The sequence below is a fragment of the Odocoileus virginianus genome, chromosome 25 (assembly GCF_023699985.2).
Source record: "Odocoileus virginianus isolate 20LAN1187 ecotype Illinois chromosome 25, Ovbor_1.2, whole genome shotgun sequence".
Lineage (NCBI taxonomy): Eukaryota > Metazoa > Chordata > Mammalia > Artiodactyla > Cervidae > Odocoileus > Odocoileus virginianus.
This window is the reverse complement of record NC_069698.1, coordinates 32,342,604-32,486,782: the sequence shown is the minus strand read 5'-3', so window position 1 is coordinate 32,486,782 and position 144,179 is coordinate 32,342,604. Positions and strand designations below refer to the sequence as shown.

The 144,179-nt window shown below is 39.2% G+C and overlaps 1 long non-coding RNA gene across 1 annotated transcript; it reads left to right on the top strand.

Annotated features, from left to right (window-relative positions):
• Positions 1-47,207: 47,207 nt before the first annotated feature.
• LOC110125525 (uncharacterized) lies at positions 47,208-48,848 on the top strand. The gene is made up of 3 exons (XR_002310107.2): positions 47,208-47,334; positions 47,854-47,974; positions 48,696-48,848. It is a non-coding gene; the product is annotated as an uncharacterized lncRNA (long non-coding RNA).
• The last annotated feature ends 95,331 nt before the right edge of the window (positions 48,849-144,179 follow it).

Below are 144,179 nucleotides of genomic sequence, written 5' to 3'. Positions count from 1 at the left end.
TAGAAAGTTACACACGATGGTGTCATTGTTCTCAAGATACTTTTTATCTTATATAAGGGGAAAGGACAAGTACAAAACTAATTATAATTCAGAATGGAATATAAGGTCCCCAAGAATGACACAAACCAAATGATAAAGTAATTCTGAGCAAAAGAGAAATCACATTCAACTGAGAACTCTGCTAAGATTTAGAGCCCTAGATTTTGAATAAGCGTAGGATTTTTTAAAGTAAAAAAAGGACAAAGACAGAAGTAGAAATCAGCTACAGTCCCACCACTGAGAGAAAAATGTGTTTTTTTTTCTTTTTTTTGTTAATGACTCAATGTTTTTAAGGAGATCTTGCCTGATATTTGTGTGTGTGTGTGTGTGTGTGTGTGTGTGTGTGTGTTTGTGTGTGTATATCAGTTCAGTTGCTCAGTCATATCCAACTCTTTGCGACCCCATGGACTGCAGCACGTCATGCTTCCCTGTCCATCATCAACTCCCGGAGCTTACTCAAACTCAAGTCCATCGAGTCAGTGATGCCATCCAACCATCTCATCCTCTGTCATCCCCTTCTTCTCCTGCCTTCAATCTTTCCCAGCATCAGGGTCTTTTCCAATGAGTCAGTTCTTCGCATCAGGTAGCCAAAGTATTGGAGTTTCAGCTTCAGCATCAGTCCTTCCAATGAATATTCAGGACTTATTCCTTTATATATATGTTTGTGTCCAGTAAGTATACTCAAATAGTTATACACAAATGGGAACTTTTTGTGGGCAAAGACCTTGTCAGTGTTTGGTTCATTGGCCAATCCAGGAACTCAGGTGTTGAATGAATGTTTTATAACTTGTTCTTTCTTTGTTAATAAAGATATACCCATATAGATAATCATGTTTGTAGATTGCATAGTATTTCACTACATGTTGCTGGGAAAGACTGAAGGCAAAAGGAGAAGGGGCAGCAAAGACTGAGATGGTTAGAGAGCATCACTAACTTAATGGATATGATTTTGAGCAAACTCCAGGAGATAGTGAAGAACAGAGGAGCCTGGCATGCTGCAGTCCATGGGGTCACAAAGAGTTGGACACAATTTAGCAGCTGAACAACAACATTCTTCAATGGATGAATGCTAAAGTTTATTATCAGTTCTATTTTATTTTAAATGACATTGATAAGAGAAATCTTTGGACAAATCTATTTTATATCCATGTGATTATCTCCTTGGAGTAAATTTTTAGAAATGAGCTTTCTGTTGAAAAGACTAAAGCATATTTTAGGCTTCCCTGGTGGCTCAGAGGGTAAAGCATCTGCCTGCAATGTGGGAGACCCAGATTCAATCCCTGGGTTGGGAAGATCCCCTGGAGAAGGAAATGACAACCCACTCCAGTATTCTTGCCTGGAAAATTTCATGGATGGAGGAGCCTGGTAGGCTACAGTCCATGGAGTTGCAAAGAGTCAGATATGACTGAGCCACTTCACCTCTTCACTTCGAGCAGGGAGCCCCCAACCTCTGGATTCTACCGCCTGATGATCTGAGGTGGAGCTGATGTAATAATAATAGAAATAAAGTGCACAATAAATGTAACGTGCTTGCTGCTGCTGCTGCTAAGTCGCTTCAGTCGTGTTCGACTCTCTGCGACCCCATGGACTGCAGCCTACCAAGCTCCTCCATCCATAGGATTTTCCAGGCAAGAGTAGTGGAGTGGGGTGCCATTGCCTTCTCTGTAATGTGCTTGAATCATCCCCAAACAGCCCCCACCCCTGTCCATGGAAACTGTCTTCTCCAAAAACTGTCCCTGGTGCCAAAAAGGCTGCAGATGATTGCTTTAGAGGATTGTCATGCATAATAGCAAAATGGCATCCCTGCACAGAAATGTGAATGAAATTCTCACCAACAGGATATAACAACATATATTTTCACACACTAATCAAAACTAGGCTTTGATTTTTTTTGACATAGGCAGAAGTGAGAAACTCTAATTGTTATTTAGTTTATGTTGTGTCTAGGAAAGGGATGGGAGTGAGTGTATTTTCAACAAACATCATTTGAGATTAGCTTTATTTGGTCTGGTTTAAAAAACAAGAACTCAGTTTTTTCTTTTAATGGTTGGTAAATGTCAAATTTATATTGCAATTTTCACTCTTGGAAGTCATAGAGTGCATCAGTGTTCTTCAAATAAGCATCAGAAAGAGATATGCAGATGGATAGTTCATCGTCTTGTATCACATAATAAACATGGGTTGGAATTTGCATTATTTCTCTCTCTACTGTTAAAACTGTGAAGTTATGTTGAGTTATATAGTTTCCTACTAAGCTACCAACCTTTATAAGTAGTTACATTGTTAACCACAGTGTGATTGTAATCACAAGTCAATTTTCAGTTATTTCAGAAGAATGTTCTTTGGATGGTTGTGTCACTTACTAATTAATTGTCTCTCAGCTGCAAACACCTTTCTCTACTTCCTTTGTGATGCTGAAGCTGGGATTCTGCAAACCTCACTTCTACTTACCAGCTGACCACAAGAGGACAGAAGTATCATCTTGACAATGCTTTTTCATTTCCCTGGGTAGCAGCAGTTGAGTTCAGTTTGTACTTTTTTGAACACTCGTGGAGCAAGCCTCTCTGGGTGACTCTTGTAGTACCAGCATCAACCAATAGCATCCCATCCTCAGGGGTCGGGGTCCCAGCACCTTCAGGTCTCTTTTCTAAGTTCAGAAACACTAGTACCTACTGAGTAACTATATCTGTTCTCTTTGTAAGAATCTGAGTTCCAACAATTCAGGACCACTCCTCCCCACCTAAATTTATAAATTTTAAGTCCACCCTTTCCTTTTTGTTCTTACAGCCACAGGTATGGTATCTGATTCCTGTAGTTGCTGCCTCTATGGTACAATTGTTGTCATTCACTTGCTCACTCATGTCCAACTCTTTGCTACTCCATGGACTGCAGTACACCAGACTTCCCTGTCCTTCACCATCTCCTGGAGCTTGCTCAAACTCATGTCCATTGAGTCAGTGATGCCATCCAACCTTCTTGTCCTCTGTTGTCCCCTTCTCCTCCTGCCTTCTATCTTTTCCAACATCATAGTCTTTTCTAATGAGTTGGCCTTTAGCATCAGGTGACCAAAGTATTGGAGCTTCAGCTTCAGCATCAATCCTTCCAATGAATATTCAGGGTTGATTTCCTTTAGGATTGACTGATTTGATCTCCTTGCAGTGCAAGGGACTCTCAAGAATCTTCTCCAGTACCATAATTCAAAAGCATCAATTCTTCAATAGTGTTTTCTTTTTCTTTTTCAGTTACTTGTGTGTATGCTAAGTCACTTCAGTCTTGCCCAACCCTTTGGACCATAGCTCACCAGGCTCCTCTGTCCATGGGGTTCTCTAAGCAAGAGTACTGGAGTGGGTTGCCTTTGCCTTCTCCAGGGTATCTTCCTGACCCACAGATTGAACCCACATCTCTTAAGTCTCCTGCATTGGCAGGTGGGTTCTTTATACCACTAGTGCCACCTGGGAAGACCTTCAGTTGCTTAGTCCTCAACTTTATACCTAGTTGAAAATTCCTAATATTTAAATTCTGTCTGTTCAATGACTGGTATATTTTTCATTCCCTTACTGGACCTTGATGGAAACAATGGTCAAAGAAGAACAGTGGAAGTTCATATTTTTTAAGAACAAAGGCTATTCACTTTGTGAATATGTATATATCATGTATATATCACCCAACATGCATGTGACTCCCTAGAAGACTTTCATGAGGCAGAGGAGGGTGAAGAGAACCAAGGGGGTGAAGCCAATTCTTGATAAGTGTGGTTTAGAAAATGTGCCCTTATAGCATTTCTTTCACCATGAAGAGTCACTGGATAGCTCTTTGCATTTTTTTTCCTCCAAGGTCATAAGGTCACATCTTCACAGCAGTAGCAAGATGGATTTTCATGATGGAATCTGGTTAATAATGGGTTTCTTGCAGAACCAGGATGTTTCAATGACCTGAGGTTATTCTGGAAACTGCAATTACCTAAAGAGAATAACTGTAAGAACTCTTATTTGTGGGAATTCAAGAAAATGTTATAGAGGTACACCACTGAACTGGCCAAATATGTAAGTTGTGGTTGAGAGAAGTGTCTTTTCAGCATTGAGATAAAATTCCTATGTTCAGTGACTGTGGTATAATAGGTCCTTCTCTATTGATCCTCCTTTTCTATAAAATTTTATGGTTGTATAATTTCAAGTTATCCATAAAAGTTCAACTATTTTAAATGAGTCTTAAAGGCCAACATCATCGCTATTCTGAAAATCAAAGTGGTTGGTTAACTGTTTTCTAACTGTGTTCTAGTGAATCAAGCTAGTTGATTATAGGTACAGTTCTTTTTGTGCAATTAGTTCAAGGCTCTATCCTGTCAAGTATAACCTTCTCAAAGTAAATTCTATTAGATCTTGGCCTTTCGGCCAAGATCAAGTGAAGTATGAGGGCTTCCTATGTGGCACAGCAGTAAACAACCTGCCTGCCAACGCCTTATAAAAGTAAGAACCGTGAACTTCCAGATGTTCAAGCTGCCTTCAGAAAAGGCAGAGGAACCAGAGATCAAATAGCCAACATCCCTTGGATCATTGAAAAAGCAAGAGAGTTCCAGAAAAACATCTATTTCTGCTTTATTGACTATGCCAAAGCCTTTGACTGTGTGGATGACAATAAACTATGGAAAATCTGTAAGAGATGGGAACACCAGACCACCTGACCTGCCTCTTGAGAAGCCTGTATACAGGTCAGGAAGTAACAGTTAGAATTGGACACGGACCAACAAACTGGTTCCAAATAGAAAAAGGAGTACGTCAAGGCTGTATATTGTCACCCTCCTTATTTAACTTACATGCAGAGTACATCATGAGAAATGCTGGGCTGGAAGAAGCACAAACTGGAACCAAGATTGCTGGGAGAAATATCAATAACCTCAGATATGCAGATGACGCCACCCTTATGGCAGAAAGCAAAGAAGAACTAAAGAGCCTCTTGAAGAAAGTGAAAGAGGAGAGTCAAAAAGTTGGCTTAAAGCTCAACATTCAGAAAGCTAAGATCATGGCATCTGGTCCCATCATGTCATGGCAAGTAGATCTGGAAACAGTGGAAACAGTGGCTGAGTTTATTTTTCTGGGCTCCAAAATCACTGCAGATGGTGATTGCAGCCATAAAATTAAAAGACGCTTACTCCTTGGAAGGAAAGTTATGACCAAACTAGCATGTTAAAAAGCAGAGACATTATTTTGTCAACAAAGGTCCATCTATTCAAGGCTATGGTTTTTCCAGTAGTCATGTATGGATATGAGAGTTGGACTATAAAGAAAGTTGAGTGCTGAAGAATTGATGCTTTTAAACTGTGGTGTTGGAGAAGACTCTTGAGAGTCCCTTGGACTGCAAGGAGATCCAACCAGTCCACCCTAAAGATCAGTCCTGGGTGTTCATTGGAAGGACTGATGCTGAAGCTGAAACTCCAATACTTTGGCCACTTGATGCATAGAGCTGAATCATTGGAAAAGACCCCGATGCTGGGAGGGATTGGGGGCAGGAGGAGAAGGGGACAACAGAGGATGAGATGGTTGAATAGCATCACTGACTCAGTGGACATGGGTTTGGGTGGACTCTGGGAGTTGGTGATGGACAGGGGGGCCTGGCATGCTACGATTCATGGGGTCGCAAAGATTCGGACACTGAGCAACTGAACTGAACTGAACAATGGCATATCAATGTCATATGGCTACAGTGACTTTTTTTGTACATTTGTTGTTCAGGTGCTGTCATGTCCACTCTTTGAGATCCCATGCACTGCTGCATGCCAGCCTTCCCTGTCCTTCACTATCTCCTGGAGTTTTCTCAAACTCATGTCCATTGAGTCGTTTATGTCATCAGATCTTCTCATCCTCTGTTATCCTTCTCTTGCCCTCAGTCTTTCCCATCATCAGGGTCTTTTCCAGGGAGTTGGTTCTTTGCATCAGTTGGCCAAAGTATTGGAGCTTCAGCTTCAGCATCAGTCTTTCAGTTGATGCTGAAATTCGGTTTCAGGTTCAGCCAGCACAGGTGTCATCAGAGGTCACTAGATCTGTGGCTACTTCTGTTCTTGCTACTATTGCCATAGATGCCTCTGCACAAACTTGGTACAAAAAAATGAAAATTAATGAGCAAGTGAATCAACAAATCCCGGTGATTCTAGCTTGTCGATCACCTCTACCAATGGAAGATGGTCTCTGTTCTTGTATCAGCCAGAGTCTAGCTTAGAGCCGTCTAGATATCAGTAGATATCTGAACAGATATAATTTCATATAAAGATTTTAAGCTATGTAGAAAGTTATTAATGAACTCAACAGAAACAAACTACCAAAAATAGAAGTTATGAAAATAGCAATTGCAGAAAGCAGAGACCAAGCCTAGGTATAATTGAACAAAGAAGAGGTTGGAGTTATTTATTTTGAGAGCTTTAAAGGAGAGACTTGTGGAGGTGAAACTCAGACATTTAAGGAGACAGAGCTGGTGGACTGGTGCCTGCTTTCTCTGCAGAGGATGTGATGAGGTTATGTCTATGAGTTTGGGGTTAGTGGGGGGAATCCAAACAAGATGTAACTGTAGCTATGGAAGAAAGTGCCACAGCTGGAGTTTAGAAGCAGTGCCAGGGTGACTATGGAAAGAGTTAATACAGCAGGTCTGATGTTGATTTTTGAAGGGCTTGCTAGTTAAGGCTGTCACGTAAAAACTTGACTGAGATTTCCCTCGTGTTACTAAATAATACGATTGTTTTATGTGCCTTGGCACTGAACTCTGCTATACCAGTTTTCCTAGATTGTGCAAACAATGCGATTGATAGTAAATACCTGCCATGCTTCTGGGAGTCTGGAATTTTGGAAATCATGGCTGGTTTTGCAGGGAGAATGTTCCAGTGTCACCAACCACCAATGAAAACTCTGGACTTGGAAAGATATAAGCACCATGGAGGTATGAGATAGCCCTCATTTCTATCCCCTAATTCAACAACAAAAGTCTTGCATCTACCCACTGACAAGAGTGCCTTTGTGGAATCTCTGGGATCTAGCACCATATGCCAAGGGCCCAAGGCAGAGACTGACCCACCAAGGCATTGGGCAATAGACAGCTAGATCTTGGTCCTGGTTGTGGATCCTGCAGAGACTTTTGAAACAGCTCTAGCCCTTCCGCTGTGGTCCAGGAGCCTCTGGGAAACACTGATAGAAACTACAAGAGAGCCTTTGTAGAAGTCCAGTTTTCTAGAGGAGAAGCTCCACCTCATTACTGGAGCAAAAAATTACAAGTCTGGACACATCAGACTGAGTAAGAAGAATGGCTTGACTTTACTCACAGCCCTCTTCCCCCAAGGCGACGGGGCTCAAGCCAAGAGAGATCTTCTTGGCCCACCTTGCCCAGGATTCTCCCACAGGGCATAGCAGAAGCATGTGAGAGAGCCCTCAGCTTCCCCAGCCATGTGGGATACTGCCAAAGGAGCTCATTTCTCTCTCTCCTCATCCAGATCCCTGAATTATGAGTTGCATGACTGGGGCTGGGGGGCAGGAAGAGGCTAAGAGCACAACAGACAGAATGCTTCTAGGGTATTAAAAGACATGAATCTTGGACTTCCCTGGTGGTTCAGTAGCTAAGACTCCAAGCTCCCAGTGCAGGAGGCCCAGTTTGATCACTGACTGGGTAACTAGATCCCACATGTCCCAACTAAAGCTTCCATATGTGCTGCAGCTAAGACCTGGCTCAGCCAAATGAATTTTTTTTTTTTTTTTTTAAGATATGAGTCCTACTAACTGCATCATGGACTCTATCAAGAAGCTCACCCATGGGCCACTGGGAACACCTTAGCCACAGATCCCCTGATAAAATTAATATGAAGATATACAGCTCACCAGTAAAGGTAAGCTGATAGACAACTTCAGAATACTCTAACAGTATAATACAGCAAAATGTTAAACAGTTAACTCTAGCATCAAGGTTAAAGGATGAAAATATTAATAGTAACTATAGCTATAACAAGTTGTGAATGAATGCACAATATGAAAAGAGAGAATCTGTGGCATCAAAAACATAGAAGGAGGAAGAAAAAGTGTGAAGTTTTTGTATGCAATCAAAGTTCACTTAAGGGGCTTCCCCACTTCTATCCCTGGGTCAGGAAAATTCCCTGCAGAAGGAAACAGTAACATACTCCAGTATTCTTGACTTAGAAATCCCATGGACAGAGGAGCCTGGCGGGCTACAGTCCATGGGGTCTCAGAGTTGGACACGACTACACGCAATGTTCACTTGTTATCAATGTCAAGTAGGCTACGTTATAAGATGTAAGCTGGATCTAGGCAGAGATTAGGATCACCTCTGCCGTTTTCCCATTTCGAGGGATTTTCCTAATTTTCAGTTGTTCTGTTAAGTTTGTCTCAATGTTTGACATGTCAGGTTTTGTGCCACCCAGACTGGTCATGGTTGGCGAATGCATTCAGTAAAGTAAAGCATCTAGCTCACAAATCTGCATCCATATCATTCTATCTTTAGTGAGTAGATTTCTTCTGCTTTCATCCTGCTTTTCCAGAATGCTTCAAAGGCTTGAACAATTTTGCCAAGGATTTGTCAGTTCACTCTTTGTGTTTTACTCCCGAATTTGAACAAGACGCTCCCACACGTTTATATTACCCCTTCTTGTACTTACTTCCTTAATTAAACATGATAGAATTTTATACCTGGAAGGTTTCTTAGAGTATAATCATCTCATTTTATGTAAAAAGCACCAGGAGTCTTGAAAGGTGAGATGAGTTGTCCAGGGTCACAGAACTAGTTAATGGCTTGGTTTCCTGATTTAGTCTTGATGAATCGCCATGATGCCGGTGCCCGGAGCACTGTGTGGTTCTAATCCAATTGAATAGTCCCCCAAAATTGAAAGATACCATCCCAGCCATCAGTGCATTCATGTCTGTTTTGGAGAAATCAAATGCACACAGTAAAGTATAGTGTGAAAAATTCTAAAACCAACTTGGTTCCTAATTCAAAGTCTAACTAAACATAGACAGGAGAGTAATAGGGCTGCAAGTTCAGGCAACACACTTACTGTGTGTTTATTAACCTTAAAGCCTTAGCAAAAGAAAAATATTAATACATCATAAATTCATACAGTTTTTCAGATCCCAAATGTATAGTGCTGGTAAATATATCATTCCTGTGGTACTGGTTAAATGTTAGAAAGGTTTTTGACATTTGGGCAAGTTAAAAATAAATAAATAAATAAGTGCTTGGCTTTCTGTGTCTCTCTCATTACGAATCCTCTGCAAATCTCTTCTGATAGAAAACTGTATCCTGTTTCTAGGTATAGAAGATACAAAGACTTATCTTTAGGAAACTTCAGTTTCCTCTTCATCCTTTCATCTTTGGATCTATTAAGAGGAAAGGCATAATCTGTTTCTAGAGAATTCCTGTGTATTAAGAAAGCTCTTGTTTGCATTTGAAGAGCAGAAGCTTGTTTGACTTATTTATTTCATGAAGACTCCTTTTCATAATGGAATGACATAGGCATAGGGCTAAATTGGCTACTAAAATATCTGAATTGATAAATTATAGAAGGAAGAAAATAAGTAGAAAATAGATGATTTAATTTTATGTAAATATTTAATGTTTTTAATTTGTAGCATATAACATAATTTTCTTTAAGACCACATTTATATTCAAGGCCAGTTGCTACTTTTACAGATACACTCCATTTAGTTTTTGCTTAAAGCATTTGAATGGCTTATTATGTGAGCTGGTTTAAAGTAATTAACATATTATAAAAACAGTGCTTTTAAAACTCTACGACAAATTAAATTTGTGTTATTTAATCATTTATTTCATTTGAATTAAAAGTTTTATAGATTAGGAATTAAAATCTCCAATGCTTTTGCAAAATTCCTCCTTATTTTCAAATAGGAAGCAGCATTCTGTTACCTTTGTCAGGTGGCCAAATAAATCTTTTGATTCACAGAAATAGAAAGAACCTATCTTATCATCTTCTCCCTGCAAAAAAAAAAGGGGGGAAGAATTTTGAAGTTAAAAGTAATAATTTTGAAGTTGATTGAACCAAAAACCTTTGAAGTGCAATTTATAGACAAGCAGAGAGTTGTGGATATCTTTACATAATAGGTTCTGCGAGTGGCCACAGACTTATTAAACTTATTTATGTAAACACTGAGGTTTATATCTATTGACTGGGAATACAATGATTATAAGAGAGTTTCATGTGTCTGAGGGCTTCCCAGGTGATGCTAGGGGTAAAGAACCCACCTGCCAATGCAGAAGACCTTAGAGATCTGTGTTCTATCCCTGGGTTGGGAAGATCCCCTGGAGGAGGACACACCAACCCATGCCAGTATTCTTGACTGGAGAATCCCATGGACAGAGGACCCTGTCGGGCTATAGTCCATAGGGTCACAAAGAGTCAGACACGACTGAGGCGACTTAGCATGCACACACACATGGGTTTGAAGAGTAAAAGTTATTTTGTAACTAGGTCCAGAGATAAGGAAAGAGGAGCTTATTGGTAATGGTTATGCTGAAGATTGTCAGGAGAAATATCAATAACCTCAGATATGCAGATGACACCACTCTTCTGGCAGAAAGTGAAGAGGAACTAAAAAGCCTCTTGATGAAAGTGAAAGAGGAGAGTGAAAAAGTTGGCTTAAAGCTTAACATTCAGAAAACTAAGATCATGGCATCTGGTCCCATCACCTCATGGGAAATAGATGGAGAGACAATGGAAACAGTGTCAGATTTTATTTTCCTGGGCTCCAAAATCACTGCAAATGGTGATTGCAGCCATGAAATTAAAAGACACTTACTCCTTGGAAGGAAAGTTATGACCAACCTAGATAGTATATTAAAAAGCAGAGACATTACTTTGCCAACAAAGGTCCATCTAGTCAAGGCTATGGTTTTTCCAGTGGTCATGTATGGATGTGAGAGTTGGACTGTGAAGAAAGCTGAGCACTGAAAAATTGATGCTTTTGAACTGTGGTGTTGGAGAAGACTCTTGAGAGTCCCTTGGACTGCAAGGAGATCCAACCAGTCCATCCTAAAGGAGATGAGTCCTGGATGTTCATTGGAAGGACTGATGCTGAAGCTGAGACTCCAGTACTTTGGCCACCTCATGGGAAGAGTTGACTCATTGGAAAAGACCCTGATGCTGGGAGGGATTGGGGGCAGGAGGAGAAGGGGACGACAGAGGATGAGATGGCTGGATGGCATCACTGACTCGATAGTTGTGGGTTTGGGTAGACTTCGGGAGTTGGTGATGGACTGGGAGGCCTGGCGTGCTGCGATTCATGGGTTTGCAAAGAGTCGGAAACGACTGAGTGACTGAACTGAACTGAACTGATGCTGAAGTGGTACTTTTTGGGAGCAAAAATGAATTTTATGCTCAAAAGTAATTTAGGTGGAACTTTATCTTATTTTTGAAAGTTAATACTTAAAATGAAAACAAGGTCAGAGAAAAGGAAATAGTTTAAGCAAATCCAAGAATCCATGCTTGATATGATTTTCACACAAAAAAAATCATATTGATAATATGCCTATTGGTTTGGCTATGGTCATTGGTTTGGGAATATGATTTTTGAATATTCACATTTCAAAGTAAATCTTTCTTTCTGGAAGAGTGGAAAGTGAATTACATCAGACAATTCAAGAAAAAGAAAAGACCTCATTAAGGTACTAGATATCAATACCTTCCACACTAGCCTCCCTGACATTCTTACCATGACAATGAATTTGTGATTTTTAACCACTGCCTTCCATATAAGGATTAATATGTTTACCTATGCAAGCATTAATTTTGGAAGTAAATTAGTTTATTATACTGACTGGACATTTGAAGATATGAGATACAAAATAGATACCTTTTGATGAAGCATGAAATGAGGCAAGTCTAGATGACACACTGTGACCTGGGTTGTAAGTATTCCCAGAAGAGAGAGGAGAAAGGGAAGATAGTGATGTTGAATGGTATATGGTTTTGCTGTGAGTTTGCAGAAAGGGATATTTGAATAAAGGTAAGTCACCTTAAAAAAACATGTTGATATTACTTATTAAAAGTTAAGAACTCACTAAGGAAAAAAAATTATATATATATCTTAAAATTTTTTAAAACTATCTTTGTGCTATAAATAAATTAATTCCACTCCTTTGGGGACAGTTTAAGTTTTATTTTGATATTATTAGTATTATATAGTTTGAATATTTTGGGTATAATATTGGCATCATGTAGATATTTGTGAGTAAAGGCTTGGCATTCAAATGTTTAACTGCTCTTTTTTTTTTTTCCAAGTAAACCTCAGACAAAATGTTGCCGACAAAGAAATTAATCAGTCTAAGAAAGAAGTGGAAAATTGGTTTTGAGTCAGATTTAAGATTATAACCCAGGAATAGCAGCTCAGAAATCTCTGAGAACTGTTTCCCCCTTTAGAAATCAAGGTAGAGTTATATGAGTTTTGAGACTGAAGGGTGTATATTAAATGACGGATTACTGATGGTTTACACAAATCAGATCTAAGTGTCATCACGGCCCCTTACAAGATCAAAAAGGAAAGTTATCTTAAAGGAATTGCCTCGATGCTAGGAGAATGCTGCTCTTTAGGGCTGAACAGGTATGTCTGCTGATGGGAAGGTTGGTTGATGCATGGCGCAGATACACAATGCAAATAGGGGCAGAGAGGAGGCCAAAGGGCAGAGAAAATTTTTTTATGTTTATGTTTTTGTCTTGCCATAAAATAGGACTTCTTTTTCATAAAACTATATTTTATATTTCTAAAACCAACAGACTTTAATGGTGGATCATTTTTCTTACATTAATTACACAGGTACTAGTTTCTTAGCTGGAGATCAAGTATGCTACCAGTGTCAGTTTAGAGACAAATGCCTTTGAAATCCTGATAGAGAAGAGCTGTAGAAATAACATGTGCCACCTCAAGTTTGTAAAATGGCCTCCATGCATCATACAGTTTGCCTCAAATGGAGACCAAGAAAGCAAGGTCATTTTTAATCTCTACGTACATCTTGCTTTCCTGGCTCCACACTAATCATTCATTGTGTTTCGCATATTGGAAGGGAGAAGATGAAGGATATAGAAGAATTCACTTTGAAAACATGTAGTCAATGTTGCATATCCAAAAGCTCCCAGGGGATTAAACAATCAGAAAGCCCTACATCATTTGCATTTTAATGGATAAAATAAGAGTTGAAACATTTCTTTACACTTTAACTACCATGAAAAAGCCTTAATAGGACTGAAGTGATGGGGAGAGGGAGGAAGAAGTGGGGACTCTATAAAATTTAAGGAAAATTTATTTCTTTTAGAGTATTGGAGCTGGGCTGATTAAGTCAAGGTGCCTGTCGCTGCTAGAGACACATTTTCCTAATGAAAAGTACTGTAACTTCAGACCTTTCACATTTTCCATGAATAGATGTCATTACTCATTATCACATTTATCATTACTTGTAAAACAGTGAGGTGACAGCAGGGGAATGGACTAAAATAGCGTTGAAGAAAATTTGGTCCTGGCTTAGGTAATTTAAATGAAAGCCTTTTTGTTTTGCAAAAGCGCAACAACCTCCATCCTTACTCCATCATACCTTTGGGAAGGAAACTCACATGAAGTAGTGGGCCATTTTTATGAAAAGTGACCACAGTTTCTGTCCCTCCTCCTCTAATTCTGAATTAGAAATGATAAAGAGCTTGACTGGTAAAATTCTGAAACAGATAATGAGTTTTTAAAGTGATAATTACTGAATCTCCTTATTTTTAGAAACCCATTAACAGGTATCTTTTTAGTCATGGAAAAAAAAATCTTCATAAATATTGAATTGTGCTATCACAGGTACAAGTTTCTTTCAAATTATGGAACCAGACTAATTTCATAGGAACTATTTTCTATTAATTGGTTTTAAGATTTAATCAAGTAAAGACATCATTTATTAATTCTAATTTGAAAAACCAGAAAGAAAAGGTATAACCTGATTATCTTTAGTCAAACGCCTTCACATGTTCATTTGAGTTAGAAATTGAAAACAAAAGGTGCCCCTGTGCCTTGTAAGTTTCTCCAATTCAAAGAACAGGATTTATCAATGGGAGTCTGCGGCAGGCCTTAGAATGCTATCTTACTGCCTAAAGAGAGAATGGAGACAGTTTGGCTAGACTTGTAACAAGGATAGAATAGCCATTTGTTGAATTCTTAATTAGCCTAGCTGACAGGAAGAAGGCAGTAAACCCTACATTACAGTCAAAGTTCGGCAATGCTACATTTCCAATAAGCAAATCTTGACTATGTTCTTCAGATACTAAGTGATAGTGAAACTATTAAGAGGTCCCAAAGTATACAATCTTGAAAGCTGAAGATTAGTACCCCTTGTAGACAGGAAGATCCCATAGCTATCTAGGTTCTATCAGCTGCTAAACTTTCTCTCAGTTGTTGACAAGGCCCCATTCAGAGAACATAGATATTTTCAAATGTAATGATTATATGTTATTAATACTTGCCACCATCTGATCAAGATAATGTACTGGACCTAAGACATTACAGATGATGATGAGGAAGCACTTCAAAACAAACATACTATAGATCTGTAGATCTATAGATTAGACTCATTTTTACTCAAAGAATTGTCATGTATAAAATAGGCAAATAAGGGTTTTGCAAATTATTGTAGAAGTAGATTTGCCAATGTCTGTCACTGACAGATTTATTATTAGAAACAACCCTTGTTTGCAATGTAAGACATTTTTATAACAAGGAATCTGACTTCAGAAATGTGTCTTTTCTAACTTTCTCTGTAAGTTTTTGATGTCTGTGTTCTCTTTCCCATCTTCACTGCTAGACTAATTTAACTATTGCTTACTGATTTCCAAGAAAAATATGATAAATGAATTTTTCAGCTTTCATTTTTTAATTATTCACAAGGCTAAATGGAGACAGGAAATCAAAGTTATCAGCAAGTGTTCTTATTAAAGACAGTGACTGTGTTCTGGAGTTTTCTAGTTTTGAATGATCATGAAGATTATTTGAATTGAAGACATTCAGGTTGGGGCAGAGGTCTTTCTTCCTATTTGTGTTATTTACATAATTAAATTACAGGACCTTGTGCCACATCTGTGGGGTTGCCAGAAGGTGGACTGATCATTGAAGATGACTTTTTTCTTCCTGGCTCCTTATCACAAGTCAGGTGATCATCAAAAAATGGCTGGACTATTGCTAATGACAACTTCAGCTCTGGGAAACATTGAAGAATAGAAGTTAAGGATTCCATAAAATGCAACATTTACTATAAAGGCATTGTTTTTGATGCCCTCTTCTCCTCAAAATATAGAAGTTTTTGTCCAGGAACAAAGACTGTCTTACTCAATCTAAGGCCACATTTACATGTCCTTGGAAGAGAAACTTCACATTTGCATTCTTGAGCAATAAAACTGAACAGAAGAAAAAGGTACTAATCTTGTTCATGCACTAGTTTCTTAGAGACTGAAGTATTATAATAACCTCTCTGATAATTGAAAATTATCAACCCCAAACAATTTTTAAAAGAGGTTTGAAAACTAGTAGGACTTGCTTGTGTTTGTATGGCTTATTATTTTTCCTCAAACACCGAGCACAGTTTCTGGCAGAGTGCAGGCACTTATTCATTCATTCGCTTAATAAATATTTACTGAACATTTTCTATGCCCCTGGATCTGTTTAAAGTTAGTGAAATACAGTATTGCATAAAAGCATTTCCCATGGACAGAGGAGCCTGGCAGGCTACAGTTCATGGTGTCATGAAGAGTTGGACCAGACTTAGCAACAACAGCAACAACAATAAATAAAAGCATTTATGCTTTATTACTGCATGAGGCTCATCATCTAGTGGAAGAAACAGATGAATAAAATACTTATACCAATAAATTTATATAAAATTATAACTGTGTAAAATTATACCAAGTTAAGTATATAGGTGGCATGGCTTAAAGTGCTATCAAAGTATGAGATAGAGACAGTTAACCTAGTCAGAGGGCATCAGAAAGACTTATTCAAGGAAGCAGGCAAAATTGTGAGATGAGAGATCCTTAACCCTGGCTACGTTCTAATGAAATTGATGCAGATTGAAGGAAAAGCTTAAATATACAAAAAAGGAGAAAATAATTTAATTAAGATCAAATATAACAAGATAGGTGATCGAATATTTTAGAGTTTGATGTGTAGGCAGGATATTCATACAGTAGAATTGGATAGGTAGGTCTGTTGCTTTGCAGAATAGTTCTAACCATAGAATCCTTAATAGATGAGTTAGAGCTAAAGATTTTGGAATTAAAACCTCAAAAACAATGTATATAGTACAGTAGGTTGAATAATGCCCCTTCTCACCCCCAATATGTCTACTTCTTAATTCCTGGAACCTGGGACTATTAGTTTATAGGCAAAAAGGGCTTTGTAGATGTGATTGAATTAAGAACATTTAAGATTAAGATCCATTTGGGTTATGTGGGCAGATGGAATGTTCTCTTTGCTGTAATGTAATGCTCATTTTAAGGGAGAATCAGGAGAGGCCAAAGTCAGAGGAGGAGGCAGTGTGATGAGAGACACGGAGACTGAGTGCTACTCTTTGTATATAGAGTGAGGGGCCACAAGAAACACAGGTGGCCCATAGAAACTGGAAAAGGAGAGGAAACTGATTTTCCTCTTGGAGAACCTAGAAGAAACCAGCCCTACTGACCACTTGACTTCAGCCCAGTGAAGCTCATTTTGGACTTTGAACCTCCTCAGAGTTGTAAAAGCATGAATTTATGTTGTTTTAAATCTGTAGTCCTTTGTGACAGCGACAGAAGGAGACTAAAACCTGGAGAGGATAAAAGAGAGCAGATATAAAACTCTAGGAAAGACTCACCTCTAGAAATAAAAGTAGGAGAATATTCTAATGCAGAAGATAATATTTTTGTTGTTTTAGTCGCTAAGTTGTGTCTTGACTCTTTTGCGACCTCACGGACTGTGGCCTGCCAGGCTCCTCTATCCATGGGATTTTCCAGGCAAGTGTACTGGAGTGGGTTGCCATTTCTCTCTCCAGGGGATCTTCTCCACCCAGGGATCAAACTCAGGTCTCCTGCATTGCAGAGATGCTTTACTGCTGAGCCACCAGGGAGCTAACGAGAATCATAGTTCATGGAACCTTCACTGGATCGGGAAGAGGGTTGGATCAAGAGGGGATGATAGGTTAGAGAAAATGCAGAGGCTGAATGATGAGCAACCCTGTGGAGATGCAAGACCAATATTGAGGGTAGGGGATCATAACCTCTGGGTGGATATGGTTGTTATGATCTGAGATACTATATTAAGACATTAGAATCCAGAGGTGGGTGGTGATTCAGCATAGAAATGTGTGGAGAAGTGGAGCTGAGTTGGTCCATGTGTATACTTAGCTCCTTTAGTGAGATGGCAGCTCTTAGAGCTGGAAAGAAGACTTGTCTGTAACTGCCTGACCTACCGAATTTGTGTCCTTACTGAGTTGTTTTACAGAGAACAGCAACAGTGAGGAATTTTCTTCTGATTTTAAGCAATATATTCTTATTTTCCTTTAAGATGGAATCTTTCATCTTGCTTCTATGCGAGTGGTTGGGTTCACATTTTTACTTTCCTTTAAAAACTAAAGTGGTTGACACGACACTGCATTTTTTGAATCCATTTGCTTGTACCTCCAAGCTAGAGTCTACAGGGTGAGTATATGTTCTAGCTGGTTTTCTGTAGCCAGAGAGCTGGGAGGAATGGAAGTTTCATGCATGTCAGACAGCTCAGATAAAGTGGCATGCCATCCTTCTTAGAACTCAGGACTGTACTCTCTCCCCTGCACTCTGCCCTCTGCCCTTTGCCCTAGTCCAGGGTCACTCTACCCAGTGAGACACCCTGTCAAGTAGAATTTCCCTGTGAAACCCTGGAGCCTTTACTTCTATCAGAGGTATTTCGTTCTTCACTTTTCCAGACTTCACCCACTTTTCCCCTGGAGACTTTCCACTAATGTTCAAGCAGAAGAAAAAGACATCAATTGAATTTTCCTTATACCATTCATACCATATTAGGGAACATTGACAAGCTTTTTCTGAGACTGATGGCATTGTTGAGAGCATGTTTCTGTTCACTTCTTCCTTCCTCTCCAGAAGCATTTGTTTCTTTCTTTGGATTAGTTTATTAAAATGCATTATGTTTTCCATTGTTCTTGTTTAGTGACTTTTGGTGAACATTTCTGATTGGCTTTTATTAGCCTTTTCTTTTTTCCACTCATTTTGCTAAATTTTATGGGAGGGAAATTACATGATTCAATTGTAATCCACCATCTTAACCTGGATGCTTGTAAACAATATTTCACGCTTACCTTTATTCATTATTTAGAAAGGAAGTCAATCTACCAAAATTGTACTTCAGATGTAAGATTAATTACTTTTATGAAGCTAAATTTATTACAGATATAGCTAAAACTAACTTGTGCTTTTAATTTCTTTAAAGTGCCTCGATTGTGTAGTGATAAGAGCAATAAACATCAAATATAAATAAGTACTTGCACCTGACAAGTAATTTATAAATATTTTACATGTACTGTGACCATATTTATTTATGTACAGATAATACATAGTCAGATTATCTCCACAAATAAAAATGCTGACCATACAAAGTTATAATTCATAGGTATTACATGTCCCTTGGTTTACTCCTTTGCATCCTTTCTTGTAATTATTTCCTTAACTCATAGCTGTCAGTTCTACTTTAAGAAAAAAATCCAAGGAAATGCAGCTTTTGAGCTGGTGCCATACAGATTTTCTTTGCCTTGGAGAAAATAATATTTCAAATATTCTAATAATATTTTCTCTGCCTTGGAGAAAATAATATTTCTAATAATATTGCATATTATAATTTTATCATTCCGAGGTTCTAAGTTAGAAGCAGTGGTCTGGTTCTTTCTAAACTTCCCATAAGCATATGTAAAATGAAAAACTAAGCAGAGAGGTTACAATCACAATAATACATAAAAGATAAATGCCTGAGAGAGTCAATTCAGATGCCAACACTGTATGCAACTCATATTTAATTCAACTCAGGATTGTCATCTAATCCTCTCTTAGTTGATATATCCTTGAAATGTGTGGATGCTTCAGTAAAAATTCAGTGAGACTCAAAAGAGGATATCTGATAGGGTCATAATGAGGCAAAACTGTATTGTGTTTGCATGTGCATGTGCACTCACACACACACACACACATAAACACACATAGAGGAAACTGAAATCAAGTCACAGGTGACTGTGACCCTGGCAGTGGCTTGTAACCTCATAAGTGACTGTCATCCTGCCCTGCTTTCCCTCTCTAGCACAAAACTATTTCTATGGATTCTAACATCTCATCTGTTCTATAAAGGAATAACTAATACAAATGTCTTTCATTTCTTTTTGTTGTTATAAGCAAAAGAACAGTGAAGAAGCCTGATTTATTTCATTAAAATTGTTCTAAATCACACTAACTAACATTAAACTGACAGTATATGTAGGCCATAAAAAAGACCATAATTTTATTCTGTCCTCTGATTGTTGGTATCTGGAATTATTAATAAAAAAGCTCAGGAAGCCCAATAACTTCTAGGCATTATATTTTGGCCTATGAGAAATTCTTAATGAAATATCAATGAAGACTCAAAAAGTAATTCTACATGTATATTACCATGAGATGAATTTTTACTGTCTAGTCAATAGGTGTAGAAATCATCTGGATTAAGGTTACTTGTAGAATCCAAAGCAAGCTTCTTCTTCCTTCATTCTCTTGGGAGAGAGAGGCATTTTGTGTTTGAATACAATACTAATACTCTCTAAGCAATGCAATAATGAGATGTAATTTTTAAAAATTTGTACCTTTTTGTATTCGAGTATTACTAACTCAGGTCAAAATACACTAGATCCTGTGCCCAAGGCCTTTGAGATCTGTAAGCACTGGCCCATAGGAGACATGTTTTTATGCAACTCTTCTATACCATATGTGTGGCTGGAATACACTTTGATTATGCATCATAACCTATACGTCATAACCCATGTCACCCAAAGCCAGTATTTCTGTGATTTGTCTGAAATCTTTCTCTATGCTCAAATTACTCAGGTACTGTTTTGCAAGATAGAGAGCTGTGGTAAATTGTGGTTGTTTAGTTGCTAAGTCATGTCCAATTCTTAACCCCATGGACTGTAGCCCGTCAAGCTGCTCTCTCCATGGGATTTCCTAGGCAAGAAAACTGGAGTCAGTTGCCATTTCTTTCTCTAGGGGATCTTCCTGACCCAGGGACTGAATTCTCATCTCCTGCATTGGCAGGCAGATTCTTTACCACTGAGCTACCAGGGAAGACTGCTGTAGTAAATACTGGGTGCATATATTGTCACTAGAGAATTGATTTGAGTTTTCAATATCCTCTGTCTGATAAGGACAAGTCAATGTTGAATGTCCATCAACACGCTCCACTTTAGCTCACTACTATAAAGCTGTGGATATCTCATTATACTGTGACCCAACTTTTGTTCAGTCATTAAGTCATGTCCAATTGTTTGCTAGCCCATAGACTGCAGCATGCCAGGCTCCTCTGTCGTTCAATGTCTCCTGGAGTTTGTTCAAATTCAAGTCCACTCAGTCAATGATGCTATCTAACCATCTCATCCTCTGCCACCCCCTTCTCTGCCTTCAATTTTTTTCCCAGCATCAGGGTCTGTTCCAATGAGTCATCTCCTGCCATCAGGTAGCCAAAGTATGGAGCTTCGATTTTAGCATAAGTCCTTCCAATGAATATTCAAGGTTGATTTATTTTAGGATTGACTTATTTGATGGCCTTGCAGTCCAAGGGACACTCAAGAATCTTCTTCAGCACCACAGTTTGAAAGCATCAGTTCTTTGGTGCTCAGCCTTATTTATGTCACAGCCATACTTAACTACTGGAAAAACCATAGCTTTGACCAGATGGACCTTTGTTGGCAAAATGAGTTCTCTGTTTTTTAATACACTGTCTAGGTATCATAACTTTCCTTCCAAGGAGCAGGTGTCTTTTATTTTCATGGCTGCTGTCACTTTCTGCAGTGATTTTGGAGCCCAAGAAAATAAAATTTGTCACTGTTTCCACTTTCCCCCCATCTATTTGCCATGAAGTGATGGGACTGGATGCCCTGATCTTAGTGTTGTGAATGTTGAGTTTTAAGTCAACTTTTTCACTCTCCTCTTTCACCCTCATCAAGAGACTTGAGTTCCTCTTTACTTTCTGCCATTAGAGTGGCATTATTTGCATATCTGAGGTTATTGATATTTCTCCCAGTAATCTTAATTCCAGCTTTTGCTTCATCCAGCCCAGTATTCCAAACATGCATACAGGTTTCTTAGGAGACAGATAAGGTAGCCTGGTATTGCCATCTCTTTAAGAATTTTCCATAGTTTGTGTGATCCACAAAATCAAAGGCTTTAGCTTAGTCTATGAAGGAGAAATAGATGATTTTTTGAGGGAATTCCCTTGCTTTTTCTATGATACAGTGGATGCTGGCAATATGATCTCTTGTTCCTCTGCCTTTTCAAAATCCAAAACTTGTACATCTGGAAGTTCTCAGTTCACATACTGTTGAGGGTTAGCTTGAAGGATTTTGCTAGCATGTGAAATGAGTGAAATTGTAATGTAGTTTGAACATTCTTTGGTATTGCCTTTCTTTGGGATTGGAATGGGAACTAACCTCTTCCGGTCCTGTGACCACTGCTGAGTTTTCCAAATTTGCTGGTATATTGAGTGCAGCACTTTCACAGCATCATCTTTTAGGATTTGAAATAGCTTAACTAGAATTCCATCACCTCCACTAGCTCCACTAGTTCATAGTGATGATTCCTAAGGCCCACTTGACTTTACATTTTGGGATGTCTGGCTCTTGGTGAGTGACCACACCATTGTGGTCATCTAGGTCATTAGTAGCAGCAGCAGCAGGTCATTAAAACATTTTTTGTATAGTTTTTCTGTGTATTCTTGCTACCTCTTCTTAATATCTTCTGCTTCTGTTATGTCCTTGCCATTTCTGCCCTTTATTGAGCCCATCTTTGCATGAAATATTCCCTTGTTATCTCCAGTTTTCTTGAAGAGATCTCAAGTCTTTCCCATTCTATTGTTTCCCTCTATCTCTTTGCCTTGAAAACCACTTTAGTTCACCCAATTTATCATTTTGACCATATTTTAAAAAAATATTATCATTAAGGTACAACTTACATAAATTGTTAGCATATGGCTGGATGGAACTTTGCCTGTATATATATATTCAAAGAACCACAAGTCTGATCAAGGTGTGTGATATTGACAGTAGCCCAGAAAAGTTACATATTTTATAATTCCTCTGAACTTTGGAGAACTATGGGTGAAAATATGCTTTTCCTAACTAATCGTGAAACCAAATGAAATGAGTTAAATTGTCATTTGGAAATACAAAATGCAACCAAAAGAGCAAGCTTTACAGTAGCAGTAGTAATAGTTATGAAAGATTTCCCTAATCCAGCAATCATTCTCTCACATTGTTTCTCTTATTATATATAAGCTTGCAAAGGCTGGTGGCTTAACTCAGTAGATTGAATCTCTCAAAGCTAGACTTTCAAAAATAACAAATTTGAAAATTATGTATAAACAGTCAAAGTTATCACCATAGGTATAGTTCATTAATATTTCTTCTAAAGTGTAAGCAGCTTAAAATATTTAATTATTGCCTCTCTTCTCGTAGAAACTTGCATATACATTTATATATACATATAAACATTATCGCTGAAGTGAAAAATTATTAGCATCTATTGATGACAAACCAAGCAGAATACTTACATGGCTAATGATATTGACATATGCAAAGTAAAAACAAAACGAAGAGAAATTAGTTCTTATTTTCTTTAGGGGCTATTGGCATAGTTCAATGATATTATTTTAGCTTCTGCTTTTATAACAAGTGTTAATTGGTGGCATCACTGACTCAACAGACACAAATTTGAGTAAGCTCTGAGAGTTGGTGATGGACAAGGAGGCCTGTCATACTGCAGTCCATGGGGTCGCAAAGAGTCAGACATGACTGAGCAACTGAAATAAACTGAACTGAATTGTCATCATTATCACATTAAAAAAAAAGATTTTCTAAAGAGAATCTGAGTAACCAGACAAATCAGCAGATTTGAAACACTGGGAAACTCTATACAAATTTTTTTTTGATGGCTGATGAATTTAGTTGGACTATTAACATACATTTTCTTCCTACATGTACCCAGTCTTTCATCATTGTTGTTGTTCAGTCATGTCCAACTCTGCAACCCCATAGACTGCAGTATGCCAGGCTTCCATATATACAGTCTTTCATATATACAGTCAATCCCTGAACAACACAGGGATTAGGGGCACTAATCCCCCATCCCCCAACTCTCCACACAGTTGAAAATCTATCCGAAACTCTTGACTCCCTGAAAACTTAACTACAGAGGGCAGTCCTAGGATGGCAGAGGAATAGGATGGGGAGACCATTTTCTACACCACAAATTCATCGAAAATCATTTGAATGCTGAGCAAATACCACAAAACAACTTCTGAACACTGGCGAAGGACACAAGGCAACCAGACAGGCAGCCCATTGTCTTCAAAAGGAGGTAGAACAAAAGATAAAAGATAAAAAGAGAGACAGAAGAGGTAGGGATGGAGATCCATCCCAGGGAGGGAGTCATAAAAGAGAAGTTTCCAAACACCAGGAAATCCTCTCACCGGCACGTCTGTGCAGAGTTTTGGAATCTCAGAGGGCAACATAACCAGGAAGAAAATAAATAAATAAATAAAGCTCACAGATCATGCACATAACTGCAGCTCCCAGTGGAGAAGTAGCCCAGACACTCGCGTCCGCCACCAGCAAGTGGGGGCTGAACAGGGAGGCGCGGGCTGCATTGCTTAGGGGTAAGGACCGGGCCTGAAGGCCCTGAGGGCAATCTGAGGGAGCTACGGTGATATAGCAACGCAAACAGTGGGATAGCCAGAGAGAGGGGGAAAAAAAAAGGAAAAGAGAGAGCAAGAGAGCACTTTCCCAGGAAAACTCTAACAGAAGGCACTGCTGGCCAGATCATAGAACAAAGGACTCAGAAAATACCAGAGGAGAGCTAGCCGACAGTGAACTGGCCCATCCCTTGCTGGAGGCAGGGAGGCAGGTGGGCGACAGACAGAGCTGGAAGGCAAGGGGCAATCTCGGCCCCAGAGATGGCATCCTCTATCACACTCCGAGCAGGGTCTCAGTTGCTATCCAAGTCTTCCTGGGATGCTGGACAGTTGACATCCACCAGGAGGGTCACAGCCAGAGATCAGCTCCCCAGAGGAGACACAGGAGACGGTGAGCCAGCTGCACACCCAGGAAACCACGCGGCTGGAAGGGCAGAGGTGATAAGATGCACTGCACCCGGGGAGAGTGTGCTCACCAAGCAGCTGGTTGCCTGAACTTCTCGGACCTGGGAAGGGCACAAAACGCAGGCCCAACCAAGTTTGTGCCTTTGTGGAGTACCTGAGAACCTGAACCTGAGTGGCTTAGACCTGGGAAATGCATGCAACCCAGGGCCTGCTTCAGACAGCTCCCCTGCAGAGCAACCTGGAGCCTGAGCAGTGTAGACCAGGAAAGCACACACGCTGTGAGTGGGGCAAACCCAGTGTGGCTGAGACGCTGCGAACACTCCCCACGCATGCCAGTGATCTATGTTTGCAGTGTTTCTCCCTCCCTGCAGCACAATTAAACAAGTGAGCCTAAATAAATGACCATCTTCACCCCCTTGTGTCAGGGCAGAAGTTAGACACTGAAGAGACTTGCAAACAGAGGAAGCCAAAATAAACAAAGAAGAGGGAACCTTCTAAAATCCTGTAGTTAGCATTGGCTACATTGGAAGGGATCTATAGACCTTGAGAAGTACAAGCTGGAACAAAGAACTACCTAAAACTGAACTGACCCCACACTGCCCCCAACAGTTCCAGAGAAATTCCTAGATATATTTCACTATTATCACTTTTTAATTTTTTAAATATTAAGTTCTTTATTACTCCTTTAATTTCCATTTTTTCCCATTTATTTTTATTAGTTGGAGGCTAATTATTTTACAATATTGTAGTGGTTTTTGCCATACATTGGCATGAATCAGCCATGGATTTACATGTGTTCCCCATCCCAATCCCCCCCTCCCACCTCCCTCTCCATCCCATCCCTCCGGATCTTCCTAGTGCGCCAGCCCTGAGACAACGCTGAAATAATTTTCTTTTTAAAACCTATTTTTACCTTGCCAAAAAAAAAAGACCCTATATTTAAAGCAAATTTCACATACATTTTTTTATAACTTTTGTGATTTTGCTTTTTTTTTTCCTTAATATTGTATTTTTGAGAGTCTAACCTCTACTCTAGATTTTTAATCTTTGCTTTTTGGCATTTGTTATCAATTATGTACCTTTAAGAATCCAATCTTCAGTACCCATTTTTACTTAGCAGTGTGATTACTGGCTTGATTGCTCTCTCCCCTTTGACTCTCCTTTTTCTCACCCAGGTCACCTCTATCTCCTCCCTCCCCTTCTCTTCTCTACTTAACTCTGTGAATCTCTTTGAGTGTTTCGGGCTGTGGAGAATACTTAGGTAACTGATCACAGGCTAAATTGGTCTCTTTTCTTTTGACTCCCCCTCCTATTCTCTTGATCACCTCTATCTCCTTCCTCCCTCTTCTCTTCTCTATGGAACTCTGTGAACATCTCTGAGTATTCCGGACTGTGGTGAGCACATAGAAAAGAGATTACTGGCTAGATTGCCCTCTCCCCTTCTGATTCCCCCTCTTCCCCTCCTGGTCACATCTATCTTCTTCCTCCCTCTTCTCTTCTCCATGTAACTCTGTGAACCTCTCTGAGTGTCCCCCACTGTGGAGAATCTTTTCACCATTAGCCCAGATGTTTTATCATCAGTGCTGTATGGATGGAGAAGTCTTGAGGCTACTGTAAGAATAAGACTGAAAGCCAGAGGCAGAAGGCTTAAATCAAAAACTTGAGAACACCAGAAACTCCTGACTCCAGGGAACATTAATCAACAAAAGCTCACCCAAAAGCCTCCATACCTACACTGAAACCAAGCTCCACCCAAGAGCCAACAAGTTTCAGAGCAAGACATACCAAGCTAATTCTCCAACAATGCAGGAACATACCCTGAGCACAAAAGTACAGGCGGCCAAAAGTCACACCAAACCCACAGACACCTCAAAACTCACTACTGGACACTTCATTGCACTCCAGAGAGAAGAGATCAATATCCACCCACCAGAACACTGATGCAAGCTTCCCTAACCAGGAAACCTTAACAAGCCACTCCTCCAACCCCACCCACAGGGAGGAATCTCCACAATAAAGAGGAACCACAAACCTCCAGCATACAGAAAGGCCACCCCAAACACAGCAACCTAAACAAGATGAAAAGGCAGAGAAATATTCAGCAGGTAAAGAAACATAATAAAAGCCCACCAAACCAAACCAAAGAGAAGGAGATAGGGAGTCTACCTGAAAAAGAATTCAGAATAATGATAGTAAAAATGATCCAAAATCTTGAAAACAAAATGGAGTTACAGATAATCTGGAGATGAGGGTTGAGAATATGCAAGAAAGTTTAACAAGGACCTAGAAGAAATTTTAAAAAGATCAATCAACAATGAATAATCCAATAACTGAGATCAAAAGCACTCTGGAGGGAACTAACAGTAGAATAACTGAGGCAGAAGATAGGTTAAGTGAGGTGGAAGATAAAATGGTGGAAATAAATGAAGCAGAGAGGGAAAAAGAAAAAAGAATCAAAATAAATGAGGACAACCTCAGAGACTTCTGGGACAATGTTAAATGCCCAAACATTCGAATCACAGGAATCCCAGAAGAATAAGACAAAAAGAAAGTCCATGAGATGTTACTCGAGGAGATAATAGTTGAAAACTTCCCTAAAATGGGGAAGGAGATAGCCACCCAAATCCAAGAAACCCAGAGTCCCAAATAGGATAAACCCAAGGTGAAACATCTCAAGACACGTATTAATCAAATTAATGAAGATCAAAAGCAAAGAACAAATATTAAAAGCAGCAAGGGAAAAACAACAAATAACTCACAAGGAGATCTCCATAAGGATAACAGTTGATCTTTCAATAGAAATGTTTCAAGCCAGAAGGGAATGGCAGGGCATACTTAAAGTGATGAAAGATAAAATCCTACAACCCAGATTACTGTACCCAGCAAGGATCTCACTCAAATATGAAGGAGAATTCAAAAGCCTTACAGACAAGCAAAAGCTGAGAGAATTCAGCACCACCAAACCAGTCCTTCAGTAAATGCTAAAGGATCTTCTCTAGACAGAAAACACAGAAAATGTCTATAAACTTAAACAAACAACAAACTATATGGCAACGGGATCATACTTATCAATGATTACCTTAAATGTAAATGGGTTGAATGCCCCAACCAAAAGACAAAGACTGGCTGAATGGATACAAAAACAAGAGCCCTATATATGCTGTCTACAAGAAACCCACCTCAAACCTAGGGACACATACAGACTGAAAGTGAAGGGCTGGAAAAATATATTTCATGCAAATAGAGACCAAAAGAGAGACTAGGAGTAACAACAGTCATATCAGATAAATAGACTTTGAAGTAAAGGCCATGAAAAGTGACAAAGAAGGACACTACATAATGATCAAAGGATCAATCCAATAAGAAGATATAACAATTATAAATATATATGCACCCAACATAGGAGCACCACAATGTGTAAGGCAAATGCTAACAAGCATGAAAGGAGAAATTAATAGTAACACAATAATAGTGGGAGACTTTGATAGATCTATGGATAGATCAACTAAACAGAAAATTAGCAAGGAAACACAAACTTTAAATGATACAATTGACCAGTTAGACCTAATGGATATCTATGGGACATTTCACCCTAAAACAATGAATGTCACCTTTTTCTCAAGTACACATGGAACCTTTTCCAGGATAGATCACATCCTGGGCCATAAATCTAGCCTTGGCAAATTAAAAAGAAAATGGAAATCAAGCATCTTTTCTGATCACAATGTGGTAAGATTAGATATCAACTACAGGAAAAAAAAAAAACTATTAAATATACAAACATATGGAGACTACACAACACATTTCTGAATAACCAACAAATCACAGAAGAAATCAAAAAGGAAATCAAAATATGCATAGGAACAAATGAAAATGAAAACACAACAACCCAAAACCTACGGGATTCAATAAGAGCAGTGCTAAGGTGAAGGTTCATAGCAATACAAGCCTACCTCAGGAAACAGGAGAGAAATCAAATAAATAACCTAACTCTACACCTAAAGCAACTAGAAAGGGAAGAAACGACTCACTCCAGGGTTAGTAGAAGTTAAGAAATCATAAAAATTCGGGCAGTAATAAATGCAAAAGAAACAAAGGAGACCATAGCCAAAATCAACAAAGCTAAAAGCTGGTTTTGAGAAGATAAATAAAATAGACAAACCATTAACCAGAGTCATAAAAAAAGGGAGGGGGAGAATCAAATCAACAAAATTGGAATTGAAAATGGAGAAATCACAATAGACAACACAGAAATACAAAGGATCATGAGACTACTATCAGTAGTAGTATCAGCTACATGCCATACTATCAACTATATGCCAATAAAATGGAGAACTTGGAAGAAATGGACAAATTCTTAGAAAAGTATAACTTTCCAAAACTGAACCAGGAAGAAACAGAAAATCTTAACAGACCCATCAAAAGCACAGAAATAGAAACTGTAATCAGAAATCTTCCAATAAACAAAATCCCAGGACCAGATGGCTTCACAGCTGAATTCTACCAAAAATTTAGAGAAGAGCTAACACCTATCCTACTCAAACTCTTCCAGAAAACTGCAGAGGAAGATAGACTTCCAAACTCATTCTATGAGGCCACCATCATCCTAATACCAAAACCAGAAAAAGATGCCACAAGAAAAAAAAAAGAAAACTACAGGCCAATATCACTGATGAACATAGATGCAAAAATCCTTAACAAAATTCTAGCAAACAGAATCCAACAACATATTAAAGAGATCATACATCGTGACCAAGTGGGCTTTATCTCAGGTATGCAAGGATTCTTCAGTAATTGCAAATCAATCAATGTGATACACTACATTAACAAATTGAAAGAAAGATTAAAAACCATATGATTATCTCAATAGAGGCAGAGAAAGCCTTTGACAAAATTCAATATCCATTTATGATAAAAACCTTCCAGAAAGCAGGCATAGAAGGAACATACCTCAACATAATAAAAGCTATATATGATAAAGTGACAGCAAACATTATCCTCAATAGTGAAAAATTGAAAGCATTTCCCCTAAAGTCAGGAACAAGACAAGGATGCCCACTCTCACCACTACTATTCAATGTAGTTTAGGAAGTTTTAACCACAATCAGAGAAGAAAAAGAAATAAAGGAAATCCAGATTGGAAAAGAAGAAGTAAAACTCTCACGGTTTGCAGATGACACGATTTTGTACATAGAAAACCCTAAAGACTCTACCAGAAAACTACTAGAGCTAATCAGTGAATATAGTAAAGTTGCAGGATATAAAATTAACACACAGAAATCCCTTGCACTCCTATACACTAACAATAAGAAAACAGAAAGAGAAATTAAGGGAACAAATTCCATTCACCATTTCAACAAAAAGAATAAAATACTTAGGAATAAATCTACCTAAAGAAACAAAAAACCTATATATATAAAACTATAAAACACTGATGAAAGAAATCAAAGAGGACACAAAATGATGGAGAAATATACCATGTTCATGGATAGGAAGAATCAATATAGTGAAAATGAGTTTACTACACAAAGGAATCTATAGATTGAATGCAACCCCTATCAAGTTACCAATGGTATTTTTCAGAAAACTAGAACAAATAATTTCACAATTTGTAGGGAAAGACAAAAAACCTCGAATAGCCAAAGCAATCTTGAGAAAGAAGAATGGAACTGGAGGAATCAACCTGCCTGACTTCAGACTATACTACAAAGCAACAGTCATCAAGACAGTATGGTACTGTCACAAAGACAGAAACAGATCAATGGAACAACGTATAAAGCCCAGAGATAAATCCACGCACCTATGGACCTGTTATTTTTGACAAAGGAGGCAAGAATATACAATGGAGAAAAGACAATCTCTTTAACAAGTGCTGCTGGGAAAACTGGTCAACCACTTGTAAAAGAATGAAACTAGAACACTTTCTAGCACCATACACAAAAATAAGCTCAAAATGGATTAAAGATCTAAATGTAAGACCAGAAATTATAAAATTCCTAGAGGAAAACATAGGCAAAACACTCTCTGACATAAATCATAGCAGGACCCTCTATGACACACCTCCCAGAGTAATGGAAATAAAAGCAAAAAAAAAAAAAAAAAAGTGGGACCTAATTAAACTTAAATGTTTCTGTACAACAACGGAAACTATAAGCAAGGTGAAAAGACAGCCTTTGGAATGGAAAAAGATAATAGCAAATGAAGCAACTGACAAATAATTAATCTCAAAAACATACAAGCAACTCCTGCAGCTCAATTCCAGAAAAATAAACGACCCAATCAAAAAATGGGCCAAAGAACTAAACAGACATTTCTCCAAAGAAGACATACAGATGGCTAACAAACGCATGAAAAGATGCTCAACATCACTCATTATCAGAGAAATGCAAATCAAAACCACAATAAGGTACCATCTCATGCTGGTCAGAATGGCTGCTATCAAAAAGTCTACAAACAATAAATGCTGGAGAGGGTGTGGAGAAAAAGGAACCCTCGTATGCTGTTGGTGGGAATGCAAACTAGTACAGTCACTAGGGAGAACAGTGTGGAGATTCCTTCAGTTCACCTTAGTTCAGTCACTCAGTCATGTCCGACTCTTTGAGACCCCATGAATCGCAGCATGCCAGGCTTCCCTGTCCATCACCAACTCCTGGAGTTTACTCAAACTCATGCCCATCGAGTTGATGATGTCACCCAGCCATCTCATCCTCTGTCATCCCCTTCTCCTCCTGCCCCCAATCCCTCCCAGCATCAGGGTCTTTTCCAATGAGTCAACTCTTCCCATGAGGTGGCCAAAGTACTGGAGTTTCAGCTTCAGCATCAGTCCTTCCAATGAACACCCAGGACTCATCTCCTTTAGGATGGACTGGTTGGATCTCCTTGCAGTCCAAGGGACTCTCAAGAGACTTCTCCAGCACCACAGTTCAAAAGCATCAATTTTTCGGTGCTCAGCTTTCTTCACAGTCCAACTCTCACATCCATACATGACCACTGGAAAAACCATAGCCTTGACTAGATGGACCTTTGTTGGCAAAGTAATGTCTCTGCTTTTTAATATACTATCTAAGTTGGTCATAACTTTCCTTCCCAGGAGTAAGCATCTTTTAATTTCACAGCTGCAATCATCACCTGCAGTGATTTTGAAGCCCAAAAAAGTAAACTCTGGCACTGTTTCCACTGTCTCCCCATCTATTTCCCATGAGGTGATGGGACCAGATGCCATGATCTTAGTTTTCTGAATGTTAAGCTTTAAGCCAACTTTTTCACTCTCTTTCACTTTCATCAAGAGGCTTTTTAGTTCCTTTTCACTTTCTGCCATAAGGGTGGTGTCATCTGCATATCTGAGGTTATTGATATTTCTATTAAAAAACTGGAAATAGAACTGCCAAACGACCTAGCAATCCCATTGCTGGGCATACACACCAAGGAAACCAGAATTGAAAGAGATACGTGTACCCCAATGTTCATCACAGCACTGTTTATAATAGCCAGGACATGGAAGCAACTTAGATGTCCATCAGCAGACAAATGGATAAGAAAGCTGTGGTACATATACACAGTTGAATATTGCTCATCTATTAAAAAGAATGCATTTGAATAAGTTCTAATGAGGTGGATGAAACTGGAGCCTATTATACAGAGTGAAGTAAGTCAGAAAGAAAAACACCAATACAGTAATTAATGCATATATATGGAATTTAGAAAGATGGTAATGATGACCCTATATACGAGACAGTAAAAGAGACACAGATGTAAAGAACAGACTTTTGGACTCTGTGGGATAAGGCGAGGGTGGGATGATTTGAGAGAATATCATTGAAAAATGTATATTATCATATGTGAAATAGATTGCCAGTCCAGGTTCAACATATGAGACAGGGTGCTCAGGGCTGATGCACTGGGATGACCCAGAGGGATGGGATGGGATGGGGAGGGAGGTGGGAATGAGTGTCAGGATGGGGAACACATGTACAGCCATGGCTGATTCATGTGAGTGTATGGCAAAAACCACCATAATATTGTAAAGTAATTAGCTTCCAAGTAAAATAAATTGAAAAAAAAAACCTATAAATAGCTCACTACTGATCAGAAGCCTTTCCAATCATACAGATAGTTAATTAACCTGTATTTTGTATGCTATATGCATATATACATATATTTTATGCATTAATGACATATCTACTTTTTTTCTGGATTTTCTGACATTTCTAGGCTATGTAGTTCATCTGTGAATATTTTTCAACTTATTGCATTCTCCAAAAAAATTTCCAACATGTTTACTGAAAAAAATCTGTGTATAAGTGGACAAGCTAATTCATACCCATGTCATTCAAGGGTCAACTATATAAACAAAACCACTATTTTTTTTTAATTTCCATTACTATCATCCATTATTTTACCTGTCTATAAGAAAAATAGTCACTGGAGCCTCAACAGAGCTTTCACCTGTTCAGTGGTTTTAGCTAATGTTGAAAGTGTTAGTCACTCAGTCATTTCCAACTCTTTGGGACCGCATGCTCCTCTGTCCATGGAATTCTCCAGTCACAAATATTGGAGTGGGTTGCTATGGCATTCTCCAGGGGATCTTCCAAACCCAGAGGTCTCTCACATTGCAGGCAGATTCTTTACCATTTGAGCTACTGTTTTAGCTAATATTAATCGAGATAGTTATAAATATGAGATTCCCAGGTGGCTCAGAGATCTGGTAAAGAATCTTCCTGCAATACAGGAGAACTGAGTTTTATCCCAGTGTCGGGACAATCCCCCAGAGAAAGGAATGGCTAGCACTCCAGAATTCTTGCCTGGAGAATTCCATGGACAGAGGAGCCTGGCAGGCTTCAGTCCATGGAGTCACAAAGAGTCAGACATGACTGAGCAACTAACACTAACTAATTAAGTATAACAGTTATAAATATTCCTCCAGGGAATCACAGGTAACTCTGAAAATGAAACTGCTGTGTCTTAAGGCTAGTCCTGGGGATTATGTTGTCCATTATTAGATTTATTGACTTTAACTTTCCTTTTTTTTTTAAGTTGCAAAATTGAACTAATATTGACTCAGTGTTCTGAGCCATTTGAAACAATTTACATATATTTAGAAAAAGATTATTGTGACCATCATGGTAAGCATGATAGTTTTGAAACAGAACAATTTTATTGCTCTGGGGTTATCCTTGATAATTTAAGTAAAAAGTATGATATTTTTTGTACCAATGTAGATAGGAATTTACTGTATATGAGAATAGGAAGATTATCAGCATTAGTTTGAGTGGCATAGCTAGGATGTTTGAAACTTCCTCCCCTGAGTTCTTTTAATACCCTTCAGACCTGACCTGAACACCCAGTCCTTGACCCTCTGAAAGAATGCAGACTGTAAATCTTCACTGAACACTGGCCAGTTACTGTCAGGAGAAATGTTCACAGAGTAGAATGATGCCCCAATTATTCAAACATATTGAAAATGATTTTGGGATTTTGACTTCTCATATAATTATTTAAAAAATGTTAAGATGGATTATAGTATCACAGTATTCATTGTCATAATTATTATGGTTTCATATGTTCAAAACACCTATGTATTAGATAAGCATAACAAAATGTTTATAAGAGAAATGTTGCCATGTTTGAGATTTGCTTTAAACATGTTTAACTAGGAGGACACACAAAATAAAATCAGCAAATGTTGACACCTAAGATTCACTGAATTATTCACTGTATTTTGAGTATGTTTGAAAATTTCCATAATAAAAATGTGAAAAAGTAAAAGTGTTAGTCACTCAGTCTTGTCCGACTCTTTGCGATCTTGTTGACTGTAGCCTACAAGACTCTTCTGTTCACGGAATTCTCCAGGCAAGAATACTAGCGTGGGTTGCAATGCTCTTCCCTAGGGGATCATCCTGACCCAGAGGAAGTCGATGATTATGATATTATGGTACAGATTCCAGCACCTTTGGGTTCTAGCACAATGCAAGGTATAACTAGTGGATAATCTCAGGAGAGAGAAATTCTTTAGGTATAGTGGTGCTGTCTTATTTAACAAATAGGGAAGCAGCAGGTGAAGCTGTAGATGGTGAGAGACTCTGAAAGGTTTTAAAGTGGAACAAGAGGGTGAAGGATAGGTTCGAGCGACACTGGAGTCAAAGAAGACAGAAAAATGTCTGTGGTCATCAAGAGGTGAGAAACAACAGTGACTTGAACCAGATTCAGACTTTGTGGGAGAAGGATAGGAAGAAAAGATTTCAGATCAGATTAAGTTCATATAATAGGACAGTGATAGAATGTTTACCTGGCTCCCCTGATGGCTCAGACGGTAAAGAATCTGCCTGCAACGTGGGAGACCTGAGTTTGATCCCTGGGTCGGGAAGATCTCCTGAAGAATGGATTGGCTACCCACTCCAGTATTCTTGCAGGAGAATTCCATGGACAGAGGAGTCTGGAGGGCTACAGTCCATGGGGTCGCATAGAGTCGAACATGACCGAGTGAATGAGAAACATACTCACACACACACACAGAATGCTTATCTTCCCCATATTCTCTTCTCTCATCCTTTCTTCTCAAATCCTTTCCCCCCCTTTCCTTTCCTGCCCTTCTTTTACCGTCTCCTTTCCTTTCGTGCATCCTGTGCAAAGATAATTTTTTAACATGATTGAAACAAACAGTTTTATTTCAACTTAATGTAGGCCCCTTGGTTTTAGGGTGGATTTGTGATCTGAAAAACACTGAGACAACCCCAACATGAATGAACAACCATGAGCCCTATGTGGTTGGAAATAAGAAAAATGGGAGCTTCAGTACTTGCCAAAAAAATTAATGGAAAACATTTTTATGAAGAGTTAATATATGCTTATGGCACAGAACTCAAATTTTAAAAAGTATGTTAAAAAAAAAAATCTGCCTTCTGCATCCTTTGCTCCTCAGCTATCATTTCTCCTCTCCCAAGGGAGCCAACCGTGTTCTTTCCAATGTTCCTCTGTTACTTCAAAGTGTCCTATGCATTTGCCATCATACACATACATTTGCAAAGATTCTTAAAAATAACTTGTCTGGAGACTTTGTGTCCCTGCTTGACATGTTAATTAGCATTCTACCTGCTTGATTAAAACCTCATTAATTAATTTGATGGGCCTTTTGATTCTATAGCTTAAAAGAAAGTGTTTGCCTTCTATTGCAGATAACTATGAGCTCACCAAGGATCTGCACATCAAAAATATTTGGAAGATGAAATGTGTTAAATTAAACTATCTAAGCCCTTTCCCTTCTAGGAAAGACTGTTAGCTAAATGTCTATCTAGAGTCTTGCTTAATCTTCAAAAAACTTCAGCGAACCCTCTCTCAGCATATTAAGAAATTTGCTTATGTAACATACTGTCTGCTAAAAGACCTCTATCTTCACTCAAAAATGAGTGAAATCCTAAGAAATGTGTTTTAATTTTTGCCTTTAAAATTAGAGAAAATGTTTTTGACCTTTGTGTAATGATAAGTTGTGGCAATTCCTGATATGAAAACAATCCAGCTTCTGTTTTCAGCTCATGTACTCTGCAGTGAAAACTTTACAGTAATAATTCCTGGAAGAGCAGAATATATGACGCTTTCATAAATAAATATTAGTGCATTAGTCTTCTTCCAGCCCAAGCCAGATTTTCCTGGCTGCTTATTTCCCCAGGTGGCCAGAAGAACACAATCCCTGGTTTAAAAAAAAAAAAAAAAACTGCCTGCTTCGCATACATATCTGATCAGAAGGAATGTGCTCACTTGCATAATGTTCTTGCACTTCTGTTGATGATATATAGTGTAGTGATTATCTAATAGACATTATGAAATAACCTCATATATGATTAAAACCACTGAATCTTAATTTGTGGTTGCATTTTATTTACAAAGAAGCCTTCCTTAACAAATATTTACTTTAAGGAATAAGTCTTTAAATTCATACAAATTTAGTCTAAAAATGATTATGATTATGCCATGCTCATATTCTGACATGTTATTATTATGATTTTCAGTCCTAGAGGCTTAGAAGCACATTGAGAGAATTAAAGAGAATATATATTACTAAAAATATTAAGTCCAGAATTGTCAAATTATACTCTTTCCTCCAATAAGAAGCTGGCTAGCATACTCTAAAATGCCATAACTTTCTTACATTTCAAGCTGAAACACTCCAATTTACTGAGTAGTCAAGTAATTTTAATGACATTTTGCAAAATCGTTCTGTTTTTAATATGTTGGGCCTGAAGTTGTATTATTAAGCTATACATATTTTGCTGAATTATTTAATAGTATCCTCTGTACCAGTTCTCTAGAATATGTTTATCTGTTTTATTAACTACTACTGTATCCCCATCTTAGAACATAGTTAGTGCTCAATAAATATTTTAAAATGAACAAATGCAACATTACCTATGACTATTCCTATTGGAGTATTACTATTTCTAAGAGTGTTTTCTTCACCACACATGGTACATCTTTTTCAACTTTGATTTTTTCTTTGTTGTTAGAAAATAAAAACTATGTAGCATAAGTAAGAAGTAAGATGGAAAAAAATTCCAGCTTGATCATCTCATTATATTCTAGTTGCATGAAGCCTAGTATACAAAAATATCAGCAACTGAATTGTTTCATTATTTTCTGTGCCTCATTTTCCTAGTTCAAGTTGACTGTAATATGGGAAAGTTGTGAACTACAGCCATTCCCCAGTTCCATGTAAGAATGAATCCTAAAAAGATAAAAAGAGAGAGAGCTAGAGGGCTAGGACATTAGGGACAGAGTGATAGAGACAGAAGGGGGAAGACTAATACTGGAATAGAGTCTTGCCTATGTTAATAAGATTGCCATTAATGGGATTTTTCATACATAGTGCCCTACACTCCTCTACACAGTTCATCATAAGCTAATGAAAGAGGTACTTTAATTAAGAAGATGCTAATTGATTCAGAGGATGAGAGAAAAGGGAAGGATTCCAAAATATCACCTCTTTATACATGGAGAGACAGCTGCCAAGTGAAAGAAGGCTTGTGGGAAAGGGTCTAGAGCAAGCAAGCTGCATGACATTACAATGACTAGGAACGGAAGGAGGTGACAGTCACCTCAATGAAGAAGCATAACCTCGAGTATTAAAATATCAGGGTTCATCCATGGTCTCCACAGTGAGATCTGATGTTAAGTCACTTCAGCCTCTTTTAGTTGTCATAAGACAATCAGATTATCTCAAATTTCAGAATAAGTCACTATAATAATCTTACACTTATTGTCAACACTATTGGTTTAGTCTTGAAATCTATAATAGTTTTTGGCATTCCTTAGAGAATTAGTGGTCTATCATCTGAAACTGGGCAAAAAGAACTCTCTGGCTCCAAAGGAAATGTTGCCAACTGACTATCAGGATGCCGATCACTAGCTAGCTTAGAATGAATAGTTGGAAAAAAGGGTGTAAATATTACATGTGACACTCAGTATACAGTGTAACTCCTAGAACATTTTTTTTTCATTCTGTCATTACTTATACTTTCTTCTCCTGGAGATCTAGAAAAAATATCTGACAGAAGTTAATATAGCATAAAAGCAAGATGTTTATAAACAAGATTTCTACTTTTAAGAGGGAAGCATTGATTTTTTATCTGCATTTTTGTTTTATTATTCCTGTTGCAAAACAAAGATGTCTATAGGAATTAGGAATGAATTTCTAGAAATATATGCTGATGAAGACCTCTAAGCCAGTGCTGCTCAAAGTGTGGTTCACAACTGTATCTGTCCCTGCAGAACTACCGAGTCGCAGTAAGTACAAACACTGAGCACAAACATTTAGAAAATTTTGTAGTAAATTGACAGAGTAAATTTTTTGTCTACTGAATTTAATTATAAACTGTTGAGATTTGGATGTGTATCTTTTTATCTTTTTCACGTAATTTTTTTTAGTCTAAGTACTGAGTGTTGATGGATAAGAAATCAGAAATAAATCTTTTGCCATGGATACTGTAATAGATACTGGACTAAACTACTCTGGGGGGAAAGTGCTTATATGTATTTTCAAACTTCTTCTGGATACTCCTAAATGTTTATGGCTTTGAGTATTATAAATGTCTGGTTTTTTTTTATTTATTTATTTTTTTCCCCAGTAAGTAGATGGTGGTTACTAGGGCCTGGGTGGTGGGGGAATGAAGAGGTGTTGGTTAAATGGTGAAAATGTTTAGTTATAAGATGAATAAATTCTGGGGCTCTAATGCATAATAACTATAGTTAACAATACTGTATTATATACTTGAAAGTTGCTAAGAAAGTAAATCTTAAATATTCTCACCACAAAAAAGATACTGCAATTCTATGAGGTAATGGAGGTGTTAGATAATTCCATGGTGGCTTGTGATGGACAGGGAGGCCTGGCATACTGCGATTCACGGGGTTGCAAAGAGTCGGACGTGACTGAGCTACTGAAATGAATCATTTTGTAGTATATGATGCATACATGTGAAGTCACTTCAGTCGTGTCCAACTCTGTGCGACCCTACGGACTGTAAACCACCAGGCTCCTCTGTCCTTGGGATTCTCCAGGCAAGAATACTGCAGTTGGTTGCCATACCCTCCTCCAGGGGATCTTCCCAACCCAGTGTTTGATCCCCGGTCTCTTATGTCTCCTGCATCGGCAGGCGAATTCTTTACCACTAGCACCACCTGGGAATCATGTATGTATGATACAAGTGTATCAAGTCAGCATGTTATATACATCCCTCACACAATGTTATATGTCAATTATATCTCAATAAAGCTAGGGGAAAAGTCAGAATCTCTGGGGAAAAAAAACCTTTCTGTTAATTTGTGTTTTCTCTGCTACTTTAAAAAATAAATATACTTCATGTCTGGAATGCCTTCACACATTTTGAAAGAATTTTTTAAAATTTAGTCTCATGACATTCAGAATTGAAACCAACTCCATAAGGGGCATTTCACTTCAGGGATAATAAACATTTATAGGTTATTGTTGATGGAGATGGTAGTAGAAGAACAGAGGCCATTTATTCTACTTCAGTAAACTTCTTGGTCATAGATTAGCTCTCGGACAAACATCAGTGGAGTATGTCAGGATAAAGCTCAGCATACTGCCTTTGGAGTGAATATCATGCCAAGAGTAACAAACAAAGCTGCAGATAATTGGGAACTAAAGTGTTTTCATCAAGTTGAAGTCAGAAATACAGGCATTTGAGCCAAAGGAGCATTTTGCTAATTCGTAGTCATAGACCAGGGGCTGAAGGAATGGTACATTTTAATAAGAAATTTGAGAAGCCTTTAGTACTTACAGGTCAGCTGCCAAGCCTCAGGACCTCTACCCCAGCCATTCTGTCTCAAGAGACCAGGTAGCAGACTGCCAGGAACTGCTCAGATGTGTTTTTGAAAATCTTGCATCGCACGTGCCATCTCTTTCATCCTTTCATCACTTCTCTTCCCATTCCTGTTTTTCCTATTTCTGGCTTACTTTTTTTCCTGTTCCAAAATATAAATGTATAAACTCCCTTTCACAGTGTCTAGGGTAAAGAAAAATCCATTGTTTCCTCTTCAAATTCTTGATTAACCTCTTTCCTTTGCTTTGACAGAAATCCAACTCCTCCATAAGAACATGGATTTTCAGGTTGAGGCTAATTTCCCCCCATCCCATTCATGTCAAGCTTCCTCCTCTATCCCCAAGTTGCTTCCAGAACATCACTGCACTAGTCTTATGTAAAAACCCCCACTACTTTGAGATTATTCCATCAGGTAATACCATCTTCCAACCTCAATGATTACTGTCATAGACTCATCTTCTGGGCGCTCACCCTCAATGCCTTTGATGATTTATTATCTAACTCATTTTTTATACTGTCTACCTTGCACTATTAACTGCTTTATTCCTTGATTACTTCATCTCTCAGAATCCAATCTACACCTCTCAGAATCCAATACACCTAATGTCATCTGGACCACTTGTTGGACCTGGACCACTTCTGAAACCTTAAATCTGAATGCCCTACGCTGACCACAAGCCTCCTCCCATGAACCTTCTCACTCAGTTATTCTTACCATCCCTCTCTGACTATGTGGAGCTGGCAGCTTGTGGTTCTTCAATCTTTCCCTATTGTTTCCATCTTATTTTCTTTTACTTTTCTATCTTGCTTTCATATTTGGACCTCATTTCAACCATTCTTTCACTAATTTTTTTTACACCATACTCCCATTGCCTTTCTATCCATTCTTTTGGCCAATGCTCAGTCCAAGGGTTCTATTTCCCTACATCTAACCCAGACAGTCGCGTATCATTAAAGATGATCCCACAACCACACATGTTAATGCCCAAACTCAATGAGGCCTTCAGTACCTCCTAAATTTCCCTAGTGAGCTTTCTCCACTCTTTCCTCAAGTCTTTTGCTCTGCTGTGTTCATGACTGGCTGATAATCTTGCCAATTTGTTCAGAGAGAAATTATAACTGCAACTTCCTACCACCAAATCTGGGCTTCTCTCCTGACTCAGATGGTAAATAATCTGCCTGGAATGCAGGAGACCCGGGTTCAATCCCTGGTTTGGGAAGATTCTCTGGAGAAGGGAACAGCAACCCACTCCAGTATTCTTGCCTGGGGAATTCCATGGACATAGGAGCCTGGTGGGCTACTGCTCATGGGATCCCAAAGAATGGAACACAACTGAGTGGTTAATACACATACATACACATGACCAAATTTACAGACAGATGTTCCAGAGAAGTTATTTTCCTGCTTAAGATCAACTCCTGTATCTATACTCATGATCCTATCTCCTTTCTTCTTAGGGTACTTGCTATGGACTTAATGGGTGTGTCCCTCCTGAACTCATGTGTTGAAGAACTAATCTTCAGAATGATGGTAGTAGGAGGTGGGGCCTTTGGAAGCTAATGGAGTTTATATGAGACCAGAGTCCCCATGGTGAGATTAATGTCCTTATAAGACAAGGATGAGAACAGCTGACTCATTGGAAAAGTCCCTGATGCTGGGACATATTGAGGGCTGAAGGAGAAGAGGGCATCAGAAGTTGAGATGTCTGGATGGCATCACCGATGCAGTGGACATGAACTCTGGCATACTTGGGAGATGGTGAGGGACAGATAGGCCTGGAATACTGCAGTCCATGGGGTCGCAAAGAGTTGGACACAACTGTGTGACTGAACAACAATATAAGATGAGGATCACTTCTCTCTACCATAGAAGGACGCAGCAAGAAGATTGCTGTCTGCCATTCAGGAAGTAGCACCAAACACCAGATCTACCAGCACCATGACTGTGACTTCCCAGCCTCCAGAACTATGAAAATAAGTGTCTGTCTGTAAGTTACATCTGGTTATGGTATCTTGTTATAGGAGCCTGAGCTGACTAAGATGATACCCTGTATGTTTATGTTTTGATTGTGGTTTTCCTACATTTTTAGGTAAAGATAAATTTATGTACATCTTTGTCACAGTTTCTATCCTTCTCCCTTGTCCCAAATCCTATACTATTAAGATGATCTAACTTCTGATGTTTGGATCATACGTGTTCAGCCAGACCTTACTGGCATACTATTCTTACCTTGCTTATTATCTTTTCAAGATTCTTAAAAACCTTTCTTTTCTTTTTTCCTCTTTTCTCAATCTGAATTAGAACATGTACTTTTCCAGCCTGCCTTCAATTCTTTAAGAATATCAGGAGAAAAAAACAAACAAACAGTATATATTAATGAGCTAGGAGGTGAAGTTAATAAGGACAATTGATTTTGTAATTGGGTCCTCAAATACACCAATCAGCAACAGTGAATTCTTTTGTTCCCATTGATAATCTATTTCTCCTCATTCAGAAGCACTGTTATTATTTACCAGGATTATGCTAAATAGGCTCCTAATTGGTCTTCATCCTTCTACTCTTATTTTCCTTCAGTCTCTCCTTAAAAGCCAGAGTGATTGATCCTGTTAAAACATACATCAGACCATGTCTTTCTTCTGTTCAAAACCTTAAATGACTCTTCATTCCACTAGAAGACATTAGAGTAACCTAAATTGTCCCCTGGGGCTTCCCAGGTGGTTCAGTGATAAAGAATTCACCTGCCGGACATGGGTTAGATCCCTGGGTCAGGAAGGTTCCCTGGAGAAGGAAACGGAAACCCATGCCAGTATTCTTTCCTGGAAAATCCCATGGACAGAGGAGCATGTCAGGCTACAGTCCGTGGGGTCTCAAGAGTTGGACACTAATTATCGATTAAACAGCAGTGACAAATTGTCCCCTAGCTCCAATCTTTTAATCCTGTAATCCATGAACTCCTTACCAAAGGACTGGGCCTGACCTCCTTTCAGCCACACCCTGATATTTGATCCCACTTTCTAGGGATACTCCCACTTTAGGGCTTTAGCTGTAGTTATAGCAAGGTTTGAACTTTGCCTGAACTTTGCCCAGAATTTGCTCTTGACTAGCTTATTAACCCCTTTCAAGTCATTATTCACTAGTTCACCTTCTCAAAGAGACCTACTATGACCTTTACCAAATATTTTAATTCCCTATATCCTGCCCCAGCCTTCAGACTTCACCGTCACTTATCTTCTAATCTACTAAATATTGCCTTATTATTTTTTACTTTTATGGTTTATTATCTTTCACCATTAGACTATAAGCTCCATGAGACCCATAATATCTTTTATTTGTTCACTGTTGTATCTCAATCACCTAGACCATTACCAGGCACATAGTAAGTGCTCAGCAAATGTTCATTGCACTAAATTGTGAACAATTTGAATTGATTTGCCATTTTAACTCTCAAAATATGGACAAATTAACAAAAGATTAAAAGTAAGTAAAAATGCTGAACAGTTTTACTATGGATAAAGAAAAACACTCTAGCTTCAGGGTCCTTGTTTTCTTTCAAAACAAGAACCTGCTAGAGCATATTAAGAAATGGGGACATGATTTATTCATTACCCTTTGTAGCATCTTGACTGAGAAAATTAAATTGTTTTGTAGATTCCTGATACACCCTGGGACCTCTTCAATGTCTTCACTGTTCTTCCCTTGTTAATTTTTCTTGTTTTCTTTAAAGGACTATAGGCAAGTAAGCAATATTCTGCTCCTTTGGCAAATAATTGATCACTTGGCCTCTTGAACTCCTCTGCAGAGTGTGTCTCCACAGGTTTACTTAGCATCCTGAATGACATTATGGAATTGGAGAGTGATTTCTTACTGGAAACCCTGCAAAAGAAATAAGGGTATAATGCTTCTTATTTTGGCCACAATGCAAGATGAAACAGATGACCAGCAAAAGACACTTTCCAACATCACTTTTTAAAAATGTATTTTACTGATCTTCCTTGTCTAAGTGGGAAAGACGCTCATGAACTCACCCTTCCTGTTGATATTCATATCAGCATTAATATCAAATCACAGATTTGAAGGTGAAAGGCACATTAGTAGATTTTTTAAATTATTGAGCTATAATTTACATATAACACTATGTTAGTTTCAAGTGTACAACATAATGACTTGACATATGTGTATATAATGTAATGTGATTACTACAATAAGCAAATTCACTGCTAAATATGTCTTTTTTTTTAACCTCTGTACTTTTTGTGCTTCATCTTAGAATTCTTAACAGTGTAGTTAGATTTCACATTATAATGAAAATTATACTTAAATACCATCTTATGTTGAAATATTTCCCATCTAGATATTGCTTTTCATCATATTTTTCATTAAACAAAATTCTAAGTATTGAACCTATACAGGTTGGCCTTTGGAGATCTCATAATAAGTTATAGTAACATAAGCCATGATGATAATGAAAAAAAGAAGAAAAGACACATTAGTCTCTAAGTTTTAAATGACAAAGTAGTTTATAAAGCTCAAAATCAAATTGTCTTGTACTTAATATTAGGTAAGCCCTATTGAAACATCCTAAATCAAACCTTTTCTAAAATATCTTTATAATGAAAAATTGTGTATAATGAAATATTTCCAAACTGTAGTTTGTGATCTAATAATTTTAAACAGTAATATCTAATACAACCAGATTCTAGACCAAGAGGTAACAACATTTGTTGCCTCGTTTTGTAAATAAAAATTTGAGGAACATATGTTTGTTCATTTTTTGGTGTGTTATCTGTTAATTGCTTTTGTGCTACAACAGCTGAGTTTAATAGCTATGACAGAGATTATATGGCCTGCAAACCTAAAGTATATACTTTCTGGCCCTTTATAGAAAGAAAAAAATGCTGACCCCCTGTTCTAGACAAATAAAAAATTGGGGCAGTTCTTTATATTTCATTACACTGAAGTTAACCTCATGTTCTTGTCTATCATTTAAGAGGGAGGGAGAACTTGGAAAAATTTCAGAGCTTTCTGGCTGTGAGTTGTTAGTACAAATTGACCAGAAAAAGACAGAATATTGGCCCCATTGGCTGCTCAGGCTGGCCACACACATATCCTCATATTATCCCTCTTTTCACTACTAAGTTCTCCTCACTAAGTGTCTGGGACTTAAGTCATCTTTGAGTTCTTACCATCAACAGAAATGTTGATCCTTCTATCATGACCTTTGACTTTACCTTCTCTCCTAAACTGACCTTCCTTCTTTAGATTGTGATTGTGTACACTTGCGGGTTTGGCCTGGATGCCTTCTGTGATTCTTTGATTTACTTTGACCTCCACGGCTGGGTGCCGAGATTCTGGCTCTCGGTTTTTACTCTCAAGCCTTAAGCTTCAATGACTAGTTCAACTTCTGATTTTTAGATTCCCATCTCAGACTACCACTCCTGTTCTGTTCCCTGACCACACAAGAGACAGTGAGTAATAAAGGACCTAGAGAGCATTTTAGTATATTCGACAGGTCATTAGAGGAAAATCATAGGAACCAGAATTACTTAATCTTAAGGGGAAAGAGCAAACATAAAATTAAATTCTGAAAGTTCACAATGATGTGCCATATGGAGAAAGAGAATCAGTCATTTCATATAATCCCAGAGAGAAGGATTTGAACAAACTTGATACACATGAGGACTGGGATAAAACAATGTGAAAAAAGTGGCCAACAATCACAAATTTTTGAGGTGTATAAACAAGGTAAATCCCAATATCTTGGGATGTTCAGTAGTTACATAAGCTTAAAATCAGGGGACAATGTTGATGGCCTATAAAATTTCCTTGAATTTTATGATTAAAGCAACAGCTCTCCTGTTATTTTACTGAGAAAAGATCAGAAACAAAGCAAAAAAGCTATATTCCACAATATTTGAAAGAAACAACTACCATGAAAAAAATACTGTTTTATAAGCAAACTCTTTTGTCTTTTCCTTTAGATTATCTAATCTTAAGTTTACACTAAGAAAGGAATTTTTTTTTTTACTCTCCAATAATAAAATTAATTTTCTATAATCCTAAGTGTGTTTGTGCTGTGCTAAGTCACTTCAGTTGTGTCCAACTCTCTGGGACCCTATGGAACATAGCCCACCAGGCTCCTCTTCAATGGAATTCTCCAAGACAAATCCTGGAGTGGGTTGCCGTTTCCTCCTCCAGGGGATCTTCCTGACTCAGGGATCAAACCCGCATCCCCTGCTTTGGAAGGTGAGTTCTTTACCACTAGTGCCTTAAGTGTGTTTATGATTTTAATATTTTACTGTCTAGAGTTTAATCCATTTGAGATTTATTTTTCTTTCTCAAGAATTTGCTAGCTTGTCTGATTCCTTTATTTAATACCCCATTCTTGTTTACTGATTTTAAGTACTGACCTCAGAGTATTTCTAATTCCCTGTACAATTCGTGGACTCTACACAGATCCACTGGTCTGTTGGAAACATTATTATGTCAAAAATACTCAGTTTACATTTTGAGATATTATATTTTACTATTATACAGGTTTTCTTCACTCATTGTTTTGCTCAAAAAAAAAAAAAAATCCTGGTTATTGTCCTACTTATATTCTTGCTGATTAACTTATAATATATGTAGTTCAATTTTGTGGGGTTTCCCTGGTGGCTCAGATGGTAAGGAATCTGCCTGAAATTCTGTAGACTTGGGTTCTATCCCTGGTTTGGGAAGATTACCTGGAGAAGGGAATGGCTATCAATTCCAGTATTCTTGCCTGGAGAATTCCATGGACAGAGGAGTCTCGCAAGGTAATATACATACATATCTTATGTTCACATTGCATACAGTGTTTATAGGTGCTCAGAAAAAAATCTTGTAGGCAAATATTAAACTGATAATGTTGGCTTTTTCAAGGAAGAGGAGGGGGTAATGGTCACAAAATGGAAGAGTCATGATTACTGGGATGATGAGGACAATTGTCTTCCTCATACTTGGATGATGGGGAGAGCATTTTAGGAGCAGGTACTTGTACAGAATTTGAAGACACATGGAAATGAGTGATATGAAGAAGAAAAGCAGAAGTTTTGAGCTAGAAGAAAAAAAACTAATCAAGGTGATAAGTCTTCAGGGAAATGCTATTCAGGATGATTTAAATTCTGGGGAATATCTAAAGCTTTGGTTGAATGCTTAGGCAAGAGTCACAGTATCAAGGACAATCATGCCTAAATTAGGAGCTTGAATTTTTTGTTATAATTTGGATAAATCACTGAAAAATTTTAAACAAGGTATTGTCATAATCAAATTTTAATCTTTAAAATGTCATTCTGATGTCTAGATGGAGGTTTGAATGGGGTATCTAGGACATTATGTAGATGGTTACTGCAATAATCCATGTATAGATCATAACATTGGTCATCATGCAGCCTAGTCTCTTTGTGATGTCATAGTCAAACACAATTTTTGGAGGCAAGAATAGTCACACGCAACATAAGATTTTATTAAAAGTTCAAGATTAGTGTTGCAAAAATCCTTTTTTCCCCCCATTCATCTTTATATATCCCTCAAATCCTAGAACTATACCCAAAGCTTTCTTCCTTCCTCAATTCAGGTATGGACTCCAGAACTTTTTTTCACTCCTCTTCTTACCTTCCTGCATGTGTTCTTTCTTCCCATTACCTTTTCTCTCCCCTAGCTCTCTTTCTGGTTATTTCCATCTCTCAACTATTTTGACCCATTATCAGTAAAGGTTCTTTACTGATGGTTCTTAAATAATTCTTGCAAATAGGAGGAAGACATATTGCAAATACTCATACATGAATCACTTTTATCTTTGTTAAATAGGAGAAATGTGATTAGAGACTATAATCTGATAGTGGTCATAGGGATAGACAGGAGGGATGGATGTTAAAGTAATATTTGAAGCAAAATGAGGGAAATTGGGTGTGGAATGACAGAAATAAGATACTTGGGTGGGGGCAAGTGGAGCTTGTCTGGCAATACTCTCCATGTTTCTTTTGGACATGGGATCATTGCAGGGTACTTTTGACTAAGCCAGAGAATGTCACAGAAGAGTTAGAGGATACATAATGGGTTCAACTTTGTGAAGGTTTATTTTTAAATGTTTTAGGTTACCTAAGAGGAGCTCTCCAGAGACGGATGGAGAAATGAGGTTGCAATTTAGAAGAAAAATGGACTTGGAATTCATCATTTTCCAAACAGAGAATATGCTCAGAGTCCTGGGGGAAAATGTAAGATAAAGACTAAGATAGAAGACAGAGTTTCCAAAAGTTTAGAGCAGAGGAAAGGAGGAAAGTGAAGTCATTCAGTTGTGTCCGACTCTTTGCGACCCCATGGACTGTAGCCTACCAGGCTCCTCTGTCCATGGGACTTTCCAGGCCAGAATCCTGGAGTGGGTTGCTGTTTCCTTCTCTAGGAGATCTTCCTGACCCAGGGATTGAACCCAGGCTTCCTGCATTGTAGGCAGATGCTTAATCGTCTGAACCACCAGGGAAGTCGTTAGAGCGGGGAAGTAGATATAAAAGCAGGCGAGGGAGGAAAATGCTTCATGTTCAAAATGTCAGATATTACAGAAAAGTTGAGAACCACATGAGCTAAGAATTGGAAATAGTGGAAATAAGCTTAAGAATTGCCCAGTGCATTTGACCCCATTAAGAGACATTTCAGTGGAGACAGGGACTACAGGCTGATTACTATCAGGGCTATTAACTACTCTTTCAATACTTTTGTTTGTGAGGAAAGATATAGCTGAAATGAGACCAGAAGTATGCTGATGGGTTTTAGGTAATAGGGGCTATGTGGATGAGCAGCCCCTTTTCAAGAGGACAAAAAATAGAAGTCTCATCTTAAGGGTTAAGACACATTAGGTAGATTGAGGGACAGCTGGGTAAAGTGCTTGAATGAGAAGGAAATTTATTTACAGTAAAAAATGGGTTTCATGTGGCACTACAGGAAGAACTTAATTTGATTCTCCAACCATATCTGCTATGAACTATGCGGTAATGAGGAAAGAAGACTGTTTCTGCCCCCAAGAAACTAATGGTCCAGTTAAGATACTCATCTAGTCAACAAATATTTAATAAAAGCCAACAATGTGCTAAGAGACACTGTTTCAGGTCGTGAGTATACAGTGAAAGTGAAGTCGCTCAATTGTGTCCGACTCTTTGCGACCCCCGTGGACTGTAGCCTACCAGGCTTCTCCATCCATGGGATTCTCCAGGCAAGAATACTGGAGAGGGTTGCCATTTCCTTCACCTGGGGATCTTCCCGACCCAGGGATCAAACCCGGGTCTCCGGCGTTGCAGGCAGACGCTTTAACCTCTGAGACACCAGGGAAGCCCTTATTTCAAGTCAAATTGCTAAATGATGAATATGAGTTTACACTAAGGGCTACAAAACAAGGTCTAAGCCCTCAGATTGTATTCCATGAGAGGCAGACATGCAAAGAAAGAAATTCTTTAACCATTTACAGAGCTATAATAGCTGCCTTACCCCACAGAATTGAGAAGTTCCTCCATCTTTGCTTCTGTTACGCTCCCCTTAGGAAGCAAACATGGAGGGACTTGTCCATTCTATGGGGCAAGGCAGCTCAGAGGAGGCAGGTGGAGATTCTCCTTTGCCAAGAAGGGAATAATGATTGAGATGAGTCTTGAAAGAAGAGTGGGTATTCAGCGGATGAAAGCTGTAAGGAAAGTCAGGACAGGCAGAGGGCGCGATATGAGCGCGAGGGAGGGCTTTGACAGGACGACCGGGTGGGCATGGGAAGATGACTCATGGGAGAGGAACAAAGCGAAGGGTGAGGATTAGGATGTGAGAGCGCAGAGGGCCGCTGGAGCGTGCATTTTGGGCGGAGGCCAAGGATGGCAGGAATGAAAAGCTTTGTGGGATTAAGTGGCCCCAAGGTTCTGAAAGGCTCTGGCTTAGAGGGGTGTTCAGCCTGGCACAAAGAGAGTCATGACCGATGCTACTGTCAGCGCTCCGGCGCAGTCAGCAGGCTTGGTCAGGGCGCCAAAATGGAGGCCTCGGAAAAGCGCTCTGTGCCTCTGGTGAGCCTGGCTGGAAGGCTGGTGGTGAAGTGAGATCTCAGGTATGACGGGAGCACATGGAAAGGGAAAGATTCCGCGGGGTCTCGTGGCTGCACAGTTATGTGGAGACTTCGGGGCGGCCACCCCCCACACGTCCTCTGCCAGGCCACATCACCGTGGGTGACGGAGTCTTATTTCCCTGAGGTCCAGTGCTTGTCCAAAATGAAGCGAGTCAGTATCAACAAGCCCTGGGGTCCTTTATAGCACCGAAATTCTAAGAATCTACTTGTGAGCAAAACTTCTTGAGATAAAGAAATGTGCTTCCTTGTTCTTCTTACTTTGGAATAAAAAGCAACTGTTTAGTAGAGAACTTAAAACACCCAGCAGATATACAATCAATATGTCATCAATTGACTCATTTCATACCGGCAGGAATTTTTTATTCTTCATATTACAAGGTAAAGATTTGTTATAAGTAAGCTCCAGGTGCAAATAATACAAACATATTTGCATTAGCATTTTTTTTCTAGTTATGGTTTGGTATTTAGTTGCCAGCTGTGTCCGACTCTTCTGTGACCCCATGGATTGGGGTTTTCCAGGCAAGAATACTGGAAAGAGTGGCCATTGCCTTTGTCCAGGGGATCTCCCCAACTCAGGGATCAAACCCAAGTCTCCTGTATTGGTAGGCCTGATGAATGTGGTTCCAACCTTTCACTCTTTCTGATTTTTAATCTGATAAATCAGCATGTAGATTATCCTGGACCCAAAAATGTGAGTCTTGAAAGCAGGAGGGCTGGCGACAAACATTTTCCTAAAGCTCTTCAAATTTAAGAATATTTAATTTATCATTATTGTGTTCAAATAAATATTAGAGTATCATCATAAAACTTAGGAGATGATAAAATATCAGGTAAACTGAATCATTTTAATTTATCTCCATGTGTACTCCAAATCTTTTGAGTTTTGGAGGGATGTCATTTTCTCATCTTTCTCATAATTTTTAGTCGATTTGTTCCTTCTATCCTTCCCCTATTCCTTTGACCTGATGCGATTCCCCTTTTATTAATGTTTACCCTCCTTCCTATCCAAGTCTGATGTGATTTTGCTTATATGCTTTTCATTCCTTTGTGGATAATACCCGTAGTGACCAAAAATGAACTCAAATCCTAACTCACAGAGGCCCCCTGGACACTTCTCTTATGGAAAACTCAGCTGCTGCTCCTTGATTGCCCTGCCATTTGTCATTATCCTTTGTTTACAGTCTCTGAGCCAGTTTTCAATCCATGCAACAGCACTTCTGTCCAAATCAATTTGTATTAATTTTTCAAGTCAGAGTTTGCAAGGCACGGCAGCCAATGGATTCCGGAGGTCCAGGCATATTGCATGTTCCCTTCATTCAGTGATTTTTTTGTAATTAGATTTTTTCATTTAAGTGGGGGTGGGGAGGAGATCGAGTTTCTGAGGCATGATCTTCCGACGCTGTCTCATCGCCTAGTGAAAATTCATGTGTGCAGGTATTGACGCCGGCGCGAGTTTAATACGGATGATAAAGTAGAGGATTTTTTAAAAAATGGAACTGAAATGCCAGCTGCTCCTCACATTCTTTGCACCATATTGTCTAATGTAGCGGCCCCTTTTTCAGCAGCTCCAGCCAGGAATCTTTGAGTCATGTTTGATCCCCTTTTATCCTTTGATCAACATTTGATCCTTGGAAGGAAGCCAAATTCTGAGAGCGCACTGGACTCCCTCTGCTTGGCCCCGGATCGCTCTCTCCCTCCCGCGCTGTTATTAACGCTCCTGCAGCCCTAAACTTTTTTAACCAGCTGCACGTCTGCAGTTCTTTGTTCCTTGGTCTGAGGCGGTCACTCGGCTGTTGCAAATTGTTTTCAAATCAGCTGGTCAAGTCGACCCCCTTGCAGTGGGCAAAGTCTCATTATTCAGGAGGTTTGTCTTCCTTAAGTTGTTTAGAAGCCTTGGGTCCTGTGTCTGTCATCTTCTGCATCTTGGCTGGGGGGCAAACGCAGCTTTCTGGAATTCACTGCCATTGTTCCAGGTCTTAAGATTTTTAGTCTCAATAAAAATCCAGCGGATTTTGTGTGTTGGTGGGCAGGGGCAGAGTTGTGGAGTTCTTGCCTATGCTGTTTTAGGAGTACTATCATTTTAATAGTTCTCAGAATCTTGTGCTATTTTAAAAACAAAACCAGTTTTAACCTAGCTCTTTAAATCCACCATTTACATTTTGCAAATCACCCGGATGCCAAACTCTCAAAAAGCCAAAAAAACCTCACTCACAATAAAGAATTATAAGTATTAGATTTAGCACTTTGTCTGTATCTGAATGGGTCTCTCCTCCTCCAGTGAGAATAGTCACTGTTTTTTTTTTTCATTTATTTTTATTAGTTGGAGGCTAATTACTTTACAATACACTACAATATTGTAGAGAATAGTCACTGGTTTTTAACTTTGCCTGTTTACACCATGCCTTGCTCCCATCTGACTGTCTGAACTTTATACTGTGCTGCTCAAATCTCTGCTCCCAAATGAATTTTATAATACTTGACCTTTTAATCTAGCAAATCAGGCCTTTCTGTAATCAAATTAAACTTTTCGTGGGATGAACCCAACTATCAAATGTCATCTTATCTTCAGCAGCAGAAGTTGAAATAGAAATATCAGACATGTAGACAAGAAAGAGTCAAAACAGATCATTAACACCAGACTAAATGCCTTTAGACTGTCTTACAATGACTTCATGCTTAGCTGTTGAAAATAAGCTGTCAAAAACTATGTTGCTGTCTGTTCAAGGAATATGAAATAATATACTAAATACATTTGCTTTGAAGACTGTCTGGAACAGCTTTGAAAAACATTAACAATTTTACATGGACATATGGATGCCGGAGTGGATGAAATAGATATTTTGGGGACAGAAAGCACTAAAGGTAGACTTGCTATATTATGCTCATTGGACTATCCCTTGCTAATAAAAGTTAATGGAAAATAAGAATAAACCAATTAAATATATGCAATGAAAACAAATAGTAGAAGATATGGCCCAAACTGCCATTAAATACTATGATTTATTTTAACTGCCTCTTACACACTCTACAATTCATTTACACTTACAATTAAAAATTCTTTCAAAGTATGTGAATAGTAAATAAGTGAAGTTTAGCCCTAATATTCAAACTTCAAAAATAAGTACTGTCTTACTCTGGTCTCACAAAGAAATTAAACAGATCTGATCAAACCAGCAAGAGACATGAATGACATTTGCTAGATTTTATCACCTTTAGATGTTTTGTGAGGGTCTGTTTTCTGATTAATAAAACCACTGGGAATTTTTTTTTGGGGAGGGGATTATTTTTTTGCAGGGTGTTACACATACTATTCTCTGAGATCAGGAAGATGGTGATGCCCCTATGATTGGTAAAGGAAAGACATATTGTATGCAAAGCACCTATCATTGTTCCTGGTGCATAGTAGGTGCTCAATACTTGCCTTTCCCATTAAATAAACTATTCAATCAAATTGTGATAGGTACTGCTTCTAACATAGAACTACTGGTCTGACCTCTACAATTTAAAGTGTTTGCCAGGGTCTTCCTTGGCAGTCCAGTGGCTAAGACTCTGAGCTTCCACTGCAGAGGGCTCAGGTTCAATTCCTGGTCAGGGAACAAAGATCTTGCATGCCTCACAGTGTGGCCAAATAAAATAAAATAAATAATGATAATAATATACAGACTAAAAACATGCTCAGGAGAGAGCAGTGCATCTGAGTTTCCAGGGGGCATCTTATAGTTCATGCAACAAGGGAGTGAATTAAAAATGGGTGATGTCGAGAAGGTTTAGGGGGTTTTTGATCAAGAGTGTAACTAGTGCAATACCATGGAAATCAGAAGCAAGCACAAAACCGAGCCAAGTCTGCATGCTCTGTTGGAGTGAAAGACAGGTCGGGCCCTAGATTCTCTAACACAGATGCCAGCAGGAGTAAAGGCATCAGTGGTGGATGGGAGACCCTGATGGAGTATTTGAAGTTTTCCAAGTATTTCCCTGGAACAAAAACGATCCTGGCTGACGCACAGTGAAGGGTTAACCTTACCCAAATGGAGGCTTGACCTTTGCCCTCATTTCTGGGACGTAATCTCCAAGCCCTTGGACTGTCTGCTTCATATGAGTATGTTTGCTTACCTGAAGGCCTGGGGCCATGCCAGATAATTTCCATTAACAATGTGATTTATGGTGAAGAGAAGGTCTTAGGTAATATGGCATCTCTTCAGGCTCTGGAGGCGATGGGAGGCTAAGGCTAGACATATGTAAGATCAATCATATCATTGTGTTAAAGTCACAATAAAACTCAGGACATGAACGCTTGGGTGAGCTTCCGTAGATGGCAGTACTTCACGCACCTTGTCACACCTCATCACTAAGAGAAATAGACACAGTGACCACCACTCCCCATGGAGGGGACACCCAGAAGCTCTGCACCTTGGTGTCTGCCAGCCCTGCCTTATGCGACTTTTCCCTCTGTTGATTTTCATCTGTGTCCTTTTGTCACTTCCAAGATGAGGTTGTGAAAGACAGTGACTTTCGTTTTGCTAAGATTCTTTCTGGGGTTCCCTTGCTTGGTCATCCTGGAGGCCAGCTGCTATTCAGAGTCACCCCCTGGAAAGGCCCAGAGGGCAGGCTCCCAGCCACAGCCTACAAGGCTACTTTCAGACCAGTAGCCAGTGAGGAATAGAATGCTGCCAACGACCAAGTGGATCCACCTTCAGTAAAATGTTGAGCATTTCCTATAATTTCCTCTGTGTAAGAATCCCAGAACCAGAGGACTCGGCTAAGCCACAGGGAGGCGCGCCTCATGGAAACTGTGAGATCAGTGTTTGAAGTTGCTGTGTTTTAGGATAATTTCTTATGCAGCAATAGACAATTTGTCCGCTTGGGCTTACATCTCCGCTTCACTCCTTTGCACTAGTGTGATTGGTTATGTTCTTGAAGTTTTCTGTGCCTTGATTTAGTTACATGTAAACTTTGGGATGATAGTAGTACCTACCTTACAAGGTGGTTGTGAACACCAATACAATGAATCGATCCCCAGCAGGACCACACAGTAATTGCTCAGTGTGCGTCTTAACTCTCATTAACATGGGCCTGGGGACTATGTTGAAATAAAAGTGGCATGTACTGGCAGAGGGTGTGGCAGCAGGGTTTCCCAAGCTGAGACTGAGTGTTTTTAGTGATGACATCTGATGTGACTGCTAGTTGAAGATGCTATTCTCTGAATGAATAATTTAGAAAATTTAGAAAAAAAGAATATGCTGCAATTGAGGGTTCAGATTCCTCTTCAGCACAAAAATCTGTAAAGTATAATTGTATAATGCGACAGATGTACTAAGCTCTGAAGGTGTAGGCATCCCATTTTGAAGGTAGGCAGAAGGTGAGGGTCAATATGGATGATAATTAGAAAATGTATAAAAGGAACTTAATATTTTTCCTATTGCTAGTTTTGCCCTGTGGATTCTTTAGGCATCCAAGAACTGTGAATTAGGATGGATGTTTGTCACAAAAACAAATGAAATAAATTTACTGTATTTATCAGATCATCCTTTTCCTCTAATAACTTAATTAAAATATTCCCTGTTAAAAGCTTATGTCTATAATTAGTATTTAGTAAGTGTTCAATTCAAGTCTATGGTATTCTTATAAGTTAAGCTATACAATCCAAATATACTTCTACCCTCGAATCCTTTTTCTGGCCACTTCTCTTTCCATGATGCATTTTCTTATGGAATATTTTATATAGCTAAGTCATGCATTTTCATGCATTTAGGAGGAGTACAGATGGCCAAGATGAAGAGGACTGCTAGGCTAGGGTCCTTCCAACATAATTTAATTTGGGGGTTCTATAGTTCCAGAAACCTCTCAACGGGAGTAGAAAGGCATTTTAGAAGGACATGATTGGCAGCCCTTGCTTGAGTAATTTGTATTCTCTTTGCAGCCAAGTGCAATAACATCAACTTGAAGTGATAAGGATACTGCTAAATTTGCTTTAATTAATGTCAGGTCTCCGAGTAATAAATCACCATTAATTTGTGAGTTAGTTTTTTGGAAATGGCCTAGACTTTTTGGCTGTCACTGAAATTTGGCTGGGAAAGCCTCCCACTTGTGGAAGCCTGTCTGCTCAATCATTTTCTTCACTCTTTATAGTTTTTCAAGGTGAGATTTCATCCGAGTTGAAGATATGTAAGATTATTCTCATTTTTTTAAAAACTAGAATCCCGGCAAAAACTTAACCTTGTCAACCCTTCATGTAGACTTATATCTGTTAGAAGAATTAGTAACTACTTTATTTTAGACTAGTAGTTTTCATACAATTATGTGCTAATGTGATTTTTTTTCAGGAAAATGTTCGAAAGAGCAGAATTTCATGATAAAACATGAATTATGAAAAAGGAAAGTATCTACATAAAAAAAATAATTGAATTTGACTTCATTTTTCAATATTTTCTTGAGGTTGGATGGAATACACAAAACCCATATCTTCTTCCTTTCCCATCCCTATAATTTAGAGATTCATTTTTGTGGTTGCATATTTTTTAAAAAGATGGATGTGTGTGTCTTCTAGTTACTGGATTGGTCAAAAAATTTGTTTGGGTTTTCCCATAACAGCTTACGGAAAACCCAAACAAACTTTTTGACCAACCCAGTATTTGATATCAGTTCAGTTCAGTTCAGTTCAGTTGCTCAGTGGTGTCTGACTGGCCCTATGGACTGAAGCATTCCAGGCTTCCCTGTTCGTCACCAACTCCTGGAGTCTGCTCAAACTCATGTCCATCGAGTTGGAGATGTCATCCAACCATCTCATCCTCTGTTGTCTACTTTTCCACCTGCCTTCAATCTTTTCCAGCATCAGAGGCATTTCTAGTGGGTCAGTTCTTTGAATAAGGTGGCCAAAGTATTGGAATTTCAGCTTCAGCTTCAGTCCTTCGAATGAACACCCAGGACTGATCTCCTTTAGGATGGACTGGTTGGATCTCCTTGCAGGGACTCTCAAGAGACTTCTCCAACACCACAGTTCAAAAGCATGAATTCTGTGCTCAGCTTTCTTTATAGTCCAACTCTCACATCCATACATGACTACTGGAAAAACCATAGCTTTGACTAGGTGGACCTTTGTTGGCAAAGTAATGTCTCTGCTTTTTAATATGCTGTCTAGGTTGGTCATAGCTTTTCTTCCATGGAGCAAGCGTCTTTCAATTTCATGGCTGCAGTCACCATCTACAGTGATTTTGGAGCCCAAGAAACTAAAGTCTTTCCCTGATTCCATTTTTCCCCTCTATATGCCATGAAGTGATAAGACCAGATGCCACAATCTTAGTTTTCTGAATGTTGAGTTTTAAGCCAACTTTTTCACTCTTCTCTTTTACTTTCGTCAAGAAGCTCTTTAGTTCTTCTTCGCTTTCTGCCATAAGGATGGTGTCATCTGCGTATCTGAGGTTATTAATACTTCTCCTGGCAATCTTGAGTCCAGCTTGTGCTTCATTCATCTTGGCATTTTGCATCATGTACTCTGCATTTAAGTTAAATTAGCAGGGTGACAATATACAGCCTTGACATACTCCTTTGCTGATTTGGAACCAGTCCATTGTTCCATGTCCAGTTCTAATACTGCCTCTTGACCCACATACATATTTCTCAGGAGGCAGGTAAGATAGTCTGGTATTCTCATTTCTTTTGGAATTTTCCACAGTTTGTTGTGATCCACACAGTCTAAGGCTTTGGCATAGTCAATAAAACAGAAGTAGATGTTTTTCTGGAACTCTCTGCTTTTTGGATGATCCAACAGATGTTCCAATTTGATCTTTGATTCCTCTGCCTTATCTAAATCCAGCTTGAACATGTGGAAGTTCATGGTTCACATACTGTTGAAGCCTGGCTTGGAGAATTTTGAGCATTACTTTGCTAGCATGTGAGATGAGTGTAATTGTGTGGTAGTTTGAGCATTCTTTGGCATTGCCTTTCTTTGGGATTGGGATGTAAACTGACCTTTTCCAGTCCTGTGGCCACTGCTGAGTTTTCCAAATTTGCTGGCGTGTTGAGTGTAGCACTTTCACAGCATCATCTTTTGAGATTTGAAATAGCTCAACCAGAATTCCACCACCTTCACTAGCTTTGTTCGTAGTGATGTTCGTAAGGCCTACTTGACTTTGCATTCCAGGATGTCTGGCTCTAGTTGAGTGATCACACCACTGTGGTTATCTGGGTCATGAAGATCTTTTTTATATAGTTCTTCTGTGTATTCTTACCACCTCTTCTTAATATCTTCTGCTTCTATTAGGTCCATACCATTTCTGTCCTTTATTTGTGTTCATCTTTGCATGAAATGTTCCCTTGGTATCTTTAACTTTCTTGATGAGATCTCTAGTCTTTCCCATTCTATTGTTTTCCTCTATTTCTTTGCATTGATCACTGAGGAAGGCTTTCTTATCTCTCCTTGCTATTCTTTGAAACTCTGCATTCAAATGGGTATATCTTTCCTTCTCTCCTTTGCCTTTTGCTTCTCTTTTAACAGCTATTTGTAAGGTCTCCTCAGACAACCATTTTGCCTTTTTGTGTTTCTTTTTCTTGGGGATGATCTTGATCCCTGCCTCCTGTACAATGTCACAAACCTCCTTCCATAGTTCTTCAGGCACTCTGTCTTTCTGATCTAATCCCTTGAATTTATTTCTCACTTCCACTGTATAATCATAAGGGATTTGATTTAGGTCGTACCTGAATGGTCTAGTGGTTTTCCCTACTTTCTTCAATTTAAGTCTGAATTTGGCATAAGGAGTTCATGACCTGAGCAACAGTCAGCCCCTGGTCTTGTTTTTGCTGACTGTATAGAGCTTCTCCATCTTTGGCTGCAAAGAGTATAATCCATCCTATTTTGGTATTGACCACTTGATAATGTCCATGTGTAGAGTCTTCTCTTGTGTTGTTGGAAAGGGGTGTTTGCTATGTCCAGTGTATTCTCTTAGCAAAACTCTATTAGTCTTTGTCCTGCTTCATTCTGTACTCCAAGGCCAAATTGTCTGTTACTCCAGGTATTTCTTGACTTCCTACTTTTGCATTCCAATCCCCTTTAATGAGAACGACATCTTTTTGGGGTGTTATTTCTAGAAGGTCTTGTAGGTCTTCATAGAACCATTCGACTTCAGCTTCTTCAGCATTACTGTTTGAAGCATAGGCTTGGATTACTGTGATATTGAATGATTTGCTTAGAAATGAACAGAGATCATTCTGTCATTTTTGAGACTGCATCCAAGTACTGCATTTTGGACTCTTTTGTTGAGTATGATGACTACTCCATTTCTTCTAGGGGATGCTTGCCCACAGTAGTAGTTATAATGGTCATTGGAGTTAAATTCACCCATTCCAGTACATTTTAGTTGGCTGATTCCTAAAATGTCAATGTTCACTCTTGCCATCTCCTATTTGACCACTTCCAATTTGCCTTGATTCATGGACCTAACATTCCAGGTTCCTATGCTTTATTGCTCTTTATAGCATCAGACTTTACTTCCATCACCAGTCACATCCATAACTGGGTGTTGTTTTTGCTTTGACTCTGCCTCTTCATTCTTTCTGGAGTTATTTCTCCACTGATCTCCAGTAGCATATTGGGTGCCTACCAATCTGGTGAGTTCATCTTTCAGTGTCCTATTTTTTTGCCTTTTCATACTATTCATGGTGTTCTCAAGGCAAGAATACTGAAATGGTTTGCCATTCCCTTCTCCAGTGGACCACATTTTGTCAGAACTCTCCATCATGACCCATCCATCTTGGGTGGCCCTACATGGCATGGCTCATAGGTTCATTGAGTTAGACAAGGCTGTGGTCCATGTGATCAGACTGGATTTTTTTCTGTGATTGTAGTTTTCAGTCAGTCTGCCCATCTGACAGAGAAGGATAAGAGGATTATGGAAGCTTTCTGATGGGAGAGACTGATTGAGGGGGAATCTGGATCTTGTTCTGATGGGCGAGGCCATACTTGTGAAAGTGAAAGTGAAGTCGCTCAGTCCTGTCTGACTCTTTGCGACCCCATGGACTGTAGCCTACAAGGCTACTCTGTCCATGTAATTTTCCAGTCAAGTAAATCTTTAATCCAATTTTCTGTTGATGGGTGGGGCTGTGTTCCCTTTCTGTTATTTACCTGGGGCTGAACTATGGTGGAGGTAATGAAGACAATGATGACCTCCTTCAAAAGGTCCCATTCATGCACTCCTGCACTCACTGCTCCTGACGCTGCAGCAGGCTGCCACTGACCCACGCCTCCACCAGAGACTCCTGAACACTCACAGGCAACGCTGGGTCAGTCTATTGTGGAGTCACTGCTCCTTTTTCTTGGGTCCTAGGTGAGCACAAGGTTCTGTTTGTGCCCTCCAAGATTTCCTTAATTAGTATCTTATATTTTTCTAAGTACAGGTCTTTTGCCTCCTTAGGTAGGTTTAATCCTAGGTAGTTTATTATTTTTGTTGCCGTGGTAAATGAGATTGTTTCCTTAATTTCTTCTTCTGATCTTTTGTTGTTAATGTATAGGGATCCAAGAAATTCCTGGTGTTAATTTTAAATTCTGCTCCTCTACCTATGTTGATGAGCTTTAGTAGTTTTCTGGTATTATCTTTAGGATTTTCTATGTGTGTATGTCACCTGCAAACCTTGACAACTTTACTTCCTTTCCAAGTTGGATTTCTTTTATTTCTTTTTCTTTGTTATGTCTAGGACTTCCAAAACTATGTGGTGAGCATAAACATCCTTGCTTTGTTCCTGATCTTAGAGGAAATGTTTTGAGTTTTTCACCCCGAGAATGATGTTTGCTGTGTGTTTGTTCTGCATGATCTTTATTACGTTGAGGTAGGTTCCCTCTATGCCCAAATTTCTGGGAGTTTTTATTGTAAGTGGGTGTTGAATTTCATCAAAATCTTTCTCCTGCATCTATCGAGATTATCATATGGTTTTTATTCTTTAATTTGTTGATATGGTAGATCACATTGATTTGCATTTATTGGAGAATCCTTGCATTTTGGGGATAAATCCCACTTGATCATGTATATGATCCTCTTAATGTGTTGTTGGATTCTGCTTGCTGGTATTTCATTGAGGAGTTTTGTGTCTATGTTCATCAGTGATACTAGCCTCTAAATTTTTGTGTGTGTGTGTGTGAAATCTTTGCCTGGTTTTAGTATCAGAACCATTGTGGCCTTATAGAATGAGCTAGGGAGTGTTGCTTCCTCTGCAATTTCTTTGAAGAGTTTTGGAAAGAGAGGTGTTAGCTCTTATTTAAATGTTTGATAGAATTCACTTGTGAAACTATCTGATCCTAGACTTCTGTTTGTTGGAAGATTTTTAATCACAGTTTCAATTTTGCTACTTGTGATTGGTGTGTTCATATTTTCCATTTCTTCCTGGTTCAGTTTTGGAAGGTTGTACCTTTCTAAGAATTTGTCCATTTCTTTCAGGTTGTCCATTTTATTGGCATATAGTTATTTGTAGTAGTCTCGTACATCTTTATATCTTTTGCATTCCTGTGGTGTTAATTGTGACTTCTCCTTTGTACTCTTCTTAATAGATAGAATTTGTATTGGTTTTTCAGATTCTCCAAAAAATATTGTCTGACCCAGGGTAACAAGGAAAATGCCTTCTTAATGCATTACCTTGTCATCCAATGAATATGCTAAGCTACCACATTAGGAATCTGGCCATGCTATTGAGTCCATTTTCAGTTAACCTGGTGGGAAGTGTTGGGGGGAAGAGAACTAGGCTGAGAGTTAGAAAGCCTGACACTGACATCTGACACTTCCCAGTGTCAGTATACTGAACTTCATTTTCACATTCATTAATTCAGTGAGAAGTAGATGGTTGGACTAGGGAATTTCTTAAAGCCTTTCTATTGTTGACATTCTATGAATCATCTCTAATGTCCACCTATATCCAGTGCATTAGCTTATCAATTTCTGCATGGGACAGGCACAAAGTAAGAGTATATCGAATTTAGTTGGTCATTTTTTTTCTTATAATATATGACATGTGAGTTTAGATTTAAAAGAAGAATTATACTGTCAATGAAAATAGAAAAGGAAATTATCTGTGGATTTGTGAGTTTACATGACATCTGATTTTCATGGAAAATTTAGAAGTGGATAGTCTTTTTCATAGAATCATTGCTAAACAGATGCAGATTTTTCTTTCAACTCTTCTTTGGCTATAATAATTTCTGAGTTCTCTCCATGAAGTCATCACTCATTCTAGTTCTCATGAACCAACTAGTTTCTTAAAAACTTTCTGTCCATTTATCTCTCAACTGTAATTATGACATCCTCATTTGTACCCAATCAAAAAACACATCAATTCCAGTGTCTCATTACATTTGAATGATTTCTTAGATTCACTCAAACAGTGATGCCTATGGGATTAAGGTGGAAAATATTGGAGAAAAGAAGACAGAAGAATTGTGTAGACTTGGCTAAGAATTCATAAGTGTGAGTTGTTTTAATCACCTCTCCTTAACCCCATTGGTGAATGAAGGATTCCCACCCAAGGGTTATGGAAATGGCCAAATACACAATAACCAACACTGGATAGATGAGACAGCCAGCACTTTATTATTCACATATACTCATAGCTTGGAGGAGCAGGATGCTATATAACATGGACATGTGGGATGTACCTGGGAGCAGAGTGAGCGCTCAGAAGCTGTGAGAGACAAGCTTTGTAGTTTCAAGACAGTGAAGTACTCTGTTTCCCACGGTAGGATGTAGTTGTCTTGGAATAATCCACATTCTGGCATGGAATCAAAAGCTGATACTAAGGGAAAAACAAAAACTGTGCCTGGTCCCCTCAATATGATGTGGTTGTTTCACAAGGGACCCTTATTAGCAGGAGTAAGGTGGGGAGAGGAAGTTGAAGCTAGGCCAGTCACAGATTCTCCCAATTTTAGCATATGTCAAACAGCAAATAATATTGAATTTTATTTTCAGTCCTTTCAGCACATAGATGTATGAAGACTTTTTTATCTTAATGCAAACTAATGAGAATTAAAACAATCATATTTAAATAAAATATGGGTAATTTTATCAGTGAGAAACATAGACTAACTTTTTAGAAAAACATGTCAGAAGATAAAATGACATCAAAATCCAGGAGAAACTTTATGTTTGGGGAGAAAGAGCTGAGTGAATTTTATATTTTTTTTCAGTTTTAAGCTTTTGTGATTTTTTAATTACTTAGTTAAATGAATTTTGTTTGTCTTTCTCATAGATTTCATTAATAAATATCTTTGGGTTTTAATTTCCCTTTTTTTTCTAACTTCTTTTACCCTACATAACTTAAGCTCTTTCTGCACCTTGCAAGGTTGAACTTGGCTTTTCTAGTGTTTATTTTCCTTGGCTTTCACAGTGAAAATTTGTATTTGTGATTTTAGGTTTGCTCAGCATCTTTTCTATATATGAAAATGCTTTATAAATGGCAGTTCAATAGATTGATTTGTAAATAGAATGTACATAAGTGACAAGAAGTTGTAAATGAGAAGAAACTGCTCAGAATAATAGTATTAGTGATGAACCTAATGCTATTGAAAGGTTATTTTTCAATAAATACTACTGCCAAATTATAATCATCTATTATGGGAAATGCATATATGCTGACCAGCTCATTACAATTTGCCTAGGACCTATTTAAGCACTGAAAGTCCTGCACCCTCAGAAACCCTTCAGTCTTGGCAAATCAGTATGGTTAATGCTGAATTCTTATTAGAGTCTCTATTTCAGCAGATCAGAAATAGGTGCAAGGTGACTAGCAGTAGCTTCATAAATGTATTTATTGATTGTTGTAACCCTGGCACTTAAAAGATTTTGAGTTACATATTAGATTTTCAAAAAATAATTGATAATTGAATAACTGAGAGTATAGCCAACCAGTCAGTGTTTAATTAACTCAGAGGAGAAGCTGCATCTCCCTGGGAGAGCATTCTAAACTGTTAGGGACCACCTCTTCTAATTCAAGTGAGATCAAATAGTTTTCCGACTTGAGGTTATGAGGATGACCCAGCGGATGCTGAATCAACGGAAAGGTATGTGTGTTTCAAAACTTGAGTATGAGCAATTTGTAGTGAGTGTTGTTGAAACCTATTCCCAAGTTAAAAAGTCAAATGCTTGTTTATTGTGTTACTCAGAGCATCTTTCTGACATACCCCAACCTCTGTAATTACAAACTTCACTGAACTCCTAATGAAGATTGTACATGTACACTCAGATCTGATGACACAGACCTTGGGTTGGGTCTGTGAGGCTGCCTGAGGAATCTGTCCAGCAGAGGGCATTGGTGTACCTATGCAAAGATCAGGGCTCACCTGGGGTGAATGGTAATGATCAGCCGGGTGCCTAGGGCCTGTTTGCAAGTGCTGAAAACTAACAGCAGTGGAAAAATATTTCCTGCAGGAAAGCAGTGAGACTTCCTGATAAAAACGCAGCACTATCTCCCACAAGTCATGGTGGCCCAGTGAACTCACAAATGTATGAAGTCTCAGAAGTTTAACAGAAAATAAACATGTACACACTACTTTATATAAAGTGGCATATATATATATAATTATATACATGTATATAAAGTATATATTTATATATATATACAAAAAGTTTATATAAAGTGTCGAAGTCATTTCCCCAATGGCTCAGCGGGTAAAGAATCTGCCTGCAATTCAGGAGACCCAGGAGATGCTGGTTAGATCCCTTGATTGGGAAGATCCCCTGGAGAAGGAAATGGTAACCCACTCCAGTATTCTTGCTTGGAAAATCCTGTGGACAGAGGAGCCTGGTGGGTGACAGTCCATGGGTCACAAAGGACCGGACAGGATTGAGTGACTAACATTTTCAGTAACTTAAATAAAGTAGATAAGCAACAAAGACCTACTTATAGCATGCGGAACTATATTCAATATTTTGTAATAACCTATAAGGGAAAAGAATTTGACAAAGTGTGTGTATATGTATATATATACACACACACACACATATATAACTGAATCACTGTGCTATACACATGAAATTGAAACATTGTAAATTGACTATACTTCAATTTTTTTAATTGAAAAATAGAAAAAAGCAATAAAACTATGCCATAAATGTTAAATAAATAAAAGCAGCACTCCAGTGAACTGTCATTGTTGAGAACCAATGCACTATAAAGCTCATTTTAGAAAAAGCTTAAATACTCCAAACCAAGAAAGAGAACAAATGTATAAAGTCTAAAGATATATCTGAAGATTCTGAAAATAATCTTAATTATTTTTCTAACTTCTAATGATGAGAACTAGCATATTAATATTTAGTGCATTAAAGTTTCCCAAACTTATACTCAAAATATTTTAAATATTTCAACCCTTTCAGGTAATTAAGACTCTGGCTACTACTACTGTTTCACATGTAAGACACCTGTGGCACAGAGCAGCTAAGTGGTTTATCTAAGGACACATAGCTAGATGGATTAGAGTCAGTTATTCTGGATACAAGTCTATCCCTGTTTTTTCTCTCTACTTACCTATGGTGCTCTTCAAAGACTCTTGAAGGTCCCTTGGACTGCAAGGAGATCCAACCAGTCCATCCTAAAGTAAGTCAGTCCTGACTATTCATTGGAAAGGCTGATGCTGAAGCTGAAACTCCTTTACTTTGGCTGATGCAAAGAACCAACGCATTGGAAAAGACCCTGATGCTGGGAAAGATTGAAGGCGGGAGGAGAAGGGGACGGCAGAGGATGAGATGGCTGGATGACATCACTGACACAGTGGACATGAGTTTGAGTAAACTCTGGAAGTTGGTGATGGACAGGGAAGCCTGGTGTGCTGAGTCCATGGGGTCACATAGAGTCAGACATGACTGAACGATTGAGCTGAACTGATATTAAATAACACATTACATTTATTAATTATTATCATGCTTTTAACCAAACACAAATATTCCTTATGAGTATGAAGCTAATTTCACAAAGACTGTATTTGATATATAATCTGATTTTTGTCCTGAAAGGTAAAATTACCCTGCAAGTATTAACTGAGTAAGAATGAGTGAAGCTTTCCAAGGAACAAAATTCTTTGTGTAAGAAAAAAAGCTATTTCTAATTATAGCTAGACTTTTTTTTTTTTTTTAGTATTTTAAGAAAAGACACAAAGCACCTTGGAAATGAGATGGTAATGGTGAAACCAGGAAAATTCCTGGTTCACCAATGATATGTAATTTCCTTTGCTGAGAATGAAGAGGAAGATGAGGTCCCTGGGGCAGCTTCCAACATGCCTATGGCAGTATGACATTGTTGAATGCTTTTTCTGACTTCCATTTTTTCAAGATAGTGACAGCTGTTTGGCTTCTCCCACTGGACCCTGGAGTTATTTGCTACCCTACAGCAAAATCTGCTTGATCACAGTAAAGGAAAAATGGGTTCCGTGACTTAGCATTTACATTCTGTCCTAGTGCTGTTGGGCTGTATCATCAAAAAGAGACTCCTTTGGGACCCTCTTTCCCCAACCCTGGAAGCGATATGGCAAATCCACGGCAAAACTATTTTAGAGTTTGTTTACTTATGAATACTTGAACACCACTTGGCCCACCTTCCATCAGGAATCCATCTTAATCGAGCACAATCAGCTGACCATCGAACAGGTGTGCTGCTAGGCTGGGCTATCAGCTCAACTCTTTATATAACTTGGATTTGTTTGACTCCAAATGATAATCACGATGGTGTGATCACTCACCTAGAGCCAGACATCCTGGGATGTGAAGTCAAATGGGCCTTAGGTAGCATCACTACAAACAAAGCTGGTGGAGGTGATGAAATTCCAGTTGAGCTATTTCAAATCCTGAAAGATGATGCTGTGAAAGTCCTGCACTAAATATGCCAGCAAATTTGGAAAACTCACAGTGGCCACAGGACTGGACAAGGTCAGTTTTCATTCCAATTCCAAAGAAAGGCAATGCCAAAGAATGCTCAAACTACCGCACAATTGTACTCATCTCACATGCTAGTAAAATAATGCTTAAAATTCTCCAAGCCAGGCTTCAGCAATATGTGAACTGTGAACTTCCAGATGTTCAAGCTGGTTTTAAAAAAGGCAGAGGAACCAGAGATCAAATTGCCAACGTCTGATGGATCATAGAAAACACAAGAGAGTTCCAGAAAAACGTCTATTTCTGCTTTATTGTCTATGCCAAAGCCTTAGACTGTGTGGATCACAATAAACTGTGGAAAATTCTGAAAGAAATGGGAATACCAGACCACCTGACCTGCCTCTTGAGAAACCTACATGCAGGTCAAGAAGCAACAGCTAGAACTGGACATGGAACAAGAGACTGGTTCCAAATAGGAAAAGGAGTACGTCAAGGCTGTATATTATCACCCTGCTTATTTAACTTATATGCATAGTACATCATGAGAAACGCTGGGCTGGAGGAAGCACAAGCTGGAATCAAGATTGCCGGGAGAAATATCAATAACCTCAGATATGCAGATGACACCACCCTTATGGCAGAAAGTGAAGAAGAACTAAAAAGCCTCTTGATGAAAATGAAAGAGGAGAGTGAAAAGTTGGCTTAAAGCTCAACCTTCAGAAAACTAAGATCATGGCATCCGGTCCCATCACATCATGGCAAATGGATGGGGAAACAGTGGAAATAGTGGCTGACTTTATTTTTCTGGGCTTCAAAATCACTGAAGATGGTTATTGCAGCCATGAAATTAAAAGATGCTTACTCCTTGGAAGGAAAGTTATGACCAACCTAGACAGCATGTTACAAAGCAGAGACATCACTTTGTCAGCAAAGGTCCATCTAATCAAGGCTTTGGTTTTTCCAGTGGTCACGTATGGATGTGAGAGTTGGACTACCAAGAAAGCTGAGTGCCGAAATACTGATGCTTTTGAACTGTGGTGTTGGAGAAGACTCTTGAGAGTCCCTTGGACAGCAAGGAGGTACAACCAGTCCATCCTAAAGGAGATCGGTCCTGGGTGTTCATTGGAAGGACTGATGCTGAAGCTGAAACTCCAGTACTTTGGCCACTTGATGCGAAGAGCTGACTCATTAGAAAAGATCCGGATGCTGGGAATGATTGAGGGCAGGAGGAGAAGGGGACGACAGAGGATGAGATGGTTGGATGGCATCACGGACTCAATGGACATGGGATTGTATGGACTCTGGGGGTTGGTGATGGACAGGGAGGCCTGAGGTGCTGTGGTTCATGGGGTCGCAAAGAATCAGACACGATTGAGCAACTGAACTGAACTGAACTGAAATATATGTTTAACCATAACTGAGTTTTTTTTTTAATTGAGATTCATGACAACAATAAAGAAAATTTTTGACAGTAACTGAACCTATAATGTAGAATGATCTATATTTAACATATTATATTGCATGCATAAATTGAATCTTATGCATGCTTACATGAAACACCTAGAAAAAAGGCTCAATTATAACGAAGATAAGATCCTTGTGCTTCCTACCATTTCTTTCTAGCAATGAAAACTTAAAGGATGAAATGAATCCAATTTTGACCCTGATTCTCCTTTCTGTCATTATTTGGATTTTGATCATTGGCTGACTAGCGCTGTGCTCTTTTTTATGCTGACTGGCCTCAATGTAATCATGTCCCTGCATATGAACAGATGTGCTAGTTGGAAGTATTCTTCACCTATTTGCAATCATTTGGAGTTTAGATAGCCTTTTTTTTTTTTTCTTTTTCCAGCTGAATCTCCACAACTTGTATTTCTGTTGTTATTTACTACTATATGCAGCCCTCCAAAGGCTGGACATGTGAAACTGCTCCATCTCTATGAATGTGCCTATATTAAATCTGATTATACAGTTTCTTCTTATCTCAACTATAGTAACCCCTCAAAATTGGAATTAGGCACCAGTCTTAGGTTTGTTCATCACACACTGTGCTTGTCCTCTTACAGTGCTTATCAAACTGTATTGTAATGAACTACCTACTTATTTCTGTTCTCCACTAGATTGTAAGCCATCTTTAGCTATCCATTCATGCAACCAATGAGTTAACTGTTTTCTTGTGACTTCAGTACCAACTATCTGTTGAGCATCTACTATGTGCAAGATTTATCTCTCTCTTACACACACTTAGGATCAATACATACACAATACATACACACACACTTAGGATCAAAGCAGGCATTTTTCTTTCACGTATCATGCAGCCATTGAGCTTATAGTCTAACAGGGTAGGCAGAGAATCAAACAGATAAAATGCATGATCTTTAAATGTGATGAGAGAAAGAAAGGTATATGGTAATATGAAATTAATTAAATTTAGTTTGGGAGTGAGACAGGGTGTCAGAGAAGAATGCTCTGTGAAAGTGACTTCTGAGCTGAAATCTGAAAGGTGGCTGAGTTCATCAGAAGGAGAAGTGGAAAAAGAACATTCTAGGCTACAAATCCATAGGCTCAAGATCTTAAGGCAGAATGGAATAGTGTGCGTTTTAGTGGCTCAGTGGTAAAGAACCTGTCTGCAATGCAGGAGATGTGAACTCCATCCCTGGGTATGGAAGATGTCCTAGAGAAGGAAATGGCAAGCTACTTCCAATACCTTTGCCTGGGAAATCCCATGGACAGAGGAGCCTGGTGAACTATAGCTCATGGGGTCACAGAATCAGACACAGCTCAGTGACCAAGCAACAACAATAATGAAATGCAAGAAGAGCACTGTGTTTGGGTCACAGTGAAGAGTGTGGAGCAGTAGGTGACCTGGATAAACAGGGATGGAATGAATTGTGCAGGGCCTTTGAAGCCATTTTAGAGGTGTTAGCTTCTGTCCTAAGAGCAAGAAAAATCCGCTGGGGCTTTTTAAGGAGGGAAACCACTCTGGTGTGGAGAATGAATTGTAATGGGACCAGAGAAAATTTTTTTTGCATTGAAACTCCTTTTAGAAAGCTCGCATGGCAGGCGTGCCTGAAAGAAATTATGGGTCTTCATTGCTTCAGGCAGGCTGTTTCTGTAGCGAAGAGCGGGCACTGCACTTTGTTGTGTGTGTGAGAGCTCCTCATTTTGTTTCGGTGGCTTCTCCTGTTGCGGCATGCTGACTTCAGTAGTTGCAGCTCATGGGCTTAGTAGTTGTGGCACACAGACTTGGTTGCTCCTCAGCATGTGGGCTCTTCCTGGACCAGGGATCAAACTGGTGTCCCTTGCATTGCAAGGCAGATTTCTTAGCCACTGAGCCACCAGGGAAGCCCAGGAATATAGTTTTAAGTCTCTTGAGTTTGAGGAATGCCTGGAACATTCAACAGGAGATATTTAATAAGTAGCTGGTTACATGGGCTATAGCTGAGGCACATAGAGGGAAAAGAGCATATAGATGATAGTCGAATCCCAGATTGTGCCCATGAGCAAGTGAGAAGAGGCCTGAGGAATTGTGCTTAGAGGAACACAGATATTTAGAAGCAGGTGAAGTAAATGAGAAGAAGACTGGCAAAGAGGTTGGAGGAGAAATAGGTCTTGGAGTTTTAAGAGTCAAGGAAGGAGAGAATTTCAAAAACAAGGGAAGAATTGATCAGAGGGAAGGACAGTAGCTTTAGAAACTGGATTTAAAAAAAAAATGTATTTAAATGCTTCTATGAGAAGAACCAGGAGATGCAGGTTTGATCCCTGGGTCAGGAAGATCCCCTGGAGGAGGAAATGGCAACCCACTCCAGTATTCTTGCCTGGGAAATCCTATGGACAGTGGAGCCTAGCGTGCTACAATCTATGGAGTCAAAAAGAGTCGGACATGACTAAAGTGACTGAGCAGGAGCAAGCATGAGAGAAAGTATACATTACCAAGTGACTCCTGTAGCAATCCAGGCAAGAGTGATAGCGTCTAGACTGAAATTCCAATAGAGATGGGACAGGAATGTCCAGAATGGTAGGATGAAATGAGGGCCATGTAACTTTCTGTGAAGTGAATTAAATCTTCCCAGAAGGAACTGGTTTTGAATGATGAACTTTACCTAGAGTGCCCCCACTATGTCCGGGTCATCACTGCAACTCTACCCCCTGGCACAATGCATGTCATGTGGTAAATGCTTGATTCATGCTTGCTCAAGGAAAGTTAGAAGAAAGGAAGAAGGAAGTGAATAATCTTTCCAGGCTTTTATGGAAAGAAAAATATCTCCAAAGGATTCTTCACCATCATCCAAAATTCACAAATCATTTCCAATCCCAAAGAAAGCCTTTCCAATTCCAAAGAAAGGCAATCCCAAAGAATGCTCAAACTACCGCACAATTGAACTCATCTCACACGCTAGTAAAGTAATGCTTAAAATTCTCCAAGCCAGGCTTCAGCAATATGTGAACCGTTAAATTGCAGATGTTCAAACTGCTTTTAGAAAAGGCAGAGGAACCAGAGATCAAATTGCCAACATCCGCTGGATCATTGAAAAAGAAAGAGAGTTCCAGAAAAACATCTATTTCTGCTTTATTGACTATGCCAAAGCCTTAGATTGTGTGGATCACAATAAACTGTGGAAAATTCTGAAAGCGATGGGAATATCAGGCCACCTGACCTGTCTCTTGAGAAACCTGTATGCAGGTCAGGAAGCAACAGTTAGAACTGGACATGGAACAAGAGACTGGTTCCAAATAGGAAAAGGAGTATGTCAAGGACTATATGTTGTCACCCTGCTTATTTAACTTACATGCAGAGTACATCATGAGAAACGCTGGGCTGGATGAAGCACAAGCTGGAATCAAGATTGCCGGGAGAAATATCAATAACCTCAGATATGCAGATGACACCACCCTTATGGCAGAGAGTGAAGAACAAAAGAACCTCTTGATGAAAGTGAAAGAGGAGAGTGAAAAAGTTGACTTAAAGCTCAACATTCAGAAAATTAAGATCATGGCATCTGGTCACATCACTTCATGGCACATAGGTGGGAAAACAGTGGAAACAGTGTCAGACTTTGTATTTTGGGGCTCCAAAATCACTGCAGATGGTTATTGCAGCCATGAAATTAAAAGACGTTTACTCCTTGGAAGGAAAGTTGTGACCAACCTAGACAGCATATTAAAAAGCAGAGACATTACTTTGCCAACAAAGGTCCATCTAGTCAAGGTTATGGTTTTTCCAGTGGTCACATATGGATGTGAGAGCTGGACTGTGAAAAAAGCTGAGTGACGAAGAACTGATGCTTTTGAACTGTGGTGTTGGAGAAGACTCTTGAGAGTCCCTTGGGCAGCAAGGAGGTACAACCATTCAATCCTAAAGGTGATCAGTCCTGGGTGTTCATTGAAAGGAGTGATGATGAAGCTGAAACTCCAGTACTTTGTCCTCCTCATGTGAAGAGTTGACTCATTGGAAAAGACCCTGATGTTGGGAGGGATTGGGGACAGGAGGAGAAAGGGGCGACAGAGGATGAGATGGCTGGATGGCGTCATCGACTCAATGAACATAGGTTTGAGTAAACTCCGGGAGTTGTTGATGGACAGGGAGGCCGGGCGTGCTGTGGTTCATGGGGTTGCAAAGAGTTGGACACGACTGAACCAAACTGAACTGAACCAAACTGTGTTGTTGTTGTTTAGTTGCTAAGTTGTATCCGACACTTCTGTGACCCCATGGACTGTCACCTGCCACGCTCCTCTGTACATAGGATTTCCCAGGCAAGAATACTAGAGTGTGTTGCCATTTCCTTCTCCAGGGCACCTTCCTGACCCAGGAATGGAACCCACATTTCCTGTATTGGCAGGTGGGTTCTTTACTAAAGCCATCAAGGAAGCCCTGTACTTGAGATGCATGTACTTAGTAACACACACACACACACACACACACACATTCATACACACTTACATACACATTTTCATATTTTTATGTTTCTGTCTCAGCTAAAATGAACACTATTAAGAAAATGATAGTTCAGTTTATAAGAGTGATTTTTCTTTGACCACCTGTTGCATTCACTCTTTATAATGTAGTCAAAAGACAAAGAGTTAACTCTTTTTTAATGCTGAAATGATAAACTGGGGCAGATTCAAGGACCCCTGCACTTTATTGCTTTCCAAAAGCACTATTTTGAGATTGAGACCAATGTCTGTTTGCTCCACATCCTTATTCCACTGTTGATCAATTACCCCCTTTTCCAGGAGGCTTTTTTCCCCCCTACCTCCATAGGAACTTCCACTTTACCAATGACTTGAACTTAACTCCTTTCCTACAGTGTATAGAGTCTCAGACTTACTCTGTGGTGATGTCAGACTGCTGAAAAAGGATTTCTTTGCTCTTTCACTTTTTGTCTTCAGGGGTCTCTAAAGAATTGAGAGTGTATTTGCTCTCCCCCACAAAGTTCAGAAGTTCAGACTGCCATCTGAACCTTTGAGTACATTCTATCAGCATAGCTAACATACAGAGTTAATTCCCTCTGCCGTTAAAAGATGACATTAATTGCTCTCAAATTCCCAAATGCAAGAAGACTAAGCAGAAACATGCAAAACTAATCCCTATCCATCCCAAGATACCGAAACCCACCAGGAAATCCCAGGAATAAACATTAAGCCCTTGGCAGGCTCTATTTGCCCCAGGACAGCAATGTTGAGCATCAGATGATGCAATTTAGCACAAGGATGTGCTATTGTACTGCTTTTGCCTGGGAATATACTGCTACTTTACAATGCAGAAGAATAAGAGTGAATGCATATTCATTTGAATAAGCAATAACGGAAAACACATAGTGAAATAAGAGAAGCAGCAACATACTAGAGGCTTCTAGTATTTACCTTTCTCTGGTCATCCTCTTCTTCCTGGCACCAAGAGGGAATCTGTACTTCTCTGTCCATACAATTAGGTTGAACCATGTGACGAGTTCCTGGGAAAATACCAGGAAAGATACAATACGTGTGGTGGCTTCCAGGCTAGAACATTTAGTTGCTGCTCGGAGAATTCTCCCTCCCCATTGCATTGACCAAGACACCACTTGTTACAACTGATGCATCTACAGTACGGTGGAGACTAGCTCATCTGAGACTGCCAAGTGATTGCCTGGGCCACAGTTGCTCTAGAGAGTCATCAGAAAATCACAGTAGAATTGACATGAAGTAAATTTACAAGAAGTAAACGTTTGCTGTGCTAAACCATGGAAATTTGAGGTTTGCTCCCAATGCATGACTTGGTCTATCCTGCTAATGCAGCAACCTTAGGGGAATTGTTACTTTCGTGTCAAGGGTAACAGTACTATCGAGTTTTGGATGGTTGCAGCCAATACCAAAGAATTATGAAAAGCTAACATAAATGATGGTAATCTACATCTATTCCCCTGATTATGGCTTGGTTCCGCCTGGGTGAATTTGAGTCTGGAATGAACTACCCTGCATGGCGGAGAGGTCTCAAATACACTGTGTCAGTTTTTTAAAGCCAAGTTTATTGAGATATAATTCATCAAGTTCACCCTTTTAAAGCACGTAGTTTTAAAAATCTTGAAGAATGTATATGCTGTGCAACCACTGCTTGCATCATGATACAGACAATTTCAATTCTCCCTGTACTCTTTTGTAATCAGTCTTTGTTCTCTACACACGACCCAGTAATCAGTACTCTGATTTTACGTCCTACTAATTTTGCTCTTTCCAGATATTCATAAAAAAGGAAACACACAGCACTGAAACCTTTTTTGTTTAACTTCTTTCAGTTAGCGTAATGCGTTTGATATTCACCCATGTTATTGTATCAATAGTTCATCTAGTTTTACTACTGAGAAGGGTTTCATTTTATGAAGCTATTACAGTTTGTTTATGAATTCATCAGCTAATGGATATTTGGCTTGTTTTTAGTTGGGAGTGCTTATGAATTAAAGAATCCATGAACATTCAAATACAGGTGTTTCTGTGAATATGTGTTTTGTTACTTTCAGATAAATACTTGGAAGAGATATTGCTTGATAATAAGATATGTTCACTATTCAAAACAATGTTTCAAAGTTAGTCCATTTTGCATTTCCACTAGTGACATGTATGAGTTCCAAATTTCACGTCTTCACCGTACTTTGTATTATTGGTTTTAACAATTTTATCCATTGTAGGATGTGTATGGTAGTATCTTGATTTTTAATTAAATACTTTTCCTTAATGAATAATGGTGATGAACATCTTTCCAGGTACTTACCATTTAAACCCTTCCTTGGTGAGTAGTTTATTCAAATCCTTTGCTCATTTTTTATTTGGTTCTCTGTCTTCTTCTTCAGTTAGAGTCTAGAGTCTAGATTTCCTAGAGGATATATTCTATACACAAATCCCTTATCAACTATGTCTTTACTGCATCATATTTTTAATCAGATATATTCAGGTTGAAAGGGCATTCTGAAGGATGGGATAAAATACTCCTCATTCTTTTCTCAGATTGACTCTCTAACCCTGCTGATCTGAGAAAAAATGAGAAATATTCTGTCCCTCTGCCTTTCTAGAACTATGGGGAGAAGAGTGCCATAGGGGCACCATTCATGGCCTCAAGTTTTCTTGTGCACAAATGGTGTAACTTCTTCATCTCCTTTTTTTTTTCTGCCACTTTGAGGCAGCATCCAGCCACATGCCCTAAATCTCTCAAGACTTTGTCCTAATTCAGTGTCTTTAAGACTGATTTGATAGGCACTATTTTGTTTAATTGTATGATTTTAAGATTTCAGCATTTTTCCCACTGTGACATCTTACGTTATTCTCAGCTTAATAAAATTATATTTACTCATAATGTATCCTTGGTGGGGGGGGGGATCCTTAGTAAATAGAAAAGAAATCATTTGTTCTGCTGGAAGTTTATCCTGGAATATTAATTTACATTGGTTATTTTCCTTAGTGTCAGAGGAGTTCATCACTAAAATGACTTAAAATAATGAGAAAGCACAGTCATTCATGTTTATTTTTCTTTCTCAAAGATACTTTGTAAATTCATTCTGAAAATTTTAGTGACCGTATTTTCTACATTAGTTTTTATTTTTTTCACAGATTTTTTTTTCTATGTTTGAAACTTATTACCTCTTTCAGGTAAATAACTTATTAACAAAGAAGATCTGGCTAATACTAACATCTTAATTTTTCATATAACATGCGTATTTTTGCTCATTATCTTTTAGGTTAGGAAAAACTCCACTAGACAAATTGATTTTAATATGTCATTGATAATATTTGCAAAGTTTTATTACCTAGCATTTCTTATTTATTAGGTGGCTTCTCTGGTGGCTCAGCAATCAAGAATCTGCCTGCAATGCAGGAGACACTGGCAGATGTGGGTTTGTTCCCTGAGTCAGGAAGATCCCCTCGAGAAGGGAATGGCAACCCAATCCAGTATTCTTGCCTGGAGAATCCCATGGACAGAGGAGCCTGGCAGGTCACAGTCCACGAGGTCGGAAAAAAGTCAGACACGACTGAAGCAGCTGAGCATGCATATACAGTGTGCTCTAGAATATAAAAGGAATAGTATTCATTGTGTAGAATTTGAATATCATTGGTCCTGCAGTGGAAACCTGCTTCCATGAGGGAGCACTGCATTCTTTTCACCCTGCTTGATTCATATCACACGAAATAATCATTTTTCCCTTTCTATTATTCATACAACGATTTTTAAGTTCTTTATTCTGTGCCAACAAAATTCATTTCCATGTAATGTCAATATGATTTAATACAGAATGAAAGTAAATAGTTGTTGAAATAGAACTTGTAAAATGCAAAAGGAAGTTATGATCCCCAAAGCCAATAAAGACAAACCAAGAGATGAAAAATAAGGCTTGCAGAGAATCTCTGGGGTTCGTTTTATTTTTTTAACAGAGTAGGGGAAATTATAAGCAACTTCTTTGGTTTAGAACACTGGAGCATTTAAGGAGGTGGGTCAAAAATCAGATGAAAAAGGACACAAGAGAAGTAAAACAGTAGCAGTTTTACAGCTTTATAGCAGTAGTGGTCACCATTTATTGAACATTTACTACATGCTAACCCTCATTGTTTGTGCTTTACACTTATTAACTACAGATGGTTGCTGAATTATGATGGTTCAACTTACAATATTTCAACTTTATGGTGGTTCAATAGTGATATGTATTTGGTGGAAATCATATTTTGGATTTTTCTCAGGCTAGTCTATATGGTAGAATATTCTCTTGTGGTGCTGGGCAGTGGCAGTGAGCTACAGCTCCCACTCTGCCCTGAGATCTCTGAGGATAAACAACCATTACAATCACTTTATACCAGTGTAACCATTCTGTTTTTCACTTTCAATACAGTAGTCAATGAATAATAGTAGGCTTTGTGTTAGGTGATTTTGCCAAACTTTAGGCTAATGTAGGTGCTCTGAGTACAATTAGCAGACTAGGCTACTGTAGGATGTTTTGTAAGTTAGTTGTGTTGACCTAAAACAAGTAGACTGCCGGGTATTTTTCCAGCAAAGATGGGATTATTCAGGATCAGCAGAGAATTGCAACTTGGAATCTTCAGCTATAATGAGCCATGTGCAAGTACCTGCACACCAAGGGAGTTAGAAAACTTTTATCAGGTTATGGTTTTAGCTGCTTTTCCTCAGTCAATGTCAGGAAGGATGTCTCCTGAGTGTACTGTCTCATTTTGGAGGGAAAGTAAACAGATTGGAAACCTATTGAGGTCCTATTTAAGTGAAAATGAAAGTTTTGAGGGAGAATTCTTAGGCATTTTTTGTCTAAAAATGTGTTTTAAAGTGTCTATCTATGTGTTAAGATCATAGACATTGGAGATCATCTGAAGCATTATGTCATCATCAAAAGTTTGGTGACGAACTCCTACTGGGCCTCATCTGGATATCCTGGGAAAGTTGTCTCTTAATATATCACCTGCTTCAATTCCAGAAAATCTTTACTTTCAGGTTACCAAATGATCCAGCTCAAGTGCCCCAACCAGCAGATCCCAGGTGGGGTTAAACTGTTTTCTTTAGATATATCCTTAGATAAATCCAAAGGTCTAATCCTTGGAGTTTGGTTGCACAACGGTTTGTTAACAGTACCCATTATGGGTCTCTAAGTGAGGCTGAAGTGAGTTCATGTGGAGGTGTTTTTCTCAATAGATGAAACCTCTAGGTTATAAGGTGTGATGCTTAAGATCTTCATCTCCCGAGAATGCACTGTGAAAAGATTGCTCTACCAAATCATGATATATTTTTTTCAAGATTTATCTTAATAGAATTATTTAATTTTTATTTTAATTAGTGGTCTATTTAATTAGCCCTTTTCAATATACAGGCATCTCTCCTTTCATCAGTTGTGGGTCAAAAGAAGGAGCCAAGTGCATTGGGTGTCCTATGATTATCAAAGGATAAGAGTTTATGAATTCCAAAAGGAGTGGATCTGAGATTAAGAAGAACTAACAACACTTTTAGCCAAAGTATTTGGAGGACCTTTACAAATTTGTCAATTGAGTCTTAATAATACAATTAGTGTATGTTGCAAAACCAGAGAATGGAGAGTGGTAAGCACAATGAAAGAGTTGTAAAACCTGCCAAAGAGCACAGACTTGAAGCAACTGGCCAGTAAACGTGGTTCTTCAATTACTTTGAAGTTCTAGAGGAGTTCCCTGGGGATACTCAATATTTTCCAAAAGAACTTTAGCCACAAAAGAGGTAGCACCCTATCTGCAAGGGAAGACTTTAACCCAGTATGAGTACCTTTTAGGCTATGATCAAAGCATATTTATATCCATTAGATATAGGAATTTGCATGAAATCCATGTGCCAGTCCTCGAATGATCCATTTTGTGCTCAGTCACTCGGTCATGTCCGACTCTTTGCAACCCTATGGACTATAGCTTGCCAGGCTCCTCTGTTTGTGGGATTCTCTAGGCAAGAACGCTGGAGTGGATTGCCATTTCCTTCTCCAGGAGATCTTTCTGACCCAGGGATTGAGCCAGCGTCTCCTACATCTCCTGCACTGGCAGGAAGATTCTTTACCACTGTGCCAGCTGGGAAGCCCTGAATAATCTATTAGATAGTTTAAAATGCCTTGTGTGCAGTATGAACAGACTCCCTTGGGTTATACTTCAGAGAAATCAGACAAGTGTGGTAGTCATTTTCTGCAGCCTTGTTAACAATTTTTTCACCAATATTCACACATGAAAGCTATCATTTTGCCAGTAGTCCAATGAGTTAAGGCATGTTCTGTGGTGTGGAGTGGGGATTTTAGTCTTTGGTAAAATAAGGTTGTTATTTGGTCCAAACCAGAACTTTCTCGTTTCACTAATGCAACAATTGTTGATTTTCCAATCTTGTTTTTCCTTTTCTGTTGAGTTTCTATAGTCAGCTTTTCCAAATTATTATTTGGGGAAATATCCCTTTAAACCATGAGTGAGGTTTGGCTGCTGCTGGTCACTTTAAGGGCAGCACTCCTTATGGAAATGTCAGAGAGGTGGTTTTCCTTAGCTTCCAAAGAGCCAAGTGTAGAATGCCCTGGAATCTTAATAGCTAAATAGCAGGTAAAATATTGCATCTAATAATTTCTGAACATAGGGGCCATCTTTCATTTTCTTTCCCCTGGAAGTAAGTAAGGAACATTGCTTTCACAACATTCTAAAATCATGAGCTACTCTGAAAGTATATCTACTATCAGTATAAATATTGGAAGTTTTGCCCTTGGCTAAAAGCACAAGCCTATGTAAGAGTGTATATCTCAGCCTGTTGGGCCAAAATAGCCATCGCCTTGATAACATTAAAAGGAGTTACGATAGCATACTCAGCACAATGTAAGCTATTGTCACTTTTTAACGAAGAACCATTCATGAACCATGAGAAGTCGGTGTTATTCAGGAAATTTTTCTATAGATCATCATGAGGAGTCAAGAAGTGGTCCATCAGCATTAAGCAGCTGTGAGGGACTTCACTGGTGACAGTGAAAAAAAGACAGTGCTGTACCAGCTCCATGGCAAGGGGGTAGCCCCACACCACCATGTCAAGCTATTGGCTATAACATCCTATGAGTCGATGTTGGTGGTCACCACGTTTTGGGCTTCCCTGGTGGCTTAGATGGTAAAAATCTGCCTTCTGTGCTTGCTGGAGACCAGGGCTTGATCCCTGGGTCAGGAATATCCCCTGGAGAAGGGATTGCCAAGTCCCTTCAGTATTCTTGCCTGAAGACTCCCAGGACCAGAGGAGCCTGGTGGGCTACAGTCCATGTGATTGTAAGAATTGGACATGACTCATGTTTTGAGACGAGTAGGCCAATGGCATTGGACTTTCCTTTCATACACAAAAGGGAGAAAGGGACTCTAATAATTGGGATGCCTGAGAGCAAATGAATCCATTAAACTCTCCTTTAAGACCTTGTGGGAGACCTGGGTTTGATCCCTGGGTAGGGAAGATCCCCTGGAGAAGGAAATGGCAACCCCCTCCAGTATTCTTACCTGGAAAGTCCCATGGATGGATGAGCCTGGTAGGCTACAGTCCATAGGGTCACAAAGAGTCGGACAAAATTGAAGGACTTCTCTTTAAGACCTTGAAGACTAGGTTGTCCTTTTTTCCCACAAAATTGCATCTGAGTTGCTATTTTTTGGTAACACTTACAGATGTTTGACTGTAAGAGAGAAATTTGGAAACAAATTTCATCAGTAACCAACCAGTCTGAGAAAACTTTAAGTTGGCACTTAGTTTTGGGTTTGGGGAAACTTCGGACACCATGAAGTCTATCTAAGTATAATTAGCCCTTCTAGTATCAGATGGCCTAAATATCAAACCTGGGTTTGGGCAAATTGCCATTTTTCCTTCGTGACTTTATGTTCCTATGAGGCTAAAAGTTTTAGCAATTGAATGCTCTCTTCTCATAAAGAGGCTTGAGAAGGAGAGAAAAGAAGCAAATCATCCACATATGGCGACAGAGGAGAACCTCTAGGGAACTTTAAAGCATCTAGATCAGCCTTTAGGATTTGGGAGAAATACGAAGACTATAAGTAAAACCCTGAGGCATTACTGTTCAAGTAAATTGTTTTTCTTCCCAAAGGAAGACAAGTATTGGCTGGCTTCATCAACTGGAATGATGAAGAATGCACTGCATAAATCAATTATAGTAAAGAATTTACTTCCTGTGGGAATGGGTGTTAGTGACATGTGAGGGTTAACAACAACAGGGACAAACCTCCATCCTCAGCCCTTAGGTTTTCTTCCTGGTAAAATGGGAATTTTACAGGGGCTAGTACAAGGGGTAAGGCCTTGAGTCCTATAATCTTCTATCATGGGCTTTATGCCTTGAAGGGCTTCTTTACTTATAGAACATTGATTAATTCTGAGAAGAAGTTTAGAGAAATCTATCTGAATCTTGAGGGGAGTTGACCTGTGAATTTTACTAATACAAGCAGAGATTTTTCCCATAATGGGGATGATAGTTGATTCAGTAAGGGCAAATGATCAGTATTTCCAGAATGTCAGAGACAGAGCAAATAAAAGATGTCAGAGGACTTTACAATTTACTTGGTGGGTTGCTTTTATGACTACTTCCAATTCTAAAATTATTTTCCCATTTTGCAAGAAAGAGATTTCATCATGATACTTATAAATCTTGGCCTCATAAGTTGCCAATCACTGTTGTTTATGCTATTCATTGTAAAACAGATAATTTCTGTAATTCAACTTCATTTATGGATATCACATACATTTCTCTGTCAAACTCTGTTACAAAGCAACTGAGTTTCTCCTTTCTGATTGAAGAAAGGGCAAACTCCTGACTATTCTTGAATAACAGATAGGTAAATTGGAAAGCACATTCTGAACTGTATTCTATCTTGTTACCTGGTCTGGTAGTTTGGGTGGGGCCATCTAAAACTGTGTATACACTAGCAAAGTGTTCCATTTATTCATTATTCTAAAACTGAAAGAAAACATTTTAAAATAATATTTTCAGGGCACAAGAGTTAGCCAAAGAAATCAAAGATATGTTTAGATAAAGCTTGGTGTTTCAATAAAATTTCTGAGTCCCATCTAGTTTAATGTGAACCAGTGGTTCTCAACTAAAAAAAGTGCCTTGACCATGAGGAAGTGTAGCAATGTCTAGAGACCTGTTTTACTGTCATAACTGAGGGAAGTGCTACTGCATCTAGAGAGTAAAGACCAGGAAGGTTGCTAAACCTCCTACAATAACTAGGATATCCAGCCCAAAATGTCAATAGTGTCAAGGCTAAGAATGGAGCAAATGAACTGCTAATGAGGACAATAATAATAGTATGTTAAAATGGATTACATGAGTACATAAACACAAAATGAAGGTAAGTAGATAATTATTAAAATGTTTTTAAGCATACCAAATGTTACATCACAGATTGTTTACCTCTTCAACATTTAATATTCATTTAGGACACAGAAAGGATGAGAGGTTCTAAATCATCTACTGAAGCGAGTTGAACAGTGGTCCCACAAATGATACATCCACTCGGATCCTGTGGATGTGACATTATTTAGAAAAAGAACTTTTGTAGATGTAATTAAGTCAAAGATCTTAAAATGAGAGCATCCTGAATTAGTTTGTCCCTACATTCATGATAAATGTCCTAGTAACATACAAAAGAGGTCAAAACACAGGGGAGAAATCTCCGTGTGGACAAGGGTAGACACTGGAAGTATGGCCACAAGCCAAGGAAGGCAAGTAGTCACTAAAAGTTGAAAGAGACAAAGAAGTTTTCTCCTCTAGAGTCTTCTAAAGGAACACAGCCCTGCGGACACCTTGGATTTCAGACTTTGTCCTCCAGAACTGTGAAAGAAAAGAAAGAAAAAGACTATTCGTGGACACAGGAGGTCTGGGATAGTTGAAAATATCAGAGTGGACCTCTCAGAGCTCATTAGCCCTGCCAATAGAATGGGCCAAAAGGACAACTAAGCCAACTCAGTCTCCCTGGGAGCCCTCTACTCGACATTATGTTCAGCCAGGCTAAACTGGCCACGAGAGATGAGCTCTATATAGACTCTTGTCCAAAAGCCAAGACCAGAACCAAAATACACTTAAAAGGTCAAGGCCAGAGAGGTGAAGTTTGTTAGAACATTTACCCAATGGACTGTACTTCATCTTGAATGTGAAGAACATAGCATAGTTTGTAGCACATCCAGACAAAAATAAGCCCTCTTGCAAGAGAAGTCTTGGAGGATTACGTCTGATCTGTTTTCCTCTTTATAGAACACCGGAATTATGATTCCAACATGGAACACCTACTACGTCCAGGATTCATTTATTCAGCAATACTCATCGAGTCTATTGTTCTAGATATCTGTCCATAATGCAGGACTTTACGATGTGGACAAATGGATTTGCTGATAGTGACTGACCTGAAGATCAATAGTAAGAACTATATTGAGTTGATCAGGTCTCCTTAGACATGAGGAACTTTATAAAAATGTCAAATATGGGCATTGGAGTTTGGCAGTTTATTTCCTGTGGGATAAGAAGTTGGTGATAATTTTTAAGAGCATGGTTGAACAAATAGTATTTTTTTTCTATTATTCTTTGCCTTACAAAGTCAGTCTTGAGATTTGTGTATCTTTCTTTAAAGATCTTATGACTAATCTAAATTACGCTTCTTACACCCTTATTCCAAATACAGTTTTTAAGTATGTATCTCTGGCTTTAAGGTGGCACTAGTGGTAAAGAACCAGACTGCCAATGCAGGAAATGCAACAGTCACATGGTGACCCACTCCAGTATTCTGGAGATCCCATGGACAGAAGAGCCTGGAAAGCTATAGTCCACGGGGTTGCAAAGAGTCAGACACAACTGAGGTGACTTAGCATGCATACACCTGATTTTTACTGAGAATTTGTTTTTTTTTCAATACTCCTTAGAGATTTCTGGTTGGGGCTAAGACGAATACTCAGCGTGACACATACTTTATTTGGTGGCTGTCAGATTAGTATTCTTATCTCTGGAGTGGTGCAGAAAGGGTGCTTGAAATCTTTTTTGGTGGGAAAGTTACTCCTTGCTCAGAAAGTGATTACCAGATTCACTGCTGGTTAAAATCTTGGGTGCCATGATACTTCCTGTTAAACAAAATTAACTTTCCCCTTAGCATTAGCTTATCAGAATCAGAGTTCAGTGGTGATTTGGGCAGAGGCAGTACAGCTTAGTCAGTTCATAGCTCACCGTTTTTGTGTGAGATAAAAAAAAGCATTATTATTTCTTTGGGAGTAACACAAAGGGTTGTGTTTTAGGAAATCTTTGCTAACTTGATTGAAATGTTAGAAATATATTCCATAATTTTAACTCTTAAAAAACACATTGGTCCACCTATTTAAAAAGTCAAAACAGTATTCAAAACTTTCCCTATGGTTATATATCCTTACAAACTTACCAGCTCTTATAGTGAAGTATCTTAGGTTTGTTGCCTGTAGAGTGTTTTCCTTTCATTAGCTGAATGTAGCCCCTTATTGCTGTTGTTTAGTTGGTAAGCCATGTCCAGCTCTTTTGCGATCCCAGGGACTATAGCCCACCAAGCTCCTCTGTCCATGGGCTTTCCCAGGCAAGAATACTGGAATTGGCTGCCATTTCCTCCTCCAGGGGATCTTCCTGACTCTGGAACTGAACTGCGTCTCCTGCACTGGCAGGTAGATTCTTTACTACTGAGCCACCAGGGGGATCTATTATTTATATGCCACCATTTCCCTCTTCCTTGTCTTGCCTGCTTTGGACTTAACTTTCTGTTTTTTCATCACTACCTTCAAGGAGTGGAAAGAGAATAAAACTGGAAGACAAAGCAAGTAAATTTACCACTGAATTTAACTTGAAAGATGTGGAGACAGAATCAGATTTAATAGCTAAAATAGGAAGCTATCTCTGGCTCGATTTACCCATGCTGGCCCTGCCACTCATTAGTGCTGACACTCAAGTTGATTGTAGTGAAAAATGCCCTAATATGCAGTTTAATTTTGAATCCCTGCCTCCTGGGGTTAAGGCACTCTGCTGGCAAGCCCTGGGTACATTTGTGGACAAACTTGGGAAAACTGCTTCCCGAATATGCCATGGTAGGAAAGCAATACTGTTGTGTCACTTTAAGAATTCCTTCCAGGTTACTAAAATCTGCTTTGAAAGCATTTGCAAAACAAAAATAATACATGCAAATCATACTATTTTTGTCAGATATCTCTGCCACAAAATCCAGTATGCAGTGCCTCATAAATTTCTTTCTGGTTAAAGAGCCATAGTTCTAATATGAACAAAGATGAATCCAACTCATTAAAAGAGAAATAACTGGGTTTCATTTACAAATGCTAGTTAGAAAAGAATAGAGTATTAAGGGGCTTCTCAGGTGGCACTAGTGGTAAAGAACCTGCCTACCAATGCAGGAGACTTAAGAGTGTGGGCTCGATTCTTGGGTTAGGAAGATGCCCTGGAGGAGGGCATGGCAACCCACTCCAGTATTCTTGTCTGAGGAATCCCATGGACAGAGGAGCCTGGCAGTTTACAGTCCATGGAATCTCAACGAGTCAGACACGATTGAAGTGACTTTGCATGTATGCATGCAGGGTATTAAAATCTAATTCAGTACTTCTATGTTGCCTTGAGGAATCTCTAAAAGAATAGGTTACAAAGAAATCTGAGACTTGGCATTGAAAGTTTGTTGCTGAACCACGAAAAGACGCTGGGATTCTTGGCCTCCGGAGGAGAAGAATTCAATCTGGGGCCAGAGACAAGGCTTGATTGCTCAGAGCTTTTGTGTAATAAAGTTTTATTAAAGTATGAAGGAGATAGAGAAATCTTCTGACATAGGCATCAGAAGGGGGCAGAAAGAGTAGCCCCTTGCTAGTGTTAGCAGGGGAGTTATATACACTCCAATGAATTAAAAGAATGTCTGGGGGTTGTAAAGACCTCACCAGACTTACTCCCATAATTTACATTTTAAAATAACAGGATTAGCCAGAAGGTTTAATCCAGAGACTGTCTTCAGGCAGGATACATTATTGTTACATAATCCTAAGGAATGTAGAGGAAAAAGAAGTTTGTCCTTTCTTCCTCCTTGAGAATTCCAGACCTCTCTCTCCTTGGGGACCCCAGACTTCTTATCAACCTGCCTAGGAAATGACTCTCTCAGCATGTACCAGTTTCATTAGTTTGTAAAGAAGTACGTGCAATATAGCTGCCACATAAAGTATCCCACGTAGAGATCTACCATTTCTTCTGTTGCTGCTAATAGATCACAGTGAGACTCTGAGAAGCAGTGTGCTATCTTCCTAGCCCATGCCCTTAATGAACAAAAATAGCCATGCCTCAGAGTAAATGAAGGGTTCCATTTAACAGACTTTTCAAAATGACTGAGATTTATTGCTTTAAGTGAAAACTTTAAAAGATGTTAGCCATTTCAATAGAAATTTTGCAGAAATAAATGATAATCCACGGTGTTTTCTGCAACAATAAATCTTACTGCAGTGGACATGTAGTAAACATTTTAATAATCAGTGATTAAAGCAGGCTGTAGTGTGGCCCTGCCCTGGGGAGACTGAGGTGTGAAAAATAGCCTTTCTGACACCCACAGATTGGACTTCCCTGATGGTCCAGGAGCTAAGAATCCTCCTGCCGATGTAGGCCACACAGGTTCAATCCTTGGTTCAGGGACTAAAATCCCATATACCTTGGGGCAACTAAGCCTGAATATTGCAACTATTGAAGCCTGAGTGCTCTGGAGCCATAAAAGAAGCCATGGTGATGAGACGCTCGTGCATCACAAATAGAGAAGGCCTGTACGCAGAAATGAAGAACCAGTACAACCAAAACTAAACATAAGTTACTTAATTAAATACCCACAGAAAGTGAAAGTGACTCAGTCAAGTCCAACTCTTTGCAACCCCATGGACTATACCCTCCATGGAATTCTCCAGGCCAGAACACTGGAGTGGGTAGCCTTTCCCTTCTCCAGGGGCTCTTCCCAACCTAGGGATTGAACCCAAGAGGATTCTTCACCAGCTGAGCTACAAGGGAAGCCCAAGAAGACTGGGTGGGTAGCTTATACCTTCTCCAGTGGATCTTCCCAATCCAGAAATTGAACTGGGGTCTCCTTCATTGCTGGCGGATTCTTTACCAACTGAGCTATGAGGGAAGCCCTAAATACCCACAGAGGCACGATCAATTTGACTTTAGTCACTTGCTTCACAAAAACGTGTGTGTGTGCTCATTAGCTCAGTTATATCTTAACTCTTGCAATCCCATGGACTATAGCCCACCAGGTACCTCTGCCCATGGAATTCTCCAGGCAAGAATACTGGAGTGGGGTGCCATTTCCTCCTCCAAGGTATCTTCCCGACCTAGGGATCAAACCTGCATCTCCTTCATCTCCTGTATTTGCAGGCATATTCTTTACCACTAGTGCCACGTGGGAAGTCACTTCACAAACATTTATTGAGCATTTATTATACTAGTTATTATGTGAATTACTAGAACCACAAGACTGAAAAGATATTAACCCTGACCTCTAAAAGTTTATAGTCTAGTGGGAGATAGTAACACATAAAGACATGGCTTATAATTACAATTTAGTCAGTGCTTCTAAGAGGTACAAAAAAAATGAAGGTTTCCTGGGAGACTCATGGAATAATTTTCTACATTTTATTTTATTAAACATATCTGTATTGCTTCTTCTGATTATAGACATACAGCAGAAAAGTTTACAAAATATGAAAAAGTATAAAGAAAATAAAACCACTTGTAAGCTCATTATTGAGCCATAAGCACCCATGACTGGTGGATATATTTTCTTCTGAATTGTTATGGAGATTGTTTATATCATGGGTGTTTTTTTTTTCCCCCTCCAGGTTATCATGATTCAGCCTACCTCTAATCTGCCTATCTCTCCTGCCCACCTTGTAAATTCCTGCTTTTTATCTCTATTGGTTGGGAAATCAGAAAACCAAACTTGTTCAGATGGTGTCTAAAAGAAGAGTAAATTACAGTGAGTGCAGGTCTGAGGGCCTCTTCTCAGAGAAAAATAGCATGAGTTTTAGCACATGGTTTCTATTTTGGATCCTCAGAGACCTTTTTTTCCCCTTGCTTCCTGGGTTTCAGCTGTGTTCCTGGTACTTGAGGTTATTGGATAGATGACCTCTCCATAAGTGAGCTGCTTTTTTCTAAATGTAGTTCCTGACTTTTAGAAACTAATGAGAATTTGGCAATGCCTGGCTATCAATAGCTTGTTACCATTAAGCGGGGAGCAAAAATGGCCTCAATTTTAAACCTCTCCTTCAGCCCAGGAAGAGTCTGACAATCTAGGCACAAAAGACAAGTGGCAATTTAAACACGAGGCTAATTATGATGTTTACCTTCATCTAGGGTGGCCAGATAAAATGGAGGGGATCCAGTTAAATTTGAATTTAAGTAAACAATTGGAAGTTTTTTAGTATAACTATGTCCCATGCAATAATTGGGATTCACTTATACTAATATTTTGTGTTTGTGTGTGTGTGAATATATATATACACTTTATCTAAAATTCAAATCTAACTGGGTGTCTTGTACTTTTATTGGCTACATCTATAACAACTATACCTCGATCCTCTCCAGGTGTCCAGTTACCACAATTAGACCTCTCTCCTTCTTTCTCCTTACAAGGTTAGCCAGAAAGGCTCAGTTAAATTCAGTTGACTTCACTTTCTACTTGGTTATATTTCAAATGGTTTAAGATATGGCTTAAATTTATTTGTTTATGGAATAATATCTTTTAAGTAAAAGAAATGCTTTAGCATAAATACAGAGCCCTATCCTAAAACAGTTAAACTGAGGTCACAGCGCACATGTGTGTGTGTGTGTGTGTGTGTGTTCATGCATGCACACAGGCAAGCAAACATTGAGATTTTAAAAGAGGAATTATTTTCCATTTTAACCTCATAATCCAAATCATAAAGATTTGAGCAGAAAAAGTTTTGGACATTTCCAATGAAAGTTGAGTTCAAAATGATGGAGGAAATTACCTGTAAAAAAAGCTGTGTTTTTTCCAATGCCTTTTTAGTGATTCTAAAATCATAGTTAAAGGAACAGATCTATTAATTCCTTTAAAGTCACTGCTACCACTAAGCCCAGTGCATTGACATGATTGATTTACTTTTCTTCCTGATGATGACAGTGATGATGGTGCTTTTTAGAAAATACTTTCTTTTAGAAATAGAGAAGAAGGGATATGTTCTTATTTAATGTTTAAAGCTCTGAATTATTCTTTTATACTAAGGCCAAAAAAGCATGGATTCTAGAGTTCATCCTGGATTAGAATTCTACCTCTGACTCCTACTTGCTGAGACTGAAGAAAACACTTAAATGCTTTGAACTCCAACCTCAGTACTAAACAAAGGGGTAGCAATACTGAGGATTTAAGAAGATGAGATGGGGTAATGTCCATGAAAGAATTTGGTCTTAAACAGTGTGCATAAGTGCATGTGTGCCCGCTGTCTGACTCTTTGCATTCCCTCCCCGCCCCCTCCCCAGACTATCGTCCACCAGGATCCTCTGTCCTGGAATGTCCCAGGCAAAAATACAGAAGTGGGTTGCCATTTCCTACTCCAGGGATCTTTGCAACCCAGGGATTGAACCTGAGTATCTTGTGTCTCCTGCATTGTCACGCAGATTCTTTACCACTGGGTACCCAGTAAGTATCTTACAGTTCTTTGGGGGATATAATTTCTGCTAGTTACTAAAATATTTGCCTATGAGAGGGGCATAAGTTTCCAAAGTTGGTCCCTACTTCTGGAGATAAATCTTATACTGCATCATTCAAGTCCTCCTCCCCTCTTTTCCCTTTCTTTCATGTGTGAAGTTATTTTGAAGTCCTTATTAAACATCCCTTTTGCATCTTGACAAATGCCAAAGTTGTATATAGAGGATGGTTTTTTCTTCTGCTTCTAACCTATTAAATTACCTGACAGCTTATAGGACAGAGGTCTTGTATCCAGGGCACTGTTTTTTTGTATAACTTCTTATTTCTTCCAAAAAGTCTGTATCTACTTATTTTTTCCCCCATTCTTGATGAAGGAAAAATATTACTGCCTCTTATCACCCAGAAAAGAATTCAGCCAACTCTACAAAGGTTTAATATAAGGTTTTGTTTATATTAAATATTAAATGAGTAGATCTACAGTCTTCCTGGCTCTTCCAGCATCCACTTTTACAATGCATTGCAGAAAACACTGGGACATGTTTTTCAGTGAACAGCAGCATCTGTCATTTAAGTTCTCACCAGTGTTTCTCTTTTATTTGAGTTAGCATCAGACAATGAAACCTGCACATTATGAAGTGTCTTATGCATTTTGCTTCATACTACTTTTAAAATAGTAGCACTCTGGCATTGTATATTATATTAGTGATCATTTTATTAGAGAACTATTGACTGAAACCATCCACCTTGGCCAGCCACCGTGACAAACACTTGCCTGAGTTGTCTTACAATAGAAGGTCCCAATCAGGAATATGGTGCTGCAGTCAAAAACGAACCAGAAGAATTTCGGCAGAGCCAAAAGATGGAGGAGCCAAGCAACCTCCCAGACTCCTTCTTGCTGGAATCCATCTTGGCTAAAAGATGTGCTTGTCACCAGGAAGGGCCCTAAGTTGAAATGGGAATGATTGGCCAGAGACAACCCAGGAACCAGCCTCATTATTATGAACACTAAGGCTGTGAGTCACTTGGCAGAGCAGTTTTCTTGGGTTCCCTTACACTGCTACTCTCCACCCAGGCTCCCCTTCCCAGTAGACTCTTGTTTGCCATCACATGTATCTCAGACAATTCATTTCTGAGTGGTAGACAAGAGCCCACTCTCGGGCCCTGGAGGGAGTCCTCCTTCCTGTAACAATTTCATCCACGTTTGTGACCACTCCTCTGCATAGGAACTGGAAGAAGAAATGAAAGACTTAGATCCATCTATCAAGAGAGTTCTGACACTTCTGATTGGGGTGGGGGCAGAAGGGAGTGATCCCAAAGAAAGAGGAGAATTATGGTCTAATCCAGCACTCTGGAGCCAGCAATAGGGCCCAGAAGAGGGCGGGGAGGGGGTTAATGGCTGTGGGTATAGTTTGCCAGCTAATTATGGGAAGTGGACCAAACAATTCTAATTCATATGTTAATTAGGTGATCCATCAAAGTAAAAATTTGGAACTCAAGCAGCCTTGTTCCAGGACCCCAAGTTGAGTATACCAGAGAAGGAACATTTTAACCTTCATTTTGCAGTGGAAGGGTTTTGTCTTTGAATCACATTCTAAGCATATCAATTCTCCCTATAAAAGAAAAATCTTGCATTTTAGGTAACGCTGGTTGCAAGTTCACTGACATTGGAATGCAAGATAGCCCATGTGTCACTGGTGGTAAAGATGCTGCTGGAAGCAGAGTCTCAGCCTGGAAGTCATCTTGGTGTTCAGTCCTGGAATTTTGGCATCCTGGCTCTCTAGCTTTATGGGGTGAATGGGAGTGTTGGAGAGCTGAGTGCCCTAACTCTTGAGGTGCAAGCAGATTGTTATAGAAGCCTTAGCTAAGTCTAATACAGAATGAACATCCTTAACACTACTCAGTGACCCTCCACTTTCAGTCATAGAGGCATAAGCCCAATTTCACTGACATCGCATGGGGAGATTTTCCTAGTGGCCATGACAGCAGTGGTCACGGAATCAGTAATTTAACCTTAAAGTATTTCTTCAATGGATCCAAGATCTAAAGATCAGAAAGTCCTGACTTTCTAGCCATGGCTGCTGCTGCTGCTGCTGCTGCTAAGTCACTTTAGTCGTGTCCAGCTCTGTGAGACCCCATAGACGGCAGCCCACCAGGCTCCACCATCCCTGGGATTCTCCAGGGAAGAACACTGGAGTGGGTTGCCATTTCCTTCTCCAATGCAGGAAAGTGAAAAGTGAAAATGAAGTTGCTCAGCCGTGTCCGACTCTTCACGACCCCATGGACTGCAGCCCGCCAGGCTCCTCCATCCATGGGATGTTCCAGGCAAGAGTACTGGGGTGGGATGCCATTGCCTTCTCCTCTAACCATGGAAGCAAGCAAATACTAACAAGTGTCCCTGGAGATGTTAGAAATATTTGAGAAGGTAAACACTACAAAGCAGTTGACTTCTTAGAGTTAGGTAGAAGGATAGTTTGGGGAAATAAATGTAGAATATTAATATCAATGAGAATATATCTGTCAATGGATGGAGTCCACAGTACTTGTGTAACATTTTAATTTATTAATATATTCCCACATGTTTGTTTATTGATGTCTTAAAGACATAATATACTTAAGATAGACATGGCCTCTAGCTTCCCTTGATGAAATTTTTAGTCTAACTCTTGTATATCTCCAAGGAAACTTTACTGTTTGAAAGGATATTTACATTAATTTAAGGCACTGCAATCCAAGGACTTAAATAGAAACCTTGTAAATCTGTGTGATAGCTAAGCATTGATGTGACATTTAGTGTGTAAACTAATGGTTGCTATTGTCTTCCAATGATGAGAGTAAGGAGGTGGTTTCACTGATACTCTTGTCTATAAAATGGTCCTTCTCCTCCAAAGTGAGCTGCTCAGCCTCTAAATTCTATCTCATAACTTTAGCATCCAGGAATGAAAGTTATACCTGGCCAGCCAGCCTGATAACTAAATCCACCTCAGCCATCAAATGAATAGCAGATAGTGCAATCAAATTATCCTCCCATCCAAAAGGCTGATGTTAGATATTTCCAATTCAAGAAAGATAGGTCAAATACTTTTCCAACTCCAGACTCTCATAAATAAAAAATCACTATTCCATTTTATGATAAATATGTTTGCTTAGAGTACTACCTACAATTTGAAATATAGCTTGGTCATTTGGATCCTCCATAATGGTATTATGTACATGTCAAGACCTGCCATGACAGGAATTCATAATCAGTCAAATAAAATAAATGGTTATTAGCACTTATGACATGTGAGATTCTATAGGCAGCAAGAATTTATTCATCATTTCAAAGGGAGAAGCAGAATTAATATATGGTAAGGTTCAAATCCTCAAATATTTTATAATCTTGTTAGGAAGGTAAAATTAAAATACATGAAATAAGGGTAAAAGGCAACATTAAAGAGTAAATATAAAAAGGCATATAATAAAATACTGAAGTATGGCAGGTGCTAAGGAGAAATCAGGTAAAACTGAAAGTAGCAATAGTTCAAGGATACTTCACAGCCTAGATTGCTGGGTCTTGAGAAAATGTTAAGTATTTTATAGGTACAAATAAGCTTAGGAAATTGTAGTTGGGGTAAATAAGGTGTAGGTAGTAGTATGAACTTGCTGTGCCTCTGAAGCAGTAAGTAGACTCACTGACCTAAAACGGAAGATAAGGTAAGATCAGTAGGAAGAGTGGGTGCTTTAGAGAGGACTTGAAAGCTAAGCAGATGCTTATTTTATCGAAGTACAGTTGATTTACAATGTCATATTAATTTATGTTTCATTGCAAAGTGATTCAGTCATACATAAACACACATATACACTCTTTTTCATGAAGGTTTATCATAGAATATTGAATATAGTTTCCCATGCTATACAGTAGGACCTTGTTGTTTATCCATTCTATGCATAATAGTTTTGTATCTGCTAATCCCAAACTCCCAATCCTCCCCTCCCGACCTCCTTCCCTTTTGCAACCACAAGTCTGTTCTCTGTGTCTGAGTCTATCTCTGTTTAGTGGTTCATTTGTGTCATGTTTTAGCTTCTACATATAAGTGATACCATATGATATTTGTCTTTGAATTACTTCACTTAGTATGATAATCTCTAGGTCCATCCATGTTGCCACAAATGATATTATTTCATTTTTATGGCTAATATTCCATCCTACATATGTACCACTCCTTTATCCATTCAAGTGTTGATGGACATTTAGGCTGTCTCCATGTCTGGGCTATTATCAATAGTGCTAAGTAGCCACATTTTAACATGGATAGTGTGTAATAAGCCACAGCAGATTCTGATGCACAGGAAACATATGCTATCATTAGTGATTGTAGAAAAATTAGTTTGATAACTGTGTGAGGGTTTGAGGTGAGAAGGACCAGTCAGGACAAATAGTATGCATAGGCACTGGTCAACACTGAGCCATTTTTTCCATTTGCAAAATGCTAGGATTATCTGTAAGTGACTTCTTGGCATGGATGGATCACAGCACAAGTTAGAAAAGAGCAATTAAATGAACAATTCAGGGGTTGACCAAGACTAAGGAGAATGATGAGTTTGGGAAATGTGAGTTAGAAAGAGAAGACAGAACATGGGATGTCTGTATTTGGAAGGTCCTGGGTAACACATGATTTATATTGAGGGAACTATCTTGGAAATCCTGTTAATAAGCCATAATTGGAAGGCATTAAAAATTATTAGCAGAGCCCTGCCTCTGAATGACCTATACCACCCTGGTGAAATAAATACATTCATGGAGCAATGTTTAGAGAAAAGAGGAATATTGAGGTCAATGTAAAACCAAGTATCCCAAACAGGTCATTATCTGAGATCATTCTAGATCAAAATGTGAAAAATGTACCATGCTCAAATTAGTATGCAAAATGAAGCATCAGTGTGGGGTGAATTTATGTGATTATACCATGAATAATTCATTAGCATAAGCAATACAATTAGCTTCTTATAATATAACGATACAACTATTGCATTCATGTACAGTAAGCCTGACCCAAACTGTCAAAATAGCGAGAAGTTTGAAAGCAGAACAAAGCCCTAAATGCCTCAAATCCAAAGGACGGAATGAAATTTGTTGTTAATGGGACAAAAAAGTAGTGAGTAGTCAGGACAAGTTCTTGTCTAAAATTGGTAAAGAGTGGTATGATTTATTTATTTCTTTTTAATATGTATTTATTTTTAATTAATAGTTGCTTTACAATATTGGTTTGATTTCTGTCATATATCAATATGAATTAACCATAGGTGTGCATATGTCCCCTCCCTCTTGAATCTCCCTCCCTCTTCCACACATTCCCACCATGATTTTTATATAACACTTTATGAGACATCAGAAAAAAATTACTTTTGTCAGTATGAAAGCTAATTGATGTGTTTGATGAATATATCTCAACATATTTTACAAAATATTATGTGTAAAGCACCTGGTTAACAGTTGAACAGCTAGATATTCTGAGTAATTTGCATTTTCTTTATTTCTGTATTTTTTCCCCCCACTGAAGCATAGTTGATTTACAATGTGTCAATCTCTGCTGTACAGAAAAGTGACTCATTTATACACACACGCACACACACACACACACACATGCACACATATACATTCTTTTTTATATATTCTTTTCCATTATGGTTTGTCACAAGATATTGAATATAGTTTACTGTGTTACACTTTAATACCTTGCTGTTTATCATTTGAAATGTAATAGTTTGCATCTACCAACATGAAACCTCCAGTCCATCCCTCCCCACCCCCCTCTGCCCTTGGCAATCACAAGCTTGTTCTCTATGTCTATGAGTCTGTTTCCATCTTGTGGATAGTTCATTTGCTCCATATTCTAGATTCCACATATAAGCAATATCATATGGTATTTGTCTTTCTCTTTCTGGCTTACTTCACTTAGTATGATAATCTCTAGTCACATTCAAGTGGCTGAAAATGGCATTATTGCATTCTTTTTTATGGCTGAGTAGTATTTAATTGTATTTGGGTACCATATCTTCTTTATTCATTCGTGTGTCAATGGACATTTAAGCTGTTTTCATGTTTTGGTTATTGTGGCTACTGCTGCTATGAACACAGGGGTGCAAGTATATTTTTGAATTAAAACTTGTCCGGGTATATTCCCAGGGTTGGGGTTGCTGGATCATATACTAATTCTATTTTTAGTTTTCTGAGAAACCGCCATCCTGTTTTTCATAGTGGCTATATTAACTCACATTCCTACCAACAGTGCTGAAGTGTTCTCTTTTCTCTACATCCTGTTTAGCACTTATTATTTGTAGACTTTTTATGATAGACATTCTGACTGGTATGAGGTGGTAACTCATTGTAGTTTTGATTTGCATATCTCTAATGATTAGTACTATCTAGGTTGGTCATAACTTTCCTTCCATGGGGTACACATCTTTTAATTTCATGGCTGTAATCGCCATCTGCAGTGGTTTTGGAGCCCCCAAAATAAAGTTTGACACTGTTTCCACTGTCTCCCCATCTATTTCCCATGAGGTGATGGGACAAGATGCCATGTTCTTAGTTTTCTGAATGTTAAGCTTTAAGCCAACTTTTTCACTCTCCTCTTTCACTTTCATCAAGAGGCTTCTTAGTTCCTCTTCACTTTCTGCCATAAGGGTGGTGTCATCTGCATATCTGAGGTTAAGGAAAGTTATGACCAACCTAGATAGCATATTTAAAAGCAGAGACATTACTTTGCCAACAAAGGTTCATCTAGTCAAGGCTATGGTTTTTCCAGTGGTCATGTATGGATGTGAGAATTGGACTGTGAAGAAAGCTGAGCACCGAAAAATTGATGCTTTTGAACAATGGTTTTGGAGAAGACTCTTGAGAGTCCCTTGGACTGTGAGGAGATCCAACCAGTCCATTCTAAAGGAGATCAGTCCTGGGTGTTCATTGGAAGGACTGATGCTAAAGCTGAAACTCCAGTACTTTGGCCACCTCATGCGAAGAGTTGACTCATTGGAAAAGACCCTGATGCTGGGAAGGATTGGGGGCAGGAGGAGAAGGGGACGACAGAGGATGAGATGGCTGGATGGCATCATTGACTCGATGGACATGGGTTTGGGTAGACTTCGGGAGTTGGTGATGGACAGGGAGGCCTGGCGTGCTGTGATTCATGGGGTTGCAAAGAGTCAGACACGACTGAGTGACTGAACTGAATGATTACTGATACTGAGCATCTTTTCATGTGTCTCTTGGCCATCTGTATGTCTTCTTTGAAGAAATGTCTATTTAGGTCTTCTGCCCCTTTTCCCATTGGGTTGTTTTTTGTTGTTGAGTTGTATGAGCTTTTTATATATTTTGGAGATTAAGCCCTTGTCTATTGAATCATTTGAAAATATTTTCTGTATACTGTCTTTTTTTCATGGTTTTCTTTGCTGTTGAATAACTTGCATTTTAACTATAGAAAAGTCTTTCTCAAACTTTCAGAAGGCAGAAACCTGATGATTGAACAGACATAGGATAATCAGTGCCTGAACTGGATCAATAAGTAACTGACATCAGCAGATTCTGTTTCAACAGAATCATTAGTTTGAAGAATAGAGGTTCAATTCACTTTAAAGTCCTATTTTAGTTATTTTCATAATGGATTTACATCTCTCCTGGACTTTCACTGTGTTGGTTTAGTCTGAACTTGCCTATTACAGATAACCCCACGTGGGCTTCCTTGGAACTTAATTTTTCTGCTCTTCTTTTAGAGTTCCCATGGTTTCATGTATAGGAATCCAGCAGAGTGAAATATCTGAACACAGCTTCAGGTTACTTCTAGTTGGTTTTGCTTCAACACTAATTAATGGACAGCAGTAAAATATATAAATTGAGAATGGTGAAGCAAAACATTCATTTCTACAAGGTAAATGCCAAAAATAATGAAATGTTTTTGTTGTTTTCAGTGTCATCCATATCAGAGAAACGTTTTTTATGGTAGGGATGTGGAAAGTAGCAATGTTGCAGTGAGTTTTGAAGGATAGCTTTTACATATAGTCATACATCTCAAGCAATATTCAAGTTTACATTGAATTTCCCACAGTAGCAGTTTTAGTTACTCTTATTTTAAAGCTGGGCTTCCCAGGTAGTGCAGTGGTAAAGAATCCACCTTCCTATGCAGGGGATGAAAGAGATGCAGATTTGATCCCAGGGTTGGGAAGATTCCCTGGAGAAGGAAATGAAAACCCATCCCACTATTATTGCCTGGAAAACTTCATGGACAGAGGGGCATGGTGGGCTACAGTCCATGGGGTCTCAAAAGAGTTGGACATGACTGATCATGAGCACTCCTATCAGAGTCTATCTAGCATCTATTTTGCAGCAAAAACAACCAGGGACACACCGTTATCCATTTGTAGTACATTCTATAATTGAACCCTGGAGTGAAATTGAACCCTGGAGAAGGAAATGGCAACCCACTCTAGTATTCTTGCCTGGGAAATCCCATGAACAGAAGAGCCTGGCGGGCTACAATCCTTGGGGTTGTCAAGAGCCTGACATGACTTAGCGACTGAACAACAACATGTGGTAGTGAAATATTATCTTGGTTAATTCAGGCTGTTATAACACATCTACCATAAACTGCATGGCTTAAACCACAGACTTATTTCTATCAGTCAGTTCTGGAGGCTGGGAAGTCCAAGATCAAGTTGCCATCAGGTTCAGTGTCTGGTGAGGACTAACTTCCTGGTTCAAAGATAGTAGTCTTCTGTGTCTTCACTGGACAGATAAAGTGAGCTAGCTCTCTGGTCTCTCTCTCTCTCTTTTTTTAAGGGCTTCAATCCCATTCATGAGGGCTCTTTCTCCATGAGCTAATTATCTCCCAAAGGCCCCACCTTTAAATTTCATCCCATCAATATTAAGAGCTAGAATTTTAGCATGTGAGTGCAGGGGAGACACAAGCATTCAGTCCATAACAGCATCAGCTGGGTCAGAACTACATGATAGCTTCCATGATATAATTTTTTAAAACATAGTCCCCTTTAATTTCCACAAAAATTCTACAAAAAGACATTCATTTCTTACAATAGAGTAAATAAATATAAAATCCATTTGTTGAGAAACATTTTAATTGCTGAAGAAAATATATACACATGTCCAAATGCACACTCACTCATTCATGTTGCTAAGTTGGCAAGAGAAGCCAAACTGAACTAGACTATGAATACACAGCAAAGAGTGCTGGCTGACTTACAGGTGATTTTCAGAACCATCTAAACTGGAACGTTGATATTACCAGACTACATGTGATTGTATGAGACAAAACCTAAGGATCTCAAAGATGGAAGAACTGGTCAGAACTTCACATAAAGCTATAACTTGAATTGCCATTAGAATTGCAAGAAGACCCAATTAACCAAGACAATAATGAAAAAGAAGTTTAAAAAGTTAAAGTCTGTATACTTAATATCAAAACTTACTACAAAGCTACATCAAAACAATGTGGTAGTGGAACAAGGACAGACACATAATCCAATGGATAGAACTGTCAGAAATGAACCCATAGAGCAATTATTTTTTGATATAAGTGCTAGAATCATTAAATGAGGAGAGAATAGTCTGCCTAACAGTTGTGTTGGTACAACTGGCTATTCACATAAAAAAAGATGAGCTTGAATCTATAACCAATACTTTATGTATGCGCTTAGTCACTCAGTCATGTCCGACTCTTTGCGACCCTATGGACTGTAGCCTACCAGGCTCCTCTGTCCATGGGGATTCTCCAGGAAAGAATACTGGAGTGGGTTGTCATGCCCTCTTCCAGGGATCTTTCTGACCTAGGGGTGGAACCTGGGTCTCCCGCATTGCAGGAGGATTCTTTACCATCTGAGCCACCAAGGAAGCCACACCTTAACAGAAATTAATTTAAAATGGATCAGCAGTCTGAAGATGAGAACTAAACCTATAAAACCCTTAGAAGAAAACATGCAGGTAAATCTTGATCTTAGATTAGGTAGATTCTTAGATATATGACACTGACAGCACAAGCAACAAAGAAAAAAATGGGCAAATTGGACTTCTTCAAAATTAAAAACTTCCGTGCACCAAAGCACACTATTAAGAAAGTGAAAAAGCAGACTACAGAATGAGAAACAATATTTGCAAATCGTATATCTGATAAGGATCTAGTATCCAGAATATGTAAGGGTCTTTCAAAATGCAACAGCAACAATAAAAATAACAAATATTTAAAGGGAAAGTTTGGTGCTATTATATTTACGGCTTCCTGCTTGATACAAACTCATTTTGCATCCCTCTTCTCTCTGCTGTGTGCCTCAGGAGGTTTACATCTGCAGCAGCTCTATTTGCTGGCAAATTACTGATTTATTTTGGCCCATAGGATGCGTTGGCCAAAGATCAACAGATTGGAGGAGAGAAAAGCCAGGGTATTTCTTCCCTGCTCCTCCCTTGCTTCAGCATCTTGGGCAGTTTCTCCGAAACTACAGTTCTGATTGGGGGTCCTTCCATGGTTACAGTTCTCACTGGGTTCTGGCAACCACTATTTCTTCTCCTGGTCCCTTCAGCCTAAGAAGTAGTAATGTTGCCATCCCTGGGAGACTCACTAGCTCTTATTTGTTTCCAAAATCCTGCCCACAACTTTGTAACGAGTCCTATCATTAATGTCTCTTCATTTAGGCCCTATGCAGAATGAATTGTGTATCTTGCTAGGACGCAGGACTCAACTAGCCTTGCTTAAAGATTGTTTTCAATTTACAGGTCAGATAATACCATTGATATCAAAATATATAATACCATAATTACAATAATATAATAATATCATAATACCAAAAAAATGGGACTTACATGTGGTTCCACTTCTGTATTTGGCTTAAAATTTATGTGCATGGACATCTATTTCATTTAGAGGGGAAAGATGAAAACAGATTGGGGAAATGCTATGAGGAAAAGGGCCTTTGCAGACCTGTGTAAAGAAATTGTCCCTGATACCTTCAGAAAATCTTCACTTGCCAAAGAGTCTCTCCCAAGGGAACCATGCAGAAAAAACACCCCTTTTTCTTCTTGTGAATAAATTGAAATCATTACCCAAGCATTGTCCATTCCTCTAATGGAAAGGTTACCAGAGGAGGTAGTTCATTTTATTTATGACTCATTTTCTTCACTTTTTCACCTTTGGATTGAGAATAAGTAGAATTTTTTAGAATTTTAGTTTAAAGTAGGTCATTCCCCTCTCACTTTGTTAGTGAAGTCTTACTTCCTTAAATTGGGTGATTGGGTGTATTCAGGGTGTTTCTCTAAGTGATAGAGCTGAGTTTCAAAATCAATGTTATTCTCAGTGTTGGAAATGCCTGGTGGAAATCTGTTGGGATTGCTTGGGTAATGAGAAGTAGGTCATGGAAGTCAAAAACAGTAGGTTGGAAAGAGGCTGAGGAATTGCCTCCACCAGAAAAGTCATACAAGTGGATGGTGGGCAAATGCAATCAGGTTCAGATGCTGTGAAATAAAGGTCAAGAAAGGAGATCTAAACAGAGGAGCAAAAGGACAAGGTAGGGAATTCTCCGTGGTGGAAAGTCTCATTGCTCTTTGGGAGATTCTTTTTTCCACACAACAGAAGTCCATAAGAGAAAAATGAGAATGGCTCTGAAACATCTATGTTCATTGAGAATCTGAAAATAAACATATTATTTATATGATATAGAGAGATTATATTCTTAAATTCCCCAATGCTGCCTTAGTTATGCCCTAAACCATCAGTGTGTGACACAAAGTAGGGTCAAGGCAGGAGATGGCAGTGAGTCAGGGAGGGGGGAAATTGTTTTTCACTGAGATAAATGCTTTGTACCCTCGGTCCCCAGGGTGGTGGTGACCCACAGAGGAAGTAAAATTTAACAGCAGGCAGTGTTGCTGGGACCTCCCGGGTAGTGTTCTAACGCTCTTGTTAAACATCCTGAATATTGGAAAACATGACTTCATGATTGTATTCTTAATACCCAGAACTGCCTTTGCCTTCCAGTAGGTAAACAATAAAGGTTGACTGAGTGCTAAAACATTCCCATGCCTGACTCCTCCTGTTCTTTCGTCCCCTAGACTTATCTTAGAATTGATGGAGGAAAGGAGCCTGAACCTTGCCTGGACCTCCCACCTCACCTGGGCCGTGCCAGCCACTCTGCAGCAGTGTTTGGTTGCTAAGTTTTAGCTAAAAGGATAGATAAGGAGGAGTATGGGGCAAATTTTTAAGCCAGAGTGTGGCCTGAGGAAAGACTTCAAAACTTGCCCCTGAAATGCTTTAACAGTATTAAGCTCTATTGGAAGCTTTTCATAAAGTGAAATCTGGGGCCATTCTCTCTAGGTAGGGATACCAGCCGGAGGTACCTGAAAACAGGTGCTTGCCTTGATGCACGCGTGAGCTCTCTCTCTCTCCCATGGAACGATAATCCAGGGATAACAAAGGGAAAATACTCAAGTATTTGAGTGTCAAGTCAAACAAATTGTAGCTCTCGCTGCTGCCTTCTCTGACCTTGTTTGGGGGTAAGTCACCTGCAGGAGGGACGTTCAGAATAAGCATGTTTGTCATTTGAGGCTTCTGTCTGCTCTGAAAGGAATTCTAAATCTTTCTTATGGAGGCACTGACATTTAGTTTGGCACATTTTCAGATACTAGATAAAGAACCATGACTTGGCAAAAAAAAAAAAGTCAAGTTAATATAGAGCAGAAGAGTCAACTATTTCTAGGCATTTAGAGAAAAATTGGCATTATGCAAATACACAAATTTTCAGGTATTGGGATCTATTATTATTATTTTTCTATCAACAAGTACTGTGTACATGAAGTAAGATAAGTGTGACTTTTCCAAGCTTTCTAAAATCAAGGAGATTTCTTTTTCTTTTCAGTATTCAGGGGGTTTGGTTTATTTGCTTATTTTTTTTTTGCTATGTTTTTTGTTTCCAAGTTCAACAGCATCATATAAAGATAAATTTCTTTGCATCTGAAGATGAGGTGATGTTTTATCAGAGAAGCTATAGTATCCATTTTAGAGTAGATATTAATTTTAAATTTGACACATATTCTTCTGATGAGCTTCCCTGTTCCAAGTTTCAATTAAATCCCTATGCAGCACCAGACCCGTTTATTGATTTGGGGGGAGTGTTACACTCTTGTGTTTATGCTTACAACTTAAAATGAAAGTGATCCAGAAAGACTGAGGGATATAAAACATTTTCCAAAATAGCCTTGCAGTTCGGTATGTGTTGATATTCTGCAGAATATTTTGCTTTCTTTTTTTTCCCAGAGGGTCATCTAATTCTATATTCTCACTTTTTTCTTTGCTGCTAGCCAGCTTCTACATCCTGTTACTTCTATGGTTCTGACATTATAAGGCATTATTTTATCTCTCGTCTTTGATTATTATTTTATTTTCCCTAGACTAGTTTCTCCATCATTCTTTCATTAAAGGCTGGCCCAAGAATGAAATTAGAAGGGGAAAGTTCATTTTTGTAGTTCCAGCAATGGAATAACTTCTACATTTGTTACTGCAGAAGTATCAGTTGGGCTTTCCAGGTGACGCAAGTGGTAAATCCACTTGCCAATGCAGGAGGCACAAGAGATGCCTTCCTGAGTTGGGAAGATTCCCTGGAGTAGAAAATGGCAACTCACTCCAGTATTCTTGCCTAGAAAATTCCATGGACAGAGGAGTCTGGCAGGCTACAAGTCCATGGGGCTGCAAAGAGTCAGACAAAATTGAGCACAAATGAAAAATACCAGTTATTTGAAAGCAGATTAAAAAAAAAAAAAAAAAAAAAGCCCTGGGTCAGAAACATTAATATGTCATGCCCAAATCATATGGAGTCTCTTGAACTCTAAGGGGAAAAAAAGACAACCTGCTTTTAGACCTTCTGCTTTCCTTATTAACTTCGACCTTAGCTATTTCTCAATCCGCAGCTTACATATCCATTTCATACACCGGAGGTGTAGAAAATTTCATAAGAAAAGCTACCAGCATAAAAATGACTTTTTAAAGAAAGTTCAGCAACCTCTGTATAGATCGAATATGACATGTTCGAGTCACTGACTTCATTTATTAAATGCACTTCCCTGATGTGTTAAATAACTCTTTCTCCTAAGTGCAGAGGGTTTGTGTGGCTCTCCTCACCCCCTCCCTTCTCATGTCCACGATTTACGACGTTCTCCTGACAGGCCTCATACATCTAGGGTCCATTAGATAGGAAGGTAGTTTTACCTCTGGGTGAGTCCTGAAGTAATCCTGGGGTGAGTGTTATTATTTGGCAGTCTCCCCGGGAGTTTAGAAAGAAAGAAAGAAACAAACAAACAAAAAAGAATTATCTGGAATAGAGATTCAAGGCAAGAGTTTTCTCTTCCTTTTGAAATTGTCTTTACAGTTTTCTTTCTCTGAGAACATTTTATTATTTTTATTTTATAAATACACAATGTTCTCCCTTTTAAGAATGTGTAGAATTGGAACAAAGGTGATTAAGAAGGAGGCACAAATGTTTCAGAAAGATCTGCAGAGAGAAAAATGAAGCTATCCAAGTCACAAACTGGGGCCACTTGTTGGAACCCTGAGGATGGAAAAGTACATCTTGCATTTAAAACATGGTCTTGTGCCTGTGAATCAGTAAAGGATGTTTATAGATGAGGAATGTTCCAGTGTTGTCTGGAAACAGCTGATAATTCTGGATCAGTATCAGGTGTCTGTGTGTGTGTGTATGTGTGTAAAATAGACCCACATATTCATAGAAAACTAGTACAGATCAACCATAAGTTAAGCAGCTGAATAATTCAGGGTACCTATTTCCTCTGAATTTCTTTCTAGTACAGTTTGACATCGGAGAGTACTTGGGAGCCCTATTGCTACCTGCTACCATTGTTGCTCGTAGGGTTGGTATTTAAAACGGAAATCACTGTTTTGAAAGAGGGATTGATACTTAGATAAGGATTTATCCTGCAAGTGTTTTGCACAAATTCCTCTAAAATGGAGTTGCAAATGTGTCACTCTTTTTCTTTTCTTTGAAGGGATTTTATTACTAGATCAAGAACTTTCAACTATCAAGCTCAGTAAGATGTGAAATCATTCATATCTCCCAGTCCTGTAACAGGCTGAATCTTCAGAGTACCTTTTAGTTAAAAGAATAACAATAGTTCTTAAAAATATGAGAAGACTGGTTACTGATGGCTACCTGTCCTCAGGCCTTGTTCTAACAGAGTGTCACTGTGAAAGAGCTTGGATGAAATCTAAACTTGGTGTTAGAAGTCCACGGCTGTATTAATCTTTTGAAATAAAAATGTCATGGTTATGACTCTTTGGAAGTGCTGCACTTAACTTCCAAACTGTTGCTTTTAAAAAAGGCTAATTCAGGGTTGGGTACATTAATGGCAATGTCCTATAAAACTGCCAGCTTAAAAAAAAAATGTCAGCAGAGACATTTTTTCTGGCCGATGTCAGCACAAAAGGGTGCCTCAGTTGTTTTCATCTCCAAACAGCTGCATGCTTTCATTGACATTTGCTGACCTTTCTTTGTGCACCCAGCTTAACCTCTTAGGTTATTTCCTGGCCTCCCTTCTGTGACCTTTGACCGAGGCCGACCTTTAGCTGGAGAATGTGACATTTTGTTCTCCTCTAGCTGACATGTGATGCTCTCATTATTCAAAGGTATGTGAAAATAATGACCTCGGGTGACCTTTGAGTTTCCTTTCATTTATTGGTTGTTTTTGGTGCTTGTTTGGCATGTACTGGCCTAGGTGAAGGGGGGCTGAGTAGGGACTGGGCTAAGATAAGATGGCCAGTATCTCTCTTCACTCTGTTTCTAATCCTTTTACTGTTGATGACTAAGCCTTAGAGTTTTCTGCTCATTGATTTGGAGATGATTTTGGCCTTTGAACACTAGGTCTTTTTGAAACAAGAAATTTGGTACAGTGAGTGAAGCTACTTATTTGTCTCTATCTTCTTCTTACTGACATTTATCTAGATAATAATGCCAATGCTTTTATACTTAGAAAATGAATAATTCATATACAAAGGTAGCATGTATAATAATACACGTATAATAAAAACAAAATAAACTGAAAATTTTATCATTTCTGCTATATATATAAATAGTCTATTTGGATCTTTGAAAGAGTTCCATTTCTACATAAAAAGTTTTATCTATTTCACCATATACTTTAATAAGCCTTGATTATTCTTATAGCTTTACTGTTATATTAACGTAATGTATATATTTATTAGCAGAATATGAACATTGGGTATGGAATGTGGAAAAGGAAAATGAATTTGAGCATTGATGAAATAATCGTCATAAGTTGTTTAAGTTAGATTTGGAATTTCAGACTTGAGTTTAGATACACTATTTTTTTTATCTCATATATGCTACTAAATAATTTATGACATCTGATTTCCACTCTTCAGCAAGACAAAGTTATTTCCACTTTAAAAAATACAAAGTAAGGAATCATCATCCATTTTATTTAATGTGTGTCTGCTTGTATTTTGCTCAAAGTCTCACCTCATATAATTACATCTAGAATGGATTTAGCACCATACAGAACTGCAGATGAGAGTCTGGGTTGCTCGCCAAAATTTAGCACGGTCATTAACTCTGAGCTTTCATAACTTTCCAAGGCAAGCTGTTGAGATGCTGATAATAAGTGACTTGAGGGTTATTATAAGTACAGTAACAACTACATAGTCTTCAGCAAAAACACAGATCCCTCTGACTGTGTACATTCAGATAAAGAAAAGCCCATCACTCCCAAGCTATCATACCCTTCTAATTTCATCTCCAAACACTTGATGAAAAAAATTATTATACTATCTTATACTATACTTTAGGAGAAGGAAATGGCAACCCACTCCAGTATTCTTGCCTAGAGAATCCTGTGGACAGAGGAACCTGGTGGACTGCTGTCCACTGGGTCACACAGAGTCAGACACGACTGAAGCGACTTAGTGTGTATGCATGCATACTATACCTTTGAGTATACAAAAATATTAGACCTCTAATATCATGAGATTTTTTCTTCTTGTGACTCAACTCATTGTTTGAGGCTGAATTTAAGAAACACAAACACAGAGTATTACTTTCCTCCAAAGGACCTACCTTAACGCCATCCTTCTCATTCCTGAATCAATGAGATTAATTTTAAAAAGGATAAGAGAGGTAGATGCTATAAAGAACATGGTTGTTCCATAACTAAACATACTTGCTCATCATCTACCCTGATACAGACTGATATCTTCTTAGAGGAAGCATGCTTTTAATTCTACTTTGTAAAAAGGGTACCTGTAGAGGCATGGAGATAAAATCTAAATCAAACATGATTATGGTTATGATCTTCAAGGAAGATGCAACCTGGTAGAAGAGAAAAACCAGTATAGCATGTTGAAATTTTTAACTGCTAAGTCAATGTATTTCAAGCTCTACTTAAAGCATTAAAAAATTTCATCAACAGGTAAACTTTTTGCTTGTCTATAAAATTCATTTATCATGTGGCTGACCTTTTCTTAATGAGTGCATATTGCTTTATCATCCTCTAACCATCTAAGCAAGCTCTTCAAATAACTAGATTTAGGTCCATCATCTCCTATGGGGTGAAAATTGAACCTAATGCCAAAACCAGGACTTCTACATCTCAAACAACAACAACACATGTTTAAACTGGCTGCAAAGTCAACTAGAGAGGTAACAATTAAAGAGTGAGATGAAGTTCACTGAATTAATGTGACCAAGAGATGGAAAAGAAAAGACTTGTAGGGTACAATGTGACCAAGAGATGGAAAAGAGAAGACTTGTAGGGTACCTCCAGCATGGCTACAGGTTTACTCATGAGTTTCAGCCCTAACCATATTCATTCAACATGACTATTTGCTTAGGATTTTTTTTTTTTTTTCATTTCTTCTGTCTCTTACTGCCAATTTGCACAATCTTTTACCTTTTTTAAACCAATGATATGTTTCACAGATTTGGAAGGACACCTCAAAAATACTATTGTGATTTGCACTGTGTAAATATGATTCTTGTCAAGGTTTTCTATTTGTTTATATATATAGTTTCTATCTATTTTGTTTCTCTATTCATAAAGGTTTGCTATTTTTTTTCTATCTAAATAGATTTAACCCCACAAAGGACCAAGTTGAAAACATTTCATGGGTCCTGTATTGAACTGAAGCACTGATTAATACATGGCCATGTATTAAGAGTAGATCTGCTGCCAGGGTAAAAATATTCAATGAAAGGAAGCTTCTGCAGGAAAAAAAAAAAAGCAAAGAAGTGAACAATATGTTGATGATTACATACATTACATTGAAGGGATATCTTTATTCTTCCATCTTGTAGGGTTTTATAAAGAAATGATTAAATTTACTTTAAAGATGTTTTGGGTTTCCTGATTTGGAAATACTTGGTGCATTAATCTCCTTTATTCATTTGTTATTTATTTTTGGAAACCTGTTTTTGCACTTAGCTCATTCTGTTCTCTGTAAAGATTCTAACTTGTCAGGCATTTAATCACCATTAAAGACAAATGTTTTCACTTGTTCAAAAAAGTTTTCACCTAATAATGAAATATGACTTGCCATACAAGTGTCACCCTTCATGGACAAAGTGGTTTAAAGTGATAACGAGTGACCAAGTTTATAAATATTTAAAAATTGTGTCTGGCAGGAGACATACGTTTCTTTCTCCAAACCCCAGTAACCCAAACCTGAAGAGAGCCAAGGTCTGTTTCCTGCTCTGTGATACTGCCTTATTGTTATTTAGATGACTTTAACCACAACGGCCCCGTGCTCCCATGTGGTAGATTCCTAAGGAGCCATAAATCTACCTCCTTGACCAAGTACAGTTTTTCAGCATCTGTTCTGTTAGGCATCAGAATTGTGCACACAAGTAGTGTAATAGAAGAATTACTCTCGTCTGGGTGACCCTTATTGTTGCTGTTGTTTAGTCTCTGAAACATGTCTGACTCTTTTTGGACTCCATGGGCTATAGCCCACCAGGTTCCTCTGTTCATAGGATTTCCCAGGCAAGAACACTGGAAGAGGTTGCCAATTCCTTCTTCAGGGACTTTTCCTGACCCAGGGATCAAACCTGCATCTCCTGCACTGGCAGGCAGATTCTTTACCACTGAGTCACCAGGGAAGCCCTACAGTGACCCTAACCAGGTTAATGTTGGGATCTTTTGGTACTTAAACTCTCAAATTTGGCTCTAATCTGTATATTATCAGAACTAATATAAATTCTAAAAGTCAACACTCCAAATGAGGAAATGGAGACCCTATAACAGCAAAAAGAAGTAACACATTTTCAGTTTTATAGTTAAAAATCAAAACCAAAAATCTAATATCCTATGGGTTGTCTGATTTTATGTGATAAAACCATTTTCTTATAGTTCTTTATGCAATTACCACTCTGTCCCTTTTACACCTTGCAGTTGAGATATATTGTAATTCTTGCTAATTTCACTGAACTTCCTTGCTGTTTCTTGAGAAGCAGTCTAGACACCAAAAATATTTATGTATCATTATTGATTTTAAAAATATGCTTCTTTTCTCCCTTGTAATAAGAATTTATTTTAAATTTTAAGTATAAAATACTTAATAATGATTCCTTTATTTTTGTCTCATTAATTCCAACATAAATGATCACTTAACTTTGGGCTGGGAGAAGTGATTTTGTAGTGGAAGCTTGAGAGAATCAAATTGATTGAATTTTTAAACCATGTCTGGTCAAGCAGCAGTTCCAAGAACTGCCAAAAATCACTGTATTTTGCCAGTGGATCTCTTTACTTTTGTTTTAAAACTAATAGTAATGTATTTTGAATATAAAATTTTTAATTCTTTCAGATCCTGATTTCTAATAGTGATTATATATTCCCTTAAGTGAAGAAAGTACTTTAAAGTATTATTTCTGAAATTAACAATAAAATCTTTTTAATAGTATAGTGGTGACTTTTACTCTCAGAGACCAATACATTCCTCTATGGGACATAATATCTCATGTTTATTCTTGAATGAAATGGAAATATCCTCTATATACATAAAATCTGCAAAGGAATTCACCTCAGCAAGATAATAGTTAATTTATAGTGTGAAGTTCAAAAGGGCAGAAAAAGATAACAACTCCATTTAGGTAAAGATGTAGCACATGTTGCTGGAGGAAAATAAATGTCAAACAGAAAACTGTATCTGAAATTTGGATCACATTTGGATGTGCAAAAAAATGTTAAGAGCATTTGGGGGGCAATTGTGCTCCAATTAGATTTCTCTCACTCACGTCAACCAGCCTTGGTTTGGAAGTTAATCATATGATTTATAGGGCTCCTTAAAGAGTGAAAAGGAGGAAGCAAATAAGAAGAAGAAGGAACTGACAGTAACGTTTATGAGAAGCCCATCAATTACAAAGTTCGGTCTTGGGGTAGAGTGGAGGTAAGTCAAAAGAAAGTTGTTAAAAATCAGAAAGTTTTACATTTTGTTCTTTATCGTGTGTGATATCACTCACTGGAGTTTATTTTTGAAGAGCTGGAAAAACAGATAATGAATTCCAAATTTTATGAAATCCTTAATGAAACTGTAAGCCCAAACTAGAGATTTCTTAAGGTTGAGAGTTGCTTCTCAGGGGTTGCCTGTGCATAGGTTGGGAGTGGACATAAAAGGGCACAAATTTATTACTGGCTAGAACAAATATCTGTATCTATATAGAGATATGGTTATGAGAAACTCAAAGAGTCTGGCTGTATCAAATTGCCCTTGGGCTTATTTGGGGGAAAAGAACAATAATTAAGTGAGTAACATTGAGAAATAAAAATGCATTTCAGAGATGAACCAAGGAAAGAAGTAGACTTTGGTATTTGCTTCTTTCAAAACCCAAAGCACAACAAGTAATGTGAAGAAGAATATAAATTGGAGATTTGGGGACAAATCTAATGAATCCTGTATTTTTCCCAAAGGTTCTTAATAGGTGTGCTGTATTGAACTGGTACCAGTTTTTATAAGACTGATAGGTGATAGTTGACTCTGTAAAAACTCAAAAGCACACAACTGGCTCAAATGTCCCTAGATTCTAGGGAAATTTCAGATTGACATGGTGGCTTTTGTTTCCTCTTATCAGTATAATGACTAACAAAGGCCATATACATTGTTTTGACAGACACCTAAGATACTAGAAACATTTTGTTGTGAACTCTTTTACAATTTTCTTTGAATTTTCTTGTTCTCCTCACACTGTGGTTGACCCATTAGAGGTCACAATTAGGAAAATTACAAGAAAGGAGACTCAACTGAATATTTTAATTTTAGTGACACTATAACCATATTAGGTGACTTCCAATGTACTTATTTATGCAATAATATCTTTTGATATTCTAGTAGTGTTGGTCTTAAAAAATATTTCCATCATCATGGTGCATAAGATGACATTAGGGACAGAAATACTTATGAAAAAACCACTAGGAGTTATGATGTAAATATGTATATAAGATCTTTTCATAATGCAGATTACATAAATTTGAATTAAGTGACTTTTAAGAACATTGATTATTGATCTGATAAACTATTATATCCATTAGGGCCTTTTGTGTAAATAACAATTTTTAAAATGCATGCTGCTTTATAATAAAAATTCTTATGAAGTGTACTTATGGTCTCTTGCATGCTGAATAGCCACTTTTCAACATTAAATCTTGGCCAAAACAGCATTTTAAAATTAAGAACCATTTAAGTTATACAACGACCAAAAGAAAAAAAAAATCCTCCTGGAATTACTCAGCATGTATTTTAACATTTATATTACTTTAAAATGACCAAGGCATATTGTTTTAAATCCCCATAAGGTGCTTCCCTGGTGGCTTAGCAGTAAAGAACCCCCCTGCTAATGTAGGAGACGTGGGTTCGATCCCTGGGTCAGGAAGATACACTGGAGAAGGTAATGGCATCCCACTCCAGTATCTTTGCTTGGGAAATCCCATGGACAGAGGAGCCTGGCATGCTGCAGTCCATGGGGTCACAAAGAGTCAGACATGACCGAGAGACTAAACAACAACCATGACTCACATATTTTCTAACTGACAAGCCATTCTATGCTCTATTGATTATAGTACAGACTCTGCCATAAAAGAAAATTATACTTTTGATTGTGGTGTTAATCCTTATTATGGAACATTTATAGGTGTCAAGGGGCTTCCCAGGTGGCGCTAGTGGTAAAGAATCAGCCTGCCAAAGCAGGAGATCTAAGAGATGTGGATTCTATTCCTGGGTGGGGAAGATACTCTGGAGGAGGGCACGCCTCCCACTCCAATATTCTTGCCTGGAGAATCCCATGGACAGAGGAGCCTGGTGGCCTATAGTTCATAGATCTATAGGTCACAAAGAGTCAGACACGACTGAAGTGACTTAGCTCACATGTAGGTCTTAAGGAAACTTACGTAGAGATAAGCTACATTCATAAAAACACGCCATGGAAATATGTCATCATTCTGAAAAGAAACATGTTTCGTCTGTGCTGGAGATGAAGACTGAACCTGATGCTTCACAACTGTTTGTGACATTTCATGCTGGTGTGTTGATAAACTAGAGAATGTGTGTCCATTTGTTCAATTTTCCATAAGGCACATTGATGAGTTAATTAACAATCCTTTCTTGTTTCCCTGGTAAGTTCCTTGTGGATAAGAAAACAGCTACAATTTACTTATTTTCACACACTAGCAATGTACTGCTCCATAAATGTCTGGGGAATGAATGAATGAAAGATGAATACCAGTGTCTAAAGAGGAAGGAAACTCCTTTTCTATGTAAAGGGGAGGACTACAGGTTTCAGAAAGAAAATATATCTTTGTGTAGACTTTTTTTAGAATCATACAATTTTTAGAGTTGAAAAATTTTACTGATGGTTACAGCAATTTTATCTACATATTCAATATCACATTCACTCAATTTTTATGCATTTCAATTTGGAGATTATTTTTTAAAAATTGGATATCCTCCTTCCCTCTCAATTTGAGGCTTTTCGTCTTTCAGAGATGAGGAACCAGTTCTGTTTTTATTGTTTACCTAATTTGGCACCAAGTCCATAGGCAATTTTCACAGATTCACTTTACCTGGGAGTCGAAAAGGGAATTGTTTCTCTAAACTGTTTGACTCACTTGGTTTGAGTTTGGTGTTAATGAGGCCAGAGCAATGCATTTTCTCTCTGTAGCTGTACTCTGGCCTCTTAACTTCTTTCATTGCTCTCATTGAGAGGTCAGGAGAGAGTAGCAGAACTCAGCACCCTTGAAAAAGCAAGTCACTACCTAGGCCCTACTGTCAGCTGCTCGTTAGCATCACTTTTTTTACAAGAAGGACAGCATGATGATAATTCCTTGCAGGTCAGCCCCTGGCACTATAGAGCTATGATTAAGGATGCATATATCCAGACCTGCCCTTTGAATGGACTGTACAGTATATTCTTGTTTAACAACAGTCAGACACTTATTTTAGAATTTCCTTTAGTCCTAGTAATGATTAAAATATTAACCAAAACTGCCTGGGTTTCAACCACTCTGAATGAAATCCAGCTGTAATTTCTGACTGGGCTTCCTTTGTGGCTCAAGACAGTAAAGACTCTGCCTGCAATGCAGGAGACCTGAGTTTAATCCCTGGGTCTGGAAGAGCCCCTAGATAAGGAAATGGCAAATCACTCCAGTGTTCTTGCCTGGAGAATTCCATGGACAGAGGAGCCTGGCAGGCTACAGTCCATGGGGTCACAAAGAGTTGGATACAACCGAAGTGACTTAGCATACACGCGCACATTCAGAATTCTGATCTGTGAGTTATGCCTCCTGTCCATTCTACTTCCTATTCAAGAAAATGTAAAAGAATGAATGATATATTAGGAGTGGGGAATCATTAGCACAAAAAGAAAATCCTGAATCACCACCAATGCATTATTCTGGGGTAATTTTAGGACACCGATAGCTCAAGTTTAAACATGTTTTTGATATCATGTGAACTCTGAAAGATGCTTGCATCTTTTTGGAGCCAAGATAAATAGCCTGTATTATGTAAATGTTTACACTGGTATGAGATTCTTGCGAGAACTGAAGCCAGCCCAGGGCCCCCAGCTGGCATGAGCACAAGGGTGGGAAGCATGACTGAGGTAAGCTTGCTCACTGCCGATTTTTTCTCAGGTCACTGAGCTCCGTAATTACTGAAGAATCAACATTTAGCGCCAATAGTCTGAACCTCTCTTGAGACTCCTGGGCCATGTGCTATTTTAGTGCCAGTTCTCTTTGCCACCTGCTTTACATTTGACAGGCTGCTTCGTTGCCATTGTTCTTGCTTTTGTTGTCATTGTTATCTTTACTGGAGCATCTTTTTTTTTTCTTTTGTTGTAAATATTTATGTCCTAAAAATAATTTTAACTTTGTAAGTATCTGATGTGTGTTAGATGCTCCATAGAAAATGGGATTGACCATCCTGGGAGAAACATCATTTATTCAAAACCTGATAAGCAGGAATTATCTTCATAAAATAAATCCAATAGGAAAACAAGAAGCATTACTGCACAAGAGTCCAAAGTAATTTCTGAGCCTAGTGGACTTCAATAAGACAAAGAGTGGGACGAACAGAGAAAACAGCATTGACATATACACACTACCATGTGTAAAATAGCTGGTGAGAAGTTGCTATCTAACACTGGGAGCCCAGCCTGGTGCTCTGTGATGACCAGAGGGGTGGGAGGTGGGAAGAGGGGGATGCTCAAGAGGGATGTGATATATGTATAATTTTATGGCTGATTTATGTTGCTATATGGCAGAAAACAACACAGCATTATAGAGCAATTTTTCTCCAATTAAAAAAATAAATAAGATAAACACATTCTAGCCAATGTTATATCCATTAAGGTATATGCGTGGAGGATTTGGGAAGGTAAGTCTAGTTTTCACCCAGGAGAGGCTAATGGTACAGCTAGATCAGAATTTACAGCTGGATTCCATCCAGAGTGGTTGAAACTCAAGCAGTTTTGGTTCTTTAATATTTTAATTATTACTAAGTCTAGAGGAAGTTCTAAAATAAGTGCTTGACTGTTGTTAAATAAGAATATACTGTACACTCCACTGGCTCTTCTTAAAATTTCACAGCCACGCTGGGAAATAAGCAAGCAGGATTCATTATCCCCACCTGAGCGATGAAGAAACAAGATTTAGGGAGGTTGGAGAGCGCTTGTTTTGAGTTTTTCCCACACTAGTAAACCATTATTCCTCACAGTCTATGCACACATAGCAATGAGCTCAATCCCCTGCCACCACAGCTCTATTCTGTTTACAAGTGAAGCCAAATAAATGATCCTTTCAGGCTGCAGGCACCATTTTGTACATTAAAGAGACATACTCTGTCTCTGCAGGCAGAGTCCCTTGTTTAGCCGCTCAGCCGTGTTCAACTCTTTGTGACCCCATGGACTGTAGCCCGCCAGGCTCCTCTGTCCATGGGATTCTCCAGGTAAGAACACTGGAGTGGGTTGCCATTTCCTTCTCCGGGGAGTCTTCCCAACCCAGGCATCGATCCTGCGTCTCCTGCATTGACAGGTGGATTCCTTCCTGCTGAGGCATCTGGGAAGAATCCATGTGCTTTTTCTGTTAGTTGCTCAGTCATGTCTGGCTCTTTGCAACCCCGTGGACTGTAGCCCGCCAGGCTCCTCTGTCTAACAGCTCTCAAATGCTTGGGTGATAGAAGGTCAGAGGAAGAGCTCAGAGGAGGAACCGAGTTCTAGCTTCACCACCTGAAGGTGGGTCACGTTACTTCTTGGTGTTCATTCCCCTGCTCCACCGTGATCCTTAACTCCTGTGTCTCTGGCATACTCGATCCTTTCTAAAACTTTTTGGGGAAGGGTATAAAGCTGTTTTGTTTGGAAATCAGTAGATTGCACCAACTTAAGGGTTGCATGACTGCGTGTGTGCTAAGTGGCTTCAGTCCTGTCCGACTCTTTGCAACCCCATAGACTGTAGCCTGCCAGGCTCCCCTGTCCTTGGGATTCTCCAGGTAAGAACACTGGAGTGGGTTGCCATGCCCTCCTCCAGCAGATCTTCCCAACCCAGGGATCGAACCCAAGTGCCTTGCATCTCCTGCACTTGCACGCTAGTTCTTTACCACTATCCCCACCTGGGAAGCCCAACTTAAGGGTTATTTCTTAGATATATTTGCTTTAAAACGAATATCTGAAAGGTGAAATTTCAGTAGGCATTCATTCTTGTGTGGTAAAGAAGAGTACATGTTATGGGGTGATGTGTGGGAGTGATAGTCACCGAGATGTACCACCCTGATTCTCTTTCAAGAAAGGACAGGTGCCCAGATGCAGGGCAGATGACAGGCAGGGAAACTCCAGTTGGCAGAGTCAAGCTTAGCTGCAGAGTGTGGCCTGTTCGCTCAAGGGCCCACCCTCACCAGATTACCTGTGTCTGGTGGTGAGCAAAGGTGTGGAAGCATAAAGACCCAGTCACTTGGGCTACAAAGGGGACAGGATACCTGAAGCTTTGGTTGCCCTCTGGCATCACAGATCAGCTTCCTTCTAAGTACAAAGTGCTGAGGGGAGGTGTTGTAGAAAAAGATAAGACACCAGGTAATCTATTTTCAAAAACTTCATTTGATGCCAAGATATGAGAAAAGGCATGCTAAATGGACCTCTGCAAGAAACAGATGAATGAATGTATGAATAAAGTATGAATATAGCCAGATATTGGGGTTCCCAGGTAGCACTCGTGGTAAAGTACTTGCCTGCCAATGCAGAAGACATAAGAGACGGGGGTTCAATCCCCGGGTCAGAAAGATCTCCTGGGGAGGGCAAAGCAACCCACTCCAGCATTCTTGCCTAGAGAATCCCATGAACAGAAGATCCTGGCTGACTACAGTACATAGAGTTACAGAGAGTCGGACATGACTGAAGCAACTTAGCATGCACTCACACACAGGCAGATGTCGGTGTTTTTTAAGGAAAGTACCTAAACATGGAGATCCCAAGAGACCATGATGTAATGGCTGGGATTCATCTGGAAGGCCTTCAGGAAATGTAAGGCTTTGAATAGTCTGGCTGGCCTCCTGTCAACCCCAGGTTTCTGTTTAGGACTGTCTCTGAGAAGGTGCTCAGTTCCTATCAAGCAGCATAATAGGTTTATGGTCACAAACTTGGCTTCCCAGATTGCTCCCAGATTTCAGTTTTCCTCCAGATTCTTACAGGAGGTTTTGCAGGCTATGTTTGGCTTCTCATCACCAGACACACTTCTGTCACACTAAAAACATGTATGATATTTTAGGACAGAGTGAATAACCAGACAGTTTGATTTCTTAGATTTTACCAAGGACATCACACTATCTTTTCTTAAGAGCCAGAGAACATAGAATACTGCAGGAAATATGCTCAGTGTCAGCAGGTGTTCCCCAAACAGTCCATGGAAAGGTCAGAGCTCAGTGTCAGAGGTCAGAAGAGATGTCATATGACTTTTTAATGAATGCAGGATGGAATATCATTCCAAAGAAACACTGGCAATCATAACAAGAGGGCTTTACTACTTTGGCAATTATTAATATTGGAGGAGGAGCCACTCTTGGTGATTACACTGGTATCATCCAAAAATGGAACTTTTGAGCTTGCTCCAGTTTTTGATAAATTGATTCTTACTGAAGAGGACTAAAATCTCCAAGTAAGCATTCAGTGTCTTAACACATTATCTTCTCATCTAGAGGTGGCTTGAACCAGTGTTTCAAGAATGGCTAGAGGCCAGGAATTCTGAGGCTAGAAATAGTCTGGCAGAAAAAGCATGGGTGATGGGTCATGATATAAACTTGAATCTCACTTTACCACCTCACTAGCTCTGAACCTGAAGCCTTTTAAATTACCTCTCTGAGCCTCAGTTACTTAATTTGTAGGAGAAGGGTAACTACACTTGCCTTGCAGAATCATTGTGACCTTTACATCATATGTGCTACAGACCAAGACGTATTAGGCATACAAAAGTACTGACTTTTCTTACTCCTTGTTGATGATCTAACTCAAGTTTATCCCCCACAGGAGACAGTTTTCTGGATCTGATGGATGCTTCTTGTGAGAAATTAATAATTAAATGGTTATAACTTTTTCATCATTATGATATACCAGAAAAGTACTGACTGAAGTAACATGACATTTATAGTCTTATTTTGAGTGGGTAGATTCATAAAGATGGCATGCTTTCTTGCCAAAATTAGAATGGACATTTTGGCCAAACCAATATGTTTTAAATGAAATGACCAAACTTGAGTAACATTTTCTCTATAATTTAGCACACCAGTGATGACATCTGTTGCAGTATATGCTCGGCATTGAACCTCTCCAGCATTCCCTGGTCCATCTGAGACCAGCATTAATAGAGTTTTGCACATCATAGATGTCAGTAAACATTTGTTGAGTCCTATGTGAAATGTCCATATATTATCATTTTCCCCACTTTAAAGACAGAGGAACACATCCTCTGATAGGGTAATTGTCTGCCCAACCAAGGTAATCAATAAGTCATAGTGCAGAGAAGACCAGAATAGAGGTTCTCCTGACATATTTTGGCAATTTCTGCCAGCTATCCTCCAAAATGAAATTTTTTTTCTTCTTTCTTAAATTTTACAAGCTATCTTTCTTTTAAGAGTATCTTTAGTTAAACCAAAATTAAATGATTGTTAATAAAAACCCACATAGGAATAAACAATAAAAGAAAAAGCAGATAAATTGGATTGCATCAAAATGGAAAAAGTTTTGTGCCACAAATGATACCATAAAGAAAATGAAAAGCCAAGACATTGATTTGCAAATCATGTATCTGATAAGGAACTGGTATTTAGAGTACATGAAGAATTCTCACAAATCAATAAGAGGATAGATAATTCAATCTAAAAATATGTTTTAAAACTTCTATTTAAAAAGGATTTAAATAGCTATGCAAAGGAGCTGTGCAAATTGCTAAGCAGCACATGAGAAATGCTCGACATCATTATCCACTAGGGAAACACAAATGAAAACCACATTGAGACACTAGTCAAATAACAAAACAGAAAGAAGAAGAAAGAAAGGGAGGGAGGGGAGGAGGGGAGGATAATAAAAGAAGAAAAATAATGAGTGTTGGAGCTTCCCTGGTGGTCCCACCATTAAGAATCTGCCTTGCAATAAAGAGAATACCAGTTCAATCCCTGGTCCAAGAAGATCCCAGGAAGAAGTTCTTTAAAAAATTAAACACAGAGATACAATGTTTAACTTTTCTATGACATAGAAGATTTGTTTCTAGATATATACCCAAGAGAAATGAAAAGATATATCCACACAAAAATATGTGCATGAATGTTCACAGCAGCATTATTAATAGAAGCCCCAAAGTGGGAATTCCCAAGTATTCTTTTACTGATGAAAATATGGTGTGTTCATATGTTGCAGTAAGAGAGACCCCTTCTAGGGTCCATGAGAGGGCTCTTGTCTAACACTTTAATACAGTGTCTGAGCAGACACTCATGCTGACAAAGCAAGAGACTTTATTGGGAGGGGGGTACCCAGGTAGAGAGCAGGCAGGTAAGCTAACTCAAGAGAACGGCTGTGCCACATGGCTCACAGTCTCGGGTTTCATGGTGATAGAGTTAGTTTCTTGATCATCTCTGGCCAATCATTCTGACTCAAGGTATTTCCTGGTAGCAAGCACATCGCTTCAGTTTAGTTCAGTTCAGTTGCTCAGTCGTGTCTGACTCTTTGCGACCCCATGAATCGCAGCATGCCAGGCCTCCCAGTCCATCACCAACTCTTGGAGTTTACTCAAACTCATGTCCATCGAGTCAGTGATGCCATCCAGCCATCTCATCCTCTGTTGTCCCCTTCTCCTCCTGCCCCCAATCCCTCCCAGCATCAGAGTCTTTTCCAATGAGTCAACTCTTCACATGAGATGGCCAAAGTACTGGAGTTTCAGCTTCAGCATCAGTCCTTCCAATGAACACCCAGGACTGATCTCCTTTAGGATGGACTGGTTGGATCTCCTCACAGTCCAAGGGACTCTCAAGAGTCTTCTCCAACACCACAGTTCAAAAGCATCAATTTTTCAGTGCTCAGCTTTCTTCACAGTCCAGCTCTCACATCCATACATGACCACTGGAAGCCAAGTTGAATTCTAGTGAGAAGGATTTTGGAAGGACATATGGACTGGCATCTCCTGTCTCCTTTTGACTTTTCCCAAATTCTTCCAATTGGTGGTGGCTTGTTTGCTCTGAGTCCCTTACTAGGATCTCTTGCAGTAAAATAAACTCATGCAAATAGTTAACTGTGGTGCCTGACCAGCAGGGGTGGTTTCAGCCAGTGTTTCCTCTAACACATGCCGCACAATATTACTCAGCAATGAAAAGGAATAAATTACTAATACATGCAGAGGCAGACATGACTTCGACTAATGCACACACACACACACAACTGGAATAAACCTTGAAAACATAGTAAGTGAAAGAAGGGAATCACCAGAGATCACATATTGTGTGATTCTGTTACTGAGTCCAAGCATGACTGGTCAATGAATTGAGAGATGATTTGTTGGGGCAAAGAATAGAACTTTATTTGGAAATCCAGCAGTCCACCAATAAGATGGTGGACTGGTGTCCCAAGAATCATCTTGGCCAGGTTTGGATACTCTTTTCTTTTATAGAACAAAGACGGGGAAATGAGGGGGTAAAGCAAAAACAGGTGATAAGTTTCTGAAAATATTTCCTGATTCCGGCCAGATTCCTGAGGGGGTGTGTTGATTTCTCCTTTCCTGCAGCCATTCACGGGTGGGCCTGGTCAGGATGTTTCCCAAGAGCCTAACAAAGGTACTTTAGCTCAAAGCTCAGGCAGGCAGGGTTCCTTCCCTTTCCAAAGATGGACCATTATGTATACTTGAAGCTATAGTTGAGATCCTTTTAGTGACTAACTTGTAGCAAAAGCAATAGAATACAAAGGTTAAAGTAAAAGAAATAAATCCAATATGGAATCAGATTTGTTCTTCCTTATTACAGTTCTCAAGATTCCCTTGTGGCTCAGTCAGTAAAGAAATCTGCAGTGCAGGAGATGGCTTTCAATGCAGGAGACCTGGGTTCATTTGATCCCTGGGTCAGGAGGATGCCCTAGAATAGGAAATGGCAACCCACTCCAGTATTCTTGCCTAAGAAATCCCATGGACAGAGAAGCCTGGTGGGATACAATCCATGGAGTCAAAAAGAATCGGACACGACTTTGAGATTGAAACTACTACCACCATTACAATTCTATTTACATGAAAATCCAGAATATGCAACCGTATAGGGCCAGAATGTAGATTGGGGTGCCTAGGACATGTATGGATCACACTCAAGAGATACAGGGCTGGGCTGAGGATGGGCGGCTGCTGAAGAGTGACTCCAAACTGGCAAAGGAAATGGGTGGGGGTGGGAGGGTGGGGAGGGCACAAGGGAACTGTTTTAAACTTAGATTGTGATGATGGCTACTCAACTCTCTGTATATATTAAAACCATTCTATTTGGTGAATTTTATGACATGTGAATTACATTTCAGGGAGTTGGTGATGGACAGGGAAGCCTGGCATGCTACGGTCCACGGGGTGGCAAAGAGTCAGACAGGACTGAGCGACTGAACTGAAAGATATGCTTACAGAACCAAACCCATATGGGGGCCCTTGCATCTTTGTCAAAAGATGGTGGAAACTCCAAAACTCATTGCACTCTTGATACCCTTCTGGAACATTATCAATATTTTAAGAAATGTATGTATGCATGAATTCAAAACATCCTGATGTATAAATCAAGATTCTTTTTTTATTTAAGTGAAACAATATTGAGGAAACTCAAAATTAAGTTTGTTCAAGTGATATGATAAGTTACTTGATGTTCTCCATTTATCATGCTAAATTTTTATAACATCTGAATTACTCATTGGGTATGTAAAGTTGTGGTACTGTTTTGCTGGACAATATTTAAGTATTAAGGCATCATACCCAACATTACAGTCAGAGATGATTATCCTATTCTTCTAGCCAATGGTATCAGATATACCTCCATTAATGTAATAAGATCATTTCATAACCATTTTAATGCACCAGCTGGACATGGAAAACAACTTTGATTTCTTGTCCACTGTCCATTTAGGCCTTAGCTGGAAAACTTATTTTTGCTTGTCACTTGGATGATACCTTGAGAATTTAATAATAAATCTCACCCAGTCACTTTTAGTTGCAATATAATCTCATTTTATCAACTCAAACATCTAGTGCAGGGTCAGATTAAAAGTTCTAGACTCATGCCCACTTAGTGCTTCTTCCTTCTCACAGCTGAATATTGCATTGTACCTGAACACCTATAGCAGGAAACGGATGAGCAGTTACATCCCCTTCTTCAGCTGACTCACAAGCTATGGTTTCTGATCCCCCCAGATCAGGCTGCAGAATTTGGATCAGGGACCTGGAGGGGAAATTTGAAATCACTCAGCCAAGAGGGGATGAAGGGACTGGCATTCTACTTATATGCTTCTCACCAGCTCATGTGCCCAGGCATGGACTGTGTCCAGTGGGAAGAAGAAACACCCTTTGCATCAGCAGATGACCATTACCTGTTCACCATCCTTTCAGCCATGGGTGGGGCTGTATCTCCTTCAAGACAGTACCATTTAGTATTCATTTTAAACTAGGAAATTTGCAACATCATAAAGATAAAATGCCTGTATACCATCACTCACCTTAAATGATTACCAAATCTTGAGGGATGTCTTTGCATTTTATACGAAGGCATTTTTCAATAGAGCTACCAGAGGCCTTGAATGCATGGTGTGCCAGCTTGCTTCAGTGACTCCCTCACACTGTGACTCCCAGCTACGTAATCCCTCTCCACAATCCTCGACACTGGTCTAAATCACACCTGCCCTGACTGCCCTGGTGAACTCATCCCTCCATCCTTCAAAAACCTAAAGCCCTGGGTACCGGTTGATTGGAAACCTTTCTAATGAGAAGGTACGTTCTTCCCACCTTTCCTCTTCCTTCTTCTTCTTCCGTCCCTTCCACCCTCTCCTTCCCTCCCTCATTTCCTCTTTCTCCCTGCTCTTTCTCTTTGCTTCTCACCTCACTTTTCTTTCCATCTAATATATGCACTTAGTTTAAAAAGGCAGGTGATATCATTCTTTTAACTAAAACAATTTCTAGACTTCTTTTTCCATTTTTATAAATTTTCTGTTTACATCCTTCTAAAAAAGTCCATGGGGTTGCAAAGAGTCGGACACGACTGAGCAACTGAACTGAACTGAAAAAAGCCCTAGGGTTTAGTAGTCTTATGTCAATGGCATCCTGCATACTTTCCTTCCCCCAGTCTTTCCATAATACCTGCATAATATGTTTTGAAATCAGCGCTGAATGTCTGCATTGTCATGTGTAAATATAATTTTTGTTCACTTAGAGACTCGTAGTTATAAATGTATATATAGTTACCCATCCTTACTTGTGTAACTTTTAGTTTTTCCTGGATTTAACAATTACCACATTTATTTGAGCATAATGATTACATATGACTATATATAATTATTTGGACATATATAATAATTATATAATGACTCTGTTGTTAATGTACCATAATCTGTTTGCTTGAGCTCTAAACTATGAATGCAGCCAAGCATAGTAATTTTACAGTTTTCTTGGTAAAAGCCTCCTAGAACCCTCTGTTTTCCCATTCTGACCTGTATTTGTCATTCCGTTACTCTCAGCACAGATATATTCCTGGGACTTTCCTTTAACTACAGCTCGGGAATTCCCCTAGCTTCTCTCTCATCCCAATTTCTGAATAATTTGTCTTCCTTGATTTTTCTCAAATCACTAGAATATCATTCCATTTCAGAGTACAGATCTAATAAAGGAAGACCAGGTTTATGGATTGCAAATGTCTTCTCTCAGACTGGTAAATTCTGCCGAAACTGGTCCTCTGTTCTCCTGCCAAGTAGGATGTAAGTCTGACTGCTGTGATCTGGGATCTCTGGGAGAAGGTGGGAGAAAGTGTGACCCAGGCATGTCACCATTTAGAATGCAGACGATTATTTAATGCCCTCACTTTTAGAGCTGGCCTCCCTTCTGCAGACAGCGTGTCTGGTGTCCACCAGGCCAGAGCTTCACACTGATGAGGCTCTTGATAACTTCATTTCTCCTGGAGTCTGGAGGGACAACTGATCAACTGTGTAAATGAGGAAAGGCATCAGTGGGTCCAACAATTCCCTACATGTTTTCAATCGGTCCATCTGGGGTTGGCCTCCTTCCCTCCTCCTCTTTCTGTGTTGTCTGATGCCTCCAGTTCCTGAGTCTTTAGGGTTCTGTGATTGCCCTTGGCTTCTCTCCATCAGGCATGTAAACTTCCAGAAAGGTCAAATCGCCTTGAGTTACCACTTGCCCATGACTCATCTGCTTTTTTATCTGCCCTTCTTCTCTTGGATCTTGTCATTTGGGGGCTTTGGGGAGATAAGAGTATGTATTCAAGCTGCCACATTTAATTGAAGTCTATCTCGTTGTTTCTTTCTGGCCATTTGGCCTTTGGTCAAAATATTTTCTCTTCCTTTTACTCGAGTGACACCAGAGCAGTGCCATCCCCAGTGACACCAGCGCAGTTAGCAGTGGCCTGCTACCGGGCTAGGAGGCGAATGGGAAAGTCATGGCAGGACTGGTTTTCAAGATGACAAGGAGTGATGGGGAGGCTGAGGAAGGTGGCCTGACTTCAGGCACAGCTAACCGCATCTGACCATGTGGGCATGGATCCCACGCAAGGGTTCCTGGCCTGGGCTGCGGATGGGCGGCTACTGGTTTCCAGTGGCTCCAGCCTCCCTAGAGAGGAAAAGGCAGACCTTGGAGGGATTGTCTGGACTGGCCACAGGAGTGTACCAGAAACTCGAAGCAAATCCAGAGGCTGCCATTGTCACTAGCCCCCAGTTTCACCACCAGTGGGCACGTAGTCAAGACATCTAGAAAAACCGAAGATGATTGATCTCTGCTGTATTCATGTCACAGTTCCACAGTTTGCTGGCTGTGGGCCCCACCCCCCGGCTAGCTTGCATAACCATCTGAGCTTGTTTTTTCGACTGTAAAAGAGGATAATTAAGCATATCTTTCTCCCAGGGTTGTTTTAAAGATTGAATCTGTTCATATACATAAAAGGCTTAAAATAGTTTCAAGTACTTAGTAATGACTCAATTAGAAAAAAATGGCAAATGGGGGAGGTGCTTCATGTCTGACACATAGTAGGTACTCAGCAAATCTTTTTTGACCATGTGAGTAAGATATATCTGGAGACAATCACATGGGACTATCTCTGTCTCTGAATTTTATGGTCAGTTTCTATGCTTGGCAACAGAACTTTCAAATAACTCTTTTCATGATTGCTGTTAGTTGGAATAATTAGCCACATAGCACTGCGATTGAAGAGACATGCACTTTCAAGTCTTTTTCCAATCATACCACCAGATAGACAAATCATGACTGATTAACCAAGAGCTACGCTTTGTTTGGTCCAGTAACAAGACTGCCCCAGGCACGTCGGCACAGTCTTCTAGGACTCGGAATGATCAGCAAGGAACCAAATGGCTGGTAATTTCTAATTTATAAACACTGCTTGACGTAGGCAGTTGGGCATTCTGCCACACTGCAATGGCCTGAAATGGCCCGACCACTTTCCAGTGCACTAAAAGCAATTTCAAGGGGTTTAATGACTCCTTCCCCCTCTCTCTGCTGGGGTCCACAGACACCCTTGGATGGAGCTGCCTTCAAGTGGCCTCAGGACAAAGGGTTCAGGTTACAGCTTCATGGGGTTTCCAGCTGAACAATGAGTATATTGTGAAGGTCCCATCTGTCAAAGTAATCAAAGTCTAAAGAGGGAAATAATACAATTAAATCTTTAAGATGCTTACATTTATCTTTGGTTTTTCAAATCTGATCTCCATTTGGCAAGAATGTTTTTGGCAAAGAAGCCAGAAATTGGCATTCTTTGATACACAGTGAGACCTTGCCTAAAATGTGTCTCTGGGTACAAAAATGAAAACAAAAAGAAGCAACTAGTACTACTGGGGAGGAGGAGAGGGAATCCTGTTTATAAATTAAGTGTTCCAATAAGACAGGTAACTAACTAGCTGAAGTTAAACACAATTTTTATTGTTTAAAAGAAGGAACACTTTTCTCTTGCTGAAAGCATGGGAAGATTATACACGGGAAAAGGAAAGAACTGAGATCATTTCTGATGGTAAAAGAATGCTCTCTAGTTGCTGTGACCCCTTGGAGTATCAACCCTGGAATTGACTCTGCAGTTCCATTCGGTCCTTGGGGTTCATGCAGGGTCTGAATGCTCTTTCCCTTTCAGTTTGTTTGGCAGCTACAGTCGCCTCCCAGATCCCTGCTATCAGAGCCTGGTTGGGATGCTCTTCCACCTGTCAAATGCCTTCTCTCTGGTTGCCATAAAGTCATTTCTCATTCCCTGTCATCATCCATTTATGTGGCTTCTATGCAGAAGTCCAACTTCAGGGCAGCTGTCATTCTTCTGTACCTGAGTCAGGGTTGCACACTCAGATGACCCATCCTTGGACCCTGCTTCAGTCTCACGCCGAGGTCACATGATACTGGTTGTGATTTCTCCATACCAGCAGAAATTATTAAGAACTTTGCCTCCTCTTCTACCTTCTCCAATTCCTTCAGTTCAGTTCAGTTCAGTCGCTCAGTCATGCCTGACTCTTTGCGACCCCATGAATCGCCATGAGGTGCATGCCAGGCCTCCCTGTCCATCACCAACTCCCGGAGTTTACTCAAACTCATGCCTTAGATCAGGCCAAATTAGACACATCATCCAGGTACTATGGCCTCTTCCTGCTTCTCTGGTGCATGGATTATTGGATATTCGGGGCACCTACAACCTTGTCTGGGTCTGGAAGGACACTGAATGAAAGGCAGACACCCAGACATCCCTTAGCAATGCTGAATGCCATTAGACTGGTGTCCTTCCCTCAGCAAGGTGCCTTCAAGCAAGGACTCATCATCATTTGTCTAGACAAGATCCTGATCTGTTTAATGAATCTAGTCTTACAAGAACCTTAGGTCTAAGCAAGAGCACTACCCCAAGACCAGCCTTAAAAAAGGTGTGCTCAAGAACCCTAATAGAGTTTCTAGGCCATATTTTGTCTGGCCAACATGATAATATGATATAGGACCACATAGTGGTGGAATGTCCCTGAAGATAATTAGAGATATGCAGTAATTTATGAGGTCCACTGCTGATTACCAATGACTTATTTTCCTTTTTTTTTTTTTTTTTAAATTTATGGTAGAAATGACCTCTCTGAGAAAGGAAACAGTTTGCCTGGTTCTAGACACATCTGTAATGTGCTGACATTTCAAATCTGGGTTAACATTTCTTGGGTCCTGATCTATTTTATCCTGCATAAGTAGACACCAAGGATTCTGACTTTGAAGGAAGTAGGAAATTCCTTCCCATGATTTATGTCTTAAGGAAACAACATTGACCAAAGTTAATCACCTAGAGCAAAGCTTTCCATGATCAAGACCTCCTTTGGTCACCCAGACTGAGACCTCTTGGAAGATTTAAAACAGATCTAGAAACTCAGGTTTCAAGGGATCAAGTCAATGCTTTGACTGACTTGGTCTATTACTTCTCCATCAGATAAATTAGAAGCTCAGAAAATATCAGGTCTATCAAGGTAGATTATTTAGGACAATGGGATTATTCCAATTCCAAAAATTTTCTGTCCCTACAACTTCTAGCTATACTGAATGAAAATCACTCAGTGAAAATCAACTTATCATTAGGCTCTTTAAATGAAACTGATCAACTCACCCTGCATGGTTCAGAGATCGTAGAATCCTACTATGTCTATCAGACTCATCTCAGATATTTGCCTATCACCCTCAGGCTTCCCCTGGTAGCTCAGATGGTAAAGCGTCTGCCTGCAGTGCAGGAGACCCAGGTTCAATCCCTGGGTTGGGAAGATCCCTTGGAGAAGGAAATGGCAACCCATTCCAGTATTCTTGCCTGGAAAAGTCCATGGACTGAGGAGCCTGGTGGGCTACAGTCCATGGGTTTGCAAAGAGTCGGAGATGACTGAGCGACTTCACTTTCACTTTCACTCAGGTTTTCCTGCTTGACCTGCTACACTCAGCTCTTTAATCGTCTAGTACTTTCAGTTCCCAAAACCTGGCTTTAAGGGCTCTTCCTATTTTAGCACTTCATTGGAACTTCTTTAATGTTTTTTTTAACCTCAAGCCCTTGCTAAACCCTTGGGGTTTCAGCAGGTATATTTCTCTGCAAGTTTTAGCTGCACAAGGCACCAACTTTCACACCCACACCACAATCATGGCCAGATTATCTCCTTTAAGCTCCTGTTTTATTGTTAGAATAGGATGATTATACACTGACTGCCTAAAGAGACATTGCAGTATAAAATATCTTAATTTTTTAAACTTTGTGTCCTACCTATACCTGCCTCCGTGACTCAAGCATACAATGCTGTAAGCCATATTCACTGCATTTTTTTTTTTGAGACTTCATTCAGATGTCCAATTACAGCCTCTTGTCTCTACATTCACAGTCATGTCCTCATGTTATCAACCCTAAATTAAGCAAGCCATCAATACATGTACACACTCACAAAAAAAATATCACTATGTCTTTTTGTTTTTTATCTAATTTCTGCTTTCAACTGTATCTTGATGATATGATTCTTGGTCACCATTTATCCCTAGGTTCAGTTAATGAAGTAATTTCTGCCATTTTCTTCCTACTGACTATCCAGTCATCATTTTACAGTACTGAATTCTGAAACTATCCTAGAAGTTAACACTGAAAATGAAGCGTTTGCCAGACTTCCCTGTCCTTCATCATCTCCCAGGACTTGCTCAGACTCATGTCCATTGAATAGATGATACCATCCAACCATCTCATCCTCTGTCATCCCCTTCTTCTTCTGCCCTCAATCTTTCCCAGCATCAGGGTCTTTTCCAGTGAGTCGGCTCTCCACATCAGGTGGCCAAAGTATTGGAGCTTCAGCATCAGCATCAGTCTTTCCAATGAATATTCAGTATCAACACCAGTAAGTATGTTTAATTCAAGGAGGAATGACTGACACAGTAAGAAATTCCTCAGAAAAATATATGCGAGAACACCAAAGAGACATTCTGCCTCTAATACTATGCAAGAACAAGACATTAAATGCACTTAAATATTTAAGTGTAACAGGACATTAAACTCAGCTTTGTCTGAAGCACCAAAAGCTGAAAGTAAATATGCCCGAGTGAGGTGAGGGGACAGACCTCCCCCTCACCTGGCAAAGAACATGATAAGAGTGTGAAACTGATTCTGCTAGCCTAGGGAAACTGCCATAGCAGCCAGGAAAATGGAACGGTTGAAGAAGAAGAGGAAATCAGAGGGCTCCACTCCACCTTCTCAAGCCAAGTCTGAGTTTTGAGTGGACAGCTTGATTTGTATTCTGGGAACTGGAGAGAGCATAGGAATGAGGAATGAGGGCAGATACACCTGTAAAAAATTTAAAGGCAACAGAACAAACTAAACCTCTCAACTGGGTGGTAGAGCAAGGGGGGTGCTGGGAGGGAACTGGGACTTTCCCCAATGGGCTCTGTTTCCCCATGGGGCACATGAAGCTGGCCTTCAGCCATTCTGAAAGAATCTTACCCAAGAGGGTTGCTTACAGAAGAGCAGGACCCTGAAAAAAGAGAATCCATGTGTGATGAAGTGCTAGGGTTCCAGAGGCTAAGGGAGGGATGGGGAGGAATGGGAAGGAATTGGAGGAATGATGATTGAATGAAGTAGCCAAGAATCCATTAATAATCAATGAATACACTCCACCAAAAGTGTGTTTCGAGGACACATGCAATAGATTGACTGGAATGATGGGGACTTTGGGGAAATGTCACTGGAGCTTTATATTAGGACCACACTTTGAAGGCCCTGACTGCCTACCTAAATTCTACAGTGCAAATCGGTAAGTGGAATTTGGCATTGATATTGAAATGAGAAAGGTCAGAATGTTAGATAATTGGAACACGTATTCCTCCTTTGGAGAAGGAAATGGCTACCCACTCCAGTGTTCTTGCTGGAGAATTCCATGGACAGAAGAGCCTGGTGGGCTACATATAGTCCATGAGGTCACAAAGACACAGACATGATTGAGCAGCTAACACACACACATTCCTTCTTGGGCACACTCATTTCCCTGTTTGGTACCAGATTTTCACAAAATCAAGCTGAACAAATTTCTATCAAGGTCTACTCTTTCATATTTTTTCCTTTATCCTTACACTCAGCTTTCTCCCTTCTAAATATTTTGTTTGTTTTGTCACAGGTAACAAAGTCATGTCTAATCTTGTCTTCAGTGTTCCACGCTAGTATCCCTTTGTCTGCTAAAATCATACTTACTTCCTGCTATTAGTATCAATTTTATCAGTGATTCTTTATTCCATCTCTCATCCACCCAACCCAAACTTTCTGATGTTTTCCTCATTTTCTTGGAATTGCATCTCCTTATATCATCAAATCACTTTACTTGTGCCTTTGCAAACTCAAAACTCAATTCTGTGATGCCTCTAAGATTTTTTGCAGAATCATAGACGTTCTCCTAAAGGAAAAATTCCAAGTCAAAATTATTGAAAATTATATCCATTCCCCCCAAATTTCACTGTGACCCACCCCACTCCCAACTCTTTGAACCAGGACTGTGTTTTTAAGATGTGTAATATACCCTAGCAAATGTTTCACTACTTAAAATTGCTAATGATAACAGTAATTAATTAGATTAAATGTTTTTGGCAACTTTCTAGCTCTGAAAGTGTTTCCTTACAATAACTATTGATAATTCTAATCGATAATCATAAAAAAAAAATGAACAACTTCTACATCTGTAAAACTCTATTTTTCAATACCCATTACTATGGTCTCTTGAGACTACTTTGCATACTTTCATTTGTTTACTTGATGCTAAATCTTGGAACTGCTCTTGTGGGACACATACAAGAAAAGTGTCTTTGGTCTCTGAAGTCTTTCCTGATTCATCAAAATTCATTAGAGAAGAAAAGAGACTATTTTGGCAAATATCCATAGTATTTCACTGCATTGTTTGCATTTTATTAAAATAACTCATATTTAAAATACTTATATTTTATAGGTACTGCTTGTTTTCTTTATTTTACATAATGGCATTACTTAAGTGTGTTTTTAAAATAAGACTATAAAGAAGGGCTTTATTTTCATTTTTTTGCTTGTAATAGTTCAGAATATATGTATGTATGTATGTATGCTATGTATTTTAAGAATTCCTTTAGGTTTACTCAACTTATTTCCTTTTTTGTTTGTGTAACCTAAAAATCAATAATCATTTTCTTGCTTCAGGTTAAACAGTTCAGATAAGATGCAAAAGCAAGAAATTACACCTGATACTTGAAAGTTGCTATTCCTGACAGCACTTCATCTTTTTTCATGCCCATGTTGGCTTTTCTCCCAGCCCGTCCATTGCTTAATGTAAGTGTTATAAATTGCTCTAAAGTGCCATAAAGCATAATAAACATAAATCAATATTTCTTGGTTAAAAACTTAGAAATGCTGATCCAGCCCAGGTGGGTTACAGATGTCCTGAACCCATCATGTCCCTTGGTTATTTTATCTTTCCAAAAGCCACTTCTGGACTCAACAGTGCCTCTGTTTGTTTGTTTGTTGTTTTCCTCTCTGACCTTAGCCCCATGGACACTTTCCACGACACATCAGAACAGATTGTGGGGAAGATATCATCCAAGAGCCTTAGAAAAGACCCATTATTTTTCCTTCTGGCCTCTGATCCTGGTAACTTTGGAAGAGTGGAGTGACAGTCTCAGACAAAGTTAGACCACAGGCCGGCAATATGTCAAGCTTGTCTAAGGCAAATTCCAGTTTGTATGGGGAAAAAAAATTCAGTTGCTTCTGAGATTCAGTGAATTAAGCAAAAACCCACTTCTTTCCTTCTGGCTTGTAAATGTAGCATCTGATCTAAATGGAACACCTGCAGGTTGCTTAATGCCAAAACCAACCCAGTTGAATTTCTGCTATCTTTGGGATTTTTTAATATGATTATATGCTGTACACCCTTGGATATAAAACCACATCCCTCTCCTGGAAATGACAGCTTGCCCCCACAGCCAACTGATGCTATTTATGTGGCATTGTTGTTATTTATTCTCATCTCAAAGGGAATGATTGAATGGCTTTGTGGTTTCTCCCAAGAAACTGTGGGGCTATATAGTATGAAATCTGCAAGCTCAGGTGATCATCTTTCTTGAGGAGATTTTCACAGGCAGCTCTTTGGAAATTGCATGAAAAGGTTGGTAGGACATTAGACAAAGTGGTTTTATTAGACTTATTGACTCAAAACTCACTTTTCATACTAATTGTGACCCAGTGCACTAAGAGGGCAGACTGTCTTCTCCCCCAGACCTCATCCCCCTCCAGCCAAAAGCAATGTTCTTTCCGCCCACCCCCAGAATATCTGAAAGCAGGTATGCATATCAGGGGAATGAGGATAGAATTAGACAGACCTTATACTTGCCCCTATCTGAAAAACTGCTATTAGTCTTTCATTCCTTTGTGTTCTGAAAACTATTTGATCATTAGAAAAAGAAATATATATGACCTCTAAATATATAAAAAGATGCCAAACTGTTCTTATAAGGGTAATGTAAATTAAAAAATATATGTACTCAGATACTATTTTTTCACTAATGAGATTAGCAAAACCAAAAATTAACACATTATTTTGGTGACTCTTTGAACAAACAGGAATCCTCACAGCTTGTTGGTGGGTACCATCTTGGCAGAGGAGAATTAGGTGGCTCAGTAGTAAAGAATCTGCCTGCCAATGCAGAGGATGTAGGTTCGATCCCTGGGTCAGAAAGATCCTCTGGAGAAGGAAATGGCAACTCACTCCAGTATTCTTGCCTGGGAAATCCCATGGACAGAGGAGCCATGGGCTACAGTCCATGGGGTCTTAAAACAGTCGGATGTGACTTAGGCACACCCTTTGGTTTTAGCAATCCCGACCTTGGGAACAGATCCTACAGTAAAAATTGCACATATGAGTGAAAAATACATAAAGTTATACATTGAAAAACTCTAAATATCACAAGTTCGAAACAACTCAAGTTCTATCAAGAAGGAACTGGCTGAAGTAACTATGGCATATTAACATGATAGAATACTATACAGGAGTATAAAAGAATGGGGCAGCTCATTATATGCTGGTATGTCAATATCACTAGTTTGTATCTTTAAATGGATAAATGACACAGAACAGTGCATATATAGTAATATACATGTATGTGGGAAGAAGGAATAAGAAAACTTTATTCTTGCTTGGTATTTGCATAGATATACTGATAGAATGCACGCATGTGTCTGTGTTTGTTCAGTCACTCAGTTGTGTCCAAGTCTTTGTGGCCCATGGTTAAAGCCTGTCAGGCTCCTCTGTCCATGGAATTCTGCAGGTAAGAATACTGGAGAGAGTTGCCATTCCCTTCTCCAGGGGATCTTCCCAACCCAGAGATTAAATCTGCATCTTTCTCATTGCAGGTGGATTCTTTACCACTGAGCCACCAGAGAAGCCCATACTGATAGGCTACTTAAGAAATCAGTAACAGTGGTTACCTGTGGAAAAGAACAAGATGGATGAGATCAGGGAAAGAGTAAGAACTATCACTGTTTCCTGCTTTTATACTTGAACCATGTGAATGTGCAGCCTACTAAATTTTTAGAAGTAAAAACAATATAATCTACCTTCAATGTGCAAGGGTTACAGTTTCTGTGTGTGTGATGTGTGTGTATGTGTGTGTGTTAGTCGCTCAGTTGTGTTCGACTCTTTGCGACCCCGTGGACTGTAGGTCACCAGGCTCTGCTGTCCATGGGATTCTCCAATTTCTCTACACTATAGCTAACACTTGTTTTCCATTGCTTTGGTTGTAGCCAGGGTAGCGGGTGTGAAACTGTATTTCATTGTGATTCAATCTGCTCAAATTTTTTAAATTAATGAGAAATCTGTGTCACAAATGTCTTTTATTAAGCTATTATACCTATGAAAAATACTACCTCAGTTCTGTTATTAAATCAAAAAGTCCATCGACAGCTTGCAGACCTCAGTTTGTTGAGGGCCTAGAACTAGGTATACCCTATCTAGAACTGCCTAGAACTAGGCAGACCCTGTACATGAAAGCCATTTGCAGCCATATTATTAATATTAAATGTCTACCAAAAGCTAATGGCTTCATGCCATAATTCTTTCCACATATTCCTGTGACATAGATATTTCAGTCTCCCTTTTACAGATGAAGAAGCTGAGGGTCTTCTAGGATAAAGAACATAGTCAAAGTTAGACCTCTAGTAAGTGAAAATGCCAGGATTCAAACCAATGTCTGCTTGATCTCCGGTCCTGTGCACTTTCCACCATAACAAGGCTTTAGAAGGAGGAAAACCACTAGAAGGAGACAAAAGACAATTAGGTGACATTTTTACCTACTTCCAATTTTACATGAGTTGGCTTTGTCATTTAAATGTTTTTCTTGTCCAAGATCTGTTCCATGAAGCCCACGTCTCCCTTTCTTTCTGATTATGATACCGTGGCATGTGCTCTAACTTGCATATTTTCTCTGAAATCTTGGACCCATAAGACACTTTGCCAAAGACTAGAGGCCTTCTTGTTAGCTTGATACCTGAAGGTCTCTTTTTTGGGACATGTGAATTCTCCAGGCTTTAGACCATGGTTTCAAATATACTTCCAGCCCAATGGTAGTTCAATGAAGTACAAGATAGAAGAGATAGACTGAACTCCAAACTAGTCTGAACTGGTTCCTGGCAGGAGACAGGTAAGTATACCCAATGGCCAACTCACACCATCCATGTACTGACAGGTGAACTGTCGACCCCTTCCATGGATATCACATTCTGCTTAGGGCACAGTGTCTTCATCTGTGAACAGCTGCTGCCAAATGCTGCTTGGAGATTGGTTATCTTATCTCAACACAAAGTGAGTCCACTATAGAGCCAACCAATCACCTTGTTACCAGGTCCACGTATGGATGAGGCCATTAACAAGACCAGGGTAACCATTACCACACAGAGAAAGTGTCAAATCCTGGGAAATTCATGAGCTAGCCAATGAAACTATGCTCTTTGTCCATAGAAACGCAAGGCAAATTTTACCACTTCAACATGAAGAAGTTTTTAGTGAAATATATTACAATGAAAGCATTTCACTTGGAGGGAAGTGTGTCAAAACAAGATATTACTTTAAGATGAATCTGTGTCCTTTGAGTGGTAATGTAAATATAATCTTTAAAAAAATGTTTTGGCCCAATTTATAAGAAAATCTTTTGTATTATATGAAAACTACTTATTTGGGGGAAAAAATACAATTCTGACTCTACTGAATAGGCTGTTGATTCAGGGAAACCTACAAAGGAAAGGTCAAAAGAGAGTGAGATCTGAAGCCTCTTGGAAAGATCTGGAAAATATATGCCACCCTGCTTCTTCTCTCATGATGCTTGTATCATTGGGACCATCCACACCAGAATACTACAAGACCCTATTGTTACTTTTTACCCCCCAGGTTTAATTATTTTTAAATAGTTAAAAAATTAAAATTAAAACCTAAATTTATTTTTATTGTAAACTTTAAGTAAAGGTGAAATCCCATTAACTCTTCCCAATCTCATTCCCCACACATGTTTTCTATAATCAAATTAGTGTGTACCACTAAGACCATTCTGGGTCTTTTATATTTACATCAACATAAGTACATTGTGGCCCAGCTCTTTGATTAATAAGCAGATATTCAACACATACTTTTGAGGACTTACTACTCAGAAGACCATGTTTTAGGCACAGGGGATATAAAAAGATTAGGTTATTATACATTGAGCATCTAATTTATGCCAGGACTTTTGAGACGGAATCTACCTTTAATTTTGTATTTGATCAACACAACAATCCTGAAGAAATGTGCTACTCTTTGCTCTACAGATGAGAAAACTGAAGTTCACAGAAGTTAGATGATTTGCCCAAGGTCACAGATGATAGATAGTAGAGCTGAAATTCAAACAGAGGCATGGCTGTGGAAAGCCACAGCTAAATGACACAACATGACAATGTACTGAAATAATAGTATTGCCCCAGTGTTCATAACATTTTTCCTAGGGCTTTACATATTTTGACTCATTGAATGTTGACAGCAACAGAGATATGTAATGTTATCATCCCCCAATTTACAGATGAGGATTCTAAGCCTCAGTGAGGTTAATAAATTTACCCTAGATTATGCTGGGAATAATTGCCAGAACTTGGAAATCCAGATAGTCCGGTTGCATTGCTTTATGTCTTTACTCCTACATTACACTGATCTCAACACCATGAGCATTGATGCACACAAGCTTAGTTGTGCAGTCCTGTCTGATTGTTTTGCAACCCCATGTGCTTTAACCAGCCAGGGTACTCTGTCTATGGAATTTTCCAGGCAAGAATACTGGAGTGGGTAGCCTATCCCTTCTCTAGGGAATCATCCTGACCCAGGAATCAAACCAGGGTCAAATTGCAGCCAGATTTTTACCAGCTGAGCTACCAGGGAAGCCCAAACCAATGCATATTCATGTTTAAAACCTATGCAACTCTTAATTATATTTGCTTAGAGGTTTTAACAATAATGACAAATACATCCTTATAAATAAAATAATAAAATTATAGGAATCATATATATGGTGTGATCCTAATTATGTAAAATAGATGACAGAAAAATTTAGTCAGAAATTCATTTTTTGAAGTCCACTTTCTTTTAAGGTTGTATAAAAAACATGAATAGAACCAAAAGTAAATGAAACATTTTCACATTCATTTACATCACAATCTAGTTCTTCATATTAACTTTACTCTTCAAACAACAGAAAATGGGTGCAATTTAAGAACTGAGAAAGAGACTGCCTTCTCAGGGCACACCTTTGATCCTCCCGTGATGGGTGTTTGTTTGTTTGTTTGTTTTTTCCTGTCTCTTTACAGAAGATCACCAAGTCTCTGTGTTCTCTTAACTCACCTGAGATTTGGTGGGAGTGTGGGGCTGGAGAAGACTCTTGTGAGCCCCTTGGACAGCAAAGAGATCAAAGCAGTCAATTCTAAAGGAAATCAACCCTGAATATTCATTGGAGGGCCTTTTGCTGAAGCTCCAATACTTTGGTCACCTAATGTGAAGAGTTGACTCATTGGAAAAGACCCTGATGCTGGAAAATATGGAAGGCAAAAGGAGAAGGAGGCATCAGAGGATGAGATGGTTTGAGAGTATCACTGACTCAGTGGATGTGAATTTGAGCAAACTCCGGGAGATTGTAAAAGAGAAGGAAGCCTGGGGGGCCAGTCCACAAGGCTGCAAAGAGTTGAACTTGATGTAGCAGCTGAACAATAGCAACAAGACCAAAAACAGAAGTGACCAGCCAGTCAGCAGATCCCACACCCTGCATTCAGTCTCCTGGGGGAGATTATGTCAGGTTCTGGGGCATGGTTGCCAGGAGGCAAGTGTTTTGGAGGAGGGAGTTGGAAACAGGAGAATTGGACAGAGGGATAGGGAGCTTCTCCCATCAGTGGGGTTTTTTTTCCCCAGGTTCCTCAGCTAACGGAGATCAGTCCCCATATCCATGGTGATACCCAGCCTACCAGTAATATGAGTTGGAGGGATGTGCAAGTAAGTGGTGAAGGATTGGGGGAAAGAAGAAGGTAGGGGTTAAGTAGTAAAAACCATGCACTGGGAGGACATATCAAGGATCCCTATCCCTGACTTTAAAAGGTTAGATAACTGCAGTGACCAGTGTGGAATGAAGAAAGAAAGCCCTTCTCCAGAATGTTCTTGAGACTTCCAAAGTTCACATAACAGTTTTTCGAGAGACATCTTTTTACCCAACTTCCATTCAGTGTTCAGCTCAGTTCAGTTCAGTCGCTCAGTCATGTCCAACTCTTTACAACCCCATGAATCGCAGCACACCAGGCCTCCCTGTCCATCACTCCCGGAGTTTACTCAAACTCAAGTCCATCGAATCGGTGATGCCATCCAACCATTTCATTCTCTGTCATACCTTTCTCCAGCCCCCAGTCCCTCCCAGCATCAGGGGCTGAGTCAGCTCTTCACATGAGGTGGCCAAAGTACTGGAGTTTGAGCTTCAGCATCAGTCCTTCCAATGAACACCCAGAACTGATCACCTTTAGGATGGACTGGCTGGATCTCCTTGCAGTCCAAGGGACTCTCAAGAGTCTTCTCCAACACCACAGGTCAAAAGCCTCAATTCTTCAGCACTCAGCTTTCTTCACAGTCCAACTCTCACATCCATAACACGACCACTGGAAAAACCATAGCCTTGACTAGATGGACCTTTGTTAGCAAAGCAATGTCTCTGTTTTTTAATATGCTATCTAGGTTGGTCATAACTTTCCTTCCAAGGAGTGTCTTTTAATTTCACAGCTGCAATCACCATCTGATTTTGGAGCCCCCATAAATAAAGTCTGACACTGTTTCCACTGTTTCCCCATCTATTTGCTATGAAGTGATGGGACCAGATGCCATGATCTTAGTTTTCTGAATGTTGAGCTTTAAGCCAACTTTTCCACTCTCCTCTTTCACTTTCATCAAGAGGCTTTTTAGTTCCTCTTCACTTTCTACCATAAGGGTGATGTCATTTGCATATCGGAGGTTATTTATATTTCTCCCAGAAATCTTGATTCCAGCTTGTGCTTCCTCCAGCCCAGTGTTTCTCATGATGTACTCTGCATATAAGTTAAACAAGGAGGGTGATAATATACAGCCTTGACATACTCCTTTTCCTATTTGGAACCAGTCTGTTGTTCCACGTCCAGTTCTAACTGTTGCTTCCTGACCTGCTTATAGGTTTCTCAAGAGGCAGATTAGGTGGTCTGGTATTCCCATCTCTTTCAGAATTTTCCACAGTTTATTGTGATCCACACAGTCAAAGGCTTTGGCATAGTCAATAAAGCAGAAATAGATGTTTTTCTAGAACTCTCTTGCTTTTTCAATGATCCATTCAGTGTAGGGGCTAATAATGATTAAGCTTTTCCTTCATCACTGATGGTAAAGTCTTAGATTAAATTTGATTTGAAGATTAAAAGGAGCATGGCATTCCAGGTAGGGAAAAGACACTGGAAAACCTCAACAGTTGTTCTCTTAAGGTCATAGAATAGTGGGTGATTTTACTCTTTATCGCCTTCTATATTTTCAAGTTTTCTATGATTGTCACTTCTTCTGTATAAAATCATAAAACCAATTACTTTTTTTAAACTCTTATTAGCTATGTCATTTCACCGTCCATCTGGCTTAGTCATGCTTTATTTTCATCTAGACATTTTTACACTGCAAATGTTTGTTACAAGTAGGACAGCTATGAATTTTTTTCTAGAATCCAGTCCTAGAATTTGCATTTAGATATATGTAAATGAAAGCAATTTAGGCCAACATTATTCTATATCCTACTTGAAAAGAATTTTTAAAGTGTTAAGGAAAACTAGAAGGATTTAATCAGTTTGTTCCATGCCAAACTCTAAGTCTAGGATCAGGCCCATAAATGATGACAGGGCCCCAGCCAGCAATACCTCAACTAATACTCCTGAGTGGTCATTTTGGCAGCTAATTCCAATTTTGAAAAAAGGAAAGTGGGTCAAGTATACAGGCCTAACAGAAAACCCCCATAGGCTGCTTGCATAATCAGAACAGCTAGTTTGCAACTTCTCCTTGAGTCAATCGCTGGCTTAACAGTTATGGTTATTCGCTTCAACTAGATATGAACTGATACCAAAAATAAATGGGCTGTGTCAAGCTACTTTATCCCAGACCCAAGCAACTCTATTATAATCCTATATAGAAATGAAGGCTTTTTAAAGACCACCAGGAGACAAATCTGTCTTTCTCCAGACCCCCAAGCACAAACTGGATCAGATCTTAGGCTTCAAACTGGCACCAGCTTATCGTCAGGCTTCCCAGAGACTCCCTATGTTGTTGGTCTCACATATCTGAGAAGGTCTGAAGAATCTCAGTTGCTCAGTATCAAACCTTTCTTCCATGCCCCACAGTCTCTCCTGTAATTGCCTTCTGGCTTTTGCAAGAACTTTTATCACCAGAGCACTGTTTCCTCTGAGCTACACCAGTGTGTTTTTGAGTTTTTGTCCCATTGTAAGCTAGCTAAATGGGCTTTCCTGGTGGCTTAGATGGTGAAGAATCTGCTTGCAATGTGGGACACCCAGGTTCAGTCCCTGGGTCAGGAAGATCCCCTGGAGAAGGGAATGGCAACCCACTCCAGCCTTCTTGCCAGAGAGCCCCATGGACAGAGGAACCTGGCAGGTCGCAAAGAGTTGGACACAACTGAACAACTACTACTACTACTAAGCTAGCTGAATAAATTCAGATTATATCCCAACATTCAGCCTTGCAGGATTTCCTTGAATCTGCTTGCCTGCCTCCAAGATGTGCTTGGCAACTGCTTGCCATTCATGGCTGTGGACCTGAACCATCCCTATAAAATCTCTGTCCCTTGATATCATCTCCTCTCACCCCATCTACCCCAGTAATGGAAGAGTTTCTCCTTTGCCATCACCACTCTTTACTCTCTAACGGATTAGCTTTGTGCCTTGTCGTTCTTCACTTCTCACGTAATTAAGTTCATTAAGCCATTTATTTAATACCTACATCTTGTTGGTGCTATTTCAGATGATACGAAGATGAATCATATCAGATTTTTGTCCTTAAAGAATTCATACATTTAGTGGACATATTCGTTTCCTAGGTTTGCCTTAATAAAATACCACAAACCGGATAGCTTAAAGCAACAAAAGTTTATTGTCTCACAGTTCCAGTGGTAAGTTCTGAAATCAAGGTGTTCGCATGGGTGATTCCTTCCTTCTATGGGCCATAGAGACAATCTGTTCTTTGCCTCTCTCCTAGCTTCCAGTAGTCTTAAGTGTTCCTTGACTTGGGGATGGTGTTCTTTCTGTGTCTTCACATTATCTCCCTTCAGGACCTGTCTGTGCCCAAATTTTCCCTTTTATTAAGGAACCCTATCATATTGGATTAAAAGCCTAATAGTAGTCGTGTTAGTCCACAGTCGGGTCCAACTCTTGGGACCCTATGGACTGTAGCCCTCCAGACTCCTCTGTCCATGGGATTCTCCAGACAAGAATACTGGAGTGGATTGTCATTCTCTTCTCCAGAGGATCTTCCCCACCCAGGAATGCAACACAGATCTCCTGCACTGCAGGCAGATTCTTTACTGTCTGAGCTACAAGAAAGTCCCACCCTCCTCCAGTCTGGCGGCTCAGATGGTAAAGAAACTTCCTTCAATGCGGGAGACCTGGGCTTGATCCCTGGGTCAGGGAAGATCCCCTGGAGATGGGTATGGCAGCTATGGCAACCCACTTCAGTATTCTTGCCTGGAGAATTTCATGGACAAAGGAGCCTGGTGAGCTACAATCCATGGTGTTAAAAGAGTCAGACATGACTAAGCAATGAATACTTGCACTTTCACTCCTCCAATATGATCTCCTTTTAATTTAGCTTCCCCTGTGGCTCAGTTGGTAAAGAATCCTCCTGCAATGTGGGACACCTGGATTTGATCTCTAGGTTGGGAAGATGCCCTGGAGAAGGGAAAGTCTACCCACTCCAATATTCTGGCCTGGAGAATTCCATGAACTGTATAGTCCATGGGTTGCAAAGAACCAGACATGATTGAGCGACTTTCACTTTCACTTTTCACTTAGCTAATTGCATCAGTCAGAACCCTATTTCCAAATAACACATTCTGAGATGGGGTGGTGGGGGTGGTTAGGATTTCAACATACGAATTCTGGAGGGAGACAGTTCAGTCTGTGTCAGTGGGCAAAATGTATGCACAGGGAACTACTTCAAATTAGCTATGAGCAGCTAAATACTAACAGTAAGTGCTAAGGGTGAGTAAAGCACAGAGGAGTGTTGCATTACGACTGAGATGAGCTGGGCAGGGTTGGCTCATGGCGGAATGAAGCTGTTGCTTGAATAGTAAGTCAAGGATTCTCCTGGTGATGCTGCCACAGAGCAGAGAAGAATGTTCTGTTGTACCTGAGCATGTAAAAGCCTCTCTCATCTGAGGGCAGCAGGCCAGAGTGACTGGGGTCCATAGGGCACACCTTTGACCCATTTCTGAATCCACCATAGAGAAAATTGTCTCCCCACTGTATGCACTGTACATCTCATATCTGGGTGTCAAAGTCTTCTGTGCTTATCAGATTTATTAGATAAAATTGCCGGAGGGCGGAAGTACCAAAAAGTATGAGTAATTAAAACACTGAGCAGCAATATTATTAAAGGTATATTAAAATCAATGACATCCATTTGAAAAGATATATTTCACACCCTGTCCTCCACAGTGGGAGATGCGGCTGAACAGAAACAGGTCAAGCAGGGAGTATCGTTAATGAAGGTCCTTGTGGAAAAGGCTGCCGGAGACAAAATGAGTTAAAATCTTTATTGTGTCTTGACAGCCCACATGAATCTATGATGATGATAAATGTTCTCATTTCGAACTTTTTTCTTTTCCTGAGACATTCTACATGCTATCTCCAATTTGCTTTGAATTTCTCCTAAGACATATGTTCTCAGAAGAAAGTCTCTGCTTGCTTTTCATTAAGTAAGATCTTATCAGGGTGTTTGCATGTGACATCACGTTGGAACTATTAATCTTATGACAGGATATTAAAGGGGGGAGGGGAATCCCTTCACAGGTTGAGGGCCATTACATTTGAGAAACAGCCCTTGAGCCCTGACGACACAAGCACCAGCCCAGGAACTGCAACTGAGATGATTAATAAATGCTTTCCCAAAGCTAACACTCCAGGCAAGAAAGTTGCTCCTTAGAAGGGTGTGCAGTGGACAGTGGAAGCTAAAATGGCTTGTGCACCACTGGGCTGGACCCTGCTATTTCTGGATCATGAACCTGGAGGATCCTGGCAGGCCACCAAAGGATGGTTGTTAATTCTCAGTGGCATTAAGGCTTTTCTGGTATTAAGACACAACCAGTTGCAACAACACAGCTTTAGTGTGAAAGGAAAGATGATAACTCCCTGCTATTGCTAGAATGGTTCCGTAAAGTACACAAACACATGCACACTTGTGCACACAAACACACACAGATACACATGCAGATAACACTTTAATAGACCAGCAGGGAATTGGCTTAAGATGAGACTTTACTGGTAAGCAAGGTCTATCTAGACTTGCTGGGCCATGGGACTGTGATAAGGACTTTGGGCAATGGGAAGTCTTTGATGGAATTTAAACCAGAAAATATATAATCACATTTGCATTTTCCAAAAGTTATTTTGGCTGCAGGGTGGATATAGATTTAAACAGGGCAAGAGACAGAGATATGGTGGAACACAGTGGAATCCCTTGACTTGGCAGACCTATGAAGATAAGAAAAGTATATAAACCACAATGAATGATATTTTGGATGTTAAAGGATTTGATGGTGGCTTGAATCCTGGGGATGAAAAAGCAGATGATTAGAGACTTCCAGCCTTTTAGGCACTTGAGCAAATGGATGATAATGAATTTATGGAGGCAAAAATAAATGGGGACAGTCTGGACATGTGATCATGGGTTGAATTCTTAACATATTGGGTTTACAAAGAGTATAAACTATTTAAGTAAGAATGTTTAGTCGATTATGTCTATCCTTTAATGCTCAGTTGTATCCAACTCTTTATGACCCCATGGACTACAGCCCACCAAGCTCCTCTGTCCATGGAATTTTCCAGGCAAGGATACTGGAGTGGGTTGCCATTTCCTTCTCCAGGGGATCTTCCCAACCTAGGGATCGAACCTGCATCTCTGGCATCCTTGCACTGGAGGAAGATTCTTTTTCAATGCTCCACCCAAGAGCTATCTCTTAATGCAACCTGGCATCTAATCTTAATGCTGTCCAGCTATTTCTCCTTTGTTTTGATAAATCAGTCTTCAAAGTGTTTTTTTAATTGCAAAAATTTTTATAATTGAAGAGAATGAGAAATCTTAGAGTTATGTTAATTTTTAATCTAAATATGTATAAAATAACCCAAGAAATGCCCTTTTCTCCCTTTTTTATCCAGGAAAAGTGTTATCACTTGAAAGAGCAGCTTTTATACAGGGGCCAAGGCTCTACCAGAGCAGCAAAAAATGTAGCACGGTCAAGTCAATATTTGTTAAGTTATAAGATAAATAAGGTTTATTATTTGTAGGGAATTATATGCTAGTGGTAAAGAACTCACCTGCCAATGCAAGAGACATAAGAGACACAGATTTGATCACTGGGTTGGAAAGATTCTCTGGAGGAGGGTAGAGCAATCCACTCCAGTATTCTTGCCTGAAGAATCCCATGGACAGAGGAGCCTGGTGGGCTACAGTTCACAGGGCTGCAAAGAGTTGGACACGACTGAAGTGACTTAGCATGCACATATATATCATTGCCATATGTTAACCAGTTTTTTCTATTCTTCTCCAGACTATATCCATTTGGCATTCCTGTCTAGGGGAATACAGAGTGTGACCACACAGTGCCGTTCTGTCATTATGTCAGGACAAGGCCTGAATCCAGACCACTCGCTGGGGGAAAATTTGTGTGTTCCATGTTCCATGTTTCCTCCAACTAGTTTGAGCCATGTCTCAGAATTTTCCTAAATATTATTCTGAATCATTCCATGAAATAAATGT